Source organism: Schistocerca nitens, chromosome 12 (genome assembly GCF_023898315.1).
Source record: "Schistocerca nitens isolate TAMUIC-IGC-003100 chromosome 12, iqSchNite1.1, whole genome shotgun sequence".
Lineage (NCBI taxonomy): Eukaryota > Metazoa > Arthropoda > Insecta > Orthoptera > Acrididae > Schistocerca > Schistocerca nitens.
In genome coordinates this window covers 154,110,942-154,255,120 of record NC_064625.1, presented here as the reverse complement: position 1 = coordinate 154,255,120, position 144,179 = coordinate 154,110,942, and the positions used below count along the sequence as shown (strand labels likewise).

Here is a 144,179-nt window from a genome sequence, read left to right as displayed (position 1 = left end):
TAGCTAAGGAAAATCCTGAGAAACATCTTACAATAGCCTTTGATTTAAAACAAATGTTTCAACACCAAGGCTGACATGTGGGCCTGCATTCTATAAGAGGAAGTTGTAGACATAATTTTGGTATTCATTATTGTGGGTCTGAAGAGGAACACATGTTCGTGTGAAGTACAGATGAAGCAAAGCATGGATCTGATGAGACAGGAAGCTGTTCGATATAATTTCTAGAAATAGAAAAATCTCAAGCAAACATTCTTCACATTATTAGTGATAACTGTAGAGGCTAAGGCAAAAACTGGGCACACACAATTGCCCTGTGACTGAGATTTCAGTCAAATTGAGAGGCACACATTAAGAACAGAAACCCCCCTGTGTACACCCCTGACGATTGAATTACAGTCATTGGAGAATCGCGCAAGAAGAAGCTGCTTTCAGTTGTTAAAATGAAGCAAGCAGGCTTTATAGATCTGGCATCTTTGCAGATAAATATTGCAAAGAAGGACAAACATGATAATGGATCTCAGTTCCAATTTTCTGAAGTGACATCTTTTTGTTTTGATGAAGGAATGTCATCACATTTGAAAGTAAGGTATCAGTACACTGATTTTGAAAAATTCAGAACAGTAAATATCTCTAGAAAAGGATGACCACATCAGGAGCTTAATGCATTCCAACTATCAAGGAAATACTTAAAACCCATTCCAGTTTGTGACAACAAAACTCAAAGACGTTATGTCATTAATACCATACACGCCAGATATTCTAAGAGATAGTTCAAGGGTGAGTGAAACAAAGGAAGGAAGTGATGAAAATGACACTGAGGTGATAGATATTGGCTATATTGTTTGAAATATTGTAGTCACTAACATTGTGAGTTATGTTGTATCTTGATGTTCAAATTTTTGTAAACCTTATATTCATTTAGCATGACAGGCCAAAGCCCAATGTTATGTCACCCAGAGATTTTTTTCCCCCTCTGCACTCATGTATATTAACACATTGGAGAAATAACCCACTTTTGTTGGATACCCATAAAAGCTGGGAATATGATTTATGGATTTATTCAGTTTTTAAATGTTCTCCTGAAAAACAACTTCCATTTTGTGGCTTTGGATTATATCATTCTCATCCCTTCAATTATAAAAGACAGCAGAAACATATCTATACTTGACTTTCGGATACACAAGAGTTGATCCCATCCAGAAGGAAGATAAATGGGTAGCTCCAACAACAACAATAAAAATAATTGTGTGTGACATAGAAGGTAATGAAAACATCTATGTTGCATGAACTTGCAACATCAGTCCCACTCAGTGGTTACAGTACAGACAAGAAGTTGACTTGAGATTCAAAAATTCTTTTGTTTCTATTTATTAATAGTGTCCAAAGGACAATATTTCAACAATTAGACATGTTGCCATCATCAGATGTGCTGATAAACTGAGCTCCTGGAGGTATGCACCTGACTTGCATCCACTATCCCCCCCCCCCCTCCTCCTCAAGCCATCACCAGCAAAGTCAGTGTCATGTGGATGGCAGCTAATTCCAATTTTTATTTCTCACTGGCAAACTATCAATCACTGCAGGCCTCATGCGAGACTCATCAATCTGACTAACATGCAGCTGAAAGCCAATGTTATTTCAGTTCTGCGATGGAGACTTAAGTCTGCTCCCAACCCTAAGCTCACACTGGTCATGGATACCATCAGCAGTCGCCATGCGACTACCAGCTGAAGCAGCTGATTAAGTATGTCGTGAAACCTGTGATTCTCTAACTATAACCAAGCCCTATGAAAGTCAAACATTACCAGAAGAGAGAGGGCAGTCATCCGGAACCTGAGAGTCCCCTGCGTTAACGGTCTTATCTTCTGATAAAGACAACACTACTGTTGTTCTCTCCCACAAATAATACACTGAGAAGATGCAGAGCCTGCTAGATGACAACTACAGGAAAATTAACTATGAATCCACTAAGAAGCTGGGGATTAAGACCAGGGTACTCAAGCACTGATTTACCACAGGGGGTCATCAACAAAATGTTACCACAAGCACCTGTACTGCCAAAATTTTATAGATTCCGTAACATCCACAAAGACGGGTATGTTCCATCCCGCTGTGATCATTATGGCTCCTACATATTTGCTGGCAAAATATCTGACAAATGCTAGGCCCTTATATGGTCAATATGTCCACATCACATCTGCAATTCTATGGATTTTGTGAAACACCTGAACAACCTCATGCTTAAAGGCTTAGATATCCTGGTGAGTTTTGATGTCTCTTCATTGTTCACCACCAGGGTGCCCATACAAGAGTCACAACTCACTGGTCAGAAATTTGACAGGAAGACCACTGACCTTACCAAGCATGTCTTGAGCTCCATGTATGTTCTGTTTAATACAGAAAACTGAACAGAGGGAGCCATAATGGGCATCCCACACTCACCTGTAGTTGCAAATTTGCATATGGGGCACTTCGAGGAAGAAGCCCTGATGTCATCCAAATGTAAACCTACCTACTTTTTCCATTATGTAGATGAAATGTTCATCACCTGACCCTATGGAAAGCTTCTTGACTTCCCTCCACATCTGAACTCCATTCATCCCAATATCAAATTCAACTACAGAGACCAAAGCAGAAGGAAGGCTACAATTTCTGCCATCATCGTCAAGAAACAAAACAATTGCATCCTGGGCCCCGGTGAGTATCAGAAGAAAACACAAAAGGAATTGTAATCACACAAAGTCAGCTGCCACAACCATATGCAGAGGAATGGGATATTCAAAACACTAGTGCACACAAAACACACCATCTCAGATGCAATGTCTGCCCTGAAACTGGAACATCTTAGAACTGTGTTCTGAAAAAACAGTTACACAGTTAGGATCTGCAGCGAATTGACACATGGTGCAGGGAATGGCAATTGAATCTCAATGTAGACAAGTGTAATGTGCTGTGAATACATAGAAAGATAGATCCCTTATCATTTAGCTACAAAATAGCAGCAATTCCATAAATTATCTGGGAGTACGCATTAGGAGTGATTTAAAATGGAATGATCATGTAAAGTTGATCGTCGGTAAAGCAGATGCCAGACAGATTCATTGCAAGAATCCTAAGGAAATGCAATCCGAAAACAAAGGAAGTAGGTTACAGTATGCTTGTTCGCCCACTACTTTAATACTGCTCAGCGGTGTGGGATCCGTACCAGATAGGGTTGATGGAAGAGAGAGAGAGAGAAGATCCAACGGAGAGCAGCGCGCTTCGTTACAGGATCATTTAGTAATCGCGAAAGCGTTACGGAGATGATAGACAAATTCCAGTGGAAGACTCTGCAGGAGAGACGCTCAGTAGCTAGGTACGGGCTTTTGTTAAAGTTTCGAGAACATACCTTCACTGAAGAGTCAAGCAGTATATTGCTCCCTCCTACGTATATCTCGCGAAGAGACCATGAGGATAAAACCAGAGAGATTAGAGCCCACACAGAAGCATACCGACAATCCTCCTTTCCACGAACAATACGAGACTGGAATAGAAGGCAGAACCGATAGAGGTACTCAGGGTACCCTCCACCACACACTGCCGCCACACACCGTCAGGTGGCTTGCGGAGTATGGATGTAGATGTAGATGTAGATACACGGAATGGGAAATTAGGTGCGCACCTTGCCTCACCATTATGGTTCGTCCTGTGGAGACAGAAGAAGTCAGGGAGGAAAAGGCAGCCACTGCATTTATACTGTATGCTCGTGCACTGTTGGGGAAAAATGTGACACATACTGGAAAAGCACTAAGTAAAAAATGTCTTCTGCCTGCCAAATAAAACATGGGCATCATTGGGGATTCTCAAACACAATGTACTGATGTACATCAGATACCATGCCAGTGTGGCAAGACAAACAGCATGCACAATTGAAGATATGTCCCAAGAACACAAGCAGCACACACTATTGACATATCCCAAAAAGTTGTCGCAGAGCATTGTTTCTATGAGAGGTGTGCAAAGGATACAAATGTAGCAGGATTATAGCACAGGCTCGCAAATACTGGGACAGTGTTGTTAGAGGGGTCAAAGAAATTTACAGTAAGGACAATCTCACTTGCTTAAAAAGACCTCTCCATCTTCTGTATAATTAAGGCATTTTGCTGAAGTGAGGAGTTTCCCAGAGCACTAGACTATCAGGGTGCCTTTACAGAAATCTTTTGAAATTATTGAGAATATCAAATCCAATTGGACTGACAGGTGACACTAGGCAAACGAGAGTGAATACGTTTCACACTGTTTTGATAAGATGTGCAGACTATACGATTTCCGCTTTATAGTATCACTTCATAACCTGAATGATCGCTTTCACCTGCGAGAGCGCAGAATTGTAAATAACATCGTTGGCTTGTTAGTGTTCCATGATTTTTAACACACTTGTGTATTCCGTGACTTTACTAATGATTTTTTCCTTCTGATAGTAGGCTTGACTACAGACAGACATATTTTCTAAGGTGGTGTACTATTGTTAAAAAAGAACAGCAGCCATTGCTGCGAGATATAAATATTAATTTTTTGTCAGTATACGCTCTTGTAAGAAGCTGAATGTATACTGCAAGTGTTGAGAACTGAGAAAAATGTTTTTATGAAATAATTGTCATCTTAAAAGGTAAAATTTTTCCCATATCTGAAGTGAATATTATGCTCATCTTTCCTCTCCTAGTAATTACGATACAAAGTGAAGCAAGCAGAAGACTTAGGATTTTGAGTGCTAGGTAGTAGTGTGCGATCCCTGTTTAAAAACACTGTCTTCTGGAATGAACAGATTCTCTTTGGGAAAAGCGAAAATTTGTGGCACTTGCCCTACCGGTACAGGCTATCATAGTTGTTCAGAATCATTCATCTGACTTGCTCTTCAATAACAGCATCAAGAATTTTCCAAAGCTACATTACTACACAGGCTGTTTCTTATGCTGGCTGCTAAGAACCTTAATCTTTAGTGCACTCGACTGCACAACAGAGATGCCACGCATTACTGAAAAATCAATAAATTACTCTTTTACAGCCATCAAGACAGTAACTAAAATCCACAGTAAAATCCACAGCACTGAATATTTTTGATGAAAAGATCAATTTCTTTATATTCAAAAGTAACACCAAAGGAAAGATTTATGTAAATCATTTAATACTAGGAAGGAAAGAGGACCTGGTAAGAGTAGGGAACAGAAGTTGCAATTTTGCAGCAAAAAGTTTTCAGGCTGTCTCTTAATTCTTTTTGCTCTTATCAGGAATACTTAATTTTTCTAGCAGCTAAGAGAGGGTGATTAGAGCTATCTGCAAAACCCTCAAAGCAGGAGATACTCAGGTGAAGTCTTGTCCAAGAATATTTCACATTATAAAATTTGCACCATTAATGTCCTGTAATGAGGATAGATCATTTTGCTCTTATAAAAACATTATTTCTGATCGGCAGCATTTTACAAGTGCAGATAATTTGGAGAAGTACTTCATTGTTCTCTGCAATTCAGACTGAAGGATAAGGTAGGGATAGAGTAGGGTAGGTGCCGTAGTAATTTAAGTGAAGATGGACATTTGAGTAAACACACAACAGAAAATAGTTCTTTTATTAGCACAGTTTAGACTGAAATATTTTTACAACATATCTTCTTTGTTAACGTGTTTCTAGTACATTTAAATGCATATTAAGATAAAGTAGGTTACAAAGTTTATTTCAGTAAAAATGGTTGTTATATATTAAGTAATATTTTTTGTGATATTACATGTTTGCTCATTTTCTTTAAATAAATACAAACACATTCTGTGTGCTGATATTGTATGAAAACTTGTGCCCTAGGCATCAGTTAATGGAAACATGCAAAATTTTTAACTGCCTCTTATATTTCCAAAGTTGGCAATTATGGCACAAGCAGCTGACGTTAAACAGATCTACTATACGATTTTTCCGTATCAAGTTTTCAACAATATGCATACTAGAAACTCAAAACTTTATGCTGCTAAGAAAGCCACAGCTTATGACTTGTAATCTTCTGGGCATCTACCCAGAACAATTAATGAAAACTGTGGCTAAATCTGCCTGTCGTCCCCTCTGCAATGCACAATGCCTCTCAATGGCTGCCACTAAAGTTGGATGAGCATCTCCGTAACACACATACACAACTGACAAACTCTCCCAGATAAATGACCAATATTCTAGAATCTGTTGACTGAAGTTTATGTAAGCTTTTCCTTCAACTAGTTTTAGGTACCCCTGAACACATACTGCAAGAAATTTATAGTTACTTTTTCAAATTGTTATGAATTGTGTAACCTAACAGTAATGGATGCTTGTTTAAGTTCAGTATGTTAAATTTATTTACACTGAGGGCCAACTACCAGTGCCCTCACTGAAGGTCAATGCTCAATGTTACTGCACTTCCCAGAGTTTCTTTCACAATGGAACATTTCAGTACGTCAAGAATGTTGTATCTAACTCTCCAAGGAAGTCATTAACCATAACATAAGCCAAACCATTAATATCTAAGTTCATAATTTATACATTTGGTTTGTTTGTTTCTGTTTTAGGGTGCAGAAACAACTAGAGTCACAAGCACCGATGTCTAAACTGTAGAACACTAAGATAAAGAGAGGAGTTAAAAACCACTACACATCAATCCCAGTCAACAGAAGGAAAGACAGCTAAAAAATTGAGAAATGTCTATACAATATACCATAAACAGAGGTCCTGAACTAAAAAGTGAATGGCTATTGCCATATTGCTACGACGAATAAAAAGTAAAATGTAGACAGCCCACATGTCGTTCACTGAAACTGCCGAAATTCCGAAATTCAGACAGCAAACACAAATGGGAACATAAGTGGTTAAAAAAGGGGTATTCAGTCAGGAAATTGTGGACAATTAAGAGTTGGACACAATGAGCACAGTCCAATGAGCACAAAATGGTGGGGGACCACCACTTAAATAGTGATGGCTAAAAAGACAGTGCCCAATATGCAACCTAGTTAACATTATCTCCCTTGTGGCCAGAGGGGCAATAGGTGGTGGTTTAACCTGTTGGGAGAGGCTCAATAATCCAGAGCTTGTTCCCATGAAGGGAGGACCAGTGGTGATGCCAAAGTGACACCACCTTCATACACATGGCAACAAAGAGATCATCAGAGGGAGTGTAAGAACTAGCGGGCTGAGGTAAGCGTCAGCAGCAGTCTTGTTTCCTGACAGACCGACATGACCAGTAACCCACATAAACACCACAGTGCCTCCATCAAGAGTAAGCAAATACAGCTTTCCTAGACCTGTTGCACTAACGGACGGACAATGCACATCACACAGAGGTTTTGAAAGTCACAGAGTGAGCAGACGATCCAACTGAAAAGCCTGTGTCGCCATATGTACTGCTTGGCCTAATACAGGGCAGAGCTCTGCTGTAAATACTGAGCAGTGTTCCAGAAGTCAATACTGAAAAACAATGACAAAGGCACACCCTATATTACAATCAGTATATACAATGGTACTATCGCGAAGTTCCATGTGAAGGTTGTGAAACTGAAGGCAACAGAGTGAGGCTGGAGTAGAGTCCTTAGGAAGTGAATGAAGGCCACGGTGAACACAGACTGCTGCATGAAGTCAATGTGGTGAAGGATTTACACCTACCACGAAAGTGGCAGGTAGTGTGAAGTTAAGCTACCAGAGCAAGAGCTGAAAGCAAACTCCAAGTGGTAACGAAGAAGAGGGATGCACCACTTACTGGTGATCAGATGAGTCATCGAAGGAGGCACAGGTTGGGTGGACACGCATGTCAGACAACAGGCACGCATATCTGCCGAGGAGAAAGTCACGGCAGTAGTTCGGCAGCTTCTGCATACAGACACTCAACTGGGCTAGTGTACAAGTTGCCAGTGGCCCGACGGATGCCACGACAGAGGATAGTACTGAGCCTGTGTAAGAGGGACGTATGTGCAGAAGCATAAACGAAATATCCGTAGCCTAGTTACGAACAGACAAGGGACTGGTACAAACAGAGGAGGGTGCTTCGATCTGCACCCCAGGAAGTACCAATGAGGACGCAGACATTGAGGGACCAGGTAAGACACATCTGAGGACCAAGAAAGTTTGCTATTGAGCATGAGCCCCAGGAATTTTTAGTTTCAACAAATGGAAGAGCAACATGCCCAAGATGTAAAGACGGTGGAAGAAACCAATTGTGACACCAGAAATTCTCACAAACGGTTTTTTCGGTGGAAATATGAAAGCCATTGTCGATGCTCCACAAGCAAAGACGATTGAGACACCAAAGAAGACACTGCTCAAGGAGACAAGTCCATGGAGAACTGCAATAAATAGCAAAATCGCAACAAGAAGGAAGCCAGATATGCCTGCCAGGAGACAGGCCATTATAGGTTTAATGGCGATAGGAAAGAGGATGACGCTCAGGACAGAGCCCTGAGGCACACCGTTTTCCTGGATAATAGTGCCCGACAAGGCAGAACCCACAGATACCTTGAAAACTGTCCTAAAAATTCCTGAAGAAAATCACACGTGTAGAGAGTACGGAGGATACCAGTCCTCCAGCAAGTGTCTTCTGCTTTCTGCAAATTGAAAAACATGGCCAGTCGGGGATTTCTGCAGAAAACCATTCGTGACATGGGTGGACAAAGGGAGAAGACGGTCAACTGCAGAATGGCGCACTCAAAATCCACACTGTGCAGTCATTATTAAATTGTGTAGTCATTATTAAATTGTGAATTCGAGCCACCACACCAGCTGGGCAAGAATCACGCATTCCATCACCTTGCAAACTCAGCTGGTGAGAGAAATGGGGCATTGGCTAAAAGGAAGGTGTTTATCCTTACCGGGCTTAGGTACGGGTATGACACTGGCTACACACCAGCATTTGCAAAACATGCCCTCTGCATATATGTGGTTGTACGTATTAAGCAGAAAGTGCCTGCCCAGAAGAGATAGGTGTTGCAACATCTGAATGTTAACAGTGTCTGGCCCTGGGGCAGAGGATCGTGATGAAGTGAGCATGATCTAACTCCCTCAGCCACACTAACACTCACAATTCTGAGAAGAAAAGGGTGTCGCTCAAGCTGCCTCCACCCATTTCCAATGGATTAAGGCAGGGCGATAGTGGGAGGAGCTCGAAATTGCCGCAAAATGGAGTCCAAGGTGTTGGAGATAGCAATGGGGTCCACAATGACATCTGCTACTATAATGCTGGAAATTGGGGAATATATCTTGGTCCCAGAGAGCCACCAGAGGTTGGCCCACACAACGGAAGAGGAAGTGGAACTGCTAAAAGAACTAGCAAATGAAATCCAGCTAGCTATTTTGCTATCCCGAAGAACGCGACGACACTGTGCACCCATTTGTTTATAATGAATGCGGTTTGCCGTCATATGATGACAGTTAAAAATGAGGAGAGCACATCTCCGTGTGTGTTGTGGTACACCTCAATCCACCAAGCAATCAGGGCACGGTGCGGTAAAGAGGAAGTGCAAGGAATGGAACAATCTGCTGTGGTAAGGATAATGTTTATAAGATATTCCACCTGGTCATCATAACTGGGGAAATCTTGTTCATTGAAGTTTGCCAGGGAGTAGTAAAGCTTCCCATCGGCCTTAGCAAGCTGCCATCTGGGTGCGTACGGAGGTGGGGTAGGTGTCAGCAAGCAGAGAGCACACAGCAAATGACCACTCGAGTTGTGTCAGAACGGACCATTCGAGACTGATGGCTTGCACAGCTGAACAAGGAGACAGCAATGCAACCTTGACATTGGGCAATTTCACAACATCAGAGCTGAATTTGAGATCGCATGTCTGCATGGCCATTTTCTTCATGGAGTGAGACATAGCAAGAACACAGTACTGTAAGTGCCAGACAGTAGAATGCAGGGTTTGCGACTAGTTAACAACTTGCAAGTGACCGGGTAAGATAGTTTTTCCTTTAATCTCTGACAGCCCACCACTGACATATGTGGGCCAATCCCGAGATGAGGCAGCTTGGTCGCCGTTGCTATTTATATAGTGGGGGGGGGGGGGGAGGGGGAGGCGGACCTTTGCCCTCATGCGCATCCCTACCACAGGTTACTCTCATGTTGACAAGACACGAACAAGGTTGAAAATGACACAGGTAGCAGGGCATCTGGTTCGGAATGTACTGTCTGACTGATAATTCATAGCCTGATTTGATCTTTGGCAGAAGTACCACTACCAAACGTGATAAAAAAGTGCATGTAGGCACTCAGGAAGCATCCACCCTTTTCATCAACCAATGGAGAGCAATGACACCCTCATCAGAGAGGTACATTTGGATTTCGGCCTCAGTCAGACCATCAAGCAGCCTAGTGTAAATAACACCACAGGAAGAATTCTATGGGCATCGAGACGAACAGGACAGCCATGGAGAAGTGAATTGGCATGCAGTAGTTGCACTTGAGAATCAGAAGTAGTCTCCAAAAACAAAGTGCCATAGTGTAAACGAAAGCAGGATTTTACAAGGGCGGCAAATGTATCAACACCTTTCTGAATTAGGAACAGATTTACCATTGCAAAGGACCGACTGTCTTTAGTACGTGAAACCACATGGAAACTTGGTGCAGCTGGGAGGGTCTCTGGATCGGGAGCTTCATTCCATTTATATCTGGTTTGGTAGACATAGACTGCAATAATGATGATTGGTCATTGTGAGAAACCCCCATGATTGCCAGCTTCTCCAATGCTACGCACCTTCCAACTGGAGACCCCATTCACAAGGAGGTGCACCCACCTTACATGATTGTTCACACTTCAGATCACACCTCCTGAACACCTAACAGAGGGACCAAATCATCAATTTGGGAATGTAGCAGCTCAGGCAATCTCTCCCTCCCCCTTCCCCCTTCACTCCCTCCCCCTTCCCCTTCACCCCCCCCCCCACCCCCCCGGGCCTGGCCTGTACAGGGGTATGTGCGAACCCTACCTGTTGACACAGAGCTGGCTGTTGTGCGTTACCCAGTCACCTGTTACACATCAGACACATGGGCCAACCTTCAGGAATGCACACGAAGGAGGAGGAGTAGGAGGAGAAAATAAAATGGGGGTGTAAAGGAATAGCAATAGGATAGCAGCATGGAAGGGAAAAGGTGCTGCAAGGGCTGGGGACCCGTGGTAGTTAAACACGAACCTGCCAAAGAGCAGCCTGGGGGGGAGGGGGGGGGGTGTATTCATTTGGTGACTGGAAACGCGTAATGGCTTCTGAAGTATATAGACGACCTGGACACTGTTTCCTACTACCTGCATGTGCACATCACCACACACTGTGTGTGCTGTGCATGTCTGACCTATAGAGGGGACCCTACATTTCTCACCCAATAGCAGATGCCAAATCAAATCACAGAACTTTGCTGAATAGCTTGGGCATTCGGTTCAAGCCCTCCACTTGACCCAAACCAAGAGTACCACCATCAGTCCATGGAATGGATATACCAAATATTAAGCAATTTTTTCATCTCTCACACAATATTAGCTTTCATTAACAATTCAGTCAGCCATTTAAAAGGAATTTAGAACAAGCTGTGTACCTTGACATCACTTATGCTGAAACCAGCTACAATTTGTGCATTCAATATTCATTAGCAGAGCCTCATCTAAAAAGGAACCCTGAAAAAGTTGATTGCAGATTTCTTTCTTCTTGACCTGCCAGCTATTTCCATGAGGGGGCTCGTACCTACGAATTTATCTATCAAAGGTCAGAACATCCACCCTATACCTGTGTCCAGACTTTCCAGGAAGATCACAAGGACACAACAGGTAAGGCATCACACACTGACTCAGGTGTGCACAATAGAGGGGAATGCCAATTAGTAGCTAAGGTATCAGTAGAAAGCTGTGCAGTCAGTAGCCACATGAACCCTCTGGCCAGAGAGACCCTCCCACTGTCAGCTCAAATGCACTAAAAAGCACAGGGACAGTGTTTCCGCAGCATTTTAGATGTACCTCAAATGCCACAGCATTTGTCCCATGTCACAAATTGCTGCAGATTCTGTCAACCACACCCAGTGCAACATACATCAGTTTCAGGCAGCAGCCAAATCATCCCTGCATACAAACTCAATGAGCAGTCCTATCATCATCTATGAGGTTCATAAATAATATCAGAGTAAAGGTTGGTTTTGTTTTGCTTTAGGGTGCAAAAACACCTGGGGTCATATGTGCCCAAGTCAAAACTATAGAACACAAAAACAGACAGCAACACAGAGCTCGTCACAGGGAATATAGGTATTCGCAAGCTGAGGTACAAGAACTGCAGCTTTGTAGGCAGCATCAGCAGCTTCGTTTCCTGGCAGACAGACATGACCAGGAACCCACAGAAACATCACACTGGCACCACCAAGAGTGAAGTCTACAGTTTTCCTGGACCCACTGCACTAAGGTACGGGCAGTGTACAGCGCACACAGACTTTGAAGGGCACTGAGAGTGAGCAGAGAACAATTGAAAAGGCTGTGTCACTGGATGTACTCCGTTGCTTGATACAAGGCGAAAAGCACGGATGTAAATACTGAGGAGTGTGCCGGAAGCTAATATCTAAAGACACACCTGACCCCATGGGCAGTCCGAGAGTCATCAGTGTATACAAAGGTACTATCACAAAGTTCCACGCGAAGGTCATGAAACTGAAGGCGATAGACCGAGGCTGGAGTAGTGTCCTTAGTAAGTGAATGAAAGCCAAGATTAACATGGGCCACTTCACAAAGCCAAGGAGGTGAAGGGTTCACACCCACCGAGAAAGGTGCAGGTAGTAGTGTGAAAAGCCGCCGTAGCAAGTGCTGGAAGCGGACTCCAGGAGGTAACAGAAGGACAAGCCCCATAACGATGATCAAAGGAATCATCAAAGAAGGAGGCCACACAAGGCAGATGATCAACATGCATACCTGCTGAGGATAAAGTCACGGCAGTAAGAAAGTGGTAGTTCAGCAGCTTCAGCGTACAGGCTCAACTGTGTAAAAGGCACCCATGGCCAAATGGATGCCACAATGGTGGACAGTGTTGAGATGGCTTAAGAGGGATGGGCTTGCAGACGCATAAACAAAGCACCCACAGTATAGTTTCGAACGGACAAGGGACAGGTACAAATGGAGGACGGATGTTCGATCAGCACCCCAAGAAGTACCATTGAGGACACGTAGGACATTGAGGAACCGCATACAGCAGGCTGCCAGATATGATACATGGGAGGACCAAGAGTGTTTCCTATCAAGCATGAGCCCCAGGAATTTCATAATGTCAACAAATGAAAGGGTAACAGGCCCAAGATGTAGAGATGGTGGGAGAAACCATTTGTACCACCAAAAAATTCATACAGACAGTTTTGTCAGTGGAAAAGCGAAAGCCATTGACACACCAGGAGTAAAGACAATCAAGACACCACTGAAGACACTGCTCAGTGAGACAGGTCTGTGGAGAACTGCAATAGATGGCAAACTCATTGACAAAACGTGAGCCAGAGACACTAATGGGGTAATGGCGATAGCAAAGAGGGTGACACTCAGGACAGAACCCTGAGACACACAGTTTCCCAGGATAAAGGTGTCCGACAAGGCAGAACCCAAATGCACCTTGAAAACTTGATCTAAAAAAATGCCTGAAGGAAACAGGGCAGGCAGCCATGGAAGCCCCATGCGTAGAGTACGGAGGATACCAATTCTCCAGCAGGTGTCTTAGGCCTTCTCCAAATCGAAAAACACAGCCACAGTCTGATTTCCGCAGAAAACCATTCATGACGCAGGTGGACAAAGTAACGAGATGGTCAACTGCAGAATGCCGTGCTCAAAATCCACACTGTGCATTCGTCAGTAAATTGATGGACCCAAGCCACCATACCAGTCGGGCATGAATCATATGTTCCATCACATTGCAAACACAGCTGGTACGATAGGTGGGGGCGGTAGCTAGAAGGAAGGTTTTTGTCCTTGCCGGACTTAGGTACAGGTACAACAGGGGCTTCACGCCAGCATCCAGGAAATGTGCCTAGATGCAGTTGTAAATGTTAAGCACAAAGTGCTTGCCCGCAAGATAAAGGTGCTGCAACATTTGAATGTTGTTGGCATCCAGCCCTGGGGCCGAGGATCAGGATGAACTGAGAGCACAATCAAGCTCCTCCGTAGTAGAAGCAGCATTGTAGCACTCACCATTCATTCAGAGAAGAAAACATTATTGCCCAGGCCGCCTCCACTCATTTCTGAAGGAGGGAGGCAGGGTGATAGTGCCAAGAGCTCAAAACTTCCGTGAAATGGTGGCCTAAGGTGTTGGAGATAGCAATAGGGTCCACAATAACATTGTCTGCTACTGTGAGGCCAGAAATGGGGGCAATGGATCTCAGTCAGAGGAAGCCATCTGAGTTTGGCCCACATGACAGAGGAAGGGGTGGAACTAGTAAAAGAACTAGTGAATGAAATCCAGATAGCTCGTTTGCTATCCCAAAGAACACGATGACACTCTGCACGCATCTCTTTACAATGAATGCAGTTTGCCATTGTAAGATGATTGTTAAAAACACAAAGAGCACATCTCCGTGTGCAAACTGCATCGCAGCATGCCGCAATCCACCAAGGGACTCTGACACGATGCGGTAAAGAGGAAGTGTGAGGAATTGAACATTCTGCAGCAGTAAGGATAACACTGGTGAGATAGTCCACAGGGTCATCCTAAATGGGGAAATCGTGTTCTTCGAAGGTCGCCTGGTAGGAGTAAAGCGGCCAGTCAGCCTTAGCAAGCTGCCATTTGAGCGTGCACATGGACGGAGTAGGAGTCAGCAAACAGAGCACACGCAAAATGGTCACTCGAGTAGGTGTCAAAAAGAACAGACCACTCAAGATGATGGGCAAGCTGGGAAGTGCAGAAGAATAGGTCCAAATGGGAATAGGTGTGCGAGAAGTCAGAAAGGAAAGTGAGTGCTCCGTTGTTAAGGTAGAAGAGAGTTGGTAAGGAGGTCAGCCAAGAGGGCACCTCTGACAGGCCCTGAGAGAACCCCACAAGGGATTATGCGCATTAGTCACGAAGTAGCAAAAATGGGGGAGGTAGCTGCCTTATAAGCTGAAGGAAGACTGCCCTGGTGACATCGAATGACGGAGGTACATAAATGTTACAGAGGGAAAAGGCAAACTGCAACATCTTGAAGACGGATAGTCAGGGAGATGGGTTGGGTTGTTTGGGGAAGGAGACCAGACAGTGAGGTCATCGGTCTCATTGGATTAGGGAAGGTCGGGGAAGGAAGTCTGCCATGCCCTTTCAAAGGAACCATCCGGGAATTTGCCTGGAGCGATTTAGGGAAATCACGGAAAACCTAAATCAGGATGGCCAGTCGCAGGAGTGAACCGTCGTCTTCCCAAATGCGAGTCCAGTGTCTAACCACTGTGCCACCTCACTAGGTGGAGATGGGTTGACTATGAATGTCATCCCCTATGATCAGCACGACATCCCCATGAGGTGGAATGCTGACCTCAGGGGAGGCTCAAAACGAATCAGTAAGTAATGTGAAAGTTCAAGCCAGTTGTGAAGGTGCAATTTCATTTCCTGAAGGCGGAGTACAAGGGGATGCTGCAATGCTAAAAGCAGCTGTTAATCCTCTTTGTAGGACTGAAGGCTGCAAACGTTCCATTGGAGGACAGTCATGAGCAGGAAGAGCTGCTGGGGTGTCAACTCGGCAGCTGCCGAGTGACAGCCAGTGTGGAATCTCTATTACAGCGCACAGAAGCAGGATGATCCTGCTCCATGGGGTCCACAGAAGCAATGGCTTGCTTGTGCAGTTGGTCTGTGGAGTCCAACACTGAAAAACGGTTTGGTGGTGCACACCGGCAAGACAGAGGCCGGCCGAGCTAAGATACCACGTGGCGACACCGTCGAACAGCATCTTCAAGTTGGCAAAGGAGAAGACTGTTTGCCTTTGGAGGACTTCTTCGAGCCTTTCCAGTTAGAGGAAGACTCGGGTGTGGGACAGAGGAAGTCTTCATGGGAGTACTCCTCCTGTCCTTTCGTGCCTATTGTTTGTGTAGCTGGTGGTGCAGTGGGAAGGGTGTTCAAATCATTAGCCTCATCACATTTACATTTCGTAGATGTTGACTGGGAAGAAGATTGACTCATTGCGCGAAAATCCCCACGATTGCCAGCGTCTCCGATGGCACGCTCCTTCCAACTGGGGGCTCCCTTCACAAGCAGGTGCACCCGCCTGAGGTGATTGTTCACACCTCACATATCACACCTCCCGGACATCTGATAAGAGGGACCAATCGGCAATTTGGGAAGGTTGCAGCTCAGGGAATCACCCCTCCCTGGGCCTCGCCTATACCAAGGGGTTCGTGCGAACACTGTCGACCCAGGGCTGGGAATTCTGCATTATCAAGTCACCTGTTAAGCCTCAAATGTGTGGCCCTGCTTTCAGAAGTGTACAGGGAGGAAGAAGAAGAATAAGAAGAAGAAGAAGAAGAAGAAGAACCTCAAACGCCATAGCAGAGGAAGCAGAGGAGAAAGGAAACAAAGAAAGGAAAAGGGAGCGAAAAACAGTGGTGAGCCTGTTCTTACATCAGCAAGACAAGGCAGATATTCCCAATAACATCCTAGACATGTTCCCAAGGGAGAGGAAAAAGAACAGCAAGAGGATAGACAGGCAGCAAGGAAGGGAAAAAACACTGCAAAGACTGGGGCCCTTGGTAGCCAAGCACGAACCTGCCAAAGAGTGACGAGCCACCTGGGTGTCAGAGTAAAGGGGACTACTCACCAAATGACATAAGCATTGAGTTATCAACAGGCACACACAAAGAGAAAGCAACCTTGGGAGCTTTCATAAAACACACACACACACACACACACACACACACACACACACACACACACACAAAACTGCCCCTGGATAGTTCCAGTTTTGCTCCGTTCCAACTGTGCTCCATTCCAAGTCAAGAAAGGCTTTATTCCACAAGCTAGTAAGTGTTGTGTGTGTGTGTGTGTGTGTGTGTGTGTGTGTGTGTGTGTGTGTGTGTGTGGAGACGGGCACGTGCACACATGTGCCTGTCAATGACAACACTTCTATTCGGTGAATGGTGGTCTTTATTCCTTAGTTCTTTACATTCTACCAATTTTCACTATATTCCTGTTAAGTTTTACAATTAACATGAAAGAAGCAAACTTACTGAAAGTGGGGAGACTGCCATAACATGAGATCACACTACATGTGGCAGATTGGTGCCCTACTGATTTAACAAGAAAATAAAAGTTAGTTTTGGCATATATATGCTTATAACTGAATCATTTGTTCTGTATTGCTACAAATACTGCAATTACTGTTTTGTTGAACAGAACATTTTTGACTGATTCTCATTACTTAATGGAAATTAAAAAGTTCTCACGAGAAGAGTTTGATAGCAGCAGTCAGGATGGCATTTTTCATGGTATTACAATTCTCTTATCTATAAACACTCTCATAAAAAGCAAAATCCAAGAGCTATATGAAGAGTATGTCTAGCTATCAGATGCTAGCAAATGATGCAAACACTGACAGGGAACAACTGGTCAACCAGAAACATTTGAGTAGCTGAGTTGGTCCCAAACAATCACCAACACAACTTAGTAACATTGCCTCTTTTGATAAATGTACTAGTACATCTATTATTATAATCTCCCTCAGATGTACACAATGTAATGGTTTTCAGGTCTCTTTAAGCCAACTCACTACTGAAAGTTATTTTTAGGCTGGCTGAGTATCAGCCGCTTCCTACCATATCCCTAATTATACACTGCTCCAATATCTGACAGGACAAAATGAATTGCCAATATTATGTAGAACTGTTAATTCACTACAAATAGGACAATAATCATTGAGTTCACTTGACAGCAGTTCTGTTCTGGACAAGTGTGGGGTTGCATTCATTGTATCATTTCATTTCAGAATTAAATACGGAAAGACAGATTGTACTATGACGATTTTTGAGGAAGTTTATTGGAAATACTGGAAACAAGTATGACATTTCATGTATCAGTGCAAAGGAAATGATATTTAACACTGCGACAACAGTTCCAAAGCATAGGATGAAAATTTCTGTCAGGATGTCCAAATTTATTAAATTTCTGACCTACTGATTAATCCACTGTTACAATATACAACTAGAATGATACGCAGTATTCCTGGTATTGACTTTACACATATCTTGTCATTACAGTAATCAGATGTAAACCTCACCAAAAACTGTTTGTTGCCTCAGCTGTATTTGGATAAAAATGTACTGATCATACTATACACAAAATATGAAGCATTTTTGCTTTATGTCATACTCCAAATGGAAATCATTTGTGGAAACACACAATATTTAAAAAAATTTCAAGTGATACAACTTATTTGACCAAAATGAAACGCCTTTAATTGAAATCCACTAACACCTTCTTTGTCTTGCTACTGAATAAGGTATTCAAAAATACAAAAATTTATCCTCAGTACACAACTATAGTTGTATGGGAGGGTAATGGGGGGGGGAGGGAGTAATGGGGGGGAGGGAGTAATGGGGGGAGGGAGTAATGGGGGGGAGGGAGTAATGGGGGGGAGGGAGTAATGGGGGGGAGGGAGTAATGGGGGGAGGGAGTAATGGGGGGGAGGGAGTAATGGGGGGGAGGGAGTAATGGGGGGGAGGGAGTAATGGGGGGAGGGAGTAATGGGGGGGAGGGAGTAATGGGGGGGAGGGAGTAATGGGGGGGAGGGAGTAATGGGGGGGGGCGGGTGAAGGGCGGGTGAAGGGCGGGTGAAGGGCGGGTGAAGGGCGGGTGAAGGGCGGGTGAAGGGCGGGTGAAGGGCGGGTGAAGGGCGGGTGAAGGGCGGGTGAAGGGCGGGTGAAGGGCGGGTGAAGGGCGGGTGAAGGGCGGGTGAAGGGCGGGTGAAGGGCGGGTGAAGGGCGGGTGAAGGGCGGGTGAAGGGCGGGTGAAGGGCGGAATGGGAGAAGGGATTACGCATTAGGTATGCACATGCACACACTTTTCTTTGTTGTGTCCTTCTACAACTCAACATGTCTTTATAGTCATTAGCAATCTATCCTTTTCATGATGATATTCCAACCTCTACTTTACATTGTTTAATGGCAATAAAATTATCATGCAAGGAGGAACTATTCAGATGCGAGAAGGACTGACTTGTTTATAAGAATTTAATTTATCTGCAATTGCATACATGAATTTACAGACACTGAATAATCGCATTTGCTAGACCAAGAGTTTAATAGCAAACAATTCATAGCAGACTTGTTAAGAGCAATATTACAATTCAGTCGAGCAAGGGAATTTGTAATGATTAGCTCAACTATTATGTTCTTTCAATCTGTTAATGTTTACAGGAAACTTCTTGTATCCCAGCACATCGTAATATACACAACACAATATTATAATATTGATCCTTAAACTAGAAACACTTACGTGCTAAATTTTTAAAATAATCACGTGACTAGCTTACATTCCCTCACATGAAAACAGGTTCCTCCCGTCATCTTAAAACTAAAGTATGTGTAATATAAGAATAGTTACAAGAAGAAAGTATTTAAGGGAAGATTAGGAGAGTGGAAATGGCTTCACTGACAAAGGAAACTGAACAAGACTTGTCATCTGACTTCCATATAAAAGCTGGTGGGCAAGGGCAAAGGGGAGGAGGGAAGAGGGGAGAGTGGGGGGAGAGTGGGGGGAGAGTGGGGAAGGGGGAGAGAGAGAGATGAACAAGGAGCTCAGGCAGTTTAAAAGACCAGGTTTGAGGAACAACAATACAGACTAGAGACAGCTACTCACCACAGAGGAGGCACTGAGTTGAGACAGGCACAATAAAGAAAAAATTACACTCTCTGATTAAGTTCTCCTCTTGAAGCAGAAAACGTGCACATTCACACCAACAAAACTAACACATACATGGCCACTCTCCCTGGGTACTAGGTCCCAGTTCCACAGATGGTGGCCATGTATGTGCAAGCTGTGCTTATGTAAACTATACATGTTCCTTTCTCAGGACTTTGTCCAAAATTTGCAATATTTTTCAGTCTTTTCATTGTGCCTACCTGCAACACAATGCCACCTCTGTGCAACGAGTTCAGAGGTTTTCAGATGACAAAGGATTAAGTGACAATAGGATGAAGTTAGGAAAGATGTGAAATTAATTGTAAAACAAAGGTAAAGACAATGTAAATAGGGTCAAACAAATGCCAACAGAATTCCTAAATATTGCTAATGAAAGACATGTGAATAATGTTCACAACCCAGTCTTCACACCAGGGCATGGCCTCCCAGAGTGACAAAACTGTTCACAGCAGTGCAATCAGCAAGCTCAAATGTAGGTGTCAATTATGACACTGTTTTCAATGAACAAGCATAAAATAGTTTCAAAATTTCTTGGAACTTCCATCGAATGCGCATGTGGCACTGAACTCCAACTCTCATGTACATCAGAAATACATTAAAAATATGAATCCCTTCAAATTACTATGAACTAGTAACTTTTCTTTTAATTTGAAACAAATGAATTCTTGTTTTCTTACAGACAAATTCACATGTTCATAACTGAGCAGCTTAGTTAGTAAAGAAATTGGCAAATAAACATCTCAAACCATTAACACCAAACAGACCCCATCAGGAGAGCAAAAAAATTATGTGCTTGGCTATGCAGATATTTCAACAGACAAAGAAATCACAAATTCAACATCTCATAGTAGTATATTTAATTTTTATAATACTGTATACTTTCACAACATGATGCCACAGTGCATAACATGATACAAAAACAATAGCTCTAAACCACAAGTCAATGCAGGCACATGCACATAAATCATGCAAAATTAACTACAACTGACTGGCCAACACTTAACTAGCATTACAAAACCTGTCTACTGACTTTTCACTGGCAGCATTGCTTGCGCACACTGTCAGGGTTGACTGTCGGCTTCACATCAATCGGTTCCACATTTTGGGGCCGAATTGTGTCTCCTTCGGGAGGATCTCTGATTTGCTTCTGGGACACGATCCGATAGATCTCTGCCGGGAAAGAACGAATCCAAAAACAAAATAAAAATGAACTGGCACACAAAGAAGAAGGGTCTAGCACTGATTATATTCGAACACAAGGATGGGCTTAAACTGAGATGTTTTTTCATTTTAAATTAGGAATTTTAACACAAACATAAAAGTACATTAAATTACTATCTTATAGAAAAAATCTTTATTAACTGAATGAGAACATGTAAAGAATATTGTAAGAACAAATACTAAATACTGTGCCCTCAAAGTAACTCAGTTCTCTACAACTGCTTCCACTAGTCCAAACGAAACAATAATGGTAGTACCAAAAGTAAATTGTCACGTGTTTTTATACGTGCCTATTGACGGAACCAATATTTCATCAAATATCTCAATTCACCAAGTTCCTTCCACCCCTCCCACTATCTCTTTTCCAAATTGGCAACAAGTGTGAGGTCAACAACTGGCTGTGATAAGTCACGCATTTCTATCAAATGTAACAGCTACACATCACGTCAGGGTTCAATCACCTCTTACCATGACCTGAAATGGGGTCAGACACTCCAAATAATCTCCCAACTTTTCCAAAATGGTTTACTGCCTTACACTCAAACCAAGAAATCTACTGTGCCGGTATTATGACATTTCTACTTCAAACACTACCATAAAGGGCATACACGCATCAGAGAGCCATACACAAAACCTTCTGCACCAATCCAGAACAGCCTGTTGCAGCACCATTTGAGTACATGTCAAATCGACAATCATCCCCACATCCACAACAGCAACTGTGTCACACACCGACAATATCATCTCACAGTCTTTTAGGTCGGCACGACCACTGACTGACTACTGTCCACCCCACAACCTGTGCCATCTGGATTGTTACTCCAACTACAGCTTCCCTGGTCCAACAATGACCCCAGCCATTATCTTATTCAGTACGCCACCTTTTTACATCTTTATTTCCATCCCTTTGCTCCCCAACTCTACCACTTTCTTAATCCTCTAATAGTCTCCACCTCCTCATTTTAGTTCGAAACCAATTACAAATCTTTGTTCAAATTGTTCTGGTAATCTTCATTTACTCTGTCCTGATCTTCCAAAATCATTACACCCAACACACCACTACTGTCACCTGCAGTAAACTAGTTCCTCCAGGGCACCTTACTACTAATCCTTTGACCCCCTTTTTGCTCTCACCTCCCTCTCAGTCTCCTCCTCCCCCACCACATTTTTCTTTTACCCCTTTGGTTAACCTCAGCTTCTCTACTCCTCCTTACCTTCTAGTTTCTGTCAATGCCACAGTGTAAGGAATGTCTCTAATGAAAACCTATTTATTAACCTTAGTTACTGAGTTTCGTGTTTTTATGTGTCTATTAAGCCTAAGCAATATGCTATGTGGTCATCTTTAGTGATTTCATTGCTACAAAAACAATGGCTAAAGATCAACCCACAAGAAATATTAGTGCTTATTATCTTGCCAATGATGAAATCTCTAGACCGAGTGAAATCTCACAATGGGAAAGCACGGGGAATGACTTCCGACAACTTTATCTTGGGTAATGAATTCAGACCAGTTTCTTTCAAAGAAACCATCCTGAGATTTGGCTTCGGTGATTTTGGACAAGTGCAAACCCTAAATCTGTTTTGTGACCTGATGGAGATTTGGATCATCCATCATCTATAATCTGAGTCCAGTCTCTCACCACTGCACCACTTCACCCAGGATTTCATGAACACTATTATCTACCACTAGCAATATAGGGTCAAATGCACACACACTATTGACTGGAAATCAATTTTACACTTAGTTCAATAATTTAACTGTTCAGGAATCTACTCTGCAATATGTGGGAGTTGCCTGTTATAGATTTACTTACAGTTGTGTGTTAATGATGTATTATTTACTTCTTTTCAACTTTTATTTGCACAAACCAAACTTGTCTTACGAAGTCACTCTTCTCAACTGACAACTGCAGTGTTATACAATCAGCACAAAGCCTTATCGAAGCAATTCCTCACTATGACAACAGGGATATGATCCTGAAGAGATACTTATCGATCCTTCCACTCAGCAGGATACATGCCTACTATAGGGTAGAGGCAAGACAGAATGCAAACTCTCACTGACAAACTTCTAGGGATGCTACAAGAGATCAATTGTGCCATTCTGAAGATCCCACCTCAACATTTACACTATACGATTTAGAGATCTAGAAAAACTAAACCTTAACAGTCACAATGGGGCTTAAGGTCCCCTAAGCACCAACTTACTCTGTACTGTGTAAAAGGAAACAGAACTTGTGCTCTATTAGTTGGCCACAATATTATTGCACCCGGGAGTGAGGATGCTTCAAATGGCTTATTGCAAGCCACCATGCAATCAGCGTTGATAGCATATGCACAACTCACCTGAAAGCAATGACAGTACAATGTGTTTTCTTTATTCACCACTGTCCTTTTTACTGCATTGTCACCACGTGTTTCCGATAATGCTCAAGTGCAATAATATTGTGGTTGAGTAGTAACCTGCAGTCAATAGTGTGTGTAATGATGAAAGCCACAGGCAGGGCTATATTTTGTCTGTGCACCTTTTTCCAGCAAACATTTTTGTACAATAGGCATACAGGCATCGACATTCCCTTCATCATCTGTGCCACTAACAATTTAGTGTATTTGTGTTCTGTGACAATACCTGCACAGATCAAAAGAGTAAAGAGTGAAAAGGATATGGACTATACTTTCCGCAGTCTGTCAAATCACATTCAAGACAATCTCCAGCAATATATGAAGCAGACAGCACATATAAGCTAGCTCAGTGCAAATTTGGAACTTTTGTGTACAGAACAGCCAAACTGGTATGCTCCAAAGTGCTGTTTGACTACTGTAATAATGTGCAAACACGTATGTAATGTGCAATAATTCTTGCAAAAGTCAAATGCCACCACACACACACAATACAACCATCTCGAGGAGGATATGGCAACTGATATTTAACTTATTACTCTGCAGAACTTTCGAAGAATTTGCACGTTATATTCCACTTCTGCATTTGTCTAACCCAACGTCAGTTACACTAGCTAATTTATTTTCACAAGCACTAATAGAAACTAGTTTTACACAATGCAAAATTTTACACACACAACATCTATAAATGCAATTTACTTTCTGGACAAAGGTTATCTTTCAACTGCCGCACAACGTATGCTGATACAACACTACACTGACAATATTTTAACATACTTAAAACTCAAATATAATTACAGAACTCCCATGAATTTACCATTATTACAAAATGCATTGCTATATTCTGAGCACAATTTTCAGTTAAAGACTTGCACCAGACTGCATACAGTGGCATTAAGAAAATTCTAGTTTCCACTAAATAACCCTAAACACTATTCTACTACCACTAACAAAGAATTTAACAAATATGCACCAACTCAACACAGCACTGCAACAACTTAAAGGCTACCATGCATGAGTGTTTTTTTCTTCACAAAACCTCTAAGATTTTTTCAAAACATGCACAAAAGATATAGGCAAAACTATTTTCAACATGAAGGTAACATACTAGTTTAAAAGTCTTCACATATCTTTGATGCTAAAAAACTATGCAAAAGTCAAACAGCTACTCATTACCCCCAGAAAATGGATAAATATGGTGATCAGCAGATTTTTCAACCACATTTACATTTACCAAACCCACAACCACTTACAGATCACAAAAGCCTGTAAACTATTTAGAAACATCTTATGGCTTAACGACACAGTTTACAAATAAAGGAGTCCTTAGTTGACAGCTTAATGCAAGTACATTATCTAAAATTAAAAAATTAAAAATTGAAAGGTAGAATTAAGAGTCTTGTATTGAAGACTAACAACACAAATTTAACCGTCTATAATACTACATATTAAAAAACAAACCTGTCAGAATGTTCTGGAAGGCAGTTTCAACATTAGTCGAATCAAGTGCTGACGTTTCAATAAAGGAGAGGCCATTGCGTTCGGCGAACATCTTCGCCTCATCTGTCGGCACTGCCCGCAAATGCCTTAAATCCGACTTGTTGCCAACAAGCATAATAACTATATTCTGGTCAGCGTGGTCACGGAGTTCTCTCAGCCACCGCTCCACATTCTCGTATGTTAGGTGCTTTGCTATGTCATACACCAACAGTGCTCCTACTGCACCTCGGTAATATCTGCAAAAGAAAATTGAGGCAAAATTAGACACCACATCTAGGTAAGTTACAAACGAAGGTATTTCTTCATATTTATTTAAATTAATATATGTGAACAAATATTTTAAATATTTGTGCCAAAGCTACAAACTGGCAGTAACATAACACTAGCCAATTTGGCATTCTATAATACTGCGCATTTTAGGGATAAGGCAATTCCACTTTCACCCACCAAGTACATTACCAACGAGTTCCATGCTTTTTTTCCTTTTTTTCCTAGTTTAGCTACTGATTGTCTCAAATATCTTTGGCAGCAGCAAATACTGGAACTAACCAAGCTGCCAAGGGCTGAGGAAATATGAAATCGAGAGCTCTTACATGCAACGAACAGTGTGTATAAAATATGGTATGCCACTTATATTCCTAACAAACTTTTTGTGCGTAATGTAATGCCTACAACACTTGTTAAAAATGTAGTCTGTAGATACCTACAAACAAATTGTTGCAAGTAATACTATCTTCAAAGTTATATTCTATGGTCTTAAAATCTCATGATAGTTGTTTTGGGCATCAACTTTGATGTTTGTCAGATCCAGGTCTCCATTGCAGTCACCTGCCAGCTATAGCTTTCAACTACTTTTCAGCAGTTTATTTTTAGTTGTACGTTGTCAACCAATCTCTTTCCAGTTCATTATTCTCTTTGTAAGATTTTTCCCTCACCGACTTTCAAGACACCTTCGCCCCTTAGTCAATCAATCGCAATCACTCAAATTGATTAAATGCTTCCTGCACTATCACCTTTAAAGGGCTAAAACAGTCACTTCTGTCTTTAGCACTGCCCACCTTATCCACCATACAGACCTTAGCTTTTAAAAGCATTTCATGAATCTTCCGATCAAGATTTATACTTTTTGAGTGTGTATTGCTTCTTTTATAGAATGTCATGTAGCCTTGTATAAGCCACATTTTGTCTTAATCCAACTTTCGTCTTTAGTTATTCTACATCTGAGACAGTATCTGAGATTCACCACTCAAGTCTCATCCATCCATCTGTTCTATACACAATTACCTTAATGTTCTCTCCATTTATATGCATATACAGCTACTACTACATTTGATTAAGCACCAGACTATTCTTAATTCACTTTTGACAGCCACTGCTATGACATCAGCTAATAGTACCATACCAACTTTCCTTTTGAAAGTCTTGCCACAATGAGTGTTTCTTACTTCCTTGCATTTCTCTTCACTATCTACAAATATATAAATTATGTGCCATGCCATGGTTCTGTCTGTGTATTTGACCTAATCTCTGGAACTACTATAGGATGATATGGCTTTCAGTAATATTCACCATCCCCTGGGTCCGGAGTATGGTGAAGAGGTTAACAGAAGAAACAATTGGGATAAAACGAAATCAGGGGTTTGATCACGAATGTAGACCAATAGAACACAAATGCAGCAAGAGAGAGAGTGAGAGAGAGAGAAAGAGAAAGTGTGTGTGTGTGTGTGTGTGTGTGTGTGTGAGTGAGAGAGAGAGAGAGAGAGAGAGAGAGAGAGAGAGAGAGAGAGAGAGAGATCTCAAGAAACATGGAGGTGTATAAGGAATTAAGGTCTAATGCTCATAAGATATTGAGAAAAAGAAATGGCTGAAAGCAAAATTTCAAGAGATAGAAGTGCTAAAGGAACAGAATGAAACAAAATTCTACTGTGCAATACAAAAGATGAGAAAAATGTTCTCCAAACAAAATATATGTAGAAATAGACATGTTGAGACAATCTGGGACATCCAGAATACAGAGAGAAGATGAAAGGGAAGAAGCAAAAAGACCAACAATGTAGGTGGTTGTGTCAGTGATATATAAATTGAAAAATAGCCGTGCACCTGATGAAATGATGCCAGTGTCAGAACTTACGTCCTACATATATAAGAAAGGCACAAACTTATCTTGTGAAAATTATAGAGGCATAACTTTGCTGGATACAGTCTACAACAAATTTTCCTGGGTGCTGAATGAAAGGATAAAGAACTGTGCTAAAAATATCCTTTAAGAATGCCAATGTAGTTTCCAGCCAAACAGAGGCATTTTGATCAATTATTTGTAACTTGATAAATTATTGAGAAATTTTATTAGTATGACAGATCCAAACTTTCTGTTCCTTGGACAACATGATCCAGCACTTTAACTTTACAGATAGAGTGAAACAGAGTTATGGTCTCTCTAGAGTCCTGTCTAACATACAACTGCACAGCATGACAAAAAATAGACAAGAGGAGAACTTTAATGATGAAATCTAGTCATTTGTACAAACGTGGATGATATTGCAAGTGTAGCAAGATATGTAAGCAATTTTAAATAAATGTATGAAATAATGCAAGGAGGAATAGCAAAAATTGGACTTCTTGTAAAAAAACCCAAACACATGGTAATGTCAAATTCTAAGGCTTGAACACTATGACCTGAAGGTCTCTCAAATGTTTCAACACTTAATGTGCAGCTTGCATGAAATGGGAATGTGCTGTGTGTGTGTAATATTACATCAAGCCAGTTACAATGATTTTTCCCCAGTTTCTAACATATATTTATGGCTCCCAGTATCATCTGTGAGGTCTGAAAGCTTTGCAAACGTAATACTAGTGTATGACTAACAAGTTTTTGAAACCTTTGTTACTCTCCCTCACTTTATAGGCATTAGGTGACCGACAAATTGTTTCACGCATTTTGCATGCTTTTATGTTTATTTTTTGTTCAAAATATACAGTGAAGAGGAGAAATGTTTTGCGGGGGGAGGGGAGGGGAATTATCTAAAGAGCCTCTGATGAGTGCGCAGATGATGAAAATTAGGTATTTGATGAGAGTTCTCATTACAAATAATTTGAACTGTAGTTGTTCCAAGACATTTTTGAAGATGAGTTGCAGCGTATGTTTATTGTATTATTTTCACATAGTGTGATGTTATGAGGGACAGTACTTTAGGTACAACAGGAAATGAATGCGAGCATTAAGAGTCCAGTGAACGTAACATTGGACTGTGTATCTCCCATGTTTAATTTTTACCACTGTACTTCACTATGAATGCGAAATTTTACTCTGATCTTGTGCTTTGTGTGTTTAAGATGTACATTGGCTGTAAAAGAAATATAAAGAGATCACGTTTTTGCTTACATATTTGAATACTAGCAATCTTTTTCATTTTTTCTGTGATAACTGTTAAATTGAAGTTTCATCTGCATCTACAAGATTTAATACCATACATACTGGAACATACATATTTAAAGTCGAAAGTATAATATATCTAAAATGTTTCGAAATTCCAACTATGCATCTGTACACACGAATTATTAATTTAAAACAAAGAAGAAAAATTTTAGCCAGCCCACAAGTAATGGCAGTACCATAAGTGTTGAAGTTGTGAGCTGCTTCCATTACTTATATGTCCACTTAACCAGTGGTGATAATACAACACACTATTAGAGAAAGTACACAAAAAAGAGCCTATTTGTGCAAACTTACAGGTATTCAAGAATTCTCTAATTACAAAACAACTACATTAAGAATATCTTGTTCCTCATGTGACCAGTGGTTACATATGGATCAGAATGTGAACAATGACTGAAGCAGATTTGAACAATCTGAGGGCATTTCAAAGGGAAATCCTGCAAAAAATTTATGGGTCTGTGAGAGACAGAGGGTTGCGCAGTAATGCACAATGAAATACAAGAGCTTATAAAAGGGAAAGAGTGAAATTTATTAAATCTGAGAACATGTAAGTTAGGACATATGGTGAGGATTACAGATGACAGGATGCCCAAGCAAATAATGAAAGATTGTATTCCACTAGAAGGACAGGCCAACCATAAGCCAGATGGTTGGACAATATTTTGGCTGACTTTACCATGATGGTGAAAGATGGATAACTGTGGGTTGAAGAGAAAAAGCAGAACAGAGATGTATGGAGGAAGATTGTTGAGATGGTCAAAGCCCACCAAGAGGAATACTGATTCATAAGAAACATTTGTGTATATACATTTATAAACACTTTGCACATATTGGCTGGACTATGATGAGTTAAAGCTCCTCACCAATGTGACAAAGTCATTATAGCCAAGGCCATCTGACTGCAGTAACAGCCAAATGGGAGCTACCACTGCTGGAAGGCCAGTGCAGGCTACTGCCAACTTCCTAAAACAATCTGCGATATTAAGCTGATAAGAAGAGATTTTTTGGCCTCGAGTTAATGTTTAAAGGGTGTGAAATTTAGGGAAATGTTACACACAAAATGTGGCTCACACCGAACTGGCACCAGAATTGGGCAGCAGTCAGCTCAGCTTGCAACTTCCATTATTGCCATGGGATGTCACTCAAATTGCCAATTAAATATGCAACAGGTAACATTCATGCCTCCCGAGAACTAACATAGGGTAAACTGTTTAAGTTACATGAAAGTGGCAATATTCAGTTACCCAATGTTTTCCAAATTTTTATCATAACTATGCAGTGACCCACAAGCAAAACTTCAGACAAGTCATCCACCCATAGATTCTCAGTGTCACCTGTGCGAAAACAGGACAGGCTACTAGTATGAATTACATTTCATTGTTACCAATCAGCGACCCAGTTATACCTTACCTGGTTTAGGTCTCATTCCATTAGTACTGACTATCTACATTTCTTCATACAAAGAGCATGGGTTATCCTTCAATCCCTATAGTTGGTACCACTGCCTAAAAATAACCAAAACTACTCTGTATTATAAAAATCCTTCTACAAATCCTATAATCAATGAACATTTCACTGTTTCCCCTGTATCTGCCTTCTGTTACTAAACAACAGGGCTAGAACTGCTTCTCTAGCACCTCACTCTTGCTTTCAAAATAAAGTGTAACTTCAATTTCCTCTTCAATCCTCTGTCTGAAGCAACATTACGAATACTTTCTACACATTACAGTGTGCAGTATGTTTTAAATAGAGCCACTCCCATTTTCCTCAAATGTAGTAATTATGAGTGCTGATCAACAGACTAAGTGATTTTTTTTACAAATGTTTATTATTCCATTTCAATATTTGCACGATCTTTTTCAAAGCACTTCCTCCCACTTCAATGAACTTTTTATAGCATCTCTGCCTGTTGAACGGATGGTACAGGGTGTTCGTCACATCCTTGAGAATTTCCTTTTTTTTCTTGAGCATTCAAACTGAAGGCCCCAAAACTTTGCCTGTAGCAATGGGAATAAAAACAGAATGCAGGGTGCAAGATCAGGGCTATAAGGCAGTGTGGCACACAGGTAATATTTAATGGACCAGAAATAGCACAATCTGATTTGCAATGTGAAGCCGTGCACTGTCAAGAAGTCTCCACCTACTCCGAGAATGTTTTAGTTGTTTCCTTGCAATGTGCTTCCTCAGTTTAGTCAATATTGGTGTGTAGTGTGCTGCCTTAACAATAGTGCAGGGGAGACTGCATGCTGGTAAATCATTCACCGACAGTCAAAAATGTGATCACTTCCTCTGCAGACGGAACAACTTCCACACTATGATGGCTCATTTTCCTTCAAGATTATAATGATGCAGCCACGACTCATCACTGTTGAGGGTCAATTATAGAAATGCAACCCCTCCATCAGCAAACAGACACAGCTTGTCTATTCGCACAGCCTTTAGTTCAGAGTCCACAGACGTGGCATCCAATGGCCCCAAACATGGGTCATACAGAGATGACCCTACATAATCATAAAGGCACTGCAGTATGAAATTCAACATTTCAGTGAGATCACATAATTTTATCTGCCAATCTTCATGCATAATCACAACAGTTGTTGTAACACTGACTTCAGTCACTGAAGAAGTCTATTGAGGCCCACATTGCTTAATACAGACAAATCAGCCTTCTTTGAAGTCCCAGAACCTCCTAAACACTGAAGCACGAAGTAGTGCATCTTCACTGTATGCTTGCTGCAACGTTTAAGTTACAGTGGCTGTAAAGTTTAAACAACCAATTTTATTGTACCACCACCACCACCACCACCACCACCACCACCATATATGCGAAATACAAAGAGGCCTACAAAGTAGAGCATTACTACCAACCAACCGACAAGAGTGCTGCAGGCTATGGACATTATACACAGAAACCAGCTATTTTCAAATATCCATAGTACAAATATGAAACTATCACAAAAGTTACAGAGGGAAAAAAAAGTCAATCTCAGTCTTTGTTGATCAGCCCTCTAACACACCATTAAAATCTGATGGAACTTTAACAGTTTTATGTATTTCATTCTCAACTATTATGTCTACTCTACATTAATGGCAACATGAGTTTGGCAGATATTTCACTAATAGCTGGACATTTGTTCCTTCATAGTTCAATGCCTTTTGAAATTCCATGAATAGGATTCAACCGCTTCAATCATCATGCACTTTCTTCATTTTCAGTTTACCATTTTTTTTTTTCAGAGTAACTATACCACTTCTCAAGAAATTTTTTCCAGCTTCTTTTGTTTTCTTTCTTACTGTTCCCCACTTACCTTTGCCATCTACAATCACTCTGATCCCACTGCACTCAGCATGAACATCACAATATTTCAAATTTTTATGTACCTCATGACACCTATCCTCCATCCATTCTTTGTTCTACAGAGAAGAGAAAAGGCCTCGTTACTCTTACAGAGACAAAAAACTGATGATTTTGAAGTTTTGTACACCGAACTTTCTGGAGTACTATGAAGTACGCACAAAAATTCTTAAATTTATCTGTACTATTCTAGATGAGATATCCTTTGCGTTGATTAAATCCATACTTTTAGGTTTACACTGTGTAAAAATGCAAGAGCATGATATTTTCATGCAATGAACTGCATATCTGAACACACAACCCTGTAAATAAAAACTAACCTCACAACATACATGGTCAAGTTAAAGCTTCATACACTACCCAAATCGTAAATAATTGCTGGCAGCATCAGCGTGAGACTGGCACCTATGGTGAATGAAATTACTAAGAGTTATTTTAATGGATGAATGGCCTGACCTGAAGTTCTCCGAAAGGGAAAGAATTTGTTTACCATATGAAGTGTCAATCTGACTACTACCAGTATGAAATGAGCAGTACAAAACACATTCAGTGGTTTTTATCTTAATATGTGCATTGTTGTACTTTATGATGTTCCATCTACATAGTTCAAACAGTGGGCACTTCACTTTCCTGAAAAAAATGTTTTTTTGGGTAACACAGTAATCTCTGCAACGAAGGCATGATCAGTCAAGGACTGCTATAACATTTTAAGGCGTATAAATGTAAGCCAGTGTACAAGTATTTTAAAATAATTATAAAGGAGGCTTGGGTTCCAATTTATAATTACCTTTCTATCACTACAATACAGATGTGCCCAAAACAGATTTGTAATGTAATTAAAGAAAACGTAAAAGCAAGGAAAAACTTAAGACACTCATGCAAAGCTGTACACAAGAAATTTTAGTGTAAGAGTGCGCAAAAGTATGTGTACAAGTTACAGATACTGATATTTCATTAATGGAATATCATAACTGCTTTATTACAAGCTGGACTTATATAATAACTGAAAATGTTACTAGGACAAATCCATCAAAGCAAGTAAGTAAGTAAGTAGAAGCAGTTATACGGATACAACAACCAAGACTACTCAACTAAAGAAAAAATTATTTGAAGCTCAAGATTTACTACAGAAATTGCTTCTGCACTGAGTACTCAAAAGATTAATAGATAAACAATTTGTTTCTTCTAACAACTCATAAGCACGCCTTCCAATCAATGGGGTCACAGGTTATATTCTTTTGTGTCTTCTTTCACACTTAGACCAATCCTTAAGTCAGTTATACAGATATGCAATTCATTGAGAAATTTATTTTTTAATTATGTTTTTCACTTTATTAGGAAACCTTCAGACCAAATATTTCCTCTGCTTTTTTCCTTGATGGCAAGTGCAGTCAAAGTGACTACACAGCATCACATGGACTCTACATGTTGGCTGCACAAACTTTACAAGCATGGTTGGGCTATGTGGAGAAGGGGTGATAATTTGTGCACACTTGTGCAAACTGACAGCAGCAATAATGTGTGACTACCTTTAGTCTCTTACAATGCTGCACACAAGTTTCAGCGCACCTTAAAATAACCACACTGCTTTCAGTAGTGGGCCTGATTCTGGTCACAATATATTTGCCACTTGCACATAGAGGGTGGCACATGCACACACATTTTCTTAAATTTAAGGGCAGTAGTGATAAGCAATGATTTATTGGGATTTTTGAGAAGTTACTTCTTGCAGTAATGTACATGAAGATGACTTGTCCAGCTAACCAGTTATCCAAAGTAAACACAGTTTTGTAGATTCCCTCAATCAGGTCTGTAGCAGCCAGTTTCCCAAAACCCCTACAGTCCATACCGATCATAGAAATATCACTTAATTTATTGGTTATAACGTCAAAATCTAATGGCCCTGTCTAAATCCTATGAAAATACTACATTTAAAACATCACTTAGTACAACATTGCTTATTGTGACTTTGCACATAAAATAACCTATCTTTATTATATTTTTGGAGAAATATATTGGTTATAGCACACAATATTCATTTTTGTTTGTTACAAACCTGGGGACAAACAACAATAATTTAACACTTGTTGTCAAACTCTCGTTTTCTCTACAATGCTTGTTTCAAATCAGTGTGTAGGTTAAGCAGTCAATGCTGGCATCACTTAAAACATATTTTAAAAAGAGAGAAAAGCATTTAATATTTAAGAAAAGTCACACATAACACGGCAATTAGAAAACGGGGAGACTAACAACAGCATCGCAAAGGAATTTGGCATCTTGACACTCATTTTCCAGAATCTGAGTACAGTGAGAAAACAGTCTTTAATAAAACTCTTTAAAAACCAAGCAGGCAAGATCATCTGAGCACAAAGATATTGAAGTAGCTTTATTTACACACCTTAAGTGGCAAAGATCAAACAATGTGTCTATCCGTGGATCTATTCAAGCGAAAACCACTGAATTTGCAAATCTGTTTGAAAATCCGAACTTCAACTGTTTTTTTGTCTTTGATACATTTCCCAACTCATCATGATATTATCGCTGGGAAAATTTCTAGCACAACTGCCAGTGTATCTGACAGTGTGATAAGTCGAGTGGCCATCTAAGAAGTGGCCTATTTTGTGTGTAGGCTACAAGCCAGATGATAAATTCAATGGCTTCTTTTACTACATGACCCCAGATAGGACACTGAAATTTGAAAGTTAACCGCGTTCAGGTGGGAAGTTTAAGACAAGGATCACAGCTTTAGTCCAGCAAATACAATGAGATTATGTAAAGAAAAGCTTTTGCTGATTGGAAAATATAGATTACCTAGATGTTTTTAAAACTGTTACTCCCTACCCATAGTTTATGAAAACAATGCAAGATCTTGGATGACTTTTTTGAAAGTGGTTGCGTAACTGACTCTCAGCAGAAATCCAAGAGACAAAATTATTCTCATTGATAACTGCCCTACTCATTTAGTAATCAATCTACATTGAATAAAGTTAAGTGTTTTTACCTCCAAACGTCACATCAGTTCTACAACCTATGGATCAGCGAGTTATAGACTCTCTTAAAACTGAGTACAGAAACTTCAGGTGATGAACATGTTACAAAAACTCTTAAGAAGGTACAGAAACTTTTCTCAATCTTCTTGATGAAATTTTAATGATTCACTCAAAAGACAGTTGCCAATTGTTTTAAACCTGCAGTATTCACAACTCTTTCCTCTCCATCCCATGGTGAAGGTTATAGGTTTTCAACAACAATTGATGGTGCTGACGATCATGACTACATTACTCTGGCAGAATCTGTGCAAGAACTTCCGACAACTCTTGCCAACTTGAGAAATAGAAAACTTCATCCAGGCAGACAATCTTACACTGTACCCCTCAGTGAGTAAGTGAGTGAAGAAATTTTAGCTGACACCCAAAGCCAGCACAATCATTATCCTACACAGTGTTCAACATTACAGAACATTCTACACTGTTGCTACTTCTTTCTTCAAATATTAAAGGTTTTTAAATTTTGCTGGCATATTACTGCTGTACATACTGCATAAACATAAGAGAATTTCCCTCAATCCCTCTCCACAAACAACGTATAGTACATAATACACGTGTACTGTATTTGCCATTTTCTGTGGTTTTAGCTCTGTGACAGCCAAAATTTTTTAATCAAAAACACAAAAACCCAGTTTTTGCTACTATCGTCTCCAAAGACCGTAAATCATTGGTCCCTTTGACATTATAACCAGTCTGGGCTTGAATTATGAAAGCTATGCAACATTACCTGAAGGATTCCAGCTTCCTTCCATTTTCAAGTAAAAACTATTTTAACACCCATGAAACACAATAGTAGTAGTTTACTCGGCCGATCTTGCATCAGCTCCCTAGCACGCACCATTATGAGTCAGACAGCTAACCTGGAGGTGTTTCATATGTTGACAGCTCCAGTGAAATTTCCTTTTAAGATCCTTAGAACACTACCTGTGTTGGCCAATCAGGACTGCTGCAGCATCTGATGTCACAACATGCAACCCACTGCAAGCAAAGCCACACTAGAGATGCATTTGGCTGAAACTTTTATGGAATGTGCATCTTAATTGTTTTGCATGTGGAGTAAAGGAAGCATTACTGCTTTAATTTCTGAATATAGGGAAAAGTCTTTCCCATAAACAGAGAAAACTGCCAATATTACAACAACTAGCTGCCCTTTAAACATACGATGTGCTACCAAATCTGACCATATACTATGTGATAACTATGGCAGACAAATTAGACACCGCTACTGCCTGCTAAACATCGGTTGAGCCAGCCATCAAATACACTTGTTGGGAAACTTCAGTTTGCATGAAAGGCTTAAGAAAGGGACTTTATAATGGAACAGATGATAGCTATCAAAACATTAGCTAAAGTTGGCACTGATAGCACATGTTTTTATGGAGATCAGAGAGAGAAATGTCCGGAAATTCAGTTTCTTTAAGGACACTGAACAAATGAATTAGGTTTAGGAAATAATGTTACAATTCTGGAGAAAAGATTAATGGGATAAGAAATTTAAGATTCAGGGAGAATAGGAAAGCTCTATCTAGCACGAATAGTTCAATATAGGGAGGTGTTTTCTGTACCTGCATTAGTTCTCCAGAAATAGATTTTGAGAAGTAATTCAGAGGCAGAATGAGAATGGCTACTTAAAGGAAATTGTGAATTTGGTATCAGGAGGCTGAAAATTTTTGTGAGTACTTAGTTACGTAGTTATGTACACAAATATCTTCAGTCAACACCAAGTAATTTCGTTATGTTGTTGTTAGCAAATACATATCCACAACTTTCTTAAATAAATGTGAATGGTGCATGAAACAAAAAACTACACAAATTTTGATGTTTCAAGTATATTAAATGTCCAGAAAGAACACATTCACCACAAAATTCTCAACCACTGCACACAAATTTTGAAGAATGGAAATGTTAGCAACCTGAATCCACACACAAGGAACACTAAGGTTCCCAGTATGCATTCCTCTATCTTTGTGTTAGAACTACTCTTTGAACACACAGAATGTACAAAGATTTTCAGATATGGAGAAAATGTCACATGCAAATATAACAAAGGCAGTCATATAAAACTTTTATGATCACAATATGTATATATACTCAAAGATCTTTGACAGCTGGTGTATAATGCTGCTCCAAATAATGGAGTTCCAATGTCAGAAAATTGGTATAAATGCAGGAAGAGCAACAAGGACTGACGCCAAGTTCAGAATTGCTATTGAGCTCAACAAATATACTTTGTTGGATATAAATGGAAAGAGTGACTCAATGTTCAATTCCATTATTGGCAGATAATCACTGGAAACACTTAGGAGCACCTGCTTGTAAAAAACAAATTGAAAGTCTTATCAAACAGCCTTGTTTGACTTATTCTTGAATATTGACAATTAGTCAAGAAACTTTACCAGGTAAGGGAATTAGAGAAGATATATTACAAAAAATTATGTTTTACCACATATTTGTGTGTGCTCTCTCTCTCTCACAGTCAGTCAGTTGCAAAATTCCAGTAAGAGAAAAGTTTTGCAAATCGTATCACAGAGGTTTGCCATTAAAACTGCAAGAACAAACATTTCCAAAATATTTCGGCAACATATCACTTCTTCCCACCCACTTCTCATAAAAGTGTCCATAATGTAAAATCAGAGATTCAAGCTCATTTTACAATTTACCAACAGTTTTTTATTCCCAGTCACAAGCCTTAGAGCAGGAAATGGGAGAAATAATAGCAATTCACGTAAAACACTCCACCACATATGAAACCAGCATGTAGACCATGAATATAGATGTAAAACAATTCTACTGTTCTCAGTGCAATAGTTTTCTCAAAGTTACTCCAAGCCAACTTTCTGTCCACTTCTAATAAGTTTGTTCCACTTCATTTTCCTTATACACATTTGGCAACAGCAATAAACATAAGAAATATTGTTTTTAACCTGAATACCTTAACTGCCATGAAGCCTGTTCTAAGACTGCCATTATTTGTTAAGTACCCAAACAGGACTTTGTATCTAAAAGTATTCCTAGAAGTTACTTGATATAAAAAGACCCAGAAGAACTAATCAATTTAATAACAGCAGCCAGTATAATGAAAACTAATGAATAAGTAGCAGCATACTTACGCCGAAGTGATAGCTCTGTATCTTTCTTGGCCAGCTGTGTCCCATATCTGTGCTTTGATTGTTTTTCCGTCAACCTACAAAGCAAGTACAATGTAAGAAAAATCTAAAAATACAGTATTTACAAAAATATTTTAAGTGTTTATAATTCAAATGAGTAGCAGAATAAGCAAAAGAAATTTCACCTGGAATTTGTCAAACCATATACTGTACATGTAATTCCCATGACTACAAATATTTAAGAAACATTTGACATTAAGATAATGTGGCGCATTAGCAGTTTGCCAAAGTCTGAAATTGATCTCTGGGAGTATGTTTCAGATAAAAACTAGAAATTTTCAGAAGACAGTTCCTCATATGAGATGGGAGGTGGCTTAGCTCCAAATAAAAAGAAAGAATGAAATTATTATGAATAACCTAATGTACAATCTGAATTATCTATATTTGTGGAAATGAGCTGACTGGGTTTCAGATAATACAATATCAATATAATTACACACAGTTCTTTTACTACAGAATAATATGCATATAGCTAATGATATTCCTCCTGAATTCTATAGTCAGAAAAATCAAATGAAACTTTGAAAGAAATGAATTGCAAGAAGTGTAACCATTCTTATATCGGTTTTAAAGAACTGTAACGTGAAATTGAGTTTAAGGCTCACTGATTAGTTTATAATTTGCTTCTTAGGTAATGCCAAGAGATTGTCATATGCATGATGCTGCATACAATGACAACAAGGTTCTATATGAACCTCAAAATTGCATAAAATGAGGTAAAATAGTTTTGTACCTACCAAACTAACAATGAGATCAGACCATAGATGAAGCAATTTGTCCTTTGAGGAGGAACTACACTCCAGGTATGAGAACACAATAGCCCTAACAAGGGATACAACTATTTTAACTAAAGCTAGAAATTTGGTACAGGTGATTCCACTCCAGTTCCACATCTACTCGAACCTGGTTTGAAGCTACATGCTAAGAAAGTTAACTGGAGCAGCAATTTCATGGAATTCTAAACAGCAACAAGCAGTAGCGTTAACAACAGAAGCCGAAAAGTGGTGTAAGGAGCTCCATACCTTCAATGATTACATGGTGAAATGTGTTTTAAACACAGTGAAAACCTAAATGTTTTCTGTGATAATAGAGGTGACACACCACTGTCTCAGTGGAGAGCATCACACTATTCCAAGATCAAACAGTGACATCTAGCTGATTGCAGGGCTGCTACCCCATCAATAGCCAATCAGAAAGCACTTTGTTGCACCTTCTGCTCCACACTGCACAGTAAAATCTCTACTTTGGCAGGTAGCACTACTACAGTCACTTGCAGATGTTACTTGCAGTTTGTAACCTGAACAATTGTGATCCATTTCATTGTGTGCTTTGTTTCTCAGTGAGCAAGTTTATTTTTGCTACAAAATGTCTTAAGCTTCTAGTGGAAGCATACATAAACATGTGGGTGCTAACCTGAAAGTTCAGCAATCTGCTCATGTTTTGTGCCACACTGTGTGTGGGTGTATTTTGAAAAGAAGAGAGAGAATGTTATGACTATTGCCAAATGGAGGCAGTTGAAAGAACTGCAGTGGCTTTGAAGATACTTAAAAACATTGCCATCAAAGTTTTCATGAAAAAGTATTGTGCAGAGCCTACAAACACCTAATGACGACTTGTGAGTAACAAACTTGGACACATCCCTACAAGGTACTGTTTGTTACCACATATATGGATATTACAAGTGGAAATAACATCCAACCACAAAAACCTGTTACTCTTCATTAGCCAGAATTGTTCAGTGGCAGCATGACAAATTTGTTAACACTTGCCAGAGCCCTCATTTCCTGCATAAAAAATTAATGAACAAAAATCAGAATAGAGAGAGGTGATCTAGCACACCAGTGTATTTTTAAAAAACAGATAAACTCCAGTCATTCTGTCAGAAAAGGTTGTACAGCTTATAGTATATGCGGAAATTTTGCTGTTCATGTGGGAAATGACAATTATCGTCTCACAAGATGGAACTTCATCTGGTTCCATTTGTAACTGTCTCCTCGTTGACAAATTGACGAGAAAAGCAAGAGACTAACACAAGAATGTTAACCACGATAGTTTTATGAAGCGGTTCAGGGTAACAAACAGCCGTCTGTCACTGCAACGGATAGTGCCCCACACCATTCAGTTATTAAAGATCTGAAAAAGGCAATGGAAAAAGCTGATGTCGTTGAATGGTTGAAACAATAAAGTTCAGAATGATTCATGTAAGGCAGAGCTCAGAAATAGTGAAAAATATAAGCCACAGGTTCAGCAGAATGTTGCAGGCTGAGATGGGTCAAGAACACGGCCTCAGGGTCGCAAGCTTCAACCATACCATTGTTGCTTCAACACCATTGAAATGGTTTGGGCTCAGATCAAGCATTATATGGCAACAAATGAAAAAAAGCTTCACTGAAATAAATAGGAAAAGCTTCACTGCAGAAGAAATTAAAGAACTGTTTGAGGAACCAATGGCACAAATGATGCCGGATACATGGAGTAATGATGAACACTGTATAGAAATTGATCTTTAAGAAACATGAAAGAAAGGGAATGTAGAACACAATATTGAAAACAATTACATCCTTCGGAAATTCCAGTGATACCTCCACGGACCAGAGCACAGATAAAGACACTGCCAAGGAAGAAAGAGACTTCATTTACGCTTTGCCATAAATCATCTTAATTTTTGTAAATCTCATCTCATTACTAAATAACAGTAGAAGTATGATGTACTACATGCACAGTGATTGGTAAGTAACTAAGCAGTTTATATTATTTTAATGTTTCGAAATACTTTATGTACAAGAACAATTTGGATCAATCTCAGTGTCCACTTCATTAGAAATATGGCAACTAATATGAATCATTTGTAAAAGACATTGCACTTCCTGCTGCTGTTATTGAGATATAGAAGAAACAGGAACAATACATGAGTATTGTGTTACGTGGCAAGGATATTATGAGTCTGCAAACGTAATCAATACTTCACATTAAAAGGCAGAATGAGGAGGTAATTCATACAGAGTCACAGTCATAATGCACAAACATACACCAGTGAACTGACATCGCCCCTTCCATGCTTAACTGCATTTCACTGACAATCACTTTGCAATTTTGACTGTGCATAACATGCATCAATATGAGGTAGCACTATACTCATGAGCTAATTAATAGAATAGAAAGGAGAACTGATAGAGGTACTCAAGGTACCCTCCACCACACACCGTCAGGTGGCTTGCGGAGTATGGATGTAGATGAATGCAGGGAAGTTAAGTGTCAAGTCTATCAATATTAATAAGCAGCAAGCTACCTTTTTCAATCAAGCCAAGCTGTGGGACTTTCAGTGTCTGCAAATACATACTCCACAAGCCACCGTAAGGTGCCGGGCATATGCACGGGGATGTTGGGAACTTTCTGCACAGACAACTTTTAAACATTTGTTGTCTTCGTCTCCGATCCCTACTTTAATCATCACAGAATAAACAGTTTCGTACTTGTGTTTCTGACAAAATGGCATATGAGAATTTAATTCTTTACCAAGTCTACTTTATAGTCTCCTAAAATGACTTTATAAGAGTTTATCTGGTAACACTATAGAGCCAAAATTAAAAGAATACTGAAGCTCCAAGTAGTCTTAATTGTCAATATACATCCACATATCAAGCAACTGCATTATGGAACCAAACCCCCACCAAACTGTGATTTCACTTGCATGTTTCTATTGTCAACATACCACAAGTTTGAACTTGACAACACTTAAGACAAAAACTGCACGATTCGTGTGGGATACTGTCCCCTTCGAATAGATCTGTAATGAGCCCAGGATCTACATTAGGCAGGAGGTGACAACATAGTCTCTTGCTGCTAAAACCCAAAATTGTTACTACAAAACAATATTTTTATTAATAAAGGAATCTGTATCAGTCTGAGGTCTACATTTAATTTCCTGGAAATACGGAAGTGTCAAATCCCACCCGTCTGCTTTGACCCATGACGTCACAAATATGGCGGAAACAAAAACAAACACACACACTTTCCACAAGAAGCCTAATGACACTAACGGGACAAGTGCGGGAAATGGGGTGTTTTGGGTGGGGGGCAAACTAAATATAAACAAATTTAGACACCTTGCGTAGCTACAACGTGTAAGTGAAGACAGCCATGCATGAATACCCACCCACCTCCCCAGGGGTCGTAACCCCTGCAACCCATAGAAGATAAAGATGCTTCAGTAGCTGATTACTGTTTTTTGTCTTTTTAAAAAAAAATCTCACGGGATAGAACGAACAGATCAGAAAGATAAATATAATAAACTAAAACAGAAATTGGAGGAAACAGATAACCAAAATAAGTAATAAGTGTTTTTAAATTTAAAAAAAATTCTCACGAGATAGAACAAACAGATCAGAAAAGTAAATAAAATAAGATAAAACAGAACTGGAGACAGCCACACTCAAACCAAACTCCGCGCCGTCATGACGTCACACACAACAACACCCTTACGTCACGGGTCAAAGCCGACGCGTGGGATCGGACGCTTCTGTCGACCCAATTTCCTTTTCATTATAAGTAATAAAATTCATTACAAATAAAAAGGCAGTAGGAGGTACTAATCTGTTTTGTAAGCATGCATAAACAGCAAACCTAATACATAAGCAGCATTTATCATATTTTTCTAGATTATCTAAAGCATGCAATAATTGTGTGCCTACTAAAAGGAAATGCAGAAAATACTGAACACTACACAACAGGTGCCCCACACATTTCGTTATCTGAATACAATCTTCTCACCTCACTTGAGGCTCTCAGGAGGAATAACTGTGTTAAAGACATTTAAAACTGTCCCAGACTTTGACAACCATAAAATATTCCTAAACAAACTAGAAATACAACTATGATAGCTATTGGCTGGTTCTAATCATACCAGTGAAGTAGGGTGCAAATGAGAGCTCCACTTCAGGCCTCAACACTAACATTGGTGTTCCTCACGGGACTTTTTTAGGACCAGCTCTGTTTACCAATAAATTTCAATGACATGGCATACACACAGAAAAAATTCTCTTTGCTGATAATGGCAACACTAAAGTCACCAATAAAACTCCACAGCTCCTTCCTGATAACGCAAATGAACTAACTGTCATGACTTTCCTACAGTACTCTCAAAAATTTCAGACTTTTTAAACACCACCATAGTCAAACAACTGCCATCCCCGCGAACATGCTCATATAGTCCAATGCCTGTGTATGTGACATATGGCTTCCCTTGTATTAAGCTGACATACAGCACTGTAAAACTACCCTAGGACATACTTATGAAAAATTTGGTAGGGGGGGTCAGACACAAAACTTAAGTTTAATCAGTAAGTTATTAGGGTGTAAGACAGTTTAATGTCAGCAAAGTATGCTCAGAGCACTAAGCAATTACTGTAAGTCACAAACAGTAGCACCTTATAAACAAGTTAATACACATTTAACCAACTGCTGGGATTGGTATCCGTAAATGGAAGGTTTAAAAGTATAATGTACTTGAGAACTTACTGACATGCCTTTGTAAATATTGTTTCTTCAAGTTAACACTTCTCTAATTAAATTCTGATTACAAATATAATAATGCTTGTCATTAGACATTACATTTGCTGCCCAGTGCAATTTACGTTTTTACTCTAATTGCATGAAAGTTCATTTTTGTGGATATTAAGAAACTCCTGGTAGGCCATATACTAAGCCTATGGGCAGAAGTGCATTTCATAACCCTATTGAGATGTGCAAGATTATGAACTAAAAAGGAGCTAAGAAGCTTTTGACTTTATACTGGCACACATGAACGTCAATTCAGAACTGAAGAATTGTTAGTAACTGGTTCGGGATTTATAATAAGGCAATTACTTCAATTAGCTCCTGATGAAAATTTCACTTGCATTTAAAATCTCTAATATCAGTGCTATATAACGATCCTAGTCTTACCTGGATGCTTCTCGTTGCAAACTCTACTCCTATTGTGGACTTCGACTCGAGATTAAATTCATTTCTAGTAAATCTGGAGAGGAGATTACTCTTTCCAACTCCCGAATCTCCAATGAGGACAACTGTAAGAGAGAAGGGTTACTCGTGAAAAATACTATGTCTCGTCTTCGATTCGTTCACTGCCTGAACAGAAAACTGAGAACAATAATATGCATATATTCGAAACTTCATTTTCTAATTGATGAATTCGGTATTCCGACAAATATGCAACTTTTAGCGCAGATTTATGGTTTTTAAACATTCATAATCATCTAATTGTAGTCTAATACAGTAAATAAATCGCTCGAAGATAACCTTCGAAGACTCTTCTGATATTCACTATCCCTGAATCATGCCACGTTAACGCATAGACCCCAAGACAAAATTCACTGCCGCAGCGAGCACCATAGCACGATCACTTTCAACGTAATTTCGTTAGTTGTTTAAAGCCAACGTCAGTACTTGTCACACAAATAACACAATCTGGCAACGTCAATCCATAAAACGATTGCCTACGACAATGACACTCCCGCACTGCACAAACGTCAAATCCTAGGTCAAAGGAGAAAAAAGTCTGCAGGAACGTAATTACAATTCGATATAATAGTTCCTAGACAGTATCAATTCAAGAACTTCCACGATTACTAACACACAAATTCTGAATCGTCTACCATTAATCTTTACCTTTGAACAAATAATCGTATTCATCGTCTCGGGTACCCATCTTACTGGAATTTGCACTCTATGTAGACTGGTAAAAATCAATAATATTCAAAGATAAGACACTCAGTATCACAGCAGTCTTGAACCCGTAGGCAAGAGGTGTCACGACACGGCGGCGCGGTATAGAATCTAATAAATTAACAGAAGAGTTGTGATTTGACGATGTAAAACGCCTGATTAGTCTGAACTAACAGGACAATATTGCAATATGGCTGCCACTCTTCTCCGCCCCTTCCATTGCGCATGTACATGACGTAATTCTGCGCCTTCTAAATATTTCGTGTGACGATGACAAGTTGACAACTAACCCAGAACATGACGCTTGCTTGTGAAAGAAAATTATTTTTATTGTTCAAAAGATATTTAAGGAAGAATAAAAAAAGTCTCTATATACTGTTCAATCAAAATTGATATGATAGCCGTTTAAAGAATGAATACTCGGCTGCATAACAGCTTTCCTAAACGCTAAAAACGGACGAGAACATTTTTGTGTTCTGTTCGGCTGCTAGTCTCATGACTCAAATGTTTCTACGTTTCGTATCAATGAATGTCAGAGGGTAACAATATTGTCTTCGGAATATACATATACCATGGCGCTCCTCTCCTCTATGGCTTCCTCACGTGTGACGACCAGATCATCAACATTTCCTATGCACTATACAGTAGTTCGCAGAGTATAGCTGTAATATAGATGTTATTGGCACATTTATTAAGATCCACAGCCACTCGACTGCAGAACAAAGGCATTGGCGTACTAACTCAATACAAGGTGACCAGAGTCCCTTATCCCATCATACTCAACCTGAAAGCAACGCCATCCCTAAAATCAAATTTACTTTACCCAGTCACTCTTGGACACACTCATGTCTTCAGACTGATTGGAAGTGATCACCTCACCATCAGTCTCATAATCACCTACACCACACCCAATAGACACTCCCCCCCCCCCCCCTCCGCCACCCCCCCCCCCCAAATATTTTCCTGAAAATAAAGGAAGTCTGCTCTCATACCAACTGGAACACCTACCAAGATTTCATACATACCCAAATTCAAGCGCCCCCCCCCCTCTACCCTGCAAAGCAAAGGTTGACATTTTGCTCACCACATTCTTCCTTCAAGGTATCATGCCTTGTTTCAGGCCACATCCACCATAATCTCTACTCACGTAATTTACCCCCACGAGGTCATAGTTCTCCTAAGAGAATCTTGTCAACTACTCTGATCCTTCTTCTCCTAATCGCAGAAAATTCCCCCATATCACTGGCAACTACAGCAACATAACTGTAATCTCCTTCACACAAACAAACACTCAGACTTTCAACAGAAAAGTACCACATAACATATCAAATTAACCATAAACTCAACAAAGTATTGAAAAGCTATCCACCATATCACTAACACAAATCCTTCACCACATTATCCTCTCCTCCACAACAACCCACTATTACCAAGCAACCTCTAAAAAGCTAACCTCTTTGCTTCATACCTTAAATATACCTGACAGTTCCCACTGATCCACACTTAAAGTATTTCAGGCCCCGTGTCAACATGTTTTCCGAAGTAATCATTCTGCCTCTTGGTCAAAGCTTGCAGTACTTTTGCATAACGTCACAACTCGAATTAAGCACACCAACTGCAGCACAAGACAGAACATGTCTCCAGAAAACACAATACCATCCACAGTCATGACTCCATTACATACCCCCAAGCATTGCTGTAAGATCCTATCTGATATGCCGGTTTCTATCTGGAGCTAAGGAAGACATCCAAAATACTCCTGTTTCTTAAATCTATCAAACCTCCCAGTGACCTAGAATGAAATTTTCACTCTACAGCGGAGAGTGCGCTGATATGAAACTTCCTGGCAGATTAAAACTGTGTGCCAGACTGAGACTCGAACTCGGGACCTTTACCTTTTGTGGGCAAGTGCTCTACCAACTGAGCTACCCAAGCACGACTCACACCCCGTCCTCAAAGTTTTAATTCCGCCAGTATCTCACCTCCTGTGAGGACGGGGCGTGAGTCTTGCTTGGGTAGCTCAGTTGGTAGAGCACTTGCCCGTGAAAGGGAAAGTCCCGAGTTCGAGTCTCGGTCTGGCACACAGTTTTAATCTGCCAAGAAGTTTCATATCAGCGCACACTCCGCTGTAGAGTGAAAATTTCATTCTAGAAACAACCCCCAGGCTGTGGCTAAGCCATGTCTCCGCAATATCCTTTCTTCCAGGAGTGCTAGTTCTGCAAGGTTTGCAGGAGAGCTTCTGTGATGTTTGTAAGGTAGGAGATGAGGTACTGGCGGAATTAAAGCTGTGAGGATGGGGCGTCAGTCGTGCTTGGGTAGCTCAGTTGGTAGAGCACTTGCCCGCAAAAGGTAAAGGTCCTGAGTTCGAGTCTCGGTCTGGCACACAGTTTTAATCTGCCAGGAAGTTTCCTCCCATTGAACTATCTTCCTATCAACCCCTTAGGTTCTTACTTACATCTTTAGCAACATCTTTGAATCTGAAGTCACAAGACTTACTCTGAGGATGGTCAGATGATACGTGGCCAAAATATCAGTGAAAGAAATTTTATTTGCACAGCTGCATGCATGAAATTTAATGGAGATTCGAGGCTGTTGCTAAAGATGGGAGTAAGAGCTTAATGGATTGATAGAAAGATAGTTCACTGGGAGGTTTGACAGATTTAAGAAACAGGAGTATTTTGGATGTCTTCATTATGCCGTGAAAAGATGAAAATGCATCCTTGAATCTGTTTTAAAACCAGCACTCCATATAATTAAGGAACACATCTACTCCCCATCACACAATATCTTTTTGTAACTGATCAAATACTGTTTTGACATCTTTGTTTTCCTTGACCTTAGAAATGTCCTTCAGTAGACATGACATCTTGGTCCCCTCTTCAAACTGTACACATATTCTCCTCCACTGAATTACACCCACTTTTTCGTTTCCTTTCTGACATGCTGCACCTGTTTTGTTACCATCAGCCACACACAATACTGTATCTTTTAACCATCTCCAGTAGTGTCCCAAAGATCAGTCCAATCTTCTCTCCTCTATCTACTCTACACAGTTAAGAGATCCCTCCATTTGCTGCAGTATGCTGATGACAGCACCTTCCTTGTCAAGCGCCCAACCATACAAGCTTGTCAATGGTCCTTCCCGACCCATTTCAATTGCTTTATTTCCCCGTGTAATCCCTGGCACCTCATAATTAATTCTAACAAAATCAGGCAATAATTATAGGAAGTACTCCCCACCACTTCTTGTGTCCAACTTTCACTCATCATCCATAACCATGCCATATTTAGTAATAAAAAACTGACTTATTGTCACTTTACTATTCTACTCAGCATACTTAGCAAAAGTTCAGTATCACTAGGCCTTTGGTGCAACAATGACCAAAGGAACACATCACAGTTCTGTGTTCCCCGCAGGAATTAAGTTCACACAGTGAATGACTGGCATGAAACAGAATCCAAAATACAGTAAGATCATTGTAAATGTACAAGATCAGCCCAGAGCAAATAATAAAAGAACAGAACAAAAACATACAAGAAGAAGTAGTCAAACACTTCAATTAGTGTGGTCCAAAGGCTTCAAGAGATAACAGCAAGTAGCTGTATGTGGCTACAACATGTATTTAAGCACAGAACTCTGCAAAAAAAATAGTATGCCTACAAAACCTGAGCCATCCTCAACTTTGTCAGTACAGCCGGAATCACTGAACCCCCAAAATCTTACCACTCCTTGCAAGTGCTAGAATACCATGAACTCAGTCTCATAGTCCACACCCATCTTCCCTGCCCTACACATATCCTACACCAGCTTATAAAATTCCCCCTCTCATACTCCTCGGACATCTTCAAATGTCCTATACAGTGAGAAAACTCAAAGCAAACACTAATTGTCTCTTCAATACTCTACAATTATGGGTGGCTGCTATATTCATACCAAACAGCCCACCCTCCATCCATCTCCCCACTCTCTATATCCTTTCCCAAGGCAACTCTAAAGGCTATTTCTGCTTGATCCAGAAGTCTACCCTAACATACACCTATTCGACCCAACTCGCGCTATTCGTCCACAAGACTCAGAGGGTCATAGACACGGGTTCCCAGGTAGATGCCATGTTTCTTGACTTCCGCAAGGCGTTCGATACAGTTCCCCACAGTCGTTTAATGAACAAAGTAAGAGCATATGGACTATCAGACCAATTATGTGATTGGATTGAAGAGTTCCTAGATAATAGAACGCAGCATGTCATTCTCAATGGAGAGAAGTCTTCCGAAGTAAGAGTGATTTCAGGTGTGCCACAGGGGAGTGTCGTAGGACCGTTGCTATTCACAATATACATAAATGACCTTGTGGATGACATCGGAAATTCACTGAGGCTTTTTGCGGATGATGCTGTGGTATATCGAGAGGTTGTAACAATTGAAAATTGTACTGAAATGCAGGAGGATCTGCAGCGAATTGACGCATGGTGCAGGGAATGGCAATTGAATCTCAATGTAGAGAAGTGTAATGTGCTGCGAATACATAGAAAGAAAGATCACTTATCATTTAGCTACAATATTGCAGGTCAGCAACTGGAAGCAGTTAATTCCATAAATTATCTGGGAGTACGCATTAGGAGTGATTTAAAATGGAATGATCATATAAAGTTGATCGTCGGTAGGGCAGATGCCAGACTGAGATTCATTGGAAGAATCCTAAGGAAATGCAATCCGAAAACAAAGGAAGTAGGTTACAGTACACTTGCTCGCCCACTGCTTGAATACTGCTCAGCAGTGTGGGATCCATGTCAGATGGGGTTGATAGAAGAGATAGAGAAGATCCATCGGAGGGCAGCGCGCTTCGTTACAGGATCATTTGGTAATCGCGAAAGCGTTGCGGAGATGATAGATAAACTCCAGTGGAAGACTTTGCAGGAGTGATGCTCAGTATCTCGGGCTTTTGTTGAAGTTTCGAGAACATACCTTCACCGAGGAGTCAAGGAGTATATTGCTCCCTCCTACGCATATCTCGCGAAGAGACCATGAGGATAAAATCAGAGAGATTAGAGCCCACACAGAGGCATACCAACAATCCTTCTTTCCACGAACAATACAAGACTGGAATAGAAGGGAGAACCGATAGAGGTACTCAAGGTACCCTCCGCCACACACCGTCAAGTGGCTTGCAGAGTATGGATGTAGATGAAGATGTACATGCAAATTCTGCAACCACCATGATCTGCATGACAGAGGCTTGGCCCCATGGTACTATGTATTAGGGTTTCTTCCCATTCATATAGTGCAGGAAAAAGGAGTACTTAAATGCTACTGTGCAGATAGCAATTTCTCTAATATTGTACTGACAATCCCTGTGGAGAGCAATATGTAGGAGGTAATAGCACAATCCTAGATTTCTTACATACTACTGATCCTTGAAACTTTGTAAATAGGCTTTTGCAGGATAGCTAGATCTTTTTTTTTAAGGATTTCCATGACATTTTCTTATCGGTCAAGCCAACCTCCTGTGTGGTGGTGGTGGTTTTTTTTTTTTTTAAAAAAAAAGGGATTTCCATGACATTCTCTCATCGGTCAAGCCAACCTGTCATCATCCACGCTGCACTTCATAAGTGTTTTGTAAGCAATCTCCTTTGTAGATTGACTGCATTTTCCCAATATCCTACATATGAATTCAAATGTACCACTCATTTCACATATGACTGAGCCTATGCGATCATTCCATTTCATATTGCCACAAATTGTTACAGCCAAGTATCTGTATGAGTCAACTAAGTTGTTTTTTGAGGCACTGATATTATAGTCACAGGAAACTGAGATTTGCATTTTGAAAAGTGCAAAACTTTTTATATTTCTGAATATTTAAAGCAAGCTGCCAGTCTCTGGACAATTTTGAATCCTTTTAAACATCTGAATGAATATTTGGGCAATTTTTTTGGTTAGTAATTAATTATAGATAACTGCCTCATCATCAAAAAGTCTGAGGTTGCTATTGATATCGACAGCCAGTGCATTAACTCACAATATGAATAGCAAGTGTACCAACACATTTGTCTGAGGCACACTTGTGGTTACTTCTACATCCATCAATGAATCTCTATCCAGGATAACTTACTGCATCCTCTCAACAAAGAAATACTGAACTCAGGCACACATTTCATTTGATACACCATATGATCGAACTTTTGTCAGTAAGCTTTGGTACCACACTCAGTCAAATGCTTTTCAGAACCAAGAAACTCTGCATCAACATGACTGCTCTGACCTGTAACCTTCAGGATGTCATGTGAGAAAAGTCCAAGTTAAGTCTTGCATGACTGGTGTTTTTAGAATCTGTGCTGACTGGCCTGGAGGAAGTTGTTCTGTTTGGCGTAATCTATATTATCTCCTTAGATCAAAGCTCCAAAACTTCTTCAAGCCTCCTGACCCATCTCTGCCACTTCCTGTGCCAGCCATCATTGTACACTGCCTTCCCATCCTGATATCGTCCTCCCACATCTCAATATAGCAACCCATTTATCTGTATTCTTCTACTGCCCCTCAGCTCACCATCTTTCCATTTACTGGAAACTGACTGTGAGGAATTTGTTAAATGCATCATTGTCATTATCATCATCAGGGTCATCATCAACCTAGAACCAGATACACCATTGCTGACTGTGTTTTATAGTAACTCATAAGGAAATATTGTTTTTAATGTTTTTAATCCCATCATTTCAATATTCTTAACTGTAAAAACCTATTTCATATATATATTTTAACATTATTTTGTTGAAGAGCAGCAATGTGGTTGCTGCCAGCTTACACCCTCTCATATGGGGGGGAAGGAAACAATTAACAACAACAATGACAACAACCAAATAATTCTCTTCTCTTCCATGCAATGTTTGGACTTCTTTAACTCGCAGGTAGCAAATTGTTATGGATTATTTTTCTTTATTCACACACATAAATGTGAAAATCTCTTGTTGTCACAGTAATTTACAGAGATTTATCACATCATCTTCTCCTGCTGTGGACAGATCCTTTTTGCCATAGTCAAATTGCACAAATACCAACATATCCATAAGGAGACAGCACCTAATATATTTGCTTAAATGACAAGGGCTACTGTCCACACATTACATGGTTAGGTGGACAATGCAGTGAACAATAACATGTCAGACATATGCATGACCACTCCGTATCTTCAGTGGACTATCTACATCACTGACTAATAAGGCAGCAGTGCCATTGCTGCCATACTTTCTGATACGTTCCACACCCATGAGAATCATCTTATTTTTTGGGTCTATGGAAAATTGAATCTAATCTAATCTAATCTAAACAACAACTGCAGCAGTAGGTTAAGTCATTACCAATAATACCTACAGATTCACGACAATCAGTCGAAACTGCAGATATTCCACCACACCACCTATCGGTAAACCTTCTCTCATCACAGTCATCCAGCAGCTTCTTCTCCACACCCAACCTATAATAACTCCTCACAAAATAAGCAGCATCTCTAAGCAAGTAAGTGAATAAAAAGAATTATCTAGTGCAACTGGACCACAAAAGTACACAGAAACTGTTACAAAACTAGTCAATAACAGTCATTCCCCCTCCTTTTTGTTAAAAGGTGCAACCCAATATATGTAAATCTCCAGATGACCCTCAGTCATTTAAAAAAATATCTCACGCAAAGATTTCATTATAACAAAGCCTCAAATACACAACTCCCACAATTTCATTCATCACACATTTTAAAGTCCTAGCAAAATATAAATAATTTAGGAGCAAAGGTGACAACTCATTGAATAGTGGAGACATTGAGTCATTAACAGACACCTAAAAAAAGAATGAAAAATAAGAATGAAAGTTTTAGAGCATTTAAACTGTAACACTACTCAGCAGACCTCCACCAAACTAACCAGATCTCTCCTCCTTCTCCCCTCCCCCACTTTCTCTGACCACTCACCCTGCATTAGCCACTAATATAATTGATTTACATGATCCAAATGAAGAAATTAAAAGTTATTTGAAATAATAATGGATCTACCTACCTAAAAAGGATTTTCGGCATCACCTAACACCACTGAAAATTTTAATGAATAGTGGACCATAATAAATCCACAGTTGGACCCTTACAGAGTCATTACAGCAACCCCATAAGCATATTCATGTCAGTGATGCCCTTAATATAATTTCCATCTGACTGGAGAAGTAAACACCCACCCACCCTTGTTACAGAGAACATCCTCAACGCAAAAAATTTCCCAAACACATATATTGGCCAACCTGCAACACCTGCAGGAAAGCAAAAGCTACCTAACATAAATGCAAATCAAAACTGCCCCCCAAATTTGAAGTCATTACCCATACACATACAATCCACTCCATGGTAATGACTCAATCTGGCCTTCAGATTCAGATTCAGATTCTTTATTAGTCATTCAGCATTGTTACATGCAATAGACTGCAATAGACACACAGCTCAAAGTATCATCTGTTTCACCACCCCAATCCTCCAGAATACCTACTCACATGAAAGGCTCACATCCTACAATAGATATCTACATATACATATATACTCTGCAAACCACCATGAGGTGCATGTCAGAGGGTACACCCCATTGTACCAGTTATTCTGTTTTCTTCCTGTTCCATTCACATTTGAAGTGCAGGAAGAATGATTGTTTGAATGCCTATGTGCATGCAGTTATTATTCTAATCTTGTCCTCATGATCCCTATGTAAGCAATACATATGGGGGTGTCATATATTCCTAGAATAATTATTTAAAGCTGCTTCTTGAAACTGTTAATAGATAGTAAAAGGATATATTATTAGCTGCTGCTTCCATCTTGCAGTAGGGTTTGATTTGGGGGTATTAATGCTAGCCAATATTCATGTTCATATTAAATTATTATTTAAATTGAATAGTATATATACAGCTGACAGTGTTCGGTGTAAAATTACATATATGCTCAGTACGAGCGAGTGCTGAAAAGTAATACCTCCGAATTGTTTTTGGGCACCTTCTGGCAGGTAAATACTTCCAAAATAACTGTAAACTTTCTCAGTATACATTTGCAAATTTACAATTATTTTGAAAGTACTACATTATTGAGTAATAACGAGTTTGGCTTTCAATCTCAGCTCTCAATAACAAGAGCAGTAGACTGTCTCCTCAGTAATATATGTGAAGGATTTGCGAACAAGAAACTCACTTCTGCAACGCTGTTAGACTTAAGTAAAGCCTCTGATTCTGTCAGACAATACATGATAAATAAGCTAGAGCTTTATGGTATGATATTGCAGTGGCTGTGTTGTCCAGAGGTATGGTGCAGTGATGGTTGGTTGGTTTGTGAGATTCGAGGGACCAGACTGCGATGGTCATCGGTCCCACGGTGCAGTGATGAACAGACCTTGTAGCAAGCATATCTGTTATGAAATACATGAAATGTATTGGCAGTTGAGAATATGGACAGCAATCAGTTGTATAATGGAATGACGACAGTGAAAATTTGTGTTGGACCAGGATTCTAACCTGAATTTCCCATTTATTGATAGCAGTCAGCTTACCATTAGGGGATCATATTTATCTGCCAGTACCAGCCAAGAGACTTTCAATTAAAATGTCTCCCCTGTATGGGAACATATAAGTGAAAAAGGAAACTATAGACCAACATTTATCCAAACAAGCTAAGAAAGTAGAACAGGAATTCCAAGAATTCCTAACGGAATTCCAGGAATTCCTAACAGAGAAGGAATGCCAGATCTTGTAACAAATAGAGAGTAAAGTAAAGACTGCTTTGCAGCAAGTAACTTACAGAGTGCTTGAAGCGTGTCAACTCGCAGGTGAAAAAACAGCTACAAATCTCCAATGCCACTGTGGTGCGATCTCCAAGAGGTTCAAAATCCCTAGACAAGACTGGAGTAGCAAGAAGGACCTGGAAAAATGGGAAGTTTTCTTAGGAGCAAGAAAGGAAGTGGCTCGAACAATAAGATGGACCAGAAGACAAAAAATGAAGCAGGAACTGGATGAGATTGAGACCAACTTCAGGAAAAACAACAGCAGACACTTTTTTGGGAAATTCAAAAAGAGTCCAATAGGATACAAGGGTAGAGAACTGCTTATAAGAGATAAGAAAGGGGAGCTGGCAGTTAGTGCGAAGGAGAACTGTCGGATTTTTGCAGAGTACTTCCATGACCTGCTGAACTGTGAACCACCTGAAGACAAGCTGCAACTAGGGACTGACACAGAAGAGAGAGAACCTCGCCCTCCAACCAGAGATGAAGTCGCACATGCCATAGCAATCTAAAGACTAATAAGGCAACTGGAGAAGATGGTATAGCAGTCGAGATGATAAAGTGGGGAGGCAATAAAGCAATACACAACATGACCAACATAATCCACCCGATCTGGAGAACAAAGACGTTGTGAGAAGGATGGAAGAATGCAATTGTAATACCAATACATAAGAAAGGGGGCAAGAGTGATGAATACAACTACAGAGGAATATCGCTACTAGAGGTTGGATACAAGGTGCTGTCAAAACTATTGCTCAAGAGAGTAGAAGAACAGGTAGAAAGTACAGTTGGTAATTCAGAAAGGGAAGAGGTTGTACGAGTATAGAACAGATATTTATCCTGAAGCAACTAATCGAACATAGGACTTTAAAAAACAAAAAGTCAGTAATAACCTTCTTGGACTTCACAAAGGCATATGACTCCATCGACAGACAGACTCTTGTTAGGATCCTGAAGAACAGAAGCCTGGATGGAACTACACAAGACCTCATAAAAGAAATTGTGACAGACACAAAAGCAAGGGTGAGATTCAGAGGAGCACTGTCAGAAGAATTTGAGATCAAGACTGGTGTTAAACAGGGAGATGGATTGTCACCATTGTTGTTCAATATAGCACTGGACGAAGTGATCAAGCAGTGGACAGCAATAAATGAGGAAATGGGAATGCCAAAGACCCATGTGGGGGACAAAAAGGACAACAGGAATCAAGTGGACTGCCTAGCCTTTGCAGACAACATAGCAACAGTAAGTGGGACAGAAGGAGATGCAAAGACTCAACTCGACAACTTAAGTAAGGTAGCCAGAAAGGTGGGACTGAGGAGACAAGACATTAAATACCAATGCAGACTGAGAAACACCAGAAAGCACTGTGCAAATGGTGGACAAATTTAAATACCTAGGAGGATTTATAACAGGAAGGAACAGGAGCAAGGAGGGATTAACAGAGAGGATAAAGAAGATGAGGTCAGCCTTCTGTATGACAAGAGAAATATACAATAAAAAGAACATATCCACAGAGGCAAAGATAAGCCACTACAAGGCAACAGTGAGGAATGCAGCATTATAGCTGCTGAGATGATGATACTAGGAAGAAATGGGGCAGAACCACTGGAGAAAAATACTGAGAAAAATACTAGAACCCAAAAGAGGTGGAGAGAGGTAGATGCAAAGAACTAGGGTAGAGTTGTACCAAAACATGAGAACAATATATGGGGAAATCAGACTCAAAAGGGCAAGGTTTGCTGGACATGTAGTTAGGATGAGTATGGACAGAATGACGAATAGAGTGTAGGGAACAATAGGGAGGACAAGGTGAAAGACAGGAACCGAGTGGGTTGTTGAACTTCGGAAGGACTGGTTGGAATTGGGGATCAAGGTCGAGGGAAAGGAAAATTGGAGGAACAAATATACACCGACCAATATGCCGGAGATCAATGACAAAGAAGAATACAGGAAAAGATTAGTGTCACCAGTGAAGCCGATAGGAGAAAAGGACACCGAAGATCTCGGAAGAAGAGCGGGAGAGAAGAAGAGAAAGGATGAAAAGGTTCTGGGAGAAGAAGAGGAAAATGCAGTCCACAAAGGGGCTACCCGTGGTCCTACAGAGGCCGCAATGCAAGAAGAAGAAGTTCAAGTTGTAGATACATGGTTGATGGCATATGGAACTTTGGGGCTGGCCATGAGTTGTGCTCAGATAGCCTAATGGGGGTAAGGGGCCACTTGCAACAAGCGGGAAATTTGGGTTTGAGTCTTGGTCCGGCACCTATTTTCACTGTCATCCTTCCATTGTACAGCTGGTAGTTGTCTAAATTATCAGCTGTGAATATAGTTCATGTCGACCATTATGATGTCATAAATATGCCTTACAACTATCTCAGCCATACCAAATGTCAACACCCTCGAAAATAAACAGGGGAATACCACGAGGTTCAGTGTTTAGGCCTTTCCTGTTCATTGTGTATTTCAGTGACTTCCAAAATTACATGCTATGTGACAATGTACTGGATGCAGATGACATGACACTAATTCCAGATGGAGAAAATCTGCAAAATTGCTTACGCTACAACAAAGTAGTAACTGAAATTGGCAGTGACTGGTGCATGACCAATCTTTTATCTGTAAAGAAAATAAAACTGAAGAAATTCACTTCACCCTCAAGACATTCAAACAAAATACAAAAAATGTCAAATTGTTGGGATTGCATTTATATAAAAATTTACAAAACCTATATGCGGTGAACATGATTATTATCTATGTGGCAAACTTGCTTGTACTCTCTTCCTACTGCACAAGATGAGACACATTATTAGTAAAAATTTACTAATTTCTGCACACTTTACATTCTTTCAATCACAACTACAGTATGGAGTACTACTATGAGGTAATTAAGTTGGTTCAAGCACCATCTTCAAGTGGCAGGACAAATGTGCTAAGGATGAAGACGGAGATGGGTTCAGGGGCAAGTACTAGATGGGATATGTGACTGGAGGTCTTTCTATGGTTGTAGCATCCCTGAACCACCTCTATAATCTCTGTGAGGTGCTCTCATTCTAAAATGTAGTTTAAGGTACTCTTATTATAAGATTCCAATTACCTAAACTGCATCTTCCTTACTGAAGTTCTTGCTCCCCAACAACACTGTCATTCTACTCCTGCCTTAGGATATCACTGAATGACAGATCCATCTTACTGCAAGTGAAACACGATTGTTCCCTATTCACTAAGTAAGCATGACATGGTGTCTAGGGCCTGTTGTGCTGACATCATCCAAATGCCACATCCCCCAAAACTCCTTCCCAACATCCCACAAAACCTAGAAATAGTTGTTAATGTATCCTCTCAAAGCCTCAGTCTGACACAAGTTTCAGTGCTTTTCAAGGGTCCCACTTCAGTCCCAGCTATGTTCAGTAATACTGAGCTGATCAAAAAGCTAATCTCCTTCTCTACAGTGGAGATTCTTGTCATAAAATGCACTGACCAAAACAGTCAGAAAGGTAAAGCTGAGCACTGCGGCTCCTAGTTCATACCTCCATCCAATTGAGCCTCTCCCCCCCCCCCCCCCCCTTTCATTCACACCCACCAACACTGGTCACCTTCCAGGAGTTGCTTGCCTTCAACTTATGCTCAATTTCCTTTCCTATCCCCCTTCTTAGCAGAAGAAAATGTGATGCCACCACCATGTATACTTGACTTATTGTCCACTGCATTCCTTACTTTCAGACATTTCAGAAGAACAAATTCAAAGAGCCTCTATGCCACTCTACTATACCCAAACAAATAAGATGTTACAAACACATCCTCACACGTAAACACTTCAAAGATATGGAGAAAAGACAGGAAGAAAGATTGGGATTGAGCCTTCTATCAACAAATGCAAAGAGACTAAAATTCTGGTTCAGCTTGCCAGCTTCTGGCTCATCGAGGAAGCTATGAAAATCATACTGCTCAAGAATGAATGGAAACAATAACTTCAAAATTTGAGAAGCTGAATAAAAATTGTTGCAGATGCAGACACTGCCCATGTCCAAGAATATATCCACAGTGGTGTGATGAACACTAGATATGACACCTAATCTTCAAGGAACTGGGTAGTGGATATCCTATAAGTAAATGTCAGTATTTTAAAACATACTTCACCTCTCCACTCTGATTATGTGTGGAAATATGAGTTATTTAATGGGTAGGCAACAAGGCAATTCCTCAAAGTGGATTTCCAAAACAATCTACTTGTATTGACTGACCTCACTGGGTGCAAAATCAAGTCTTTAGATTCGCTTTACATGTACTGAGAAATTTCATAACAGTGAAACTTCACCAAATAATCCATCTCTAGGAAAACTAGACCTGAAGTGTCAAGAACTTGTACATCCGCAACCTGGTAACCAGAGTGCACTGCCAGTAAGTGGCCCTACCTACATGTGAGCTAAGTTTTTTCTTTCAGTGTGATAATTTCAGATTAATTACTGCATTTCAAATTGACTCTCCTGAAGACAGATGAGAGAAAGGCACCAAATTTTCATTGCCTGGGAACTCTTACGAACAGATCAATAGGCTCAGGTTTAACTGAGGAATGAATGTCAAGAATTCCCAAGAGAGGTTCCAGGCAACACTTAGGAGCATGAAAATCTTTGATGGTAGCACATTCATCTGGTACCAAAGTTGTGTATCACTTCCACACTTCTGTGTAACAGCACACTCAAGAGTTCATTCTCATAGTAGACAATTGTTACCATTTACATACATGTAACATTAAGCAAGCAACAGTAAACTTGCACCAGCTGCATATTACACCTCAGAATATACCAATTTTGTCCTGTTCGTTGTAAAACTGAATGACAAGTCATAATATATGATACTGAAAATGTGCTTTTATTGATTTTTGTTGCTTTTACTACCAATGTTGTGTCATCAGCATACAGAATTGTTCTATGCAAATCAATAAGCACACCCAGAAATCAGAAAAAGAAGATGTTCCATTACTGAACCTTGTGGAACACCATAGATGACTGAGCATTCATCTGACAACTACTCGGTGACATCTACAAATAATATTCCTACTTATTTTTTTTGTTTGCGGTTTGTAATACATCCAGCTAAAGTTTCTACAATAAGTTTTTTGTTTATTAAGATAGACCATGACCCTTTGTAGATTGCTTGATCGGATGTACGGGGCGTAATGAATTAATAAACGGCAGGAAAGCTCTGAGGAAAGAGGTATTACATATCATCTAATAAGACATCTAGAAAGGTTTAGTTGTTCCATGATGAGTTTGAAATGTCGTTGGTTTTTCCATGTAACTCCGAATCCCGCTTGCGGAGAAGGAAATTTGAAATTCTGACACAATCGTATGCACTTAGGGCTGCAAAATGAAATATTACAGCTATAGCTAATATTATAGCTAATATAGTAGCTAATATTGCTACATAACTTCCAGAAACGTACTTACGGCATAAAACTCGTCAACTTTTTATGAAACATGCGTTCAGAATTTAGTCTATAATTTTATTTGATACCCTATTATTCGAATTCATATTTCCGCCAACATCGAATTTGGCGGCCTTCCTGTGTTTGGTGCAGCCAATCATTGTAACCAACTTCCCATAGTCAATGTTACTGAACGAGGAATAAATGAACCGAATTGAAACAGTAGCAGATCATCAGTTATGTGATACTATCTACGCTTTACTGATTATTGCTGTATATAATTCTACTGAATATATTTTCTTAAATGATGACTCACAATTTTGTCATGGATGAGTAGGTCAAGTTGGCAGAAATGCAGAACACATAGATGATAGATCATAGATAAGTGGATTATGTATGGCGAAGACAATAATTAGCAAAATGGGGAAACGAGTGAGATTAGTATTAATCGATCTTAGTGGCACTTTACATATAGAAGATGAGCCTACTCCAGGAGCTGTGGACGCTCTGAAGAGGTGTGATGCTGAACAAAAGCGACAAAAAGATTACGTCTTGTATTATTTGTTGTAGGTCCCGAAGTGCACTGGCTGATGTCAGTGCGTTCAACCACTTACCCACAGTTACACTTGCGACGCTAATGATTCATAATAAGAAGCATGAGATTCACTCTTTAATTTACATGTCGATAAATACGCCTTAAAAACTTGCCGTGACCCTGCGATGAAAACACTTCCCATGCCATAGAAGCAAAGAAACGTAACATTTGAAACAGTGTGTTCAGTTTTCGGAAAGTCTCATCCGTTTATCGCATCGGAGATTTCTAGTGTTACTTGATACACAACGAAAACGTTGTCTATGCACTTTTTCTCGGGAGGAGTGATGCTGTTGTTGGCCTCATCGAAAACATTTTGGATTTACGCCGTTTTGATTCAGGATGCACATACTTTGTACATTAGTAATTTTTTTTCCAGTGTCCTAGGTGGTTGATTACTGGCTGTTACTGTTAGAATTGCTTCTTTATACCAATTTGGCCGTTGGATGTGTTAGTTTTTCCGCCACACTGACAACATTCTGCCAAAAGAGTAAACCAAGAACATTAAGTTAGCCTATATATATATATATATATATATATATATATATATATATATATATATATATATATATATATATATATTTAAAAGATTTCTGCTTCCATGCCAGACATTATGATAGACATTTGTCGCGTTGTTGTAGCCACAGTGGATACTGATATTGTTGTTTACAACCTACTACAAAAATAGGCGTTTTTTTCCATCATCTAGTAATTCACATAGTTTCACACTGATTTCAACCAAAACGTGGCTTTGGTACCCACTCCCCCACCAGAAATCTGTTTTGTGATGCCACACTAATTTGTAACAAACCCAGAGTTCTGTGTCTGATCAAAAAGTGATAATTTGCTTGTGAGTTGTCAAAGCCAGTAAGTGTGAATGGCAAATAATCTTGTGGGAACAGATTGACCTGTAGAGTGTAGCCTAATGTTTACATCCATGCCATACTGAAATACACTTTACCATATTTAGTACTTTTCAACAGAAAAACTAAGACTGTAAGATAAAGTCAGAAAATATGTGTTAGATAATGGACAAGTCTCCAAGGAGTACTTTGATGCATATATTGTGTGTAAACTGTGAAAAATGTGAGGGAGGGAAATGGAAGTGCGGAGTACACTATGTAACTTTTACCCCTATTTGTAGTATAATGTGTCCATATTGTGTATTTCTAGTACCCATTAAATTTTTCCTAGCATTTTTAATTGGTTTTACATTTACGAAATATTAAGCTTTTCTCTTGTGTGTAACTGGTTTTAATAGATCTGCATGTTTAGTTTCAGCTTTTCATTTTGTAATGAATAGTCCAGATTGTCAAAGTGTGCAGAATTTTGTGCATGAACTGACCTCTTGATTATGTCCCATAAATGTTCGATGGGATTCGCGTCAGGCGATCTGGGTATTGAAAATAATTGTGGCTCAGTGACATTTCACATTGTCATCTATAAAAAAATCCATTGTTGTTTGGGAACACAATATCCATAAATAGTTTTAAATGGTCTCCGAGTAGCCAAACATCTGAAGGAACCAGTCCATTCCATGTAAACACAGCCCACACCATTATAAAGCAACCACCAGCATTTACAGCGCCTCGATGATAATTTGGGTCCATGACTTTGTGGGGTCTGAGCCACTCTCTAACCCTACCATCAGCTTTTACAAACTGAAATCGAAACTTGTCTGACCAGGACAGAGTTTTTCAGTCATCTAGCGTCAAATCGATGTGGCCACAACCCCAGGAGAGGTGCTGCAGGTGATGTACTGTTAGCAAAGGCGCTCTCATTGGTTGCCTGCTGCCATAGCCCATTAACGCCCAGTTTCGTCAGTCTGTCTTAATGGATTCATTCATTGTACATTCCACATTGATTTCTGCTGTTATTTCATGCAGTGTTGCTTGTCTGTTAGCACTGACAACTGTACGCAAACGCCCTTGCTCTCGATCGTTAAGCGAAGGCTATTGGCCACTGCATCATCTGTGGTGGGAAGTAATGCTTGAAATTTGGTATTCTCTGCGCATTCTTGACACTGTGGACCTGAGAATATTGAACTCCATAATGAATTCCAAAATGGAATGTCCTAGCTCCAACTAAAATTCTGTTCATTCCTCTCATGCGGCCATAGTCACATTGGATACCTTTTCATGTGAATCACCTGAATATAAATGATAGATCCGCCAATGCACTGCCTTTTCTACCTTGTGTACATGATACTACTGCCATTTGTATATGTGCGTATCACTGTTCCATGATTTTTGACACCTCAGTGTAAATTGGACAAAAGACAAAGCTGCATTTTCTGGCCCAGATGGGGCAATTGGGACTGACTGCCCACCGTATCATCCTCTGCTAATAGGGTCATTTGGATGTGGTGCAGAGTAGCACGAGACCAGCGTGCCACTCTCCCAGCTATTGTCAGCTTTATAGTCCATGGGGTTGTTATTTCTCACTGGAGTAGGTCCTAAGTTGGATCACAAGGCTGAGTGCGCCCCGTTCCAATCCTTCCACTGAGGAAAAAATCTCTGACAGTCTCAGGAGTGGCACCGGGATCTTTTGCGTAGCAGCTACCCATACCGACCACTCAGCTGCAGAGGTGGACTGATCATAAATTAGGAAGCAGATAATTCCTATATAGTGAAAACATAAGCTAAGAACATGACATAAACCTTTATTTTAATTGCCTTTTGTCATTTTGCAACATAGAATTGGTGTTTTGCCTGCCATATAGCATGCTACCTTGTGTAGCGTAGAATGTGTAAATAAGTGTGTTGAATAATCAGATATTAGTAACAAGACTTTATTTATGTAGGCAAAATGTCTAGCTGATGGTAAATAGTCAAGCTAAACTTCCTCATTCTCGCAGCCCCCACCTCTCCTGCCCACAGTCTAGACAGAGAGAGGAGTAGGGATGGGATTAAACGTCAAAGTTCTACACAAACATAATGAAATGTGCACAAGAAGAAAAACTGTTGTTTTTCATTTTCGTATGTAACAATTGATTTTTTTGTTTAGATAAAAAAGAAGAAGATTAACAAAGGGAAGCTATTGTCGTAAAGTATATTAAAATCGAGCATAAACTACTTGTTTATTCAATGTAAATTTAGCACAGTAAAATTGGCAGAAAACAGATACTTTGAATGAAACTACTGCTCCCTCAGTTACGTTAAATAGACTGCTTATTCTTGCTGCTAACTTAATATGTACACAATCAGTGTGATATTTACCAGAATTAATGTTTTTATAGCCGGCATTGCTATTATTCACAGTTAGGCCTAATAAATATCTTCAATTCCGTAAATGTAGATAATCAGGTAATTGTTTTTTTCTCAGAGATTCCCAAGTCTGTGTAATAGGAACTTTTTAAAATTTGGAAGCCCATTGTGAACCTTAAACAATGAGACAGTCTACATGGAAATTATTTTTGTAGCTTGTACTGTGGTTGTGTCAATCACAATCGCTGATTTGTTACTACAGGGAACAATAAAAATAAGGAGTAAATGTAAAGTGAGCATAAAAATTCAAATTTCTGTATACATCATAGAATTCAGTCTTGGCCACATTTGAAGAGTGTACTAATTTCATCTGTACAGTCATTATCGATTTATAGTGAAAAAGAAAAGTAAAAATAAAGGTATTTTAGAATTTGTGAATTGATCATGAACCAATAAGTACAAGCGTGGAAAAAACAAGTAAGCTTATTACATCATAAGGTAGGAGCCCGAAGGACATGTATTAACTGAACTAACAGTGCAGCTAGTGACTAACTTGTTTTCCTGTTTGCACGTATTAGGTTCTGAAATAGCTGTGTTTTAATCTTTCTTTTGTAGATCTGGTGACAGATGTAAAGCTGAAAACAGTTATATGTTCAGGTAAAATAAACTGTGACCAAGACTGGAATATCTAAGGTATCATCACCAGGACCCTCCAACTGTAAAAGTGAACTCATTTCATGTCAGAGTTCTTTATAGAGGCTTTACAATATGTGTAATTACCTACTACACCTTTCTTTTGCCTTATTTATGTCCTTTGGCACTGTTTAACATCTCACCTTCATCTGCTTTTTCTTCCCTTTATATAATATTGTCTTCCAGTTTGTTTCCCTTGTATAGGACTTACACATATTTCCTTCCACCTTCCAGCCTCCCCTTTGCTCAGCAGTAGCTTGCCATCTGAGCACAAAATTCCTATATAATCTCTTCTCATTTCTCCAAAACTCTCTCTAATTCAGCAATACATGACAGCTGTTTTTCCCACAATAATGGATGCTGCTTTAGCTTTGCTTCTATCATCTAGCCATTCTTGATAAGTCATTGTACAATTTTTGTCGATCTCATGATTGTAGATAAGTATATTTCCCCTCATTTGTTGCATTTTTTTTTTAACTTAACAGATCCAGAAATGAGAAGAGTATAAGCAAGTTATTTGTTTGTCATTCTGTAAGGCACAATTCAAACAGAAGGGTCATGGTGCGGACATCTGTGGGGACGTGGTGTAGTTTAAAGCCACCATTGTGTTAATAAACGAAGCAGTTCACACAGAAGTGGTATGGAAGAGTGTCGCTTTTTGTCTTCACTGTGTCCATTTCTAACCGCCAGTGGCACACCAATGTGATGTGAGGTGGACATGTTCAAATGGTGCGCTATTGTTTTCTTTAATGTGAAATGTCAGAATGCTAGACTATTAGAGCTACATTCATCTCTGTAGTTAGTTCCCCAGTGACGCTTTTACTTTTCACACAAAAAATTAAAACCAGTGTTTTGCGATTCACACATGATCTGTGCTATGCAATCTTTCTCGTCCAATTCTGAGGAAACTATTTAATAATTTTTTTTATTCTTTCACATCTTGTAGTTTGTTATCATAGCTTGGTAATGAACAGTTTCTCTTTTTGGGGTCGCTCAGTTATTTTGATATTTCTGAGTCAAGTAAGTATTGCGCATATTTCAAAACATTTGCAGTGCAAAATGTAGTCACTGTCCAGTTTACATTTAGTGCATTTTAGAGCCATCATTACTGCTTGCAAAATGAAGTTAACATAGCAAGATTGTTTTTAACACTGGAAGGAGAGCCATATCTCTCTTCAGTCCCAAGTAAATAAGTTTTAAGGTTTGGCCGCGATGAGCTATGATGTGCCACACTCAGTGGTGTGGCTGCACACTGTGCGGAGTTGTGGCTCATGCTTCTCTCATTTACGAAGTCAGTTACAATAACATTTTAAGGTATTATTGCATTAAGGGTTATTCTAATTTTAAAACTAGAGATAGACAATTACAGATCCAGTGGCAGAGATATACACCCTTTGTCAATTTTTCTTGTCTACGCTAATAGTTTCATTCACAAAATAGTCAGTAAATGTTTTTGTTCTCAATTTGTCAAAAAAAAAAAATAAATAAATAAATAAAATAAAATAAAAAGTGTGTGTTCCATTGAGCAATGAATGTGAAATGGGATTTTGTAGCAGATCGATGCATGGAGCACAGTAACACACAACAGAAAACAGCATTCACACTAACTTTGAAGCACTAGCTCTTTTTCCAGCAATACTATACACATTCATACACAAAACCACAGACACATCCAAACGCACACTGTTGCTGAGAAAATAGCTAGTGCTTGAAAGCTAGTGTGAATGCTTTTTTTTTTCTGTTTTGTGTTACTGTGCCCCACGCATTGATCCACTATAGGTGAGCGGTTGACTTTACATTATTTTACATATTGCTCCATCCAGAAATATCAAGCATTAGGACCTTGCCTAGTACGGCAGTGCGGGTCTCCCGCATTGTTCCCCCACACTCCGTCACAGAGTATGGGATTTCATCATCATTACTCATTTCAGAAATAGAAAGCGTATTTTGAGACAGTGCAACAACACAAGTCAGAATGCATAATGCTTATTGAAGTTCAAATCTCTACAGGTGACAGTAGAAAATATGGAAAAATTTAACACTCTTCCTGTTGCAGTTACAACCAGCATTACATTTTCTGTGCTCAGGCAATGAGTTTTGTCAGTCAGACATGAAAGTCCAATATTCATTTGGTACTTGCTCATAAAAATTCCATTTTTTAGCTGAAATATACTGTCACATGTCGAGTAAAGCTTTCTTCTTGGCACTTTTTACTGGCAAAGTTTATCATACAAGATAGAAAAAACTGAGATGTTATCTAGCAGCAGATTTCTTTTCCCACTACCTCTTGTCTTCCTTGCAATGCTTTGGCAAATCCACAGTTGATGGATGTTATGACTTTTTTTTTCTTCTTAATGTAGTAGGGTTGTCAGATGAAATGTGTTGCCTGACATATTCTGTTATTTTGAATTAGCCTAGCTATACAACCCTTGGTTTAGTGTGCTAACATTCCTGAAATCATGCAGATGAGGAATTCATTGTCTTTGGCACTGGCAATTACTGGAATCCAGTAGTCTGGGTGAGTGGATCTTTTGTTCCTCTCTATAAGGACAAAATCTCTTATCACATAGTAGGAAACTATACCCTGTAATGAGGAATTTCTGATCTACAACAGTCAAATATTTACAGGTAATCAGGTTTTGGAAAAGCACCCTAATAATTTGAGCAGCTCTCATATAATCTGCGGTATTTTCGCTTAAATTTAAATCGAAAACAGGAATTATGATCAAAAAATTCCAGTTCCAGTGCTTATGTCTGAATGCTGTCATTCACTTTGTCTAGTACAGTTTAGAAACAGTCTTGAGACATACTGTAAAAATTCTGGAAATGGTCGGGATACATGTTCAGTTCTTTCATTAATTTGAATATAAGTAGAGATCAGGAGGCATGCACTGGATGTGGTTCTATGGGTGAACTTGCTGGGAATCCAGGTGAATTACAAACTGAGATGGCATTGCTGTTTGCACGAATTAATCAAAAAGCTTAGTTCTGCCTGTTTTGGTCTTATCAATCTCTCTGATTGTGTTGCCCTGCAGACACCATTGATAGTGTACCACGAATACTTTGACTTGATTTGTACTATGGAGTAATCTTCTGGGGCTTTGCAGATAAGCTGAAAAAAGTGTTTATTCTAAAGAAGCATGCTATAAGAATATTTTGTAAAATGTCTAACCAAACATCTTGCAGAGCTAGGGATTCTTACACTCGTATACCAATATGTATACTCCCTAATGGTGTTTGTGATTGATAACAAGAGTGAATTTAGGATGAACTCAGCAGTTCACAATTAAAATACTATGAGGGCAGTCTGAAAAGTAATACCTCCAAATTTTTTATTTTGTTCTCTATATTGTTTGAGGTATTATGCATCATACATATTTCAGGGTCAACTTTCTCACTTTGCTGTTGCTACCTGCAAGCCTGTGGCACTAAAGGGATCTGAATTGTAGTGTGTAACAGGGCAGTGTGACATAACTGTCAGTGGATGAGAAACAGCATGCTGTAAATGAGTTTCTGACCAAAGAAAACGTGCCTCCAATTGAAATCCACAAGAGTGAGAGCTGTTTATAGTGGTGATTGCAGTGAAATTAGTAATGTGCAATGCTGAGTAGTTTGTGTTCGTAATGAAGGAAACGCTCGTGCAAACCTCAACGTTTGTGACAGAGCTCGGAGTGACGACTGTGTACGACAACCGATGAGACTCGTTGAAATCAGGTTCATGAACTCATTAGATACACACACACACACACACACACACACACACACAGCTCTCAGGTAAGTGTGGCATATCACAAGAGTGTGTACAGGCCATCATTGCAGAACTGCTGTACAGAAAACTGTGTGCACACTACCTGCCTCGAATGCTAACTTGCAGCACGAAACAGTAGAAAAGTTCCCTAAAATCCCACTCCAAATGAGGGCAGAAGCAGAAGGAATGAAAACCTTAACAAGAGCAACATTTGCTGAAACACTAAAAACATCATCATCTGCTATTGTAAATATTAAAATGTCATCAGCTGCCACAGCTAGTATAAACAATCAATCAGCATCATCCACTTCAAGTAGGAAAAGCAACAGAAACAAGAAACCTGTGGTACAACAGGATTTTTGGTATCCAGCCATAATGAAAACTCCAAGATAACAGTGTTAAACGAAAGGAGAAATACCACCAGTGCTCACTCCCCTGTTCTAAAGATTATGACTCTAAATGTGCAGTGCCTCAAGAACAAATATTGTGAACTTGAAATAGCAGTAAGTAACACCCAACCTGATGTCTTGTGTATTACTGAACATTGGTGTAAGGACCAAGAAATTAGTAGTATTCATATTAATCCATTTAAACTGGCAAATAATTATAGTAGGAAAATTGCAAAAGGTGGTGGAGTCGGTATTTACCTTAGACAAGAGTTAGAATTTAAAAAGAGATGTGAAGCAGAGAAGTATTGAAAAGTTTTTTGAAGCAGGTGCCGTCCAGCTATATGGCCTGATGAAAAAAGTCATAGTCATAACAGTGTATAGGTCACCATGTGGAAACATAGAAGTCTTTTTTGATAAATTAGAATTGTTGCTAAATACTATTTACAAAAAAGAAACTGTGATTATTCTTTGTGGTGATTTCAATATTAATCTTCTAGTTGAAAGTCAACAAAAAAGGCAATTTTTAGACATATTAAAGAGTGTCAACATGTCACCACACATAAACAATTCAACTAGAATAACAAACACCTCCAGTAGCCTCATAGATAACATTTTCTCAAATATGTCAGAAACTGACATAGAGGTAACAAACATAGATTTAGGATTGTCTGACCACAATGCTCTCACCATTGAAATCCCTTTAAGGTCAAAGGAAGATAAAGGTGTAAATAATATTTACAAAAGAAACTTCTCTGTGGACAGCTGTCATCAGTTCATAAGTATCTTAGAAAATGAAAATTGGTTAGATGTTATGAAACAGTCAAGTACAGATGAGGCATATAGTGTATTTGCATCGATTTATATGATGAACTTTGAGATGTGTTTTCCAAAGAAACTGACCAGAATCAAGTCTACTGGATACGTAAAGTCAAGTTCTTGGATGACTCTTGGAATTAAGAAATCATGTGAAAACATGAAAAAACTGAATTCAGAGTTGAGGGAGTGTACAAATATTGATTTTATAGAATATGTAAAGAGGTATAGGAAAATATACCGCAGAGTAATTGCAAATGCAAAGTTATTAAGTAATAATATGGAAATAAAACAGTCCAGAAATAAAACTAAAATAGCATGGGAAATTGTGAGAAAAGAAATCGGGGTACCTACCAAAGACAAGGAAATTATTCTAAAAGATGAGGAGAATAAAATGGTAGATAAATATGCCATGCCTAATTATATAAATAATTACTTTTTAAATGTACCCCAGACATTAAGCAGGAATCTTGGGGAGCAGATTAAGATGGAAGCACCCAAGGCAGCCAGCAGTATAATGGCAGTTCCAACAAATGAAAAGGAAGTTTTAAAAGTGATTAAAAGTCTGAAGTCCAAGATATCAGCTGGAGTAGATGAGGTGCCAATAATATTAGTAAAGAAAACAGCTAATCAGTTAACGAAACCATTGGCGCACATAGCAAACTTGTCAATGGCTGACGGCGTGTTTCCACAAAAACTGAAAATTTCTAAAGTCATTCCCCTGTTAAAAAAGGGTAATAAACTTAAAATAGAAAACTACAGACCTGTCTCACTCCTCTCAACTTTCTCTAAAGTTTTAGAGATACTAATGAAATATAGAGTCACACATTATCTTAATATGCACAACCTGATAAACAGTAATCAGCATGGATTTCAAGCTGGGAGAAGTACCGAAACAGCTGTACTAGAATACACAAAAGAAATAATCACTAAATTGGAAGAGGGAAATAGTGTAGTTGGGATAAATCTAGATTTGTCAAAAGCCTTTGACACTGTTGACCACAGCATACTTTTGAAAAAGCTTGAAGCTATAGGTATCAGAGGACCGGTAAAAAAGTGGTTTGAGTCTTATCTGGAAAAGAGGATGCAGGTGGTTGAAATTACAGCACCAAATATTAATCAAAAAATTAAACTAAGATCAGATCCAAGGGAGGTCACATTAGGAGTACCCCAAGGAAGTGCATTAGGCCCCTTGCTGTTTCTCATTTACATTAATGATATTCAGGTGTCAGAGAGAAAAGCTAGAATCATGTTATTTGCTGATGATACTAGTTTAATAGTTAGTGATACGAAGCAGTCATTGCACAATACTGTGAACCATGTCCTACAAGATATACAAAAATGGTTTAGTGCTAACAAGCTAACACTGAATGAGAAAAAAAACTAATTATGTGCAATATGGAAAAATAAGTGAACAGGACGACCTAAATCCCACCATGGAGGGCAAACAACTTGAAAGAGTACAGTGTGCAAAATTCCTGGGTATGCACATTGATGAGAACATTAATTGGAAGGACCATGTGGTGAACTTTCACAAATGTGATCATTGGGATGATAATAAATAAATAAATAAACAGAGGAGACTGGACATCTCTCAGCTATTTCTTTTCAATTTTGAGGATGAGGGTGGCGAGTTCTTTAACTACACTGTGACGGGTCAGCGTTTTGGCCCCAAAAACAAGAGAGCATCGATGGAGCTCCACCAGAAAGGATCACCAGTGCGAAAAATGTTTAAGAATGTGCTATCATCAGGTAAAGGCATGCTCACCATGCTCAGGGTGTGGTGTATTTGGAGTTCATGCCTAAAGGCACCACCATAAACTCTGCAAGGAACTGCGAAACCCTCAGAAAACTGAAAGCACAAATTCAGAAAGTTCGTCCACAGAAGGAGCACCGTATCCTTCAGCCTGACAATGCTGGACTACACACGATTGCTGTGACATGTGCAACAATCCGATGCTTCGGGTTCACTGTCATCCATCGTCCTCCGTACTGCTCGGACTTGACTCCATCTGATTTTTACCTGTTTCCAAAACCTAAAGAACATTTTTGAGGACTTCAGTTTGATAGTGATGCACCGGTGCAAGCAGAGGTGAGGTTTTGGCTCCATCTACAAAGTGAAACATTCTACAGTGATGGTATCAACAAACTGGTCTTTTGTTGGTAGAAATGTGTTTGTCGCCACGGTGAATATGTTGATAAATAAATATGTAGACACGAAGAATAAAGATCTAGAATGTTAATAAATTTTGTTCTTTATCGAAAGCTTTAAGAGTTGTCACATAAAAACTTTGGAGGCATTACTTTTCAGCAGCTCCTTGTAGAAGTAGAAATAATTTCCAGATTCTCTCTCTCTCTCTCTCTCTCTCTCTCTCTCTCTCTCTCTCCCTCCCTCCCTCCCTCCCTCCCTCCCCCCCCTCCCTCTCTCTCCCCCCTCTCCCCCCCTCTCCCCCCTCTTTCTCCCCCCCTCTCTCTCATTCACAGTGGAGTTGCTGCTGTTGTATCAAAAAAGTTGGACTTGAGAAATTAAATTTCACGTAACTCTAATATCTCAATTATATACTGATTTTGCCAGTATATAGACAGTTTAGATGGACTAAGAGTATGATGAAAGTTATGAGAATTAGCAGAAATGAGATTAGTAAGAATCAACATCAAAATTGGGGACTGCAAAATAACACAGGTTACTAAGAAACAAAGACATAACAGGTAAAGAGGGCATTCTGGGCAAAGTCAATCCTGCTAGTAACAAGTATTCGGCTTAATCTGAAGAAGAAATTTCTGAGAAGGGAGCACAGCACAGGGATTAACTTCTGCGGTACTGGAGAAAGCTGTAGAGGATAAAAACTATAGGGCAAGAAGAGATTGGAATGCACCCAAGAAATAAATGATTATGTGGGGGCAAGTGCTACTCTGAGATGATGTTGGCACAAGAGAGGCATTTGTGGCAGGTGACAACATACAAGTCAGAGGGAAAGTTGATGACATTAGTCTGTTTGAAGCATTTCATAAAAACAGCAGCAGAATTGTATAGGAGGTGAAGCACTGGCATTTTTCAAAGTAGTTTTACGATGTAATCTTGCAGTAGTTACAGAAGACAGAATGAGCGGCAGTAACTGCACTTCTGTCTGAGTTAGGCAACCAAATAAGTACCTCTAATAGTAAATAGAACACAATACTACATGATTTGTCACCCTTGGTAGGGCAATACCCATGTTAAGTAGGATGAAATAATAGTAAACATGTTCTAGCTGATACTTGTACGGTAGGGGGATTGTCACTCACACCTCACAGAGAAATGTATTTGACAGTGAATAAACTTGTGTAAACATAATTAAGAGTTCATCATCTTGCTACTGTGGCAGATTACCATCCCGGTCAGACACCTTTCTCCTTTCCACAGAATCAGTCTCAACCTTCCTCAAAACAGAACAGTATTTTCATCAACATCCATGCCACACCATCTCTATACTGGCGGATAGGAGCTGTGCTGGGGCATGACAATAAGGTAAATTGTTCAGGTTTTCAGTTAAGAAGTATTAGTAATGCGAAATTTGTAAACACTCTTAATTCTGAAAAGTTTCATAACAATCTGTTGACACTGCATTTATCCCAGAACTTGTCCAGTGTCAATAAGTAAAATATTTGTGTAACTATGTGATGTTTGTGATGACATCATTCAAGAAAGAACTTTCTACTGTCATTGGTAAGTTATTCAGATGCTGTATTTATAAACAGAGGATACCTTTGACCAAAGCACTGGTGAGTATTTACATCGATTGTCCCTAGTTCCAGTACCAATTCTGTCCATTTGTTCACCCGTCACAAATGAGAGAGTTCGGGGACGTCTGTCAATTTATACATTAACAGTCAGAAGCTGCCACTGTCGGTTACATCTGTTAAGTATATTAACAACATATTACGACTAGCACTAATCTACTCAAACTGATAATTGAGGTAACTGATGGACTCTCTGGCTTAATTCACAGGAAACAAATGCTATGCAGCTACTTGTTCCTACTAACAAATAATTACTGAGTACTAGCTACTTGAGACAAAGACCAACTGCTCTTGTGTGACGTCAACTAGGAAAATTTATCAAGTACTTGTAATATACTTTCTACCTGTCTGTCAGCAGTGTCTCCTTCACAGAACTGATACTGTCTTGTCATAGATGAATTTCTACCACTCAGTCAGCTGTTACGGTGGTTACAACTGTAGCTACTGACCTCCAGTGCCACTGGTCACTGCTCAGTAATTACTGACTGTTCCAGTTATTGCCGTCCTACGTGCCTTTTGAAGATCTTATTCTTTCGTGTATGGTGCCTTCCATCTGCTTTTGCTACATTACCAATTTAATTTTCAGGGCTTTGGAATATTCTATCTTTTCATGTCTGTGTTAACTTCTTTCTAGAAGTCAGAGTTCCTGGTCAAAATTTCCCTACGATAAGCAAACGATGACCCAGATCTCTTCTTCCAATATCTCTTGATGTTTACCCTCAGTGCAGATGTTATTCACAGACGTCACACTTTCCCTACATGTTCCGGATGTCTGTGTGTCGCCATATAGAACATGTGGATGTGCCTGCCTAGACATTTTGGCTGGATATTCCCCCACCCCTATCCCCCGACCCCCAGATTGAAACTGTGTGGCAGACCGAGACTCGGACTCGGGACCTTTGCTTTTTGTAAGCAAGTGCTATACTGACTGAAGTACTCAAATGTGACTCGCTGTGCTTCTGCCGGTATCTCATCTCCTAACTTCCAAACTTCACATAAGTTTTCCTGTGTCACAGTCTTGCAAGTTTCATAGGAAAACTTCAGTGAGGTACTGGCAAAAGTGAAGCTGTGAGACACGTTTGGGTATCTCAAATTAGTATAGCACTTGCCCACGAAAGACAAACTTCTCAACTCCAAGTCTCGATCCGGCACACAGTTTTAATCTGCCAGGAAGTTTCATATAAACACACACAATGCTGCAAATTGAAAATTTCATTCTAAAATATTCTCTGGCCAAGCTAACATATTTAACAATTTATGTATTTTCAATAATTTGTATTGCAAGTGAAGTAAACAGCTGTCGTTAGGTTAGGTTAGTATTGTGTGCCCATTGGTACACTTCACAACAAACTGGCAGTTATTAGATTTATTATGAATCTGTAATTTGAGGAAATGTGTTAGCCCTAAGATGTGGTGCCCAGAAAATGTTTAATATGGCCCAGTTTTAAAAAGAAGGTGTTCCTGCATTTATTTTTCAGGGCTTTGGAATAGTCTATCTTTTCATGTCTGTGTTAACTTCTTTCTAGAAGTCACAGTTCCCGGTCAAAATTTCCCTACGACGAGCAAGCGATGACCCAGATCTCTTCTTCCAATATCTCTTGATGTTTACCCTCAGTGCAATTGTTATTCACAGACGTCACACTTTCCCTACATGTTCCGGCTGTCTACATCAAAGAGTGTATTAGCAAAACTAATTTTTGTATATGTTCTCAGTAACATCACATAACGTAGTTTGTATATAATAATAGCCCTCTGAACTTTACAGGTACAGTAAAAATATCAATTTAAGTAATGAATGGAAAGTGCTCTCTTTTGACAGAGAGTAACTAGACTGTGTAGTCTTTGTACTTCAGCAAATTCCTCACTGTTCAAAACAGGTTGCAACAGAGCAGTTTATCATTGCGCTTCGTCACAAACACTACCAAGGAATCGCGGGCACGTCTCCACGGCCGGCTCACCAAGATCGGGTTCACCGTCCGGCCCGAGGATATCCTGTCCAGCCTGTGGGCGGCCAGAGAACTGGTGGAGCGGCGGGGACTGCGGCCGCTGCTGCTGCTGGACGCGCAGGCCGAGGAGGACTTCGCGGGGCTCGGTGCACCTGGGGAGGACGAAGCGGACTCCGTTCTGGTCGGCCTGGCGCCAGACAAGTTCAATTACGAGGAGCTCAACACGGCATTCAGGTGAAAACTGCACCAGAGCTTTAAGGCAGGTTGCCTCTTTTAAATTTAGTTAGTCAGTAGAAGCTCTGAACTATGTATTGATGTATAATTTGGTCATCTCTTTCTGTAACTGTGTTTACAAATGTTTAAATGGATAGAAATTTTGAATGAAGTTCAGTGTAGCCAAAGTCTGCGTAGATCAAGAATATTGTTACATACACTGAAGTTCATTTATGAGGCCATGCTGTAAAGTAATGGGTTTGGATCTCTTTTATATGAAAACTCTTAAAGCTTTTTAAATAGAACAAATGTTATTAACATCCTACATTTTTGTTTTTCATGTATACATATTTGCAGCCCTCTGCTCCTAGAAGACTCCGGATTGTAGGATGTAACATGGCGATGTATAGTGTAACTGTATCGGTGTGTGAGAAACAGTGTGTTGAGATTGGGTTTCGAATTTGAAAAGTTCGGCCTCACACGGAGGGGACCCTCTCCTCCAGCATAACTGAACTAGACCACACACGGGTGCTGTGTCATCTGTAACAATCTGATGGCTCGGGTTCACGAGCATAGATCACCCTGCGTACTGTACCGACGTAGCCTCACCTCATTTTCATATGTTTGCAAAACTTAAAGCACACCTTCGAGGACTTCACTCTGATATTGATGAAGCGGTGTCAGCAGAGGTGAGGTTACGGCAATGTCAACAAAGTCAAACATTCTACAGTGATGGTATCAATGAACTGGTCACTCGTTTGGAGAGTTGTGTCCATTTCTGGGGTGACTTTGTTGAGAAATAAATATGAAGATGTAAAGAACAATGGTGTAGAATGTTAGCAACATTTCTTATATTTCAAAAGTGTTAAGAGTTTTCACATAAAAAATTCAGAAACATTACTTTTCAGCATGCCCTCATAGTGTATGGTGCCTATAAAATATTTGGGAATGAAGATTAGAATTTTACTGTCTGTCCAACAGTGAGACCATTAGAGACAGAGCACTTTCTCGGATGATGAAATGGAACCATCCTGGCATTTGCCTGGACCAATTTAGGAAAATCACAGTGAACCTAAATCTCAACTTTTTTATTTTGGTCTAATGTAATATTTAGTAATAAAAAAAATCAGCTGACAATGTTCTAACTCGTGGAGCATGGTAAAGAGCAATAGAAGCCATCTAGAAATACTATTTTAGAACTAAAAAACTGCATAGTTTCATTGTAAAAACAGAATTTTATTGTTTCTCAGTGGTTAAAAGATTATGGTAACACGCTGTTTAATATTTTATGAACCCAAAGGCAGCATTTGTAAAAGTAAAATTAAATTACCAATATCCTGCTGGTTAGAAGGTTACGATAACACACTATTCACCATTTTATGAGCCCATAGTCACTATTTGTCAAAGTAAAAATAAATTATCAACATCCTTAGCATGTCAAAAAATATCTTAAATGACATAGATACCTCACCCTGTATGCGATATTCGAGGTAGCAGTGCTACTTATGAACGTGGAGGGTAACTGGTAGAAATTCCCTCACTCCCTATTCAACTAGAGAAAATCTGAGGCTCCCACTGATATGGAACAGAGTTTCAACTCTAGACAAAACTGGTGGTACTTCGTAGAACAGTGAGACTTTCAGAAACTCATCAAGAATCCAGTTTCACTGAACTGAAATATCAACACCTGTACTCCACAAGTCAGTGTACAGTTATGATGAAGAGTGTACATTGCATCAATTTTGTTTCCCTCTTCCTAATCCATTTGTGGGCGTGCGGGAAGAAAGATTGTCAGTGCCCATCTGTACGAACCCAAAATTTTCAAACTTTAGTTACACGTTCATATTACGAAATATGCACTGACGAGCCAAAACGTGATGGGCCACTGCTTGCAAAGGGAGTAAATGCATTCTGGTGGTGTTGCATACATGTAACGCAGTAAGGAAAGTGTGCAAGAGGAAAAGAAGCATAGCTACAATATGAGCCACCAGTGGAGTAAACGGCAGACATAACTGACTTTGACAAAGGGCAGTTTGTTACAGTCTGGCTTCTGGGAATGAGCGTCTCCGAAACATACAAGCTGGTCAGCTGTTCGTGTGAACTGTCTCGAGCATCTACGGGCATTGGTCAAAGGACAGTCTAATGACAAGTGGGCGACAAGTTGTCGGACGTCCACATTGCATCCCAGAAGTTATAGGTCGAATGAGTATCTGCTCTGTAAAGAAGAATAGGGGTCAATATGAAACAGAACTGTTAATAGTGCCAGTGCAAAAACAAGCATTTCAGAGCACTTTGTTTAGTGCACATTTTTGAACATGGGGAGTCCACAGCAAATGACCTCCACATGTTTATGTCTTGGCCTAATGACATTGTCAGTTGTTATTTCAGTGGGGATGTGTTCAATGGAAACATGTCATCTAGTCAGGTGAGTTACATTTCATGCTATGCTAAATCAGTGGTCGTGTTGTGCAGATACACCGTCATTTGTGTAACACAGCTGCTCAAAATGTGCATTGTGTCACAGATGTGGGCCGTTTGGAGCAGTATAATAGTGTGGGGGCATTCAACTTGGCTTCTGTAGTACAAATGTTAGTAACGTAAGGCACCACAATAGCTGTAGAATACATAACCATTATTCTGGACCACCTGTTGCCTTAGTTCTCAGTGTTTCTCCGGCAGCATTGACATCTTCCAGCAGGATAACTGTTTGTGTTACAAGACCTCAATGACTCTACAGTGGTTTGAGCCGAACTCGTGTTGATGTCTTGGCCACCAGATTTGTATGATTTGAACCCCATTTAACACATCTGAGGTGCTATACTAAGTTCTTCATGAAATCTTTTCTATCTTTTCTGTTAAATAACTTAGTGTAATTCTTAGACTGATAAATGGTACTCAAGAATATGTGAAACAAAAGGGTTGTGAATGACCACTTTTTTTTGTGTGTGTGTGTGTGTGTGTGTGTGTGTGTGTGTGTGTGTGTGTGTGTGTGTGTGTGTGTGTTACATTCCCTTAAGAGTACCCTATAAATCTGAGTCTAGCATCTGCCTCCCACATGGCTAGATTTATGTGGTCATCTCCCCGTAACTCTATCTCGACAGAAATATCTGGATGCTAGAAGGTGGTGACTGATTCCAGTGATCAATTGCGGACCTTTTTGCCCATTTCGGTGCATTATGTAACATTTATTTATGTACAGGATGAGCTGCCAATCTTTGCATCAAGCATAGGATGTCTGCAAGTGTCTACATTTTGTAACAAGTTTCTAAAGCTGTCCATAGTTGTGTCACCTGCCAGTAATCTCATAGAGCTACAGATTTTATCCTGTGTGTCATTTGTATGTATCGTGAACAATAGCAGCCACTCTGAGGTATACCTTTACTTCTGATGATGTCTCTCCATAAACAGTGGAAACCTGAGCTCTGCTTCCTAGGAAGTTTTCAATCCATTTGTGCACCTGGTTGGGTATTCTGTACCCTCATATTTTGTTTACTTGTTGACAGTGTAGAACTGTACCAAGGGCTTTCAGGAGGTCGAGAAACGTGAGACCGACCTCAGCTCTGCCATCTACTGCTGCATAGATCTCTGAAACGAGAAAACTAAACCATGTTTCACATAACGTGTGAAAGCAAATACTGTGTTAAAACCCACATAGGACTCATACATTCTCTACAGACGTTATCATCCGTGAGCACAGTATATGTTCCATAATTGTATAAGAAATTCATGGCAGTGAGATTGACAAATTCTTTAATAATGGTTTGTCATTCTTTACATATAATCAAGCTCCTCATTCAGACAAAACATACTCATCATTCCACAGATTACTTCCATGTGATGTACAAAGAACATGGGAAAAGATTGCAATGATGTGAAATTTGATGTGTCAGAAAGAGCAGGAGCACTTCAATCACAGAAGCCTCAACTTACAAGTCTGAGGGTTTCCAACTGTTTCATATATTGTCCACACAAGGTCTTTGTCATATTTGTCTCTCCCAAGAATCTTTGAAATACCTCTCTTCCAATATCAGTTGAGATACGCATATTACTCAGAAAAATTTCGCACTTTGCTGATGGAAATTGCAAACCTCTGCCACTAGAGTGCTCCGAATTGTAATGCATAACATAACTGTGTGTAATATAACTATGTCAGTGAGAAACAAAGCACTGTAATTGAGTTTCCAACCACAGAAAATGTTTCTATAATTGAAATCCAAAAAAGAATGAAAGCTGTGTACAGTGAAGATTGTATCAAAATCATTAATGTGCGCTGCTGGGTTATTCGTGCTTGTAGGAAACGGTGGTGCTAACCTCAGTATGTGTGACAGAACTCGGAGTTGATAACAGCTTACGGCAGCCGGTGAGACTCGTCAGAATTAAGTTCGTGAACACATCAGAGAAAGTCTTCAGGTAATGCACACACAGTGTGCCATATCACAGTGGTGTTTACAGGCCATCATTGCAGAACTACAGTTCAGAATACTGTGTGCACAGTGGGTACCTCGAATGCTCACTCTTGACATGAAACAAAGAAGATTGACATCTGTCAATAATTGCTTTTGCATTTTGAGGATGATTGGTTCCTTAACAAAATTGTGACAGGTGATGAAATCTAGGTTCACCATTTTGACCCCAAAAATGAGAGCATCAATGGATGTCCACCACAAAGGATCACAGTTTGTGGCACGTTCGATAACATGCCGTCAGTAGGGCAAGTTATCTCACAGTGTTCTGGAATGTTTGAGGTCTGGTGCAACTGGAAGTCATGCCTAAAGGCACCACCAGAAACTCTGCAAAGTACTGTGAGATCTGCAGGAAACTGAAAGGATTAATTTGAAGGGTTCGTCCACACATGGGGTAACCACTCCTTCAGCGTGACAATGCCAGACTACACATGAGTGCTGCAACAGTCCGAAGCCTTGGGTTCACTGTCATCGATCATCCTCCGTACAGTCCCGACTTGACCTCATCTGATTTTCACCTGTTTCTAAAACTTAACACTTTGAGGACTGAGTGCAAGTGTGGACACCCAACCAGCTGGTAATGAGCGATTTCACAGTTTTTCTGAATTTTCTACAGCAGATTCTATACTTCAGAAAATATATTTCTCTTTTCCATTTAAAAATTACATCCATTCCCTTCAGAGTACTGCAAAGAAATAAACATTTACGTTAGTGACAAGGGTTGTATATTAATTTGAGAGTATGCTGTTTTCACAGTGAAAAAAAATTTTTTTTAGGTTTTAGGACCTCTAAGGGACATAGGATTAAAGTTGTTAGTTTCAAATGAATAACTGTTGAAATATGAACTTTTATTTTATTAATAATCACACAGTTACATTAGCTTTTGTATGAAATATTTCGAAACATTTTGGAAAACAAAGCCCTACGTCACAGGTTTCACAATAATATCGCCTGTCTTTCCTTGAAACTTTATCATATCTGGCCTTGCTTGTTTCTGCGCATACTTTGCACCTTCTCTGAGGCCACTTAGACAATTTTGTGGGTGGAATTAATTTTGGAAAATGTCTTCCGCTTAGTCTGTTGATGGGTGAACTATTCTGAGAAGTGCACGAGTCTAAGACGCCACCTTTGTGAACCAAGTTCTCTGCTAACTCTGTAATATATTCAACCAGATGTTTGCTTGTATTTCGCGACATTTTGTACAAAATGTATGAATTTAGTCATGAGCATGAAAATGTGAAAGAAAACTTTTTTCCACCACTTTATTTGTTTCCGTTCAAAAGGATAGTACGCCATTAGCTGGTCGCTATGATCCACGTCAGCTTTTTTACTACTGTAATCCAAAACATAGTCTGGCTTCATTTTTTCCACCATTCCAAATTTAGTTTTTACACTGACATTTGTTGCCGTCATTTTATGCTTTGTTGTCAAAAGAAAAACGTCTCTGTTTTCCTTCCATTTCACAAACAGTAAGTGATCTCATCTGCAAAACGAAAGTTCATTTTTTTTTCAATTTCTGGCCAACAAGATCCCTTGGTAGTCCTTTTCTATTTTTCTGCACAGTACCAACTGCCTTAGTTCTTTTCCCCCACAAATAATCCAGTAAATCAGGGCTCGTGTAAAATCGGTCCATGTATAATGTGTGACCTTTATTATGAAACGAATGACACAATCTGTCTACAATGTGTAAAATGCTGTTATCAGCATTAGACTGTTTCCCAGAATAGATTTCACAGTTCAGGTCATACCCACTTTCACTTTCACATGGCATAAATTAAGCTTATTTTTCATATACACTCTAAAACTCAGTCTACCATGAAAAGGGCATATTTCTTCATCTATAGTAATATTTTCGCCTGGCTTGTACGCCTTTCCACTTTGGGGCAAGCATCTGTCGAATATAGGTCTTACCTTACGAATAGGATCGTGACCTACCTGGTTTTTAGGAATATATGTTGCATTATCTACGAGATGTAACATTCGTAGAATTGACAAAAATCTATCTCTCGGCAGACACTTTGCCGCAAATGAGGACTGCAACACGGGATTTGTTGACCAGTAGTCAGACAGTTTTGGTTTCTTGACTAGGCACATATGCAAAATAATACCAAAAAATTTATACAGTTCACTGAGTTTCACTGTTGTCCACTTACGCCACACTGACTGAGGCTTCAGTTTTCCTGTAGCACTTAGTGTCTCTATTGTCGTTCTAGCGTAGCGGTTTGTCTCTCGTTTGATCAGTCTCACCAGTTCTTCATCGAAAAAGTACGTGAAACAATCAAACACTGAAGAATGTTCGTCAATCCCATCTTGAATTCCACAGGATTCAGAAAAAACAGGAAGCTGGGGAGTGATTGTATCATCTGTCCACAGGCCAGAAGAATATGGCAAATTGCAGTGACCAGTTGTGTTTGTTGTGACAACGATGTCAACAGCCTCATCTTCAGGTCTTCCTGATGGTTCACCGTCCGAGGGATTGTTTTCATGTATAAGAAAATTCGTAAAAATTATCTTTTTTCTGACCAGGAATCAAACCACAGAATAACGGAAAATTCGGACAAAAAATAGCTTACCATCACTCGTGTCAAAATCTGCAATTTCTTCATCTAATTCTGAACCAGTATTGTTCAATACAAACTCTATTTCTTCATCTCGCAAGGCCACGACGAAAATAAAGTGCAAAGCTATCAGCCGACAACAATCTAAAGTTTCGAACTGCCACGCGCCTGTCGTAAGTCGAGCGTGAGCACAGCAAAGCAGATGACTCAAAATATACTCCTGTACCTCATCCAACAGTGACATATGCTACCATCTATAATTTTTTCTTGTCGCTAGGATAACTAGAGAGTACTTTTAAACCTACAGAATACGAGTCATGCGCCGGGAGTCGTTAACGTCACCGATAATCGGCCGACGTAGGAGCTACGTCGATCGTCTTTTAGGGGTACTGTCGGATCGACGTAAGAGCTACGTCGCTCGTCTCGAAAGTGTTAAAGAACACTTTTGGGGACTTCACTCTGATAGTGATGAAGTGGTGCAAGCAGAGTTGAAACTGTGGTTCCGTCCAGAAAGCCAAACACTTTACAGTGACAGTGTCACCACTGGTCTCTAGTCGGGAGAAATGTGGTTGTCACCAGGGTGACTGTGTTGAGAAATAAATATGTAGGCATGAAGAATAAAGAAATAGAATGTTAATAAAGTTTGTTTTATTTGGAAAGCTTTAAGAGTTTTCACATAAAAAATTTGGAGACATTGATTTTCAGTATGCCCTTGTAGATTTTGAATTGTAATATGCCACATTGTTCCATTGTGCAGTGTTATGTGGCTTTATGCTTAATTATAGACTTACTATTTTATTAGTTGATTTGTTTTCACCACGTAATGCCTGCGGTTTACGTCCTTCTTCGTTGCTGAGCGATGTATCACTTTTCATTCTGACGCCGCAACTCTTCCTTTCCTATATCTTTACTACTTTTTATCTATATAAATGATGAACTATTGTTTTTTGCCATTTAACAACTTTTTAATAACTGTGGAAGTATTACAGGCATCGGGTCCCACCTAATGTGTCACCCGCCTATACGTTTACATGAACATCCTTAGCCTCGATCGATCTATTTACAAAGAGAAAGCAGAATATCTCTTCCTTTGACGTTCGTTGTCCAACAACGACCTAGGAAGCTTGACGCCCTCGCAGCCCGGGCTCTTCCGTGGCTCGCGGTATTTTGCAGCATTCGTTTTATTCCTTGCCCATTTCCCGCTACGTCGAACTTTCGTGGTGATCGTTGGGCAACGTCTTCCACGTTATCTGCAACATAAATAAACTTTATTCCCGCAGTATTTCTGATAACCCAAAAACAAACTTAAAGAACTAATAATAATAACTGTTCTTACAATTACTCGTATAAATCTTGGTCGATTTAATGAGGGGTGGGACAGGTCTAAGCCTTGTGACACCACAATTGATAACTGGAGACCCGGTACACTCTATTGAACTTCACCAAGGATACAGTTAGTTGCACGTAGCAATTTCCTGTGATAAAAGTGGTGAGCGTATTGAGAAAAAGGTTTTAGGTCAGAAACACATGAAGTAAGCTAGTCATGATGGTAATACAAAATCTTTTTTTAGCTGTGTATATCAAAAGGGGAAAAAAGTGAGAAAACTGTAACAACATTAAATTGAAACATTTTCCTGGTGTTCTGTACAACTGTATTTATTTACCATGATCCAGCTTTCTGCTTGTTAGGCTGTCATTAGGTGTCACCTGACGGGCTGAGAACCTGAAAGCCGGCAGGCGGCAAAAGAAATAATGTTGTAGTGGTCTTCAGTCCAGAGACTGGTTTGATGCAGCTCTCCATGTTACTCTATCCTGTGCAAGCTTTTTCATCTCCCAACCTACATCCTTCTGAATCAGTTTAGTGTATTCATCTCTTGGTCTCCCTCTACAATTTTTACCCTCCACGCTTCGCTCCAATACTAAATTAGTGATCCCTTGATGTCTCAGAATATGCCCTACCAAGCAATCCCTTCATTCTAGTCAAGTTGTGCCACAAACTCCTCTTCTCTCCAATTCTATTTAATACCTCCTCATTAGTTATGTGATACACCCATCTAATCTTCAGCATTCTTCTGTAGCACCACATTTTGAAAGCTTCTATTCTCTTCTTGTCTAAAACTATTTATCGTCCACATTTCACTTCCATACATGGCTACACTCCATACAAATACTTTCAGAAACGACTTCCTGACACTTTAATCTATACTCGATGTTAACAAATTTCTCTTCTTCAGAAACACTTTTCTTGCCATTGCCAGTCTACATTTTATATCCTCTCTACTTCGACCATCATCAGTTATTTTGCTCCCCAAATAGCAAAACTCATTTACTACTTTAAGTGTCTCATTTCCTAATCTAATTCCCTCAGCATCACCCAATTTAATTCAACTATATTCCATTATCCTCGTTTTGCTTTTGTTGATGTTCATCTTATATCCTCCTTTCAAGACACTGTCCATTCCGTTTAGCTGCTCTTCCGGGTCCTTTGCTGTCTCTGACAGAATTACAATTTCATCGGCAAACCTGAAAGTTTTTATTTCTTCTCCATGGATTTTAATTCCTACTCCGAATTTTTATTTTGTTACCTCCACTCTTGCTCAATATACAGATTGAATAACATCTGGGATAGGCTACAACCCTGTCTCACTCCCTTCCCAACCATTGCTTCCCTTTCATGTCCCTCGACTCTTATAACTGCCATCTGGTTTCTGTACAAATTGTAAATAGCCTTTCGTTCCCTGTATTGTACCCTTGCCACCTTCAGAATTTGAAAGAGAGTATTCCAGTCAACGTTGTCAAAAGCTCTCTCTAAGTTTACAAATACTAGAAATAAAGGTTTGGCTTTTCTTAATCTTTCTTCTAAGATAAGTAGCAGGGTCAGTATTGCCTCACATATTCCAAAATTTCCATGGAATCCAAACTGATCTTCCCTGAGGTCGGCTTCTACCAGTTTTCCCATTCGTCTGTAAAGAATTCGTGTTAGTATTTTGCAGTCGTGGCTTATTAAACTGATAGTTGGGTAATTTGCACATCTGTCAACACCTGCTTTCTTTGGGATTGGAATTATGATATTCTTTTTGAAGTCTGAGGGTATTTCGCCTGTCTCATACATCTTGCTCACTAGATGGTAGAGTTTTGTGAGAGCTGGCTCTCCCAAGGCTGTCAGTATTTCTAATGGAATGTTGTCTATTCCCAGGGCCTTGTTTCGACTTAAGTCTTTCAGTGCTGTGTCAAACTCTTCACGCAGTATCATATCTCCTATTTCATCTTCATCTACATTCTATAATATTGTCCTCAAGAACATCGCCCTTATATAGACCCTCTATATACTCCTTCCACCTTTCTGCTTTCCCTTCTTTGCTTAGTACTGAATTTCCATCTGAACTCTTGATATTCATGCAAGTGGTCCTCTTTTCTCCAAAGGTCTCTTTAATTTTCCTGTAGGCAGTATCTACCTTACCCCTAGTGATATGTGCCTCTACATCCTTACATTTGTCCTCTAGCCATCCCTGCTTGGCCATTTTGCACTTCCTGTCGATCTGATTTTTGAGACGTTTGTATTTCTTTTTGCCTGCTTCATTTACTGCATTTTTATATTTTCTCCTTTCATCAGTTAAATTCAATATCTCTCCTGTTACCCAAGGATTTCCATTAGCCCTCGTCTTTTTACCTACTTGATCCTCTGCTACGTTCAATATTTCATCTCTCAAAGCTACCCATTTTTCTTCTACTGAAAGAAGTAATACTTTGCAGAAATCAGCAAAGTGTTTCCTGTGTAATATTAATGTCATGTTGTGTGTTGCATGGTTGGAAAATTCAGTTAAAACTGTAATATTACCGGGAGAGAGACTGACTGGCCATTACCTACCCTCAAGGGACAAAATAAAAAAAAAAAAACTGTCAATCGAGTCATTTCAAAGAAGAAAAATAAATTCTAATTTAAATGTCTGTTGATAATACAAGGGCCATTCAGAAACTTAGGAACAATTGGTCGCAGATGGAAACCCCAGTGAAAATCTGTGGAAGCTTTTCACAGATGTGCTTGGCAGTGTCTCTAGTACGCCCGGAGGTAGCGTCGTGTTGCTCTTCTCAGTTCTGCGCGCACAGTGAGCGCATAAAGATGCCTAGAAAATAGTGTGTGTCACCAAGTATGGGTCCCGCCATGAGATTTCACCTGATTTCATTCAACCCCACATAATGTAAATGTCATGCAGTTCGTAGCTGCACATTTAATGGGCGATGAGGACGCTTCCAGAGCATTTTCAACAGGACGTGTTTGATCACCCACTGTGCAGCCTGGACTTGGCTTTCTCTTGTTTTCATCTCTGCTCAGACAAATTATTTGCTATGAGGACAACATTTTTGCACAGAAAACGAGTTACAGACTGGCATACAAAATTGTCAGAAAGCACTGGAGGCTGCTTTCTATGACAAGGGTATTGGAAAATTGGTACAACACTGCAGCAGATGTATAAGTCAGAGCGGTGACTATGTAGAGAAGCAGCTGGAAGATGTAGCTAACTGTGACAAATAAAATATTTTTTATTTTCACTTTGGTTTCCATTTTCTGACCGATTATTCCTTACTTTCTGAATACCCCTTGTATTACAAATTTTGCCTCCTGAAGGTCGGAGGTAGACAAGACATTCTGTCTCCTTTATTTATTATTATTGTCATTATTACTAATACCACTACTACTACAATATGTATATACTGGTACACATATTGTGCACACTTGTTTTCTTTGTTTCTAAGATTGATTTAATTGTTTTAAAATTTTCACTTAATTGTCAGCATGTTTACTTTATTTGCACCATACAGAGTGTTAAACAAAGGAGGGCCTCTGATTGCTATCCACCAGGGACGGTACTACAAACGCAGTGACGGCTTAGCCCTGGGCCCTGGGCCTTTCGTGAAGGGCTTGGAGTACGCGACGAACGTCAAACCCGAAGTAGTCGGAAAGCCGACCGAGCTGTTCTTCCGAACGGCACTGGGAGGAGTTCCTGCTGATGAAGCGGTCATGATCGGTGATGTGAGTAACTGTTTGTCTGTGTGCTTAGTGGACATGTGTTACGGTAGAGAGTGTGAATTTGCCCAGAAAATCCGTGAAAATGGTGAATTGCCTCTGTCAAGTAACTCGTATTAAGTTGCTCCTAGCATTTCCAGATACTTCCTTCATGTTGTGTCTTGTGCTTTACTGTACAGTCAAGTCTCATCACATTTGATGCACTACTCTTTTTTTTACTGTGAGTAACCAATCTCTGTCCAGTTATATAGAAAAGATTAGGTTTTAACATCCCATTAACAGTGATATAGATCTCGATTTTACGTGGTTAATTTGAAATTAATTTAACATAAATGATTGGATGATTCCTTTGAAAAGGAGACAGCTGATTTCTTTATACTTACTGCATTTTTTGTGGAAAATTACAGCTTTTTAAATGTTTATGCGACAGGCCTCATTCTGTGTCTGAATATTTGGTCCTTGTCATTAAACAAATATGATAATCAAAATACTCTCCTAGCTTTCCCATGTGGGCTATACTTAATTATATCAACTTAAAATAGCATAATGTACTCTCGGATGCCAGTGGCACAGTGATATTTTCATGAATCATTTCAGTATGTCCCATACATCTAGTCAAGAAGGAGAAATTTTTAAGCATTTCGAACAAGCCAAGGTATACTTCAACAAAATCTCTGTATTGTGTAACTGTAATCTGTGCACTATATTAACAATAAAATCTCTCTTTTACTGCTTAGTACATACTGGAGAATTGTAAGGCAACCGTCATTGGGTTCGGCATGTGCTGCATGCAAGAAGTGGTTACTTAAGTAACAGAGGACATGGGGCTTTACAGGTTGCAACCCCTCCATAGGGTCAGTGTTGAATTATCAGCCATAATCAAGAGGGATCAGCCATCTTGGAAAGAAAATGTAATTCCATCTTGGGTTCAGGAGCGTGGAACAGCGGCTGGTCTATGAAATGTAATAATACTGTACCCACAGCCGTTATTTTGATATGTTTTATTAGGCAACTGGTTTCGATGTTCCAATCGCGTTATCTACAGGACTTTTGGCATGAATAACACCAAGTACTGTTCGTACGTATATAAGACGAGGCATCAGTGATCACCTCTGATTCTTTAGACATCTGAACTTCAAGAGCATGTGTGCTCTTCACACGTGTGATATGTCAACTGCCATCACATGCGTGAAGAGCACACATGCTCTTGCAGTTCAGATATGTGCTGAACCAGATACAAATATTGGTACCTTGTCTTGTATGTGTATGAGTGGTACTTGCTGTCATTTTAACCTTAGGATGTCTATACATGAACACAATACAACTACTGTATAATCAATTGATATACATTACAGTAGGCTAGCTATGGTTCACAAAAGCCACAAATATCTAGGTCCCAGATTTTTCAACAGACTCCAAAAGCTTCCCATTCTCTTCCCTATAGTACATTTCAGGCTGTTGTAGCAGTTATTTAAGAAGGAAGCATACTACTCCATAAAAGAGTGTGAGGAATCAGCTTTAAGTGACACAAAGTTCTAACTACTGTCATACTAAGCTGTAATAAATCACTGGTTGAAAGGTTCCTATATATATAATTTTCACAGTATATGTAACAATGCATCACTGATGTAAATGTCATGAAATTTTTATGTTCTTTGTGTCTCTTAGCTTTATATGTAAATAATTACACCAGTAGCATGTAAAATGTTCAAAGGTGAATAAATTCTAAATTCATGCAACGGGCCTGAAGGTGACATGATTGAATGTTGTAACTGGTTGCCTAATAAAACAACATCAAAATATCGGCTGTTAGTAAAGGATTATATGTTTCATCTTGGAAGGAGGTTCCAAGACAAGCGTGAACAGAAACGTAAAGCGAGAGCAACGGAGTGTAATCAAATTAAGGACGCGATGCTGAGGGAATTAGATTAGTAAGTGACAAACTAAAAACGGTACATGATTTTTGCTGTTAAGACAGAAATAACCAACAGCAGAAGTAAAGAGTATAAAATGCAGACTGTGAACAGAAAAAAAAGTATTCCTGAGGAAAGAAATATTTCAACATACTATACAAATTTAAGTATCATATTAACTCGAATTTAAGCCACACTTTTTTCCAGTTTTTGTAATAAAAAAAAAAAATGCCTGTAGCTTAGAATCAAGTGCAAAGTAAGCGGAAGTTCTGAAAAATGTTGGTAGGTGCCGCTACAACTAACTTCTGCCATTGAATATATGTAGCACTACAAAGGCGTGCTTTGCAGGCACATAGATAAATACTGGGGCCAAAACCTCTGCGTCAGTAAATAAATTAAAAGAAAAGGTAGAAGAATGTAAACGTTATGCCATGTATTCTTTCGTGTTTGCTGCTATCTCATTTAAATTCTGTCTGCCTAATAAACTACGAAACTAGTGTGAGACAACAGCAAATGTGGAAGAATATACATATCATATCATGTTTATATTCATATTATTCTTACGCTGAATAGTGATACAGTCAGAAATGAAGCACGACAACTGACTAAATTTTAAATCTAAGATGACTCTAATTTCTGAGCAGAATATAATGTACTAAAGAGGCGTCTGCAAAGATATTCAAACAGAGAAAAAATTTTGCTAAACTCTCGTTCAGAACATCTTCTATCATACGCAGTCTATTATTTGGTTCTTGTTGATCGTTTATCAAAGAAAGCAGCAGTGTAAGTAACAACAAATAGCAGTCTCTTGCCATTGTTTCGCTAATGAGACGATTCCTCCTTTTTTATTTTATTTTATTTTATTTTTTATTTTTATTTTTTTTTTTATTTTTTTTTAAAGCGGCGGTAGCGCGCACAAAAGCAAGCCATGCCACGAGCGGCAACAGGCCGTAAACACTGATTATCACAACAAACAATGCATGACACAGTACAGTAATGCATTTTCAGCTTAGAGTTACGTAAACACCTATAACAAAGAGAACGACACTTATCAGATCAAAGAAAAATAAGTAATCAATTCAAACCAGACGAAGCACGTGAAAAAGGAAGGGTACCCATATAAATACGGACGCATAGCAATGGCTACCTGGTAAAGCTTAACTGTTAAGCTCACGACTCGAACCAAACTACTGTAGCTGTATCTTCATTCATTTGACCTAAATTGCGTCTCATGTTATAATGAACCAACTTTGTTTCGATTTTGCGGTGCGGTCTAAAACTTTTCTCTCCCCTTGCATTTCAAGTCTCAAATTTCAGGTGTGGCTTATATTGGGGAAATTTTTTTTTTCTTCATTTCGAGTCTCATTTTTCAGGTATGGCTTAGATTAGAGTGCGGCTTAGATTTGAGTAAATACGGTATTTTATGAGTGTGTTTATCTGGAACATAGCCTTGTACAAATGTGAAACATACATGATAAAGAGTTCAGGCAAGAAGAAAATAGCTTTTGAAATTTAATGTTATTGAAGATTTGATTGGGTAGTTTGGTTAAGTAAGGAAGAGGTACTGATCAAATTAGTGAGAAAAGAAATTTAATTAGAACTTGACTAAAAAAAGGATCAGTTGATATTACACATCCTGAGACATGAAGGAATTGTCAGTTGGGTAATAGAGAGAAGTGGATCAGGAGAGTAAAATTGTAGAGGGAAGCCAATAAGCGATGATTACTGCAAGCAGGTTGAAATGGATGGTGGATGTAATGCTTAGAGAGATGGAGAGGTGTGTGCAGGACAGACTAAGATGGAGAGCTGCAGCAAACTACTCTTCAAACTGAAGGACACAATTATAACAACAACCACCACCAATTAATGCCTTAACTTCACAGTAAGATTTGCTTTACACCATCCATTTAAAAGGGATGCTTATACTTTAAGTGAAACATTGACTGGATGTGTGCAGTCTTCCTCAAAAATTACTGCACATAAGATACAGTTAAATCCTAATAAGGCAGCTGACTTAATTTCCATGTAACAGGTTGGTCAACAGCTTTCAGTTAATCCCTTCCTGTTGCTTTTGTCTTTCTTTTCCTCTATTTTTTTTTTTTTTTCAAAGTTAGTAAAGGATTTTTCCCCATTAAACATTGCTAAAATAGTCAAAACTCCAATTCAAGAACAACAATTTTACTGCAGTAAAGAATACAATTGTATGACACTAGCTCATCAAGTTCCTTTGATTTCATCTTGACACACACTCCTTTACATTATAATTTTCATTAACAGTTGGCTGGTTTGCATTTGCTGTGTGGCAGCTGCTGCTGCCCTTCTGAACACACTGAGGTGACAACGTGTGCCTGTTGCATTGCAAAACTTGGGATGTTACACAGCATACTTGGCAGACCCAAGTCACTTGTTGCTTTTCATCACAGTCCAGCATCTCCTGCAAAAGAATAAATACAATTCGCACAAGTATCTTCCCACTTACGTGTAACTTAATATGAGAAGCATACTCCATAATTATTTCTTTATCACTGTAGAGTAGTAAGCCATAATCAGCTATACTTAATTGTAGGACTGTTACCACTTGCGTATAGCTAATTTTTATGACATTACACAGTGTTTTTGTATTTGATTACTTGTTTGAACTGTAAACATAATGAAAATGTGTGTGTGTGTGTGTGTGTGTGTGTGTTTTACATGTAATTCCCTGTTGTTGAATGAATTGTTGTCATATTAACTGAGATAAGGAAGGGAAATGCATTCTGTTCACAATAGATCAAGCAGTGATGTTGCCTCGCTACCACTCAAATTCTGTTAGTAAAAGGGTGCACAAATTTTAAGACTAAAAGGCTTTTGTACTCAAACAAATGTCACATATAATTACAAACTAGAAAGTTAATCCAACAGCAATAGAGAGTTCTTTGAACCTCATTAGTGAACAAGAGTTGCAGGATATTTATAGTGTTAAATGATGACTAACTGAAAACCTCAGCTGCCGACAGGTGTTGTTGATGTACCTCGATCAGTAACTGTTCTTTCGAGAACAAGTTACTGTCTTCGTATATATATAGTTAAAGGCTACCCAGCCATTGACCTTCGTCTGTGCGAATACGCACAGGTCGCCCAAACTCTTACGGGAATCGCCAAAGCGTGTGCGAGTAATGAGTGGGTGGACAAATGTCTATAAGGTACAATACATATGTAGAATTGTGGACAGTTGGGAATGTGAGTCTCACGGGAAGCGTGCAAGGGATAAGTCCCTGCAGTCGCACTATTCATCTGTGTCCTCGGTGGCTCAGATGGATAGAGCGTCTGCCATGTAAGCGGGAGATCCCGGGTTCGAGTTTCGGTCGGGGCACACATTTTCAGCTGTCCACATCGAGGTATATCAAAAACACCTGTCGGCAGCTGAGGTTTTCAGTTAGTCATCATTTAATCCAGGGAAAAGCTGCACGGTCATCATCAGTAACTGTTCTTTCGAGAACAAGTTACTGTCTTCGTATATATATTTATAGTGTTGATAACATAGATGACAAATATAATCTTTCCTTAACACATTTCTAATGTTCTTTGAGAGTTGCTTACCATTAGAAAGTTCTTAACGGGGTATTAGCAGTAAAAGGCAGCCCAAATGGCTGACTAGTGGGATAAGGATATCAGGTAGAACAAGTGGGAATTATATCAAAATGTGAGAAGTAGTTACAATCAAGCTACAGTAGCCCATTACAAACAGTACTATAAGGTGCTTAAAATATGACTAAGAAGGCATGTAATATGCAATTAGAATAGCTAATTCACAGGATAAAATTAAAACCATATGGTTAGTTGTGAAGGAAGTGTCTGGTCAGCAGCCGAAGGTCGACGATATAAAGTCAGTTCGTAGTAAAAATATTTCTGTTACTGATAAGTCAGATATATGTACAGTATTTAACAATCATTTTCTGAGCATTGCTGATGAATTAAATAAAAATTTTGTTTCTATAGGGAATCAAATAACTCTCTTGGAAAATGCCTTTCCAAGACTGATGTCTGAAATACTCCTCTGTGATACAGACAAGAGGGAGATTGAGTCAATAATTAAATCACTAAAGACTCGTGGATATGATGGAGTGCCTAGCAGAATGCAGAATATTAAAGGACTGCACTGCACATGTTAGCCCTGTATTTAGCCATATTTATAATTTTTCCCTTAGGAATGGTCAGTTTTCTGAACGATTAAAGTACTGAGTAGTAAATCCGCTTTATAAAAAGGGAGAAAGGGATAATGTAGACAATTTTAGACCTATTTCTATGCCAATATGTTTGCTAAAGTTATTGAAAAGGCTATGAGTGTAAAGATAATTGATCATTTTATATCACATAATTTTCTATCAAACGCACAGATTGGCTTTAAAAGTTGTTTAACAGCTGAAAATGCTGTATTCTCTATTCTCTGTGAGGTAGTGGATGGGTTAAACAAAAGGCTGCGAACACTAGGCATATTTTTTGATTTAACTAAAGCGTTTGATTGTGTTGACCACAAAACATTACTCCAGAAGTTGGACCATTACGGAATACGCGGAGTAGCTCACAATTGGTCCACCTTTTTACTTTAGCAACAGGCAGCAAAAGTGTTGAGAAGGCCTGTGATGTGGGGTCAAATAGTGGGTGCCCCAAGGATCAGTGTTGGGGCTATAAAAATATAAATGATATGCCCTCTAGTATTATAGGTAACTCTAAAATAATTCTGTTTGCTGATGACACTAGCTTGGTAGTAAAGGATGTTGTGTGCAACATTGGCTTGGTTTCAAATAGTGCAGTTCATGACATAAGTTCATGGCTTGCAGAAAATAAACTAACACTAACTCACAGTAAGACTCAGTTTTTACAGTTTCTGACACACAATTCAACAAAACTTGACATTTTAATTTCATAGAATGGGAATATGATTAGTGAAACTGAACAGTTCACATTTCTAGGTGTTCAGATAGATGGTAAACTGTCGTGGAAAGCCCACGTTCAGGATCTTGTTCAAAGACTTAATGCTGCCATTTCCACTATTTGAAGTAAGTGATATTTGCTTATTTTCATTTGCTGGGTATTTTGACATTGGATCAAACTTCCTTAACTCTTGTACAGGAAGGTGCGTAGTATACTGCTGCATCCATTTTCAATAAGCTACCACCAGAATTAAAAAATCTTAGCAGTAATCAACATGCTTTCACATTGAAACTGAAGGGTTTCCTCACGGGTCGCTCCTGTTCTGTCGATGAGTTCTTTGAAAAATTAAGCTGATTCTTATTGTATTGCTATTGTGTTTACTTGAACTTATGGCTTGACTTTTTCTGGGTTCATAACATTTTATTTTTATCTGTTATTACTTGTATGTTGTAATTTCATGTATTGACATGCTCCATGACCTTGGAGATTTTCTCCTCAGTTTGGTCCTACGGAACTTGATGTGTAAATTAAATAAAATAAATCTTTAGGGTCTTGCGCCTCAGGTGGTAAAAAAAGAATCTTTATGGAGTCACTCTGTGCATGTGTGTGTTGTGACCACTTTTGAGGAACTGGTAGACGTATCTAATTGCAGTTTATGTTAAATACTGAGCTCTGTAGTCCCTTAGCCAATACAGTGAAAAGATATGGGCATTTATGTCACACATTTTGATACTCACATACTTAATCATCACAATCTATAGATGATTTACCCATAAACATAAGTGTGCAGGAACCCTTGGAGCACAATTCCTACTTGCATGTGTCCACTTTTTCTTGCACTGTGCCTTAGTGTATATTTGTGTCAGCACAAACAGTGGACTAGTCTCTTTTAAGGTCTGTGATTTTCTGCTTCAAGTGACAAACATTTCTCTTTAGGAATGTGCTCAGTTATTCACTATTAACACTTACACTGTGGTGGATAGCTACGATAGTACAGTTCGATTCCTGTACAAGTTTTGAGATGTATCCTGGCTTATCATTTACCAGTTTTGGAATGCACATTTGATTGCACTGCCCCTAGTGGTCACACACCGTGCCTTACTATTTGGTCCGAACCCAACATACGGTATTTCAAAGTACACTTCAGGACTTCAGTGTCAACACCCTCGGGTCGATGCGCACACTTTGTAGTTTGCAGCAAACGTAACAGATGATACTCCACAGTACAGCCCAGATCTGCTATTTGGTGCACCACCTTGAAGCTTCAAATCTGCTTATTCTGTTCTTCATATCTTTGCAATATCACAGTGCCACGGTGCTCGTACCCCTCGGAGAATTCAGTCATTCCCTCATTTCGTTCCACAAATCCCATCGTACATAAGCCCCTTCAGACATGTGAGACAGTTCATATTATAGATCGTCAAGCAGAAGCATCCGCTGTAGCCAACTTCATTAAACTTCGCTGATGACAAATCGTAACTAGTGCCTAATCTGCTTACAGAGATATTTATAAGAATTACTTTTGATTTCTTTATCTATACTAATCAGCCACAATGTTATTACCACCTGCTTAATAGCATATCGGTCCCTTTTGGAATGCAATACAACAGCATTTCTCTGTGGTGTAGTTTCAGAAGCTCCTCGGTAGGTTTCCAGAGGTATTTGGCACCAGATGCCTATGTGTGTCACCAATTCCTGTAAACTACGGTCTGGTGGTTCATGTTGACAGAGCTGGTGCCCGATAGCATCACAGATGTGATCCATTGGTTCCAGATCGAGCAAATCTAGTAGCCGAGACTTCAATGTGAGATCCCTATGAGTCACCTCAAGTCAGTGTAGCACGATTCTTGCTTTGTGACACAGACAGTTATGCCACCACTGTTGGGAAGACATCAAGCACGAAGCGATACAGGCAGTCCACAATAATGTTCACATAGTCTGCAGTTGTCATGATGCCTTCGATTACTACCCCAAGTCCCACGGAAGCAGAGGGGACCCCATAACATTATACTGCCTCCACTTGCTCGTATCCACGGCGCAGTACGTTTCGAGTGTCCATTCGCCTGGATGGTGACGTACCTGGATACGGCCGTCGACCCAAAGTAACGAGAAACGTGGTTTGTCTGATGAGGGAATACATTTCCATCGATCCAGTGTCCGATCACAGTGATCCTGTTGCCACTGAAGTCGTGACTGACGATGTTGTCAGATCAGTGTGGGAACACGTAGAGATCGTCTGCTGCAGAACTCCCCTTCAACAGTGTGCAGTGAATGACTTGCTCTGGAACACTTATCCCTGCTCAACCATTGTCCTCTACCGTCAGATTACCACAGATCACTGCCTAACCTGCTTCACAGAGTGAGCAAACCTCCAGCCTCCACATTCTGTGATGAAACTTGGACATCCGATGTGTTGTTGCCTTTTTCGAAGTTTCACCCTCCTTCAATCACTTTCTGCAGTAGAATGCGAACAGCTGGCCAGTTGTTCCATTTTTTAGATGCTCCTCCCCAGGTTTCTGGCCTTTTTGATCTGCACTTTGTGAAAGTGGGTTATGTCGGTGGCTTTCCCCGTTTGCGGCCTGTGTCGTTGCTAGAATTATACTCCATTCGTCACTGCTTCACTTGTATCCTTTCCTTACCGTGTCACATTCCCGCAGCACTGCCAGGCACTGTTCAGCCTCGTGATAGTGTTCATAATATTAGATTGGTCCGTAAGTTCATAGCGTTTTTGTTTTACATGTAGGTATTCCTGTTCCTATGGGTTTATTTATTGATTGTCATTTTTTATTTGTAGTTCACCGTTGCTATTCGAGTTTACATATTGTCATTTCATCATTTGGAGATAATGCGTGGAGCTGTGGATGCTAGAAAATGGAGTGCCATTTGGAGAAATCAGAGCATTTCCAGCATATTCTTCTGTTTGAGTTCAGTAGAGGGGTGACAGCAGTGGAGGCAACCAGAAACATTTGCATCACGTATGGGGATAATGCCGTTGGGTAGAGCACAGCAAGAAAATGTTTTAAGGAGGATTGTTTTTACATTAGTGACTATCCACTTTCAGGGAGGACATCGGGGTTCACTGAAGATCGACTAAACATTAATCCACAATGATCCACATCAGAACCGTGTGACATTTGCACGCAATGGGGAAGGTTCAGAACTTGGGTATATGGTTAGTGCATGCTCTAAACCAAAATCACAGAAATCAATGGGTGGCCATATGTGCATATCTGCTTAGTCATTATCAATTGTCTCGTGAACAAAACCAGACCATTCTTATCCATTACTGGTGACAAGAAATTGTGTCTTTCTGCTAATATAAGGAAAAGAAAGGAATAGTTGAGCCCAAGTGCAACAGCAACTCCCCATACAAAGCGCTGCCACAAAAGATAGTGTTATGCATTGGTGAAACAGCGGCACTGTGGTGTACTACAAATTGCTTCCCCGAGGTGTAACCCTCACTGCTCGCATTTATTGTCAACAACGGAGATGTCTCAGAGAGACAATCCGAGAACAACATCCAGGGAGACTACCTGAAGTGATGTTACTCCACGATAACACCCATCCACATTCTGCAAGTCTAACAAAAAGCATTGTACGGGAGTTGGGTTGGGAAGTCATTCCACACCTCCTTATTCAGCTGATCTTGTGCCTTTAGATTTTTATCTTTTTTGCTCTCAATCAAAGAACCTTGAAGGAACTTCCTTTCAGGATTCAAATGTGCTCCAAACAGAGTTCTTTGCCTCAAAACTACACGATTTCTACAGACGCAGAATCGAAAAGTTACCCTAGTGTTGGCAGACTGTTGTAAATAGTGAAGGAGAATATATTGTTGATGACTATAGTCTCTGTTGTGTTGGAAAATGGAAAAATGGTATGGACATGTGTAACAACCTAATATATTGGGAGAAAAACAGCTAGTTTGAAAAAAGCAATTTCTCCTGCTCTTATCAACTCAATCATTGTCTCTGTACCTTTATACAGAACACTGTCAGCTACAGGCCGTACCTGAACTCCCCTAACTAAATTTTGAAGGTTACTCATGAATATTTTCTGATGTTTTGACATGAGCTACCGGCGGCTTTTTTACAGGATAATTGCATTTTGTTTGATTTCTTGTTGCAATTAGTCTTTGTAGATATATTGCATTGAAAATATGTGCACAGCAGTACAAATGTCAGTTGTATGCTATACAGTTTTCTTTGGAAACATATGTGTTTCATTCACTAACAGTATTTGGCATTGACAAGAATAGTGTCCTCTTAACGTTTTGCCATCGAGCTTACTTTTGGTACTATCTGGTTCTGCCTCAGATTTGTTTTTCTGGCAGTGTTAGTTGTATATTTACAGTGATACACAGTTGTACAAATAGATTTACTGATGAAGAGGCGATCAAAAAGTTTCCATTTGAGAACATTCGTGTAGTGTATATGCAACGTAGCACAAGTCTGATACGGTTATATAACTACCAACATGTAGGCAAGGGATTAGCATAGCATTCGTGTTTTTCCGACTGCATGCGGAAATGTGAACTATGGTAGAATTATTACCAAATGGGATCAGCGTGCTGTTATTCTTTATAGTGACTACTGAACAACAAACACCAGGAGACATTCATTGGAGAATGAAGAATGTGTATGAGGCAACGTGTCTGTAATGTTGTGGGCTAGGGGTGCTGCTGCTTCACGATAACACATGTCCTCACATTGCAAATGTCATAACACAGAAGTGACGGCAATTCAAGTGGGAGACGCTCTAGCACACACCCTATAGTCCTGATCACTACCCATGTGACTATCACACCTTTGATATCTTAAAAAAGGCCGTGATGGGTCAACGATCCCTCTCAGATGAGGTTATGCAGTGGGCAGTTATGGACTTCTTCACGTAACAGGACATGGTGTTTTACCAAATGGGTATCTTCATTGTGGTGCTTTGGTGGGATGATTGACTCACTGCTCATGGCAATCTTATCTGATAGTCATACCGATTCTGGACTGTATGGCCTCAGGACAGCAACTTTTTGCTTGCCCCTTATAGCTTGTGCACAGGTTCATCAAAGGCAATGGTAGTGTGGCACAATAAATAAACCAAAGAATTTATAAATACATTACCATCTGCAGGAGTTGACATGTCCCTTATATCAAAATACTCAGTAAATATCTCTGAAAAATATCTGAAATTTCATCGATGAAATTCTGGTGCACCCTTTATCCTGTCAAATTCAAGATCTGTTTAATGCAAACGCATCCCTGAGTCCAAATGTTCAGATAAATTGTAGAAGTAGTGGCCCTGAGGTATTGTTTTACTTTGTTTGTCAATATCTGTCACCTGTAATATGTTGTACATCTGTGTACCAGTATATAAAATTCCTGTCTCAACCTTAGAAAGGAACACACAGTCTGTACGGAAATTATATATACTTCTAGTTGTGGATTGCACAATTCATCGTAAATTCAGTCTTGGTATTAAACACAAATACCATTCTGCAAGATGTTTTGTTATCAGTTTTACACAATATCCTCACTACCAATGTAACAATATTATGAAAAGGAAAGTTGCTACTCAACATGTAGTGGAGATGCTGAGTTGCAGATAGGCACTACAAAAAGACTGTCACAAATAAAGCTTTTGGTCAGTAAGGCCTTTGTCAAAAATATACATCCCCCAGCCCCCCCCCCACACACACACACACAACTCTCAGACACATGGCTGCAGTCTCAGGCAACTGAAGCCACAATCAAGTTAGCTGCATTGCCCCAGAACATTATACCACATGACAGGAGTGGATGAGTATGCAAGGAATGCTCACAGTTCTGTCTGCAGATCAGTATATTGAGATAACTTTGTAAGTGTAAATTAAGCAGAACTTAGCTGTTTTTGGGTTAACTTATCGATGCACTGGTAGTACCTCAACATATTATGCTCCTGGATTCCCAGGAACTTCACATGTTGAGATTCATCCAGTGCATGTATCTACTGATCTTTCCTTCTGTAAACCACGGATGTATCAGAGGATGAATTAATGTCAGCCTCACGGATTTTACTAAAACATTGAAACACCTTCGACTGCAGCTGTGTGACCTAGCGATAAAGAGACTAGATCTGTTATGAATTACAGAGGTCTCTAGTTAAAATAGTTTTAATTTGTTACAGTCCTTCAATGCAGCATATACTTTACTAATAAGAAAAATATGTTGCTCTGTCTCCACAGGATGTCCGGGATGATATTGATGGTGCCCAGCAAGTTGGTATTCGTGGCTACCTCGTGCAGACAGGAAAATACCGCCCTGGAGATGAGACAACTATAAACCCACCACCACATTCTGTAGTGCCCAGTTTTGCAGAAGCTGTTGAGAAGATTCTGGCTGAAGCTGCTGCTTCTTAGCCACCTGAGAAATTGAAGACACGTCTCAAATGTGTAACCTATAATTGTGTCTCAGGTGCATCACTATTGAAGCAGTTCAGTGGATATGATGATACCATAAGTAGGGGGAGATTGGTGTTAAGTGTGACATACCAGTGATTTTTGCTACAAGAAATAAATGCAAATTAGTGGAAGCACATGTGCTCTATTTTACCTGACACTCAGTACTGAATGTCTGGATATTATTGTATATTCATCCTGTAGCTGAACTGTTACGTTGCTAATGAAAACATACTATTTTTTAAAAGAAATGTGTTGGTAAGAAATATGCACGTTATATTCTCTAAATATGTTATAGCCTGTTGCTGATAAGAAAACTTGGAACCTAACTTCCTTGTAAATTACTCCTAAATAATAATAAATACAAAGCTATGATGAAAGAGCTCCTGCTCACGAACTCCGTATGCCATTTTAAGCAACTTGCATGAAAAATTGTAGAATATACTACTATTGAAAACTTGTAGCAATGTGCAAGTTGGTATGGACAGTACATGATGCTCCAGTTTCAGGTAAGCCTGCTCTCTGTTGTTCTCTGCTTTAAATATTTCCACTTTCATTCATCATTTGAGGGGCAGTCATTTAGTATAGGAGTATGTACAATTCTGGAATTGATTCCTCTTCAGCCTAATGAGCTGTGTTTCTAAAGATTTCTTCTCTCCCCACTGAGACAGCAGTGGTTTTAACGTATGGCCTTACAAATCCTTGATTCATTCTGCAGAATTGGCAAAAAAGTAATCCATGAAAAACAGTGACTGCTAGAAGGGAGAGGCTGGTAGGATATATGTTAAGGCATAAGGGAATAACTAGAGAGATGCGTAGAAGGTAAAAGTTGTAGGTGGAGAGAAAGAGAGAGAGAGAGAGAGAGATATTGTAATGTATCTAACAAATAATTGAGGAAATGGGGTGTAAATACTGTAGAACAGAGCTAACAGTGCCATCTTAATAATAAAGAGGGACACACGAAGTTACACAGTGGTTTCTGATAGGATCAAAGTTTCTCACAACTCATTAGGAATCTTACTTCAAAAGTAAATCTACTCCACAACATAGTCAGAAATGAATGCAGATATGCTACAGTTTCAGTTTTGTATTCATCTACTGAACAGTGTAGCTGTGCAAGGGAAAACTATACACATGCAAATAAGATAGATGTACAGGGTGTCCCAAAAAGAATGACCCAATTTTAAATAGAATTATTTATTAAGAAGAAGGGCTTAACACCAACAAATTGCATACTAAATTACTCAGAAAAGACGGAAGTTTATAAAAATCCATCATAAATGTTCAATATGTCCTCCATTGGCTGCACGGACGACACCTAGCCGATAGCTGAATTCATCCCAAACTGAGCGTAAGGTGTCTTCTGTCACTGAAGCTACAGCATCTGATATTCTGGTTTTTAGTTGATCAATGTCACAAGGTAAGGGAGGAACGTAAACACATTGTTTAACATATCCCCACAGGAAGACATCACATGGTGTTAAGTCAGGGCACCTAGGAGGCCAAGAGTGTAAAGCCTGGTCTCACGGTCCTGTACGCCCTATCCAACGTTGAGGCACGTTGGCATTGAAGAAACTGTGCACGTTGGTGTGCCAATGCGGTGGTGCTCCATCTTGCCGATAAATGAAATTGTCAGAGTCAAGTTGTTGGAATAACCAGTTCCGTAGAATTGCAAGATATGATTGTCCTGTTACGGTTTCTTCCTCAAAAAAGTAGGGTCCATGAACCTTGCTTTGCAAAACAACACAAAAAACATTCACTTTTAGTGAATCACATTCAGGTTAAATTGTTTCATGAGGATTTTTGAGCCCCCATATACGCACATTGTGACGGTGAACCTTACCGCTAATATGGAAAATTGCCTCATCACTGAATTTCAATCATCTTCCATGTCTTCTAGAATAGCACTACTAAAGTGCACTCACTTGACGTTGTCAGTATCTTGAAGAGCTTGTACCAGCTGTAATCGGTATGGTTTGAGGGCTAGACGACGCCGTAACACACACCACACTGTCATGCACAGTAACGCAATTCTCGGCTAGCACAACACTTAGACCTGCAGGGGCTCCACTCAAATGCTCGTAGGATTTGTTCCACTGTTCAGGAATGCGTGGCCAGCCAGGACTTTTGCCTTTACAAAGGCACCCTGTTTCTTCAAGCTGTTTATACCACCATCGAATGTTCTTTGGTGATGGTGGTTTAGCATGAAATCGAATATGAAACGCCCGCTGAACTGCGATCACTGATTGAGTATGACTAAATTCAATAACGCAATATGCCTTCTGTTGTGCAGGTGCCGTATTGTGCTCGTAGTGACATCTAGCGGATTTTTTCTGAAACTCTAGACCGTGCCGATTACATCTAGCACTGTTTCAATTACCTAGTGACATTTGTCTCAATATTATTACGAGTTAAAATTGAGTCATTCTTTTTGGGACACCCTGTATATCTGAATGAGGACCATTACTAGTCTGCCAGATCGTCTCCCATTCAGTGACTGCCTGCTCTGTCCAATATTGCTCTTCCAGATCTCAGAATACAATGTGCCAAGGCATCAAGTATTAAGAATACAAGAGCCCTGTAAGGACTGAGTCCTAAAAGGCACTTTCTAGAATCCACCAGCTGTATGTCTGAAGTCATGCAAGCCACATTGGGTTGATCATTGGATTGCAGATGTTTTTATTGTTACTGACAAGTGGAGGAAATGCTGAGATCAACATCCACCTCCAGAATCCCCACCTAATCAAAAATTCCACAAAAAAGGCTGCAGGATTCGATCTCCCCAACACAAATATCCTAACCGTATCTGAACCGGTTGAGGGAGATGTGGGCATATCTCAGGGAAGTGCAGTTATTTTGAAAGTGCTAAGTGTTACTGTGGTTCAGAGGGATGCACATATTGTGGAGAACTGTTCATTTCATGCTTTTAAGAGAGGTCTGAAAGACTTGCACGAAGTGAAAGTAACATGAGACAAGAACATCATAGAAACTTATTCTGTATTAACAATGAATTACTGCTATACTGCCTGCTGCTATTCATGTTTATGCTGTCAGAATTTAGTAGAGTAAATTAGAAAGGGAGCTGCTATTTTGAAACAAAAATAGCTGCTTCCTCAGTTTTACTGTATAGTTGTTGTTTACCTGCTATTGGCATTCCCATGGAATTTTTCAAAGAAAATATTTTTTACATCTGTAAATACTGACTCCTATTGATAGTCTGTTACTGTCATATAGCTTTATAACAAACACAGCTAATTTTTGTTTAGCTAACAGGTCTTTTCAATCCCCGAATCTAGATACTTACATAATTTGTAGAAAGAGTGGCTAATGAGGAATGTTTGTAATTTTCTTTTGAATTGGCAAAGATTCCCAATTTCTTGCTTTATGTGAAACTTGTTGAACTCCTTATGAGAACAGTACATAAATGCATTATGAATTCTAGACAAGGAGTTAAAATGTACCTGAAAATTATGTTTGGGGCTTGTATTCTGACTGTGTATATCACAGATCAGTTGAAAATGATTTTTTTATCATCAGCAGCATTAATGAGTAAATTTATTGGGAAGTGAGTAGAATTCATTAAAAAAGCTTCTCACCAAGCGGTGGCAGGAGTAAACACATACGAGGGTGGTCCCATAAGTACCCGACCTGACTGAGGGTGGCAGGTTGAAAAATATATCTGGATTAAAAAGTATATGATCTATGAAGCATATGCTTCAAGTTTGAAGACACCACATTCCTTAGTATGTATTTGGCAGCCATCAACAGTGAACACTGTGAGTGAACTTGTGAAAATGGAGAAAATTGGTCATCGTTATGTGAAACAATATTTTCTTTTTTAAAGGCCTTGCACAACGAGTATTAAAGCTGGGCTAGATTCTACTTTGGAGAGCCTGCTCCTTTGTTAACAATAGTAAAATATTGGGTAGCTGAGTTGAAACGAGGCCGTATGTCTTGCCGAGACGAGCATCACAGTGGTCGACGAAATGAGGTGGTGACTCGAGAAATGGTGAAGAAAATCCATAAAGTGGTACTGAATGATCATCAACTGAAAGTGCACGAGCTAGCAGACATAGTAGGAATTTCTAAAAGTGTGGTACATTGCATATTATTTGAAAATTTGGACACGAGAAAACTGCATATAATGGTAAGACAGAGATTTAGGAACCAGGTTTTAAATTGTACGACATTTCCAGGGGCAGATGTGAACTCTGACCACAATCTATTGGTTATGACCTGTAGATTAAAACTGAAGAAACTGCAAAAGGGTGGGAATTTAAGGAGATGGGACCTGGATAAACTGAAAGAACCAGAGGTTGTACAGAGTTTCAGGGAGAGCATAAGGGAACAATTGACAGCAATGGGGGAAAGAAATACAGTAGAAGAAGAATGGGTAGCTCTGAGGGATGAAGTACTGAAGGCAGCAAAGGATCAAGTAGGTAAAAAGACGAGGGCTAGTAGAAATCCTTGGGTAACAGAAGAAATATTGAATTTAATTGATGAAAGGAGAAAATATAAAAATGCAGTAAATAAAGCAGGCAAAAAGGAATACAAACGTCTCAAAAATGAGATCGACAGGAAGTGCAAAATGGCTAAGCAGGGATGGCTAGAGGACAAATGTAAGGATGTAGAGGCTTATCTCACTAGGGGTAAGATAGATACTGCCTACAGGAAAATTAAAGAGACCTTTGGAGATAAGAGAACCACTTGTATGAACATCAAGAGCTCAGATGGAAACCTAGTTCTAAGCAAAGAAGGGAAAGCAGAAAGGTGGAAGGAGTATATAGAGGGTCTATACAAGGGCGATGTACTTGAGGACAATATTATTGAAATGGAAGAGGTGGTAGATGAAGATGAAATGGGAGATATGATACTGCGTGAAGAGTTTGACAGAGCACTGAAAGACCTGAGTCGCAACAAAGCTCCGGGAGTAGACAACATTCCATTAGAACTACTGACAGCCTTGGGAGAGCCAGTCCTGACAAAACTCTACCATCTGGTGAGCAAGATGTATGAAACAGGCGAAATACCCTCAGACTTCAAGAAGAATATAATAATTCCAGTCCCAAAGAAAGCAGGTGTTGACAGATGTGAGAATTACCGGACAATCAGTTTAATAAGCCACAGCTGCAAAATACTAACACGAATTCTTTATAGACGAATGGAAAAACTAGTAGAAGCCGACCTCGGGGAAGATCAGTTTGGATTCCGTAGAAATACTGGAACACGTGAGGCAATACTGACCTTACGACTTATCTTAGAAGCTAGATTAAGGAAAGGCAAACCTACGTTTCTAGCATTTGTAGACTTAGAGAAAGCTTTTGACAATGTTGACTGGAATACTCTCTTTCAAATTCTAAAGGTGGCAGGGGTAAAATACAGGGAGCGAAAGGCCATTTACAATTTGTACAGAAACCAGATGGTAGTTATAAGAGTCGAGGGACATGAAAGGGAAGCAGTGGTTGGGAAGGGAGTAAGACAGGGTTGTAGCCTCTCCCCGATGTTATTCAATCTGTATATTGAGCAAGCAGTAAAGGAAACAAAAGAAAAATTCGGAGTAGGTATTAAAGTCCATGGAGAAGAAATAAAAACATTGAGGTTCGCCGATGACATTGTAATTCTGTCAGAGACAGCAAAGGACTTGGAAGAGCAGTTGAACGGAATGGGTGGTATCTTGAAGGGAGGATATAGGATGAACATCAACAAAAGCAAAACGAGGATAATGGAATGTAGTCGAATTAAGTCGGCTGATGTTGAGGGTATTAGATTAGGAAATGAGACACTTAAAGTAGTAAAGGAGTTTTGCTATTTGGGGAGCAAAATAACTGATGATGGTCGAAGTAGAGAGGATATAAAATGTAGACTGGCAATGGCAAGGAAAGCGTTTCTGAAGAAGAGAAATTTGTTAACATCGAGTACAGATTTAAGTGTCAGGAAGTCTTTTCTGAAAGTATTTGTATGGAGTGTAGCCATGTATGGAAGTGAAACATGGACGATAAATAGTTTGGACAAAAAGAGAATAGAAGCTTTCGAAATGTGGTGCTACAGAAGAATGCTGAAGATTAGATGGGTAGATCACATAACTAATGAGGAGGTACTGAATAGGATTGGGGAGAAGAGGAGTTTGTGGCACAACTTGACCAGAAGAAGGGATCGGTTGGTAGGACATGTTCTGAGGCATCAAGGGATCACCAATTTAGTATTGGAGGGCAGCGTGGAGGGTAAAAATCGTAGGGGGAGACCAAGAAATGCATACACTAAGCAGATTCAGAAGATGTAGATTGCAGTAGGTACTGGGAGATGAAGAAGCTTGCACGGGATAGAGTAGCATGGAGAGCTGCATCAAACCAGTCTCAGGACTGAAGACCACAACAACAACAGGTTTGTTCTGCATTTGCTCAAACACGAGCAAAAGCAGTGTCTTGAAAATGTTTCAGTTGAGTGTTTAGCGAAGTTTCACAGCAACAAAGCTGATTTTTTGTGCAGTTTCATAACCATGGATGAAACATGGGTCCACCACTTCACTACTGAGACAAATGAACAATAAAAACAATGGACGTAAATTGGAGGACAGACTCCAAAGAAGGCGAAGACCATTTCATCTGCGGACAAAGTCATGGCATCGGTTTTTTGGGATGTGCTTGGGGTAATTTTCATTGACTACCTTGAAAGAGCCGGCCACGGTGGTCTCGCGGTTCTAGGCGCGCAGTCCGGAACCGTGCGACTGCTACGGTCGCAGGTTCGAATCCTGCCTCGGGCATGGATGTGTGTGATGTCCTTAGGTTAGTTAGGTTTAAGTAGTTCTAAGTTCTAGAGGACTGATAACCACAGCAGTTGAGTCCCAAACTATCAACAGCGAGTATTATTTGAGCTTATTGCATGTTTGGGTGAAGAAATCAAGCAAAAACGGCTGCATTTAGCCAAGAAGAAAGTGTTGTTTCTTCAGGACAAATCACCAGCTCACAAAACCGTTATTTCAATGGCCAAAATTAATGAATTAAAGTTCAAATTGCTACCTCATGAACCCTATTTGCCAGATTTAGCCCCCTCGGATTATTTTCTGTTCCCAAACTTGAAAAAATGGCTCGGTGGTTGAAGATTTTCAACAAATGAATACATGATGTTGGCACTTACTGGCTATTTTGAGGAGTTAAGACAGTTTTCGTTATAAAAATGGTATCAAACTTATTGAACATCACTGGGAAAGGAGATTATTTTGAAAAATAAATACATTTTTTCTCAAAATATTTGTGTTTTCTTTGTTTGGTCGGGTACTAAACCAGGATATCTCGCACAGGCGGCAGTTTCAGGGGTGCCAAATTCGTATTTTTGAAGAAAAAAAGCTTGTTTCACAAAGTGCCTAACATCCAGTGCATGTTGGCCTGTCAGTTATTCATATGATTTTGAAACACATCCCAGTTGGCTTTTGTACATTTTTGAAAACATTCTAAGTTGATTTCTTAATCAATCTTAAGTTGATCTTTGAATGCATGCATAGTGTACGTGGTGTCTCTGCCAGAAGAATCCCTGTCGTATCTAGAGGTAAAAACTTTCCTGTAGACAAAAGGGGATGGAGCTGTATGAGCTGATCTGAATAAACCCGAATGGGTGAATGCCAATTGCTGTTTGTTTATGTGATTGATTGGATGAGCAAATGATCAGTGTTGTTATAATTATTAGCGAAATCCATAGATTCAGTCCACCAAAGTGGAAATAAAAGACTGACAGGATTACCTATTATCTTCTCAGTGTATCCAAGAAAATGAAATTTTGACATAAAATTTTTGCCACATTGCTATACTACCAGTTGTTAGTGGCCACTTTAAGTTCTATTCTTGGAAGAGCACAGAAAACACATTGTACCAACACCTAATAAAGCCTAACTGGAAAATAAATGCAAGATAGCTGAACCAGTGATTCTGGCAGGTTTAGTGAAGTCAATCGAAGATAAAGTTTTGTCAATGGCAGGAATAGTTACAGAATTAGTGACGACAAGATTGTTTGTTAAAATGAGGAAGGAAAATAAACTGGGATGTCACACAAATTATATGGTAGAATATGAAGATCACAAATTTATATAAAGATTTTGTACTACTATTTTTTGATCTCATGCTTGAGAAACAGGAGTGTATGAATGAAATGTGAAACTAGTTCCTATCGTAAAGCTTTTTGCTTGTAGTAAGCCTAATAACCATTTGATATTGATACTTTTGAATCATGTTCTGTTGTGTTATTTATGTAAATGAAGTACATCAAAACATTTGTGCCAAAACAATCTTGCTTATTTGGCACATGTTACAATTGCTGCAATATTACAAGATTACAATTATTGAATTATATGAAAAAATATATAAATTAGTTACAAACTGGGGCATGCACGCACTTTATCAACATGTAAATGTCAGTACAGATATTCGGATTTAGGTTATGATACATCTTATATGCCTGCCATCATTGGCGATGATGTGGCACAGACAAGAGTGAAATTCTGCATGATCCACTGACGAGTCAGAATATTGATGCTGTTGATGACCTCCGGAATGGCTGTTTTCAGCTCAGCAGTGGTTTTGGGGTTATTGCTGTGCCACCTTGTCTTTAATATAGCCCCACAAAAAGGAGTCACATTTGGTCATATCCGGAGAATATGATGGCCAATCGAGGCCCATGCCAGTGGGCTCTGGGTATCCTACAGCCAGAACACGGTCACAAAAGTGCTCCTGCAGGACATCGAAGCACTCTCCTGTTTCGATGGGATCAAGCTCCATCTTGCATGAATCACATCTTGTTGAAATCGGAGTCATTTTCGGTAATGGGGATAAAATCATCTTCCAAAACCTTCCTATACTGTTTGATAGTCACCATGCCTTCAAGGAATATTGCACAAATTATTCCATGACTGCACACCACATAGTCACCCTTTGAGCTGAAAAGACTACTCAGTCAGCCTATCAAATGTACCAATTTTGCTTATTGATGAACCCATCCAAAAGAAAATAGGCTTGGTCGCCAAACCAGACCATACAATTCCGATCATTCCTCACAGCCAACCATGCAGTTTGAATGTCCTAACACAAACCATTCAGAATTTACGATGATTTTATTTCATATACTTCAATAATCGTCACCCTGTAGAAAGGCCTGTTTTGTTTTATCTAGCAGACAGTGACAAAACAGATGTAATCAAATCAAGAAACCACATAGGTCTTGGGTGCTATTCATATCAACATCTTTTTCAGTATGTTAATATAATAGAGGGAAACATTCCACGTGGGAAAAATATATCTAAAAACAAAGATGATGTGACTTACCGAACGAAAGCGCTGGCATGTCGATAGACACACAAACACACACACAAAATTCAAGCTTTCACAACAAACTGTTGCCTCATCAGGAAAGAGGGGAAGGAGAGGGAAAGACGAAAGGATGTGGGTTTTAAGGGAGAGGGTAAGGAGTCATTCCAATCCCGGGAGCGGAAAGACTTACCTTAGGGGGAAAAAAAGGACAGGTATACACACACACACACACACACACACACACACACACACACACACACACACATGGTGTCTGTATATACACACACACACACACACACATGGTGTCTGTATATGTGTGGATGGATATATGTGTGTGTGTGTGAGTGTATACCTGTCCTTTTTTCCCCCTAAGGTAAGTCTTTCCGCTCCCGGGATTGGAATGACTCCTTGCCCTCTCCCTTAAAACCCACATCCTTTCGTCTTTCCCTCTCCTTCCCCTCTTTCCTGATGAGGCAACAGTTTGTTGCGAAAGCTTGAATTTTGTGTGTGTGTTTGTTTTTGTTTGTGTGTCTATCGACCTGCCAGCGCTTTCGTTCGGTAAGTCACATCATCTTTGTTTTTAGATATATCTTTTTCAGTATGTATTAGACATGATATTTCAATTTTTCATGTAGTGAAACATTTGACAAACTTTGATGAGGTAATAGATTCTTTCACAGAAAGGAAAGCACGCCTTGTTCAGCTGCAATATTTGAGAGAAAAAATGCTGGGACCTAAGGACTGAAGGAATGTGTACTGTCTTGCTTGCCTCTAGCCTTTAGTGGTTTTATGTTTCCTATATTTAATTTTATGTCACACGAAAGAGAAAGCTATTAGCTAATAGGCAATAAAGAGTGCAAATTTTCTGAAGAGTTCTTATTCTCCCAGTCACAAATCATTCTCCCGGTCACAAATAATCTCACCCAGTATGAAATGTGAGGTTTTTTTTAAAGGGAGTAGCATGTCAAACCAGCCGATTGGAAGCAAGAGAGGCACGACAGAACATTTTAATTTCCTCTGTCCTGAATATAGGTTTGAAGGCTTCTATTATAAAATATACACATTTGAATTCCACGGAGCGAAATACAGTGACGTGCGAAAGAAGAAACTTGTGTGAAGAGACGTAGCACTGCACTTGGGCACACTGAAGACTGAATAATATGTCTTACATTTCTGTGAACACACGTTTTGTATATCAAATTCTTCAGAAATATGTGCACTACAAAATGAAAATATCTTTGAAAAATCTTTTTTCCCCCCCTCAAAATTTTTGATGTCGTATCTCAAATGATCGGGGGGGGGGGGGGGGCTGCAGTTGGGGGGAGCGCCGCTATAAAGTTTTTGCCCCCAGTTGGAAATATCCTAGATCTGGGACTATATAAAAGATATGGAAACGCACAGGTGTTCGGAGCCTCCTGGCAGGAGGATTGAAGGGAAAGGAAGAGGAATGAAGGAAAGAGAATTATGAGGTTTATGAAATGGGGAGAGGTACGGAAAAACTGCCCAGAACCATGGGTCAAGAGATACTTATTAGATGGGATTAGAAGGAAAGACTGATTGTTGGCACCTGTTCCAGACTTTTGAAAACCTGGGAGCTGAAAGGTGAAAGATTGGGTAACCAGCAAAGTAGAGATTACTAAAAAAACATTGTGCAAGAGTCACTAAGAGCAGAGAGCAAAATGCATTGTGTGTGGTAGGTAGATGAGGTGAGAGGGAGGAGCAGGGGCAGTTGGGAAAATAAAAGATAGAGAGAAGTAAAAAGGAATAGTTACTGAAAAGAAATGCCGAGACCAATTAAATTAACATAAATTTAGTCCAAGTAGGTGGCGAGAATCAAGCACATGTTGTGTAATGCCAATTCCCAGCTGTAGGGTTGTGAGAAACAGGCAGGAGAGAGAAGCAAGATGGCATGTATGGTGAAACAGGTACTGAGGTTATGACTGTAATATTGTGGAGCTTGCTCCATGACAGCATATTGAGTGTTACAAATATACACCCTCTGACTATACCCATTCATCCTAACTGATAACTTTGTTGGCAGTCATACACCCCCCCTATCCCCGTGATCCAGCAACAGCAAAGTGTGAAAAGGGCAGGATGACAAAGCAGCAAAACGCTGTTATTTTTTGGATCAGTTTCAGGTTTTGTGAATGGTCCCTAGTGGCTCTGCCCTGTATACTGGAGGAAAAATTGCAGTTTCAGTACACTTCAAAGGGGTCACATCATTTTTAATTTGGTTGCAGCCCCTTAATGTCCCTAGAATAGGATTAAAATGCCCAGGAGTTGGGAGCAGTGTCAGATCTGGTCAAAACATCATCCTGTCGGTCATCGCACTCTGAACTGCCGTTTTTGTCTGCAACGTGTGTGGTAGTCGGTGCTCCACTGAAGGATTTGTTTTTATTGACACCCTTTATGCCATCCCTGAGGCCTTTTAATGTCAATTCTGTGTGACAGTGTGTCTAAAATATTTCCCTCGGCCACCCGTAAGAAAACTGTGTAACTTCAACGCTGGGTGTCGTGGTTCTGACCTCGATTGCAGAGGCGTCAAAAAAAGAGGTAAAATGTAGGTAAGTGCGTGTATGGTGACCTTCCGATCATCTGACACATCCCTCACAGTGGTATTGGGCATAATTTTGGTAAAATTTGGTGCCAATGTGACATTATTAATCCACCTTACAACTCACATGAGCTTCTGAGCTGTGGCCTCTTTTTTTTTTTTTTTTTGCCCCCCCCCCCCCCCCCCCCAATATGTCAACAACTCTGTGTTTGAAGCGTCGTCAAGTCCATGAGTGGGAGGGCAACATGTTTTTACACCAATACAGAGGAAGGCTGTAAGTGCCTCTGAGCCAAATACACTCCTGGAAATGGAAAAAAGAACACATTGACACCGGTGTGTCAGACCCTCCGGACACTGCGAGAGGGCTGTACAAGCAATGATCACACGCACGGCACAGCGGACACACCAGGAACCGCGGTGTTGGCCGTCGAATGGCGCTAGCTGCGCAGCATTTGTGCACCGCCGCCGTCAGTGTCAGCCAGTTTGCCGTGGCATACGGAGCTCCATCGCAGTCTTTAACACTGGTAGCATGCCGCGACAGCGTGGACGTGAACCGTATGTGCAGTTGACGGACTTTGAGCGAGGGCGTATAGTGGGCATGCGGGAGGCCGGGTGGACGTACCGCCGAATTGCTCAACACGTGGGGCGTGAGGTCTCCACAGTACATCGATGTTGTCGCCAGTGGTCGGCGGAAGGTGCACGTGCCCGTCGACCTGGGACCGGACCGCAGGGACGCACGGATGCACGCCAAGACCGTAGGATCCTACGCAGTGCCGTAGGGGGCCGCACCGCCACTTCCCAGCAAATTAGGGACACTGTTGCTCCTGGGGTATCGGCGAGGACCATTCGCAACCGTCTCCATGAAGCTGGGCTACGGTCCCGCACACCGTTAGGCCGTCTTCCGCTCACGCCCCAACATCGTGCAGCCCGCCTCCAGTGGTGTCGCGAATGGAGGGACGAATGGAGACATGTCGTCTTCAGCGATGAGAGTCGCTTCTGCCTTGGTGCCAATGATGGTCGTATGCGTGTTTGGCGCCGTGCAGGTGAGCGCCACAATCAGGACTGCATACGACCGAGGCACACAGGGCCAACACCCGGCATCATGGTGTGGGGAGCGATCTCCTACACTGGCCGTACACCACTGGTGATCGTCGAGGGGACACTGAATAGTGCACGGTACATCCAAACCGTCATCGAACCCATCGTTCTACCATTCCTAGACCGGCAAGGGAACTTGCTGTTCCAACAGGACAATGCACGTCCGCATGTATCCCGTGCCACCCAACGTGCTCTAGAAGGTGTAAGTCAACTACCCTGGCCAGCAAGATCTCCGGATCTGTCCCCCATTGAGCATGTTTGGGACTGGATGAAGCGTCGTCTCACGCGGTCTGCACGTCCAGTACGAACGCTGGTCCAACTGAAGCACCAGGTGGAAATGGCATGGCAAGCCGTTCCACAGGACTACATCCAGCATCTCTACGGTCGTCTCCATGGGAGAATAGCAGCCTGCATTGCTGCGAAAGGTGGATATACACTGTACTAGTGCAGACATTGTGCATGCTCTGTTGCCTGTGTCTATGTGCCTGTGGTTCTGTCAGTGTGGTCATGTGATGTATCTGACCCCAGGAATGTGTCAATAAAGTTTCCCCTTCCTGGGACAATGAATTCACGGTGTTCTTATTTCAATTTCCAGGAGTGTATAAAATTTATGCATCAGAATGAAGGACAGTTACGGGATTTCAATAAAATAATACTTTAATTTTGTTGCCCAGTGTATTGTACATAGTCTAGGAGCACTGCCTCTGAAGATAACGCCATAAAACAACAGGGAGTGGAAATATGCAAGGTAAGCCAACACACTTTTCTTCTAAGACAACACAATGAGGGATGTTTCTAAGGGTATAACTTGCTGTATTGAGCTTTTCAATTAGTTTATTCGTGTGATGACACCAGTTGGACGAACACCTTTCGTACGTGAGAAGCTTGGCTGCACCTTCATGGATTGACAGCATTAAGTGTTCCAGTATGTTTTCCCACAGGATAACAAAGAGAATATGTTTAAAGAATTTTGGTTTGGACAAAAATTAAAAATAATTAGTATAACGTGGCGATTAGATCCAGGGGGTTGTTTGGAATGGATGCCTAATCATCTGCTTGGAGTCTCACTGGAGAGAACCCCTCTCCTTCACCCTTTAACAAATGCTGCTACTTCTCCTCCTAAGAGCTTTTTACACACCCTCACAAATCATACTGGTCATATGATAACATAGGTTTTTTTTTTCCCCAGAGACATTCATTAATAAATTTCACGTTGTACTCTCGTCACATTCGATTTGAGGCACATAGAGCCATTAGGTCACAAAGGTCAGAAATGAGGTTTTGAGGAAAACAGATGTTCGGGAAAATCAAATATATATGCAAACCACCAGTCTCCTATGTTTGAATTGTTTTTTAATCAATACTCTACATGCTATGAAAAATAATTAACCCAATCTATGTTATGAAATACTAATTAATATTTAAGATTATATTTATTTTTAATGTTAATCCTCAAAATTTCCACATATCTAGTCCAATACTTCACGGTCCTCATTATCATTGTCATTCAGCTCATTGTAAGGCTTGAGGTTCAAATAAAACTACCGATACAATTCCTATTATGAAATATTAGTGCTTCATACATAATGTGGACACTAAATCATGTTGTCAAGTCTAGATAACAACTGAGCAGCACAGCACAACAAAATTATGCTTTTTGCTTCGGAGGAGGAGGATGAGGCGATTAGCGTTTAACATCCTTTCGACAACTAGGTCACTAGAGACAGGGCACAAGCTTGGATTAAGGAAGGATGGGGAAAACAATTGGCCATGCCTTTTGAAAGGAACCATCCTGGCATTTGCCTGAAGCAATTTAGGGACATCACAGAGAACCTAAATCAGGATGGCCACACATGGGTTTGAACCATTGTCGTTCCAAATGTGAGCCTAGTGTGCCTTTTTCATTTGACCTCTTATGGAAATGAATATCAGAGAATTTGTTGAGAGGATATGTTCATACAAACAGTGTGGGGCTACAGATACAGATAAAGCTGGTTCACTATAAGATCAGTAGATGTCAAGAGCATGCGTACAGGCTACAATCTCAGAGTCACTGAGGGTGTGCCTTAGGCCCTTATGGTTCTCCACACCTCATTTGTACACAGTCTTGAGCTTTCAACAACTTTCTCCACACTCGCCATCAGGAGATTTTGGTAGGCCACTAGGTACTTTACTTGGATGAAATCTCCTCATGACAGAGGAAGCTCAAAATTAAATACAAATCTGATGCAGCAAAAACTCTGCAAAGCATATTTTTGATTTACTGGTCTTCCCTAAGAGAAGAGAAAAAGTAATCTACCATATAATCATAAATTTTCTGAACAAAGCGAATTTAATTTTTGGAAACCAAAGAGGTGATCAATGGTAAGGAAAAATAGGAACATACCACTGGTATACATCTCAGTATTGAAAAACGTTTTTAACGCTATGAATATTGTCAGGTAAATTATGAAGTATAGAGATTAGAGGCACTCCATGGCTTGAGAAAGTCTTGGCTAATAAACAGCAAATAGTTTGTAGTTTTCAGAACAGGAAGTGGTGCTTGTAGGTTCAAAGCCTTTAATATTAGACATGATGTGCCTCCTAGTTAGTACTGGAGCCACTCCTGTTTCATATACATATAATAATACTACAGGCTGTTTCCTTAATTCTATATCTGGATAATACACTGTTCTTTGCAAATACAAAACTCATGATGAATTAGAGACCCACTGCAATGCTGTAGAAGTGAAATTGGGCAATAGTTTAAGGAAATTGGAAGCACCAGCAAAATGTCAGTCAAGGAATTTTTCATAAAATGGCAAAATGACATGTGGAAGCATACATTATCATCACCACCACATGTTCTACAAATCTGTCTTTGGGCAGACCACTGATGATGATGTATAAAAAAGGAATATGCTGTAAAATTTCTGGAATTATTCGTTCAAGATAACCTAAAATTAGACTTTAATGTCATGCCTTAGTAAAAGAGCTACCCAAGAGAATATTTGTGATGAACACGTTAGCTGAATACTGTAAAGACTCTGTTACACTAATAACTGCATATAATTTATTGTTGTCCTCAAACTTTAATTAACTTTTGAGTTTAAATATGCTATGAAAACACCCAAGGTAACCTAAATAGGCTATTAGTCCCAGCAAAAGAACTGTGAGAATTGTCTATGAGACTAGACCTACAGAGTTTATTTCTAAAAACTGATATTTCAGATGTGTGAGGGGCATTCAATAAGTAATGCAACACATTTTTTTTCTGAAAGCAGGGTGATTTTATTCAGGATTTCAATAGATTATATTATTCCCACTCTTTTGGCCAAAAAACCCTAGTTTTCAATATAACCTCTGTTCCTTGCGATTGTCTTATGCCACCTTGCTAGGAGGGTCTGTATGCCTGAATGGTGCCACTGTACTTGCTTGTTGTCAGAACCAACATCTTGCCCTATGCATAACATCCCCATCATCCATGTACCGTTCCCCCACAGTGCATCCTTCATTGGGACAAACAGACAGAAGCTGCAGTGCGCGAGATCCGGGTTGCGAGGTGGATGAGGAACAACCGTCCAGTGAAGTTTTGTGATCTCCTATCAGGTGCGCAGACTTGTGCAACAGCTTGCATTGTCACGGAGAAGAGAATCTGTTTGCACTTTTGTGGCAATGAACACACTGAAGTTGTTTCTTCAATTTCCTGAGAGGAGCACACTCACTTCAGAGTTGATCGTTCCACAGTGAGGGGGCGATGGGGGACATCGAACGGGATACCTCTTCAGACTGCCAGAAGACCTTTGCCACGATTTTACTAGCAGGCTGCAGCTTTGAACTTTACCTCTGGAGGAGAGGTGGTCTGGTGCCACTCCACGGATTGCCATTTTGTTTGTGGTTCGAAGTAATGAACTCACGTTTCAGTATCTGTGACGACGTTCGACAAATACATTAATGATCAGCTTCACAGCATTCTAGCAATTCTGCACAGATATTGCTACATAGCTCTTTATGGTCGTCTGTTAGGTGGCGAGGAATCCGGTGGGCCTACACTTCTGAGTAACCCAACTGGTAGACGAGTGTGTCAGAACTGCTGACAGGTGTCCAGTTCAGCAGTGAGGTGTCTGATTGATCACCTCGAATGAGACTGTCTGCACATTCCAACATCTCAGGAGCCACAGCTGTGTGCAGCCAGTCAGCACGTGGGAGATCGGACAGATTTGCGTGACCTCGTTGAAACGGAGACAGACACCTCGTCCGACGATTCACAGTGCTTTTGTTCACTGCCACATATCTGTAGACTTTCTGCAAGCACCTACGAATATCTGCGAAGCTCTGGTATTCCGCCAAAAGAAACTCGACGATGGCTCTCTGCTTGGAACGCACCTATGTTACAGACCTCATTTTGAAGGCTATGTATAGTGCTGCCACCTATTGGAAATTCGTGAGGCTGAAGCAGGAATATTCCCTGATGCCCCACAACAAATTCTACATTTTGGCCAAGAAATAAATGTGTTTCATTACTTATTGAACATCCCTTGTAATTAATGTGCCTTCATAGCTCAGTGTGTCTGGATGTTGTGCAGAAGACCTAGGTTCAGTTTCTCGTACTGGCAAGGATTTGTCGTTGGTGATCCTGATGATACCAACTAAAGAGCTACTCAGGTGAGGAGTAGTGGTTACAAGGTCTGGAAGGCAATAATGGCAGGTAGAGTAGAGAGCCTCAGTAAACATCTGAATTTTGCCATATGGCAGAGAATGACGTGGTAGCCATTTGGGATTGTGTGGCCCCTAGTCTTATTGTGGAGTCCGATTTTTTTTTTTAATTAATTAACACATATATAAATTAAGAGTAGTTTTGTTGGTCATAACATCACAGTCAGTCATAAACTCTAACCTACATTAACATAACAAAAGAGAAAAACTGTATGGTCATGTGCCAGCACTGTACAGAAAGAAATTCCTACGTACAGGAATCAAATGAGCAAATGCATTTCTCAGTGTTGTTTCGAGCCTTCTGACACTGAAGCTGAGAATTTACCTTAAAAGTGTAGTTACCAGTAATCTTTTTCACATCCTTGAAGTGTGCCATTATTTCATGCAGAATAAAATCCCATGCAATTAAAAAAAAATTGCCTCACTAAATGCTAAGTAAGATCCCTCACTCCCTCTACCATTCTCTTGCAACCTGCTAGATATAAAATAACGTGTTTCTCAATTACTAGCTCTTAATATTTAAAAAAATTTGATATACTTTCCAGGAAGAAATAAAATGTGGGAGAATATTTATATAAACTAAAAGTGATCATAACTTTATTACATACACAGGAAAAATGAATATGCAATGCAAAATTTATGATTTTTGGCATACACAGAACAATTTAATGTTGAATAAAGCACAATTATCATCATTATTATTAGTGAATTTTCCCAATAAATTAAAGATGTCAAGCAATTGACTCAGTCAATTTATCTTTAGGTTCTTCTTGTTGTTCTAGTAGGCTTTCATTCTTTCTGAGGAACCTTGTTTATGTTCTTCTGCCCATTTCAGTCTGTGCAGGTTTTGTTTTGATTGCTCTGGTGTAACTTCTTTTATTTGCCTACATTGTATCTGAAGGTATCACTTTCTAAATTTTCATTTGGTCTTATATTTGCATCTTTGAGGTCGTTTCAGATTTTGTTCATTCAAGATGTTGAGTTCTTAAGTTATGTCACATAGTCTGTTATCCCTTTTGTTAATTGCTTTGTTGGTAGTCTGTTGATATGACCAAAGAACTTCATTAGCCTTTTCTTAATGTCAGTTTCAATGTTTGAAAACTTTTCTGTTGTTTTGACTGAATCTAGCACATAACTGTCTTGGGAATGTCTTGCTCCTAAAATTTTCCTAATGACTTTCTCTCTCCATTTTTGATTTCTTCGTGTTTTCTTTTAAGTGTCAAGTGTCCTGCTTGTGTAGAGGACTGTTGATTTCATGACTGTGTTGTAGTGCTGAATTTTTGTCTGTCTTGACACGGATTTTTTTGTTTTAGAGTTTTTTTTTTTCTTTTTGGAGGTGATTTTGCTGTGAGATTTTTTAAGGCCTGTCAGTTTGGTGAATTCTTTGAGGTATTTAAAGTACGAGACCCTGTTTATTTTATTATCTTTTGTTTTGGGGCCTGTGATTTTGGCCTTTGAACATAAGAATTCAGTTTTCTCAGACGAGATTTGTATTTCATCTTTTTCTGCACATTCTGTAAGTGTCACAAGCCAGTCTCTTTGTCCTTTTTAAGTATCACCAGCTAATCTGCAATGCAAGATATGGTATGTGGAGGTGGCTTTTGGGAGAGGTCTGTAGGACTGGCTTCCGAAACCCCTGTTTCTTCAGTTGTTTCTCCCGTTCTGCCATAACCTTGTATAGGATGATATGTGCGCCTAGTGCATACAGATATCTGTCTGCCTGGATACCAGACTGACTGCCTGTTCATCCCAGCAGAGGGTTATGGGATCAGTTCCTGCTCTGCCGCATGATGCTTACATGTCAGCAGACGGTTGCATTCCACTGCGGCCGCTGCGACATTGTCCTCATAGCAGCCTAAAGGTGCTGGCTGTGAGTGTTGAACTGTATTGTCTATGGAGGATGTTCAGTAACTAATACAATACATTACTTTTCTGAAAGCAGGTTGGTTTTATTCAATATTCCAGTACACCATATTATTCCCCACCCTTTTGGTTACAAAACCGTATTTTTTTACATAATCTCTGTTTCCAGAATGAGATTTTTCACTCTGCAGTGGAGTTATGAAACTTCCTGGCAGATTAAAACTGTGTGTCCTACCGAGACTCAAACTCGGGGATGTTTCCAGACAGCCGAGGGGATGTTTCCAGAAGTTCGAGTCTCGGTCCGACACACAGTTTTAATCTGCCAGGAAGTTTCATAACAGCGCACACTCCACTGCAGAGTGAAAATCTAATTCTGGAAACATCCCCTCGGCTATGGCTAAGCCATGTCTCTGCAATATCCTTTTTTCCAGGAGTGCTAGTTCTGCAATGTTTGCAGAAGAGCTTTGAGATCCCCTGCTATACCCGCAGGACAGGATAGATAGTTTAATTTGTGGAAAGGGGCCAAAATGAGTGGCTGTGAGTTGCACTCAAACAAACTACTTTATTCATTTGAAAAACATTACAAGCGTAAAGAAAACATTAAAAACAGAGCAAGCCGAACATTAATTTTAGAACTTAATTCCCAGCTAAATGCGCCATTCAATCTCACGCCTCAAGGGCAAAACTACTTTAATTTAAAACAGGCTGAAGGCCAATCGCTTAAGACTCAAAAACAAAAATTTGAATTTTAAAAGGCAGAAGGCCTCATCTTAAAACATTTCTCTAAATTAGGCTGAAGGCCCAAACAATCTCATGTCTTAAGGACAAAACAACTTTAATTTAAAATCTGCTGGAAGCCATACATAAACAAACAACAAGTACAAATAAGGCAGCACATCAAACGGCGCTCAAAAGTTTCCAAGGGTTGGCCCGGAGTTCAAACACTAACGCTCGCTTAGGTGAGACAAGCAGTCAGCCTAACAATTCTCAATCTGAGCGCATCCCAACTGACAGACAGTCAAAGGACCAAGCGACAGGATAACTGCCGCTCCAGCCGACCAGCACACAACAGAAATTTCAATGAATCAGCGCAGAAAGTATCGGTGCCCACAACAAAAGTACACATTCGGCTGTCAAACTACACCCCGTGCTGGACAGCCACAACACAATGAGGAAAATACACTGCCTGAATTTACGTCAACGGCCACGGCAGGTAACCGGAATGTTAACGGCCACAAGGCAGAAGATTCTGCTGGTGCACTTCAATTAAAAAATAATCAAGTTAAGTTAAACTCTACAGGAGGGGGCTAGAATTCTGTCAACTTGGAAATACACGTTGCTGCTCACGGTAATGTCTCAACAGCCCACAACAAAATTAAATTAACACAATGTGAACAGTTTGGGCTGGCTGGTAGATTAAGTAAAGACTCAACTTTCGTGTCCGGGATCGGTGAGCCACGGACCTCGTAGCAATGGGAACAGCCCCTCGCACTCCGACCGCACGTGGACGCCGCCAGCGGCCCCGGCCAGACACGCGCCATGGAGACTTCCTCACTGCTCCACGCCAACCGACCAACTGCCCGCACACAGCACAGCTGGAAACTGTAAGCGTGAGGCCAAAGATGATACAAGGATGCGACTCACGGAAAGAGAGGATAACAGCATAATCGCGATTACCGAGGGAAACTAATCACAGAATAACAATGAAGATTTAATGCAAAGCATAACGTCAGCCAGCCACGGCTCAAGCTTCTGTGAAGTTTGGAAGGTAGGAGACGAGGTACTGGCAGAATTGAAGCTGTGAGGACGGGTCACGAGTCGTGCTCAGGTAGCTCAGTCGGTAGAGCACTTGCCCGCGAAAGGCAAAGGTCCCGAGTTCGAGTCTCAGTCCGGCACACAGTTTTAATCTGCCAGGAAGTTTCATAATCTCTGTTCAATGTGACGACCTTATGCCACCTTACTGGGAAGGCCCGCACGCTCGCACGGTATCGCTCTACTGGTCGACATCAGAACCGAAGTCTTCCTGCATCGATAATAACCTCCCCGTCATCCACCTACTGCTTCCTGCGGAATGCATCCTTCATTGGGCCAAACAGATGGAAGCAGGATGATGTGAGATCTGGGCTGTAGGGTTGATGAGGAAGACCAGTCCAACGGAGTTTTGTAAGCTCCTCTCAGATGGGCACACTTGCATGAAGCCTTGTGTTGTCATGGAGAAGGAGAAGATCATTTGCATTTTTGAGGTGATAAACACACTGAAGTCATTTCTTCAATTTCCTGAGGGTAGACTATACATTTCAGAGCTGATCATTGCATTGTGAGGGAGGACACCAAACAGAATAATCTGTTCAAAGTCCCAGAAGACAGTCACCAGGACTTTACTGGCTGAGAGTGTGGCTTTGAACTGTTCTTCAGAGGAGGGGAGATGTGGTGCCACTTTGCTGTTTCCAGTTCAACACGACTAACACACATTTTCTTGCCTGTGAAAGTGTCCGACAAAAATTGTCACAGTCAGTCTTATAACACGCAGTTCTGCACAGATGGTCACGACTGTCTGCACATTCCAACACTGCAGGAATCACGGGTTCGCGCAACCTCGTTGTGATGATGACAGCTGCCTTGCCCAACTGTGCTTTTGTTCATTGTCAGGTCTCTGTGGACATTCTGCAACTGCGTATGAATACCTGTGTTGCTCTGGTTTTCTGCCAAAAGAAAGTCAAAGACAACTCTCCGCTTGGAGTGCACCTCCATTATAGACATCACTTCAAAGGCTTCGTATAGTGGTGCCACCTTTCAGAACTTTGTGAAATTATAGGGGCCGAAGTGGAATATTCCACAATGTCCCACAACAAATTTTCCATTTCTTCAACCAAAACTGACTAAGGAAAAAAATGTATGGCACTATTTATTGAACGTCCCTCATAAGACACTGCAAAGAGAAGACGACACGAGGACAGCTGCTTTAAAATGTAGCTTGATCCACAGCTTAACAAGTGCACAAGATGAAGCCTGGATACCTCCACTTTTGTAGCAGCATTTTCTTGACAATATTTGTTTGTTATCATTCATTTGGTGACTCATTCACTGAAGTGTGGTGCCATGCTATTTATTTTATTATTTACCCTTGGTGTGTGAGTCAGGAAATTTGTAGAACGTAGACTGACACAAAGAACTGTTAAGACTAGAGCCAGTGAAAGTTGCATGTAGCGAAAGTATTTCAGCTGTTTAAGAAACTATTGTTAGTAATTGTGTTGTGTGTGAGATTAATATGGAGCAGTTAGAGAAATTATAGTAGAAAGTTGCAACTGTGTGTTGAAGAAGCATCAATTAAAGGAAAAGTTGAATCCTGCCACTGTGGCTGCAGCAGTATCTAGTTGAGGTGAAAAGGTACTCTTACTATAGCAACAACTCCATCTTCATAAGCTGCTGTGATTTCACCTCTGTGACAATGACAGTTAACCCAGTAGTAGTAGTTTCTTTGCACAACTGGGTATCATCTTTTGTGGGGAATTTTTGAAAACGTGTATACATTCCTACAGATTATTAGGGATGTTGATTTTTTGTGTGCATACTTGCACGAGTTCTAAAACGGATCGAGACTTGAACTTGGGAACTGGGAGACGAGGTACTGGGGGAAGTAAAGCTGTGAGGATGGGTCACAAGTCATACTTGGGTAGCTCAATCAGTAGAGCACTTGCCCGCAAAAGGCATAAGTCCTGAGTCGTAGTCTCGGCCCAGCACACAGTTTTAATCTTTTGGAAATTTCATTTTAGCGCACACTCTGCTGCAGAGGGAAAATTTCATTCTGGATGAGCTATAATTGAACATTACTCGACTTTAGTTCTGTGTGCCAGGAGCTATACTAAATAAATAGATTCACTTAGAAATGCTTCCTCCTTTGATACACTTGTGCATATGTTGGCAGAATGTTTTGCAGATGAAAAGCAAATGTTAGCTTTTATCAGGATAAGTTACCTATTGTGAGGAAAAAACCTGCCCAGAATTGTGAGTCGTTTGCAGCGGGAATCTGAGTTGTTTCTTGCCAAAGATATGTTCTGACAGAATGCTGGAAACATAACTTTGGCTTTGCTGGCCGAGACTCTTTGTAGAAGAAATTGCAGTAAGACTCCCTCTGTTGAGGGAAGCAGCAAATACATTACTGACAACTATGAGCCATGCTGCTTACATGTGCTAGACATTCGTAACAGCAGTCAGGTGTGGCTGTTGCAATTCATTGGAACACTGTGCACCATGTTGTGAGCTATATGCAACAAGCATGCCCTAGGCTAAGGCACCAGCACAATTTAAATACGGTGAGTATTAAAGGTGGCCGCATAGAAAATAGCAAAGACAGAAATTCAGGAAACACATTAGGAGCAGGAGAAACCGTCGCCATAAGCTCCCATTGCCACAGAGTAATCACGTGAGAAGGCAAGGATTAGAAAAGCTTGGAAATGTGATGTTGATTGGAGATTAGATAAGAAAAATGCGAAGATACTTTTTGATACTGGAGCACAGGTAAGTTTAATATTCATCCCCCTTAGCAACAGGTATGTCTTGAGGCAACCTCACTGTAATCTAAGTGGTTTGGGATACGATATTATACACCCCATAGGCTTGTGGGAGATCAATTTGATGATTGGTAAGGAAGTATTTGTGCTTACAGAAGTGGTACACTCAGATGTTGATGCGCTCCTTGGGAGTAGTTTCCTGTGCTGTGTTTGTGGTTCAGTTGACTTTGCATCACTTACTATTTGAATAAGTGACCATGATTTTTTGTTTGGTAGCAACACTACTGTACAGATATCTGGAAAGGGCAGAAAAAGAGCCTTCCTACCATTCTCAGAAGATTGATGCACTTCAGTGCTTAAGTCAACTGACTGCAAAACATATATGTGGTGGAAAGTCTGGCACCGTGTGCTGCGGAATTTGAATCCGCGCCAGACGTCATGGACGCCGAAGACCCATAGAGGTCTCTGCACCATCGTGCCATAAGCTGTGGCGGTGCGCGCCTCCTGGCCCACTTTTAGTGTGAGGGCACCACCGTGGAACATGTGGTCCTCAGCGGCCAATAGTGGCGCCACCAATAGCATACTTAAGCGCCTGCCTTGTGCTCAGCCAGCAGTCTAACATCACATGCGTCTCAGGACATATCGCCTCAGACAGCGTATTGACTTTTGTGTTTCTATTCCAGTGGACGTGGTTGTCTTGTTTGGTTCGTTTCTTTGTGGTCTGTTCTTGTTGTGTCGTAACATCCTCCGTTGGTCGTGTCCGTCCTCTCCTGTTGTGTTGTTGTTCGCGAGCCGCTCCGCGGGTCCCACCGCGTTTCCATCACTACTACCCCGTGACCGTTCTGGTTGCCATTACAACAGAATGGGACAGGTTTTCTGGGTTAATATCAAATCTAAATTCCCAATGCACTCGGTCATTCTTGTGGACCCAGTCCCTCAGAATGATTTGCTATATGAGTTACAATTGTGTGTGCAAATAAGTCTATGCCAACTGGTTGAACTGAATGGAGGAATGTTTCTGTCAGTTAGTACAGATAATTTTAGCAGGACTGATGCCACAATTCCTGAGAGAACAGTTGTAATGAGTGTACAAGAGTTACAGCCAAATGAAACTATACAATGGGAAGATGAGAGAAAATAAGGAACATGAGGAAACTGAGCTGTAGAAGAGTATATGTAAATAGTGTAGATGACACAACCCTCTTAAAATAGAAGTTACTAGAAAAGTTTATGCAGCTACTTGAGAAAAAATATAAACTTGTTCCAACCAGTATTTGAGAAATTTAATACAGGTTTTGGTGAGTGACACGATAAACCTGCTACAAATTTGAAATCTCATGAGATTCCCAATGGAGACGCAAGACCAATTAGTCAAAAGCCATATAGAATTCTGTAGGAAACCTGTTGTTGAACAGAGCATTCAGGAACAGTTGGATGCAGGAAAATATAACCACCATGGATCCCTTCGCTCACCTATTGTGTTTGTACCTAAATTACAGGAGAGGAGAAAAAGACAACATATGTGTGTCGACATGAGAACTGTGAAGTAAGTAACTACTCCAGACACTGATCCCCACCCAAGGATAGATAAAACATTGGGGCAGTTAGGCAATTACAAATATTTTGCAATGTTAGATATGCGTCTGGGACATCACAAAATAACCACTGTCCAGGTAGATTGTAAGAAAACTGAATTTGTAGTACCGTCATATACAGTAAGTATTGTAGAATGCCTTTTGGATTATGAAATGAAATAATTTGCAGATTTATTGCCGACGGGACTGATACCTTCTGTGTGCCTAGTGCATTTAGACGACAGCATCATGTTTCTCAGTTCCCAAAAGGAATATTTAATATGACTAAGAGCTGTTCTTTTGCATATACAAAATGCAAATCTCAGCCTGAAATTATGGAAATGCAAGTTTGCAGAAGTGCAAGTTAATTATTTGAGCAACATAATTTTGGATGATGGGGTTTGACATTATCTGCAGTTAACCCTGCAGTCTTCCCTTCCCCTCATAACGTGAAAGACTAATAGTCCATTTTGAGATTGGCAAATTATGATTGTCACTTTGCACCAGGCACCAGAATATGCCTCTAGTGTCAGACATGTCACCAAATTGCTAAAGAAGGGAGTAGTATTTACATGTATGCCTGAATGTGAAACAGACGTCCTAAAATAAAAAGAAATTCTAGCTCAGTCACCTATTTTGGCATACCTAGATTTTGAGACACCATTTCTGCTCTTGTGTGATGCCAGTAATTTTGTAATTTGGTATATATTTAGTCAAAATTTGTGTAAAATGTGAGCACCCTACTGTGTACATGTCTAGGCAGTTAAATCAAGCTGAGCTTAACTATAGCACAACACAGAAGGTGCTACTAGATCTAAAGTACAGAGTAAACTATGTCAAATGTTACTTATATGGGAGAAAGTTAAAGTTGTGACTGATCATGCCATGTTAGTGTGGTTATTAAGCCTCAAGTACCCTAGTAGTACACTAACTAGGAGGCCCTTAAGCTAAGTGAATATTATTACTCAGTAAGGCACAGGCCAGGAAAGATCTGTCAAAATGCTAACACCTAGAATCAGGAACTTCTGTCTACACAGGCTGGTGAAGTCTGATTGCTGAACTAGAGAAAGAGCAGCACAATGACAGAGAATGCAAGCAGTTCACAGCATCAACCGACTCTACTGTCGTCGATAAAATCTTTTATAGTAAAAGATGCTAGAAGGTTTCAGATAGATAATGGTAAGACAGAGATTTAGGAACCAGATTTTAAATTGTAAGACATTTCCAGGGGCAGATGTGGACTCTGATCACAATCTATTGGTTATGAACTGTAGATTAAAAATGAAGAAACTGCAAAAAGGTGGCAATTTCAGGAGATGGGACTTGGATAAAGTGACTAAACCAGAGGTTGTAGAGAGTTTCAGGGAGAGCATAAGGGAACAATTGACAGGAATGGGGGAAAGAAATACAGTAGAAGAAGAATGGGTAGCTTTCAGGAATAAAATAGTGGAGGCGGCAGAGGATCAAGTAGCTAAAAAGATGAGGGCTAGTAGAAATCCTTGGGTAACAGAAGAGATACTGAATTTAATTGATGAAAGGAGAAAATACAAAAATGCAGTAAGTGAAGCAGGCAAAAAAGAATACAAACGTCTCAAAAATGAAGTCGACAGGAAGTGCAAAATGGCTAAGCAGGGATGGCTAGAGGACAAATGCAAGGATGTAGAGGCTTATCTCACGAGGGGTAGGATAGATACTGTCTACAGGAAAATTAGACAGACCTTAGGAGAAAAGAGAACCACTTGCATGAATATCAAGAGCTCAGATGGAAACCCAGTTCTAAGCAAAGAAGGGAAAGCAGAAAGGTGGAAGGAGTATATAGAGGGCCTATACAGGGGCAATGTTCTTGAGGACAGTATTACGGAAATGGAAGAGGAGGTAGATGAAGATGAAATGGGAGATACGATACTGCGTGAAGAGTTTGACAGAGCACTGAAAGACCTGAGTCGAAACAAGGCCCTGGGAGTAGACAACATTCCATTAGAACTACTGACAGCCCTGGGAGAGCCAGTTCTGACAAAACTCTACCATCTGGTGAGCAAGATGTATGATACAGGTGAAATTCCCTCAGATTTCAAGAAGAATATAATAATTCCAATCCCAAAGAAAGCAGGTGTTGACAGATGTGAAAATTACCGAACTATCAGTTTAATAAGTCACAGCTGCAAAATACTAATGCGAATTCTTTACAGATGAATGGAAAAACTGGTAGAAGCCGACCTTGGGGAAGATCAGTTTGGATTCCGTAGAAATGTTGGAACACGTGAGGCAATACTGACCCTACAACTTATCTTAGAAGAAAGATTAAGGAAAGGCAAACCTACATTTCTAGCATTTGTAGACTTAGAGAAAGCTTTTGACAATGTTGACTGGAATACTCTCTTTCAAATTCTGAGGGTGGAAGGGGTAAAATACAGGGAGCGAAAGGCTATTTACAATTTATACAGAAACCAGATGGCAGTTATAAGAGTCGAGGGGCATGAAAGGGAAGCAGTGGTTGGGAAGGGAGTTAGACAGGGTTGTAGCCTATCCACAATGTTATTCAATCTGTATATTGAGCAAGCAGTAAAGGAAACAAAAGAACAATTCGGAGTAGGAATTAAAATCCATGGAGAAGAAATAATAACATTGAGGTTCGCCGATAACATTTTAATTCTGTCAGAGACAGCAAAGGACTTGGAAGAGCAGTTGAATGGAATGGACAGTGTCTTGAAAGGAGGATATAAGATGAACATCAAAAAAAGCAAAACAAGGATAATGGAATGTAGTCGAATTAAGTCGGGTGATGCTGAGGGAATTAGATTAGGAAATGAGACACTTAAAGTAGTAAAGGAGTTTTGCTATTTGTGGAGAAAAATGATGATAGTCAAAGTAGAGAGGATATAAAATGTAGACTGGCAATGGCAAGGAAAGCATTTCTGAAGAAAAGAAATTTGTTAACATCTAGTATAGATTTATGTGTCAGAAAGTCATTTCTGAAAGTATTTGTTTGGAGTGTAGCCATGTATGGAAGTGAAACATGGACGATAAATAGTTTAGACAAGAAGAGAATAGAAGCTTTCGAAATGTGGTGCTACAGAAGAATGCTGAAGATTAGATGGGTAGATCACATAACTAATGAGGAGGTATTGAATAGGATTGGGGAGAAGAGGAGTTTGTGGCACAACTTGACCAGAATATGGGATTGGTTGGTAGGACATGTTCTGAGGCATCAAGGGATCACCAATTTAGTATTGGAGGGCTGAGTGGAGGGTAAAAATCATAGAGGGAGACCAAGAGATGAATACACTGAGCAGATTCAGAAGTATGTAGGCTGCAGTAGGTACTGGGAGATGAAGAAGCTTGCACAGGATAGAGTAGCATGGAGAGCTGCATCAAACCAGTCTCAGGACTGAAGACCACAACAACAACAACAACAATAACAACAACATAGTAATACACCACAATGCAGTTGGCTGATTATTCTGAACCCCATTACAGAAAGAATTTTGCAGCACTCACATGATAATATACAAGTATGTCACAGTAGTAAAATCATCAGATGATCAATTCCAATTACATAATGATCTAGATAGAATTTCTGTATGGTGAGAAAAGTAGCAATTGCCACTAAAAAATGAAAAGTGCGAGGTCATCCACATGAGTAAATCCGATAAATTTTGGGTATACGATAAATCGTACAAATCTAAGGCCTGTCAATTTGACTACATACCTAGGAATTATAATAATGAGCAACTTAAATTGGAAATACCACATACATAATATTGTGGGGAAGGCGAAAGAAAGACAGCGCTTTCTTGGCAGAACACTTAGAAGATGCGACAAACCCACTAAAGAGACAGCCTACATTACACTTGTCTGTCCTCTGCTGGAATATTGCTGTGCAGTGTGGGATCCTTACCAGATAGGATTGACGGAGGACATTGAAAAAGTGCAAAGGAGGGCAGCTCGTTTCGTGTTATTGCGCAATAGGGGTGAGAGTGTCACTGATATGATATGCGAGTTGGGGTGGCAGTCACTGAAACAAAGGCAGTTTTCTTCGCGGGAGATCTATTTACGAAATTTCAATCACCAGCTTTCTCTTCCAAATGTGAAAATATTTCATTGGCACACACCTACGTAGGGAGAAATGATCATCATAATAAAATAAGAGAAATTGGACCTCGAACGGAAAGATTTAGATGTTCCTTTTTCCCACGTGCCATTCGAGAGTGGAATGACAGAGAAGTAGTATGAAAACGGTTCGATGAACCCTCTGCTAGGCACTTAAGTGTGAATTGCGGAGTAAACATGTAGATGTAGATGTAGATGTAGATGGACAGAAGGCAACCAGAGCATGAGCAGCTTCGTAGTACTGGTGGCCTACTTCTAAGTGTGACATTCAAATGTATGTTACAGTCTTGCTTACCATACACACAAAGAGTAAAATATGTAAAATAAAAGACTCATCTTCAAACTCTTCCAAAAACCACTAAATCTTCTCACTTGGTTGACTTTGATATAAACTGAGGCAACAAAAGTCATGGTATAGCAATATCCACATATACAGACGGTAGTAGAATCACATACACAGAGTATAAAAGGGCATTGGATTGGCGAGCTGTCATTTGTACACAAACGATTCATATGAAAAGGTTTCTGACACAATTATGGCCACACGATGGAAACTGATGGACTCTGAATACAGAACAGTAGATATCCCATTTCAAAAATCGATAGAGAATTCAATATTCTAAGATTCACGAGGCCAAGAGTTTGCCGAGCATACCAAATTACAGGTGTTACCTCTCATTACAAACAACACAGTGGCCTTTACTTAGTGACTGAGGGCAGTGGTATTGTGCAGAGTTGTCAGTACTAACAGACAAGTGACGCTGCACGAAATAACCATAGAAATTGATGTGGGTCGTATGACAAATGTATCTGTTAGAACAGTGCATTTCTAACCTAGCCATTCTGCATGAGAAAAAACAGCAATTTGAACATTTGATGAACCAGTTAATACAGGGTTATTACAAATGATTGAAGCGATTTCACAGCCCTACAATAACTTTATTATTTGAGATATTTTCACAATGCTTTGCACACACATACAAAAACTCAAAAAGTTTTTTAGGCATTCACAAATGTTCGATATGTGCCCCTTTAGTGATTCGGCAGACATCAAGCCGATAATCGAGTTCCTCCCACACTCGGCGCAGCATGTCCCCATCGATGAGTTCGAAAGCATCGTTGATGCGAGCTCGCAGTTCTGGCACGTTTCTTGGTAGAGGAGGTTTAAACACTGTATCTTTCACATAATCCCACAGAAAGAAATCGCATGGGGTTAAGTCGGGAGAGCGTGGAGGCCGTGACATGAATTGCTGATCGTGATCTCCACCACGACCGATCCATTGGTTTTCCAATCTCCTGTTTAAGAAATGCCGAACATCATGATGGAAGTGCGGTGGAGCACCATCCTGTTGAAAGATGAAGTCGGCGCTGTCGGTCTCCAGTTGTGGCATGAGCCAATTTTCCAGCATGTCCAGATGCACGTGTCCTGTAACGTTTTTTTCGCAGAAGAAAAAGGGGCCGTAAACTTTAAATCGTGAGATTGCACAAAACACGTTAACTTTTGGTGAATTGCGAATTTGCTGCACGAATGCGTGAGGATTCTCTACCACCCAGATTCGCACATTGTGTCTGTTCACTTCACCATTAAGAAAAAATGTTGCTTCATCACTGAAAACAAGTTTCGCACTGAACGCATTCTCTTCCGTGAGCTGTTGCAACTGCGCCGAAAATTCAAAGCGTTTGACTTTGTCATCGGGTGTCAGGGCTTGTAGCAATTGTAAACGGTAAGGCTTCTGCTTTAGCCTTTTCCGTAAGATTTTTCAAACCGTCGGCTGTGGTACGTTTAGCTCCCTGCTTGCTTTATTCATCGACTTCTGCGGGCTACGTGTGAAACTTGCCCGCACGCGTTCAACCGTTTCTTCGCTCACTGCAGGCCGACCTGTTGATTTCCCCTTACAGAGGCATCCAGAAGCTTTAAACTGTGCATACCATCGCCGAATGGAGTTAGCAGTTGGTGGATCTTTGTTGAACTTCGTCCTGAAGTGTCGTTGCACTGTTATGACTGACTGATGTGAGTGCATTTCAAGCACGACATACGCTTTCTCGGCTCCTGTCGCCATTTTGTCTCACTGCGCTCTCGAGCGCTCTGGCGGCAGAAACCTGAAGTGCAGCTTCAGCCGAACAAAACTTTATGAGTTTTTCTACATATCTGTAGTGTGTCTTGACCATATGTCAATGAATGGAGCTACAGTGAATTTATGAAATCACTTCAATCATTTGTAATGGCCCTGTACAGTTAATTCACTTTTTACATAAAGCCCAACATGTGGACAATTAGTCACTGTCGAGAAATATTTATCAAGCAGTCACTCACGTTTGTGGCCAGCTTAACTAGTGTCACTAAGAATGTAACACGGATCCCAACCTGATGATCTTGGCTCAGTGTTGTAGAACTGTTCTGAAACAACTGTTTGGAAACCCTGACTATGAGGGTGCAGAGAAGCGGAAATCAGCAATTTATTATGCTGTGTCACTAGCTAACTGAGTGATTCACTGCTTCACCAGAATGTACTGTTGGAGCATTTAGAAGTGAATTTAGTCACTGATACTCTCACCCACCAATACAGAGTGAAGAAGGAAAGCTGCACTTAGAGATCAGCATACAATTCCTCATCCAGATTCGAGACAAAAGTTTATCTAGCAAAATCAGGTCGGGTGCATTTCGAAAACATACGTATGAAAACAAGGGGCTGGCAACACTGTCACATTGCAAAGTCCATCAGAACGTACAGAGGGATGCGTGTCACCCCGCACTTCCATACCACCTGTTGTAGACTGCTGGCACCACAGATTCACATCCACCACGGAACTGCAGCTCGAGTCCTCGTCAGGTTCCTTTTTCACTTTTTTAGACTTGTGTTCATTAGTTCTCATCATTTATAAGCAGGACAAAATTTTGTTACATGACAATAGCCCATCACAGGACAGTGGGATCCATTAAACAACATGCACGTGTCTATTAACTGATTAATGCTCAACCGTAATTGGTCCTTTCAAGTTCATGTAAGATAGCTTCCCAGGGGAGAACACAAATGACGATTTGCTGCTGCTCATGCATATCCTGCATAATACCCTCAAAGGCGCCATCCCGATAAGAATATTTCTCATCGCCTGAAGCGATGCCTTCAGGAAATGGGTAATCCACAAGTAATGGGTAGAGAGGTCATCCGAGGACTAGACATACTCCACAAACACAGGACGTGATTCTGAAACCGTTCACCTCGGCAAAGCACCCGTGATGCTGCAACGCAGTTCCTGATATGTCAAAGACTGGTTTTTGAACTGGTGCACAATGAAGAACTGCGTCCGTACCGTTACACGTTAACTCGACACCAGTGGCCAGAAGACTGCATTCGATGAGTACAATTTTCTGAATGGCTTTTGCACCGAGTGGAAGATAAGGAACATTTTATAAACAATGTGATACAGACTGATAAATCTAGCTTCACTCGTGAAGGTATTTTCAGCCTCCACAACAGCTATTATTGATTGGAACACAACCGACGTGTCACCCGTGAACGTGCCTTTCAGGTACGCTTTGACATAAACCTGCGGGCTGGAATTGTTGGAGGAGTGCTTTTGGGCCCTTACTTATTGCCGAACAAGGTGAATGTGCCACTGTATCTTAAATTTCTTTGCAATACTTTGTCTGATGCATTAGAAAATTTCCATTTAGTGTTCAGTAACAGCTACGGTTCCTGCGTGACGGGGCACCACCACACTTTGGAACGAATGTGTGCAACTATTTAAATAAAGAGTTTCCAGGGAAATGGATTGATCGTGGAGGCCCAGTGTTCTGGCCTCCACATTCCCCAGATATTAATCCACTAGATTTTTATTTGTGGAGACACTTAAAGGAATGAGGTCATAGTAATCCATCCATTGATGTAGATGACCTAATAGTTCATATGCATTCCACTTCAGCAATGGTGGATGCAGGTGTGTTGCGTATTTCCAGTAAAGCGTGATCCAGTGAGTGGCAAAGTGTTTGCAGATGCATGGTGGTTGCTTTGAACATTTTCTGAAGTGAATGTTGCTCATATGAATATGTTCCGGCTCTGTGAAGATAAGCCTAGATGTCACATGTACAGAGTGGAATTATTAATGTGCAATCTAGTGTCACCCTTCTACTGTATTTTTGGTACATCATTGGACAAAGACAACAATACTGTATCCACTATCGTTTTCTGTTGGCTTTATTTGTGTCACAGTTGAAACAACGTGATCTTTTACGTCTGTAAGAAGTTCATGTTATGTCTCAATGTTTAAATAAACGTAACGGTAACAAAAAAAAAATACACAAGATACCACATTGTGTAGATGTAAATTGGATACAATTTGATGCTTTAAAGGGAAAAATATGTTTGACGTGAACAGTGTTTGACGTGAACACGACTTGAACATCAGAGAGTAAACATATCTTTCCCCACAGCATTGCCTCATCTTAATGAGCTAAGGGGACTGCTCTGACAGTGCAGAGTTTCTAATACCAGTTCTTGACCATGCTGCACACACTTACAGCTTTGCTGAAGTGTCATTTTTTTTTAATCGCATTACTGTTAAACCGACGAAGAAATTGAATAAATGTATGACGAAAGAAAAGAAATTATTCAGATAGTGAAGGGAGACGAAAATTTAATAGTCATGGGTGACTGGAATTTGTCAGTAGGAAAAGGGAGAGAAGGAAAAGTAGTAGGTGAATATGGATTGGGGCTAAGAAATGAAAGAGGAAGCCGCCTGGTAGAATTTTGCACAGAGCACAACTTAATCATAGCTAACACTTGGTTCAAGAATCATAAAAGAAGGCGGTATACATGGAAGAAGCCTGGAGATACTGACAGATTTCAGATAGATTACATAATGGTAAGACAGAGATTTAGGAACCAGGTTTTAAATTGTAAGACATTTCCAGGGGCAGATGTGGACTCTGACCACAATCTATTGGTTATGAACTGCAGATTAAAACTGAAGAAACTGCAAAAAGGTGGCAATTTAAGGAGATGGGACCTGGATAAACTGACTAAACCAGAGGTTGTACAAAGTTTCAGGGAGAGCATAAGGGAACAATTGACAGGAATGGGGGAAAGAAATACAGTAGAAGAAGGATGGGTAGCTTTGAGGGATGAAGTAGTGAAGGCAGCAGAGGATCAAGTAGGTAAAAATATGAGGGCTAGTAGAAATCCTTGGGTAACAGAAGAAATATTGAATTTAATTGATGAAAGGAGAAAATACAAAAATGCAGTAAATGAAGCAGGCAAAAAGGAATACAAACGTCTCAAAAATGAGATCGACAGGAAGGGCAAAATGGCTAAGCAGGGATAGCTAGAGGACAAATGTAAGGATGTAGAGGCTTATCTCTTGAGGGGTAAGATAGATACGTCTACACAAAAATTAAAGAGACCTTTGGAGATAAGAGAACCACTTGTATGAATATTAAGAGCTCAGATGGAAACCCAGTTCTAAGCAAAGAAGGGAAAGCAGAAAGGTAGAAGGAGTATATAGAGGGTCTATACAGGGGCAATGTTCTTGAGGACAATATTATGGAAATGAAAGAGGATGTAGATGAAGATGAAATGGGAGATATGATACTGTGTGAAGAGTTTGACAGAGCACTGAAAGACCTGAGTCGAAACAAGGCCCCGGGAGTAGACAACATTCCATTAGAACTACTGATAGCCTTGGGAGAGCCAGTCCTGACAAAACTCTACCATCTGGTGAGCAAGATGTATGAAACAGGCGAAATACCCACACACTTCAAGAAGAATATAATAATTCCAATCCCAAAGAAAGCAGGTGTTGACAGATGTGAAAATTACCGAACTATCAGTTTAATAAGTCACGGGTGCAAAATACTAATGCGAATTCTTTACAGACGAATGGAAAAATTAGTAGAAGCCGACCTAGGGGAAGATCAGTTTGGATTCCGTAGAAATATTGGAACACGTGAGGCAATACTGACCCTACGACTTATCTTAGAAGCTAGATTAAGGAAAGGCAAACCTACATTTCTAGCATTTGTAGACTTAGATAAAGCTTTTGACAATGTTGACTGGAATACTCTCTTTCAAATTCTGAAGGTAGCAGGGGTAAAATATAGGGAGCGAAAGGCTATTTACAATTTGTATAGAAACCAAATGGCAGTTATAAGAGTTGAGGGGCATGAAAGGGAAGCAGTGGTTGGGAAAGGAGTGAGACAGGGTTGTAGCCTCTCCCGATGTTATTCAATCTGTATACTGAGCAAGCAATAAAGGAAACAAAAGAAAAGTTCGGAGTAGGTATGAAAATCCATGGAGAGGAAATAAAAACTTTGAGGTTCGCCGATGACATAGTAATTCTCTGAGACAGCAAAGGATTTGGAAGAGCAGTTGAACGGAATGGACAGTGTCATAAAAGGAGGATAAAAGATGAACATCAACAAAAGCAAAACGAGGATAATGGAATGTAGTCGAATAGGGTCGGGTGATGCTGAGGGAATTAGATTAGGAAATGAGACACTTAAAGTAGTAAAGGAGTTTTGCTATTTGGGGAGCAAAATAACTGATGATGGTCGAAGTAGAGAGGATATAAAATGTAGACTGGCAATGGGAAGGAAAGCGTTTCTGAAGAAGAGAAATTTGTTTACATCGAGTATAGATTTAAGTGTCAGGAAGTCGTTTCTGAAAGTATTTGTGTGGAGTGCAGCCATGTATGGAAGTGAAACATGGACGATAAATAGTTTAGACAAGAAGAGAATAGAAGCTTTCGAAATGTGGTGCTACAGAAGAATGCTGAAGATTAGATGGGTAGATCACATAATTAATGAGGAGGTATTGAATAGGATTGTGGAGAAGAGAAGTTTGTGGCACAACTTGACTAGAAGAAAGGATCAGTTGGTAGGACATGTTCTGAGGCCTCAAGGGATCACCAATTTAGTATTGGAGGGCAGCGTGGAGGGTAAAAATCGTAGAGGGAGACCAAGAGATGAATACACCAAGCAGATTCAGAAGGATGTAGGTTGCAGTAGGTACTGGGAGATGAAGAAGCTTGCACAGGATAGAGTAGCATGGAGAGCTGCATCAAAACAGTCTCAGGATTGACGACCACAACAACAACAACTGTTAAACCTATTGGCAGGACTAGGTTTTCTAAATACACTTTCGTCTTGAACTGGGTGATGAGGAATTGCAAGTCATCTGCCAAGTGCGGCTTTTTTCCTTCACTATGTATAATGTGTTTAAAATTAGACTGCACTATGATCTTGATTTTCGCCAAAGTGAAATTTGCACTCTTATTACGAAGGTAACTATTGGCTAAGCATTACAAGTGATGTATTATAACCTAAATGCTGTTTAACTTCAACTCATTTCTTTATCCACTTCTATATGAGTAGGCCTCCAACAGAAATTAAGTGAAGTTGTTTTACCTCTCAGGGCCTTGTACACTTGTTAAGTAACCTTACTATTCAAGTACACCCTCCACTTAAAATGCTACACCCAATATTCCTCCCATATCTACCTCAATATTATGAACTGATAAATGTACACTCTATATAAACTGGGAATCAACTAGGGGTATATCTGCACCAACTGTCAGTTGGAAGGCTATAAAATTCATACGTTTCTGGTTTTGTGGAAAATTTGAAAACAATATATAGTTTGTAAAATGAAAGGTTTTCTATTCATTACCAGTGACCAAGGCTTCACGCTATCCAGTCCAAAGATGCCTTACGGCAATGTGAATGGGTTCACACTTATTTTTGTATGGATCTGATGTTGTGCACAGATCAGAATCAGTGTAAAATAGCATTGTGCTCAAAAAAGTTGCAATCCTCCTTCTCACCAAGTGCTCTCCACTTTGATTCAACACATTTTTACTAAGATCAGTAATAGTTGGTTATACACCATTTCCTGCCACCTACAACTTTGACATACTTTTGTTATGATAAAGTGTTAATTGTGCTTACTTACCATTTGACCTTAGTGACAGTGGACAAATTTTCAACGGTTCTAAACGTGAGATTGTCAGCCACAGCTTCAAATATTCTGTCTAGTAAGGATGCTCTCTGAATAGTAATCTGCAGCCATTCTTATTATATCCCCCACTCCCTCAGTGAGCTTAGAACATCATGTCCTGTTGCCGGAACTGCCTAATTCTCCTACTGACCAATTAATTACCTCTTCGGAACTGTTATTCCACAAAGAGAAGGAGCATTTCTTCCACAAAGAGAACAGGCCATTACCTGTACTGCAGGTGATCATTATCACAATAAATAAATAAATGTTGTGTGATAAGAGCCTCCCGTCGGGTAAACCACTCGTCAGGTGCAAGTCTTTCGATTTGACACCACTTTGGCAACTTGCACGTAGATGCGGATGAAATGATGATGATTATTACAACATAACACCCACTCCCTGAGCGGGGAAAATCTCCGACACAGCCGGGAATCGAACCCGGGCCCTTAGGACTGACATTCTTTCGCACTGACCACTCAGCTACCAGGGGCAGAAATACTTAAACCAGCATTATATGGTACCTCATTTACAGTTTCAGTTTTATTAATCATAGATGGAAGAAGGCCTTCTGACTGAAAGGTCACTTGTTAAGCTGTCTTTTTGTTGTGCCTGTCTGTGACTCAACATCTCCACTATATAGTGAGTAGCAATCTGTCCCTTGCATAATATTGTCAATATTCCATTCTGGGTGTTCCATTAAATATTTGGATATTGTTTGTATAGAAAGGGGTGATGTAGAATGAGGATGCCTCCCTGCCCAGGAAGTTATAGCCTCCAAAGATCGGCAAATAGGGGTGTTTAACTACACAGACCCACACCAAATACGACTAACAAGGGATACTGGATGTATACAGAAAAAGTCTGCGTAACTGGTCACAGGCTTGTTTGATCTGTGGGGGAGGGGGGGAGGGGTGGCAGAGATGCTGAAGAAACTGAGCTGGCACTCTCAAAGACAGACACAAACTATCTCGACAAAGCCCACTTAAGTATCAAGAAATGGCTATAAATGATGACTCTAGGAATATACTACAACTCCTGTAAGGTTTGAGAGGACAAGATTAGATCAATTATAGCACACTTACACAATCCGCATGCACACCCCTACTCCTCAAGCCATCGTACAGTGCATGGTGGACAGTACCCTGTAGCGCTACTAGTCATTTCCTTTCCTGTCCCATTTGCAAATAGAGCAAGCAGAAAATGACTGACTGAATGCCTCTGTATAAGCCTTAATCCCTCTAATCTTATCTTTGTTGGCTTTATACAAAACATAAGTTGGTGGCAGTAGAATTTTTCTGCAGTCAGCCTCAAATGCTACACTCATGCTCATAAGTTAAGGATAATTGCAGAATGTGGTGCCGCACAACGTGGCACTACACAAAACTGGTGCTAATAGCATAGGCACACAGGGTATACACATGACACAGATCTGTAAGTCCACGGTATTTGTGATAAGTTGAGAAAACCGTCCCAAAAGACGTGCCCTACAAAACGCCACTGTTTCCTGCGCACGTATCCCGACATCGATACGGGATACGATCACCACGCACACGTACACAGGCCGCGCAACGGGTTGGCATACTCTGGATCAGGTGGTCGAGCTGGAGCTGGAGTATAGCCTCCCATTCTTGCACCAGTGCCTGTCAGGGCACCTAAAGTGTTGTAGGGTTTGAAGACGTGCAGCGATACGTCGACCGAGAGCATCCCAGACGTGCTCGATGGGGTTTAGGTCTGGAGAACAGGCAGGCCACTCCATTTGCCTGACATCTTCTGTCTCAAGGTACTCCTCCACGATGGCAGCTTGGTGGGGCCGTGCATTATCATCCATCAGGAGAAAGATCGGACCTCCTGCACTCCTGAAAAGGTGGACATACTGGTGCAAAATGACATTCTGATACACCTGACCTGTTACAGTTCCTCTGTCAAAGACATGCAGGGGTGTACGTGCACCAATCATAATCCCACCCCACACCATCAAACCTAGACCTCCATACTGGTCCCTTTCAAGGACATTAAGAGGTTGGTATTTGGTTCCTGGTTCACAACAGATGAAAACCTGGCGAGAATCACTGTTCAAACTGTACCTGGACTTGTTTGTGAACAAAACCTGGGACCACTGTTCCGATGACCGTGTACTGTGTTGTTGACACCAGGATTTACGGGATCTCCTGTGACCAGGGGTCAGCAAAATACTCCTTGCAGGCCTCTGGGCAAATGACTGGAGACAACTGTTCCAGTGCCTGTTGTAAGGTCACGAGCGAAGCTACCTGCAGTACTCCGTGGCCGTCTGCGGGCACTGATGGTGAGATATCGGTCTTCTTGTGGTGTTGTTCACTGTGGATGTCCCATACTGTAGTGCCTGGACACATTTCCTGTCTGCTGAAATCATTGCCATAATATTGAGATCACACTTTGTGGCACAACCTGCTGTTTTTGACCAGCCTCCAGTCGCCCTAGTATTCTACCCCTCATAACGTCATCAATATGTGTTCTTTGAGCCATTTTCAACACACAGTCACCATTAGCACGTCTGAAAACGTCTGCACACTTATTCGCTGCAACGTACTCTGACATGCACCAACACACCTCTGCGTATGTGGACTGCTGCCAGCGCCACCGTGCGACAATCGCAGATCAAATGCACCGCATGGTCATACCCCAAGGTGATTTAAATCAGCAAACCGCTCACCAGAGCATTGTTTCACCATGTATCAGCATTATCCTTAATTTATGAGCAAGAGTGTAGTTATCTAAATTTTCTCAGTACTGTTCCTCGAAAATAATGTTGCATCCCATCAGGTGAGTCCCATTTGAGTTCCTGTAACATCACTGTAAAACTTGCAAGTTGTTCGAACCCACCAGTAACAAATCTACTTCGGCGTCTTACTTTTAATCTGACCTGGTGCGGTTCCCAAACACTCAAACAGTACTCAACAATGGACCACACTAGTGATTTTTTACAGAAGTGTATGTCAGTTGTTGTACTTCATGGATGAGCTTACCTAACTAACAGTGCCACAGCTGCTGAATGCAAAACTTCTGCCATCATGCACATTGAACAGTATGATTGGTTTAATATGCAACTCACACCACAGCTGTTGTCCTAAAATTTATCTGTCATTTGCAGCAGAACCCATTTGCTTAACGATGCTTACATTGCCATTTAGTGGGAAAATATTTTTAAAGTTTTGATTGTTTCCATAATATTCCCTCCTTCTTTGATAATATTCCATTCAAATTTGACATCATTCTGAGCAGTTGTTCTTTTTTTTACACTTTTTTGAAACTATAACTTTAATTATCATCGCCCTGCAGGTGGCATGGAAAAAGTCTAAGTTAGCATCACTTTATTTACTTCTCTCTATTCTCCATTTTTATTAGCTAAGTAATAAAGATAAAACAGACAATTTTGCCATGCTTGATCTGTCTAGTTCTTACTTATTTTTGTAAGTCTAGTTTGCAGTAAGTCATTTATAATATTTAAGACAGGAAATATGTAGCTAGTTACGTGACCTTATGATAAAACCACTAGATTTAGTCAACGGTAAAATATTTTTCCACCATTTCAAGAAAGGTTTTTGATTTTTTAAACTCAGAATTTTTCTTTCCCATCCTTAACCCATGAAGATCATGTCTCATTCACAGAGCAAAACGAAGAAATTAGAATAATTACTGAAAACTTTTAACTTCTCTGTATCAACTAAAAGCTCATGTAAATGGATCTGGTGCAAGTTTTAAACTACAGTGTTCTATAGCCTTCCTGTAGAGTGACGATAAAGTAATTCCTCGGTCTATGTTAACACACGCTGTGCAGGTTTCAGCTCATCTTCGCTTATCCATTAGTAATCAGTCTTGGGCTGCTATTTTTCATCTACCATCTCAGTTGCATGGATGAGCCACAATCACTGTTCATTGGAAGACCAGTTACATAATTGCTGTTGTTATTGTTGTTTTACTGATCTTCACAAATTGTACACTGCGAATGTAACACCATCAAATTTTTCTATTGATTACGAGCACCCATTAAGAGCAAAATTTGTCATGTGGGCATCTGTGACAGGGAAGAATGTACTTTGTGTAATTATTAATAAATACCGTAACTGTCTCATTACTTTTGCTCCCTCTGACTGACCCAGGTCAGGGAGTGGGAGGGAACACTGCTGTACTGCCAGTGCCAATGCGGCTGGTCGTGTGGGACCGCAGGCATCCAGTGAGCTTCCCCCAAACCAGATCAGACAAGTTTCACCTCTAGCAGGCCTGGGAGGCCGCTCTCTTTCTCAGTTGCTGGCCTCGACATATGACTGTCCGGTCGTAAGAGGTTGAAGTTTCCCATTACGCCTCCACTCTATGCGTAATCTCTGTATCCCTTACAAATAAACCTCTTTTGTGTCAGATTGTAGATTGTATTTTATTGGTCCTGTTGTCTACATAGTAGCTTATGCATAAGACATTGGACAAGTCAAGTTATAAATATACAGGCTGAAAGTCATTTCAAGGCATACATATTTATGCTTACAATAATACATTTTACACATAAGTATTTATATAACACATTTCATAAATTTAAATATTCTTCAATGGAGTAAAAGCAGTGATGCTGTAAATATGACTTTACAGATTGTCCAAATGTATTGACCTCAGTGATAGATTTTATGTTTTCAGGAAGTTTGTTATAAAGCTTAACTCCCATGTGAAAAGTACCTTTTTGGCACAGTGCTGTGCTGATTTGAGTCATATGTAAGTTTCTGTTTTGTCTGGTAAAGTGCTCATGTATATCACAGTTTTTTTGCAGTCTCCAGTCCTTGCCTATTACATTTAATTTAAAGAACAAAAGGGTTTCCATAATGTATACACACGGTAATGGAGGAATACCAGATTTCTTAAACAGGGGTTTACAAGAGTCTCTAGGCTTGCACCCAAACAAGATTCTAATGGCCCTTTTTTGTAGTTTAAAAGTGCTATTAGCTGTTTTAGAGTTTCCCCAGAAGGTGACTCCATATCTAAGACGAGAATGAAAGTACACATGATATGCATTCAATACTGTTTTCTCACTACAGCGTGATTTTAATGAACAAAGAAGGTAACATATTTTGCTCAGTTCTGCATTGAGATATTCAATATGCTTATTCCATCTGATGTTACTCTGCAGCCAAAGTCCTAAGAATTTTGTTTCAGTACTGTTACCAACTGGTTCGTCATTGATAGAGACTGATGGTATAAACATGTCCTTGTTAGGAACATTGTGGAATTTTAGGGCAACGGTTTTCTTACTGTTTATTACAAGCTGATTACTCAGTGCCCAGCTGCTAAGTTGTTTCGTGACCGTGTTTACTGTCTGCTGTAGCTGTTCATCGTCGTCTCCTTTTAGTAGAATCTTGGTTTCATCTGCAAATATGATTGTTTTGTGTGCATCAACATTTAAGCTTAGATCATTTATGTACAGAAGAAACAGAAGGGGTCCCAATACGGATCCTTGGGGTACACCACATTTTATTTGTTTATAGTCAGATAAGTGATTAGATACAGTTTTTAGTTCAATATTTGTGTGCTTGATGCATACTGCCTGCATATGATTTGTCAGGAAGGAACTGATCCACTCGTTGGACAGACCTCGAATACCATATCTTTCTAGCTTTGATAGCAGAATTTTATGGTCCACCGTGTCAAAAGCTTTTGACAAGTCAATAAAGTCTCCTATTGTTTCCTGTTTTTTGTCCATCAGGTTTACGATGGAGTTGTGTCTTATTATTATCTCTAAATAAATAGCCTATACTACTGCCCATCCTCCTATGTTGGACATTCTGTACAGAAGATAGCTGTCAACTGTTATGTGAAATCCTAGTTACAAAGTTTCAAGAACCAGTATTGAGCGAGAATTTATTTATTAAAAATAAA

The 144,179-nt window shown here is 40.1% G+C and overlaps 2 protein-coding genes across 4 annotated transcripts in view; one reads left to right on the top strand and one right to left on the bottom strand.

Moving 5' to 3' along the window:
* Positions 1 to 44,917, bottom strand: part of LOC126215364 (ras-related protein Rab-11A) — a 51,584-nt gene extending 6,667 nt beyond the window's left edge. The window contains exons 1-5 of one of the 2 annotated variants that reach the window (XM_049942056.1): positions 44,642 to 44,914; positions 43,919 to 44,040; positions 37,919 to 37,992; positions 24,932 to 25,206; positions 20,880 to 21,019 (exon numbers count right to left, since the gene is read on the bottom strand). In XM_049942056.1, the coding sequence (XP_049798013.1) occupies positions 20,883 to 21,019; positions 24,932 to 25,206; positions 37,919 to 37,992; positions 43,919 to 44,040; positions 44,642 to 44,681 (648 nt within the window). In that variant the 5' untranslated portion in view covers positions 44,682 to 44,914 and the 3' untranslated portion in view covers positions 20,880 to 20,882. Of the gene's footprint in view, positions 1 to 20,879; positions 21,020 to 24,931; positions 25,207 to 37,918; positions 37,993 to 43,918; positions 44,041 to 44,641 lie in introns of both variants that reach the window. The other variant, XM_049942055.1, reaches the window with a different exon arrangement.
* Positions 44,918 to 60,293: 15,376 nt separating this feature from the next.
* On the top strand, positions 60,294 to 101,055 carry LOC126215360 (haloacid dehalogenase-like hydrolase domain-containing protein 2). Of its 2 annotated transcripts, XM_049942052.1 has the most exons (5): positions 60,297 to 60,426; positions 72,756 to 72,860; positions 75,010 to 75,312; positions 87,134 to 87,344; positions 100,380 to 101,055. In XM_049942052.1, the coding sequence occupies exons 2-5, from the start codon at positions 72,850 to 72,852 to the stop codon at positions 100,551 to 100,553; spliced, it is 699 nt and encodes a 232-aa protein (XP_049798009.1). In that variant the 5' UTR covers positions 60,297 to 60,426; positions 72,756 to 72,849; the 3' UTR covers positions 100,554 to 101,055. The 2 variants fall into 2 exon arrangements, with proteins under 2 accessions (XP_049798008.1, XP_049798009.1); XM_049942051.1 differs by lacking the exon at positions 72,756 to 72,860 and having other exon boundaries at positions 60,294 to 60,426.
* The last annotated feature ends 43,124 nt before the right edge of the window (positions 101,056 to 144,179 follow it).

What these genes read in the sequence shown, in the direction of transcription:
- LOC126215360 (XM_049942051.1), top strand. Translation starts at nt 60,308, where the DNA reads ATGGCGAAGACAATAATTAGCAAAATGGGGAAACGAGTGAGATTAGTA. An exon ending in GCTGTGGACGCTCTGAAGAG is followed by an intron (nt 60,427 to 75,009) that starts GTGTGATGCTGA and finishes TGTTCAAAACAG; the next exon opens with GTTGCAACAGAGCAGTTTAT. An exon ending in GAGCTCAACACGGCATTCAG is followed by an intron (nt 75,313 to 87,133) that starts GTGAAAACTGCA and finishes TGCACCATACAG; the next exon opens with AGTGTTAAACAAAGGAGGGC.